A 104535-nucleotide genomic window follows, 5' to 3' on the forward strand; every position below is an offset into this window, starting at 1 on the left:
CTAACAACTTCCAAATATGGAGAACCCACCAGCTCCTGAGGAAGCCTGTTCCACTGAGAAACTGCTCTAATGGTCAGGAACTTCTTCCGGATGTTGAGACGGAATTTAGAATCACAGAATCATAGAGTGGTAAGGGATCTTGTTGGTCATCTAGTCCATCCACTCACAACCCTCTCACTCATCCCCTGTCACCTGCCACCCCCTTGAACCTTCCCAGAATCAGCCTTTCCGTCAGATGGCTCTCCAGCCTCTGTTTAGAAATCTCCAAGGATGGAGAGCCCACCACCTCCCGAGGAAGCCTGTTCCACTGAGAAACTGTTCTGATTGCTAAGTGTCGTTGTGTACTACAGAGTCTTGTGATACTTAAAGAGTAACTACCTTATTGTAGTGCAGGTTTTAATTGAGAGAGCCTTCCTCATTCAAACCATGGAAACAGATTGTATTTTTGATCCAGAGGGGTGGACCAGAACCAATGGGATGAAATTGATTGATTGATTGATTGATTAATTATTGGATTTATATACCGCCATTCGCCAAAAGGTCTCACGGCGGTTCACAATAAAATATAAAATCCCATAAAATCCCATAAATACCCCATCATTACAATAAAAGATGGCACTCTATTCTATAACTTTCCCTGCTTGTTCAGAGAGAGGTCGGGCGTTAATCCTGTAAGAGAGAGAGGAGAGAAACACTGGCCAATGGATGAGGGATCTTGGATGGAACCCGGGCTCTGCCCTGGCCTCAACCAAAGGCCTGGCGGAAGAGCTCCGTCTTACAGGCCCTGCGGAAAGATGGTAATTCCGACAGGGCCCTTAGCTCCTCCGGGAGCTCATTCCACCAGGTTGGGGCCAGGACCGAAAAGGCCCTGGCCCTGGTCGAGGCCAGGCGAACGTCCCGAGGGCCCGGGACAGTCAGTAGATTCATACCTGCAGAGCGGAGAACCCTGCGGGGGGCATAAGCAACCAAACGGCCGCGTATGGCCTTAAAGGTTAATACCAACACCTTAAACTAGACCCGGAAACAGACTGGTAACCAATGAAGATGATGGAGTACCGGCTGAATATGGGCCCTCTCCAAGGTGTCCTAGTGAGGACCCTAGCTGCCGCATTTTGTACCAGCTGTAACTTCCGGATCAGAGTCAAGGGTAGGCCCGCGTAGAGCGTGTTACAGTAGTCTAGTCTGGAAGTGACTGTTGAATGGATCACAGTGGCTAGGTGTTCCGAGGACAGGTAGGGCGCTAGTAGCCGGGCCTGGCGAAGATGGAAAAAAGCCGTCTGGGCTACTTTCGTGACTTGAGCCTCCATAGACAGGGAGGCAACAAAAGTCACTCCCAAGTTCCTGACCACTGGTGTAGATGTTAATTCAAAAGAAATTCCATCTCAACTTCCGGAAGAAGTTCCTGACAGTCAGAGTGGTTTCTCAGTGGAACAGGCTTCCTCAGGAGGTGGTGGGTTCTCCATCTTTGGAGATTTTTAAACAGAGGCTGGAGAGCCATCTGATGGAGAGGCTGATTATGTGAAGGCTCAAGGGGGTGGCAGGTGACAGTGGATGAGCGAGAGGGTTGTGAGCGTCCTGCATAGTGCAGGGGGTTGGACTAGATGACCCAGGAGGTCCCTTCCAACTCTAGGATTCTATGATCCTAAATTCTGTCTAAAACTCTGGAAGAAGTTCCTGACAGAGAGGTTTCTCTATACATAGTTGTTTCTCTTATGAATAAATACCATTGTTTGTTAGGCAACCTGGTGCTCAGCTCTCTCTGCGTATTCAGTCTCTGCCAACAGATCTCAGGCTGAATCTTGGCAGGACAAACAGATTCCACAGCCCGACTCAGCCTGCCTCAAAGTGAAAATCAACTTTCGTGAGTCATGCTCATCCCCTGCAACAAATCATAGAATTATAGAATTGGAACTCCAGAGTTATCTAGTCCAACCCCTTGCAGAATGTTGTTTGTTTTTGTGCATGGTTTAGTGGATAAGAGCAGTAGACTCTAATCTGGAAAGCCAGGTTTGATTCCCCACTCCTCCACATACAGCCAGCTGGTTGACTTTGGCCTTGTCACAGTTCTCTAAGAGCTGTTCTCACAGAGCAGTTCTCTTAGAGCTCTCTCAGCATCACCTAGCTCACAGCGTGTTTGTTGTGGGGAGAGGGAGAGATTGTTGTAATCCACGTTAGGATTCCTTCAGGTAGTGAAAAGTGGGGTGTAAAATACCAGCTCTTCCTTTTTTTTTTCCACTGGCTATCAGTTGTAATCCTAAGAATTCTCCTGGCATCACCTGGAGGTTGGCAACACTCAACAGCCTGAGCCCATCCCTTCCTTTTGTTGCCGTGATGGTTCAGAGAAGGAAAACTTTGTCCTGCCATTGGGCACGCAAAGGCCATCCGAGGACAGCCCATGTCAGAGAAAGATGCATCTTCGGTTCGCCTCTCGGCTAGCGAGACGTGAATTTTTCCATATCAAGATCTGAACGATGGGGAAGAACAGGCCGCCAGCCCAGGGCATGGCTGACCCCGGATTGGAGAGTGATTCAATTCGATGTGGGGTCGGGAGGCCAGAACTGAAGGACCCGCAGCCCTGAGCAGCAAAGGAATCAGATATTTTATCAATGATGAGGAATGCAGAAGGGAGGTGCCCGGCCCCAGCCTCTTCTGCACCTGAACACGACCCAGGTTGAGATTCTTGCTTGACCATTGCTTTGAAAAAGGAAATCTCTTCCATACTTTTCATGGCATAAATCTCCGTGCCTTTCAGCAATGGCCATTCCTTTAGAGGTAAACAGTAAAGCACAGAGCGCATAAAGGTAATTTTGCTATGGTTTATTATTATTCCAGCTGTCTTTTCTAGCCAAACACATAGATGCTGCTATTTTTTTTCCCGTACTTTTGTTGCTATTTTTGTCTGCCAGGAAAAGGTGTTCTGTGATGCTCAGAAGCTTGCGTACTTCAAAACTCTTCCTGGGGCTGAGCTAATTGCAGATGGAATCTGACTGATTTTGTTCCCCAGGTACTAGAATCAGAATCACACCAAGCTGGGAGAGACCCCAAAGGGCCATCCAGTCCAGTTCCCCACCTTCTCGGGGACTTAAAAATCACACACTCCTGACAGGTGTTCATCCAATCTCCATGGAAGGAGACTTCACTGCCCTCTGAGGCAGCAGATTTCATCAACAAACAGCCCTCACCATTAGAAAAGGCTTTCTAATATTTCAGTGGAACCTCCTTTCCCATCATTTGAACCCAGTGCTCTAAACTGCAGGAAACAAGCTGGCCCCCTCTTCGACACAACTACCTTTTTACGTACAACTACCTTTCAACACAGCATTACCTGATGATAGACAGACAGTTGTTCCCACAAGCCCAAATTTCCACCTGCAGGGGAGAATTGGCCAATGTGTCTCTGCGTGATTCCCTGTTCTGGTCTCGCTTTCTTCTGCTCCATGAGAAAGGTAAACCTGCTGTGTCTCTGCATCAGTGTGGCGTTTGAGTTATTTAGCTCTTTCTGAAGAAGTTCCTGACAGAGCGGTTCCTCAGTGGAACAGGCTTCCTCGGGAGGTGGTGGGTTCTCCATCTTTGGAGATTTTTAAGCAGAGGCTGGAGAGCCATCTGACGGAGAGGCTGATTCTGTGAATTTAGACATGTTGTAAGTGGGCAGGCAGGAAGGGACATCTCTGAGCTTGGCTCTTGGGGCCCTTTCTTGCATGCCCAGGATTCTGGTTTTGGGGAGGGGGCATCATCTGGACATCAAATTGAGGTCATTGTGGGTAGATCGTTGTGAGTGTCCTGCATTCTGCTGGGGGTTTGACTAGATGACCCTGGAGGTCCCTTCCAACCCTATGATTCTGTGATTATAATAGCATGCATGAAGATAGGCCCTAATAACTTTTATTGTAATTTTAACAACAATCCATACCCCGCACGACATTTAATTTCTCATTACTGGTAGTAACATTGTGACAAAGGTAGACTATGACAGCTGGGGTGGTGTAGTGGTTCAAGAGTTCTGGATTAGTATCTGGAAGTCCCAGGTTCGAATCCCACCTGCCGTGGCAGATTTTGGCTACTCAAATCCATTCTAGCCTACTTCACAGGGTTGTTGTGGGGATGAAATGGAAGAGAGGAGAATGGTATAAGCGGCTTTGGGTCCCTTTTGCGGAGAAAGGTCGGGCACCAAAGAATGAAGGCGTTAAAAATAAACGGATGAAACTAAATGGATTGATGAAAAACAATGAATTAAAAAAAAGATGGATGAAACAAACAGATTGATTAAAAACAAATGCAGCAAATAATTGCCCGTTTTCATGATCATCAGAATAAATAAAAGCTCATAAATAACAACAGTCTTCCCAATAGTACTTTTCAATGGGAAATAAAAAGTAGTATTATTAATATTGTTATTATTTATAAGTATATCAATCGTTTTTCATCATTAATAACAACGCACTCAGTGGTCTTTTTCTCCCCCAAAGGGGCGAGGCCTAGCCCTGGTTGCTAAGGAGGCCGCCGCCGCCTCCCGGTTGCTAAGGACTCCCTCCCGCCCCGCCCTTTCGCTCCAACCCCGGCGGCCATTTCCCCCCTCCCCTCTCCGGCCGCCTCCCTTGGATCCTTTTCCCGCCCATTCTCCTCCCGTGCGGGCTCGCCGACTAGGCCACGCCCTCTGGGCGGGTCGGGGAAGAGGGGGCGTGGCGAGGGGGGCCGGCGGCGGAGAGAAGGGCGGGGCCGGCCCGCCTTGAGCGGGAGCCAATGGGAAGGGCCGTGGGCGGGGCCGCAGCGCGGGGCTCAGGTAACAGGTTGCGCCCTAGAGCGGAGGAGGACAGAAGGTGTGAGAAGCGCCCGCCGAGCGGAAGGAGGGGAGGTGAGTGGGCTGCGCGCCCCCTTTTTTCCCCTTGCAAAGTAGTCCCCCAAGGCAGCCCCCTCCCCGAGCATCCCCCCCAGGTGGGGGTGGGCGGGCATCCTCTACTGGGTGGGCGTCCCCCACCGCCCATTTCTTCTAGGCAGGGCTTTTGCCATGTCCGCCCTCCAAATATGTGGGGGGGTTGATGCCCCCCATGAGAAAATCTGCCCCCCCCGTGGCTTAGTCCCATGGGGGAATTTGGGCGTGGCCCTGGGGGAGGGGACTTTGAGGCCCCCTTGCTGCTTGACTCCCCCTCCCCCTCAGTTGTGGTTTAGGGTTGCCTGCCTCCCACTGTAGGGTCCCTTGGTTTGCAAATTGGGGGTGGGGGTGGGGACTGTATTATCGCCCCCTTGGGTGCCCCTTCTGTGGGGGTGGCTGACGGCGGGCTGGAGCCCCTGTGCTCTGGGGAGGGGGGTCCTCTGGGGTGCCCCATTCCTTCATTCCAGCTCTCCCCCCCCCCTGAGAAGTTATCGGCCCCAGCTGATAGAGTAATAGGGACCCCCTCATTTGGTGCCTGTACCTGCCCTCTGCTGGAACAGCCCTCTCCAGGAGGTCCCTGTGATTTCCCCCTTGGGTTCCTTACAAAGTCCTGGTCTTGTGCCTACAAGATGTTTGAGTCCCCTTGCTTAGGACTTTGCCCCCGGCACTGTTTGGGTCCCTGCCCCTTGTCTCCCCCAGGTGGGGGGAGCTCTTAACACCTTTTAACACCCTGTTCCCCTGTCCCTGCCCCCCACGGTTTCCCCTCCTGTTGTATGGCATACTTTCTGGGGAGTCACTGCCAATGCCCCATTTGCCATCTGCCCCACCCTGGTCTGCGGGGATCCGGGTGCCGACTTTGTTCTTCGGGTCCCTCCCGTTCTGTCTGGGTGGGGGGAGGGAACCCGGTTGCCCAAGGGCTCCGAAACGCAGCCTGGTTTTGGGAAGTGCCGTATCAGTGACTGGGAACTTGAAAGCTTTTTCCAAACACCTGGGAATTGGGGTTGGAGGACGTCTTCGGACCCACCTGGCGAGGTTGGCCTCCCCCCCCTCCAAAGCCGTGCTTGGGGGACAGGTTTCCACGGTGCGGTTTCGGGCGACCGCAGACAAACCCGCAAGGGCGGAGGAAGGGGGTTTTGGTTTGGCGCTCGGCAAGTGGCAAATTGTTTCGGGAACCGCAAGGCTTGCGTGTCAATGGCGGCCCTTTGGCAGAGAAGGAACTTCGGCCTCTGAGTCCGACCAGGCGGGCCCGAAACACAGCCCAGTTCTGGGTGCTCTTTGGTAGAGAGTTTCCCTGCTGCTTGCCTCCAGGTGTGGCCTCAAGATCACTTTGAAAGGACACCTGATCTCCAGGTAGCAGAGATCAGTTCCCCTGGAGGAAGTGACTGCCTCGGATGGCGTTATGCCCCCCCCCCCTACCCACACCTTGACCTCCCCGGGGGCTCTCCACGAATTTCCCAAGCTGGAACTGGCAACCTTCGCTAGAGTGTCCTTTTGTTCTCCCGCAAAAACAAACCACCTTTTCCTTTGCAAATGTTGGAGCGACGGAGGTTCGTTCGCTTTGCCGGTTCCGAAGCGGAGGTGGGGCCAACTGGGCAGACGGCATCCTTGCTGGGATGGTGGGAAGGAAATGGATTGCGGAGACGGGGGCGTAGGCAAAGAGGAATATGTTAAGTGACCCGTTGGAACCCAACCCAGAGTCCACCTCCTTCAGCATCCGGTTTACTCTGGCGGTCGGCCAGAGGACTCTAAGAAGTGTCCTCGAAAGTGAGAGAGGTCAGGGATGCTGCCCCAGGATTTGGAAGCTCGGGGTATCTATTGAGTATGCCCCCCCTGTCCAGGGGATTCCCGGCTGCACTGTTTGAATTCTGCAGATCCGTTCGGCTAATGGCAGCCACTGGGGATCCCCAGTCTGAGACGCTCCGTGCGGTTCGGTTCTCCACTCCTCCTGGGTGACCTTGAGCTGGTCACAGTTCTCTCAGAGCTCTCTCGGCCTCAACTACCTCACAAGGTGTCTGTTGTGGAGAGAGGGAAGGCAGGGTGATTGGAAGCAACAAAATACTTCCTCCTGGTGGATTTTGCCATTTTACACTCTAAAATCCAACGCCAAAACGTGCTGGAAGAGCATAATTCTACCTGCGTGAGAATTTTTGGTCGTCTCGCCTGCCTTGGGACTAGCCTCCAAGGGACGGCCTCTGCCAGCCCCTCCGTGCTTCCCTCTGGGACTGGGAGTCCGGCCTCTTTGCCGCCCTGTTCTGGCATGGGAGTGAGTCAGCGGGCAGTGCCCGCACGGCTGGCCCTTCTGCCTTGACTCACTTCAGGGGAAAAAACACTTTTAAAAAGTCAGCGCCAGCCGGTTTTATTCTTTGCGTCCTGCTGATAGCTCAGACGGGCGGGATTAAGCCGCTGTTTTTTGATAAGGGATCCAGATTAAACTGCGCGCCGGCCTCCCCCGGACACAATGTGGCCCTTGTGTTTCCAAATCATATGATTCCCCTCCCCGGTCCTGATTCTGCAAATCGTTTCAAATGCAATGCTTCAGGAGCGTGACTTCATTCTCTCCTCCTCTTCTAAACATGCCTGCAAGGTTACTCTTCCTGTGGGCGGACCGTAAGTTTTGGGAGTTGCAGATTCTTGGCCAAAGATTGCTCTCCCCCCCCCCACCCCATTCACAGGTTCTTTTTATGGCGGTTTCCTCTTTCACCTGGAGGGCTTTGAGTGCCCCGGGATCAGCTGATTGAAACTAGAGGACAGGCTGAAACTTCATAGGCCGGTGGTTTCACTTTCTCCGGTTCCCATGCCAGGAGAACAATATCCCAGTGTCTCCGCTGTCCCCAGAGCGGAGGGAAATCAGGTTGGCACCCGAGCGGGAGGGTCGGTGAGCGAATCGGCCACGGCTGTACCGTTGGGTCAAACCCGTTTGGGGTAAACCGAAGAGGGGGTGAGTGGGAGCGAGCCAAACCGCTGACCCCTTTCCTCTATTCTCTCCGTGAAAGGGGCCAGTGACCCACAGCACGCCGGCTAGATGGGGGCTGCTGAGCCGAGGAGACTAAATACGTCCGCTGTTTGTTCTTGAGCCGTAAAAAAGAATCGTTCTGAAGGGGACTTTGAGACCCCTTGAGTCTTGAAAACAGAGCCACTGGTCCTGCTGAAGGACCCTCTGATGACCCCTGGGTTTCGGCCACTGCTTGGCTTCGATGGGCCATTGCGTGGCCTGGGTGGGCCATTGTCCTGATCCAACATGGCTTCTTTTATGTTCTTATGCCTGGGGCAGGGATGCTCTGTCTTCCTGGTGCTTGGGGGGGGGCAAGAGTGGGAGGGCTTCTGGAGGTCTGGCCCTGCTGGTGGACCTCCTGATGGGCCTTTGAATCCCCGAGTCCCATAAATATATCCACCGAGAGCTAAAGCATCTTCAAAGAACACAGGAGAACCATTGGACCAGGCCAGTGGCCCAACACTCTTGTCACACAGTGGCCAAAACCCAGGAGCTATCAGGAGGTTCAGCAGCAGGGCTAGAGTCTATCCCAGTGGAGCATAAAATATTGCGATTTTGTCATTAGCTGCATTGGTGATCCTTGTAAGGTTGAAGTTGCCAGCCTCTAGTTGGGGGCCTGGAAATCTCCCAGAATTATAACTCCTCTCCAGATGGCAGGTTTTTTCCCCCATTGTGGAAATTCAAAGATGGATTCTATGGCCTTATACCCTGCTGAACCCCCTCCGCGAAACCCACCCTCCCCAAGATTTCCCCCCACCTCAAATCTCCAGAAATTGCTTACCCTGGACCTAGGAACCCAATTAGGGCAGAAAGGTGGGGTACAGATTTTCTAAAGAACTAATTTCCCATCTGCCTGCTGTAGCACGGAAAAGTGGGTAAGAAAGGTAAATCCCAAAGCCCTGGGCCAGGTCCCAGAGTAGCTGGAAGCATGGCTTCTCTCGGTTATCACGAGATCTGGAAACTTGACTTTTTAAAAGCAAGCAGCAATTTTTTCCAGGACGGTACAGTGGCAGTCCCATCGGCCTTGGCCCAGTCTCCTGCTCTCCCCTCTTAGGGGATTGCTCGGGATTCTTGGGTCTGCTTCCCCCCCTTCCGAGGTGCCTGGCCCAAATCGCCCCAGGGGCTGCCTCCGGAAAGGCGAGGACATTCAATCCGAACGGGCAGCTCTTGGTGTGCCCCAGCTGCCGCAGGGGAGGATATTCTAGTTGGAATTTCCACTCTGGATGATAACCTGTACCCTCCGGATTTGAGAGGAGGCCAAAATTGGAACGGGGTGGTATTTGGCTGCAGCTTGGGGAGAGGGGAAGGGTGTCCGATGGCCACCGAAAGAATCTCTTGTTTGGCTTGAATGGATTTGGAAACCGGCGGAGGGAGGCTTGAAAGGGTGGCTGTCTTTTAAGGACATCTATAGCTTTGCCAGCACGATTTGGAAAAAGATGACTCCCTCTCTGGTACGATATCGGAATGCCCTCACTATAACTCTTACTGTGATTTTTGCGTTGCCCCTATTTTAATTAAACTACCTTCGAGAGCAATCAGAGACAATATGTTGTTGTTGTTGTTGTTGTTTGTTTGTTCAGTTTATTCTCTGCCATTCCCTGATGGCTCGTGGCGGGTTACAACAACTGGGTAAAAATCCCCTAAAACCCCCAATTAAAATCCCAGAATAAAAACACAAACAAATTAATCACAGACCCTGCGGACGCTTTCAGCCTTCTGCAGGGCTTGCAAGATGGAGCTCTTCCGCCAGGTTTACGGTTGAGGCCAGCACGTTAAGGAAGAGCTGGACCCCCCACCCTTGGGTTACTCTTGGTGGGTGACTGATCGACCCCTTCTTTGCCCCTTGGCTGTAGGTGGGCCGAGTTTAGGTTAGCAGTTGTTGTTTTTTTCCGCCACTTGGTTACTTTGTGCATCGTGTTTTTAGGTACTGAGAATTTCTTGATGTTTTAGGGGGTGTTTTTATTGGGGGTTTTATGTATGTTGTAACCTGCCATGAGCCTTTTGGGAGTGGTGGGCCAGAAAACAAGTAGTTATAGTAATAATCGCAAAAAGATACACAGCGGATAAAACAATGCCTTAAATCTCGGTTATCCCAGCATCTTAAGGAGTGGGGGCAGATGTTATTAGCAACTGTCACTTCCTGGAATATAGAGACATGTTTTCCTTAAAGAACAATCAATTTCACATCTGGATAATACAGCTTCAATGCGCTTTAGCCAGTGCTTGCAAGTAGATTTTCCTGTTTCACACAGGAAAGTCCAGCCACAAAAGAATCCTAAAGCACTTTAAAATATCATTATCCTACGTGTGTGAAATTAGCCATAGGCTCCCTATTTTCCTGCTTCAGATCAGAGGAGCTCAGAGGAAGGAAAACTGTACATTGCGTTGTCATAGAAACAAAGAGCTAGAAGGTTACCCAAGGGTCATCTAGTCTAACCCCAAGGGAGGGGCTTGGCACCGTGGTAGAGCATTTGCTGGCACACAGAAGGTCCCAAGTTCAGTCCCCGGCATCTCCAGTTAAAAGGACCAGCTGGTAGGCGAAGGGAAAGACCCTCCTCTGCCTAAGACGCTGGAAAAATGCTGCCAGTCAGAGTAGACAATATTGACTTGTATGGTCTGACCTAGGCTTCTGCACCAGGGGCCCGATCCGGACCGATTTGGCTCCAGCGTCCATTAAATTCAATGGTGCCATTGACGTTAATGGGAAGTCTGGCGTTCCCGCATTTCCCGAGACCTGGGGGGGAGGGTTCCCAGGTACAGCCTCCAAACTTTCAGGGTAGCTCCAGGAGGCTCTTCCCTGACCCCCCCCCCCGAATTTCACAATGATTGGACCGCAGGGCCCATTCCCAGGGGTTCCAAAAGAGGGTGCCCCCATCGGCTCCATTCTATCCGATGGGACGGACTCTCCGCCTTCCATTCTCCAGGAAAGGCAGAAACACCGTAATCCCCATTAACGTCAATGGCGCCATTGTCTTTAATGGGAGCCGAGGCCAAATCGGTCCAGATCGGGCCCCTGGTGCACAAGCCTAGTCTGACCCAATATAAAGCCACTTCATGGGTCTTCCACCAGCCCTGGCTCTGAGGTGAAGCGAATCTAGTCCAACCCCCTGCACAATGCAGGTAATTCACATCTTCCTACTCCCCCAGGGTGTACATTGCTCCTTTACAACTGCCTTGCTAGGTAGGATGACAGTGATATTCTTAGTGTAGGTGGAGCTGAGGCTTAGAGGGAGCGGTTTGCCTGGCAGGGGAGCAGCTTGGCCTCAGCATTCCTTAGTTCAGTCTCGAATGCTGGATCACATTCTTCCTTCCTGCTCCGTCACGGTCGATGTGACACCTGCAAGATGACGTCAATTTATTACCGGGGGGGGGGCACGGACGGGACTAAACGCAGACCTCTTGGGTAACAGAATCCAGCCCTGGTTCAGGGCGGTGTCGGCTGTCATACTTTCAGGGTGGCGCCAGCTCTCCTTTCAACCTCTGCTCCTTCCAAACGCCGGGCAGAGAGACGGGGCGGGACCGAGGAGATCTCTGAGTGCCGTGTCATGTCGCTCGTCAGCTTTGCCATGAGCCTGTGTTTATTTTTGTGGCCCGGTCCTCCTCTGCTTCTTGGTGTTGTGGTTAGGAGTGCGGTTTTGATTCCCCATTCCTCCTCCACATGCTGCCAGCTGGGTGACCTTGGGCTCGCCACAGCACTGGTAAAGCTGTTCTGACCGAACAGTTCTTTCAGAGCTCTCTTAGCCTCACCGACCTCACAAGGTGTCTGTTGTGGGGAGAGGAAAGGGAAGGTGACTGTAAGCCGCTTTGAGCCTCCTTCAGGTAGAGAACAGCGGCATCTAAGAACCAACTCTTCTCCTTCTTCAGTTCTCTCAGGGCTCTCTCAGCCTCACCTCTCTCACAGGGTGTCTGTTGTGGGGAGAGGAAAGGGAAGGTGACTGGAAGCCACCTTGAGCCTCCTTCAGGAAGAGAAAAGCGGCATATAAGAACCAACTCTTCTCCTTCTTCAGTTCTCTCAGGGCTCTCTCAGCCTCCCCTCTCTCACAGGGTGTCTGTTGTGGGGAGAGGAAAGGGAAGGTGACTGGAAGCCACTTTGAGCCTCCTTCGGGTAGAGAAAAGCGGCATCTAAGAACCAACTCTTCTTCTTCTTCTTCCTCTTCAGTAATCTCAGGGCTCTCTCAGCCTCACCTCCCTCACAGGGTGTCTGTTGTGGGGAGAGGAAAGGGAAGGCGACTGGAAGCCGCTTCTGGACTCCTTTGGGCAATGAAAAGCAGGGCATAAAGATCTCCTCTTCTCAGCTTTAGGAGGGCCCCAGTTCACCTCTGTAAGAGCTCAACCTGCACCGTACTCCCCAAATGCTCCCCCCTCCCCGACTAAGGGCTGCAGAACCTGTTTGAACTTCTAAGTGCATCCAAATCTGGAGACGAAATGTTCCGCGGAGGAGAACAAACAACTTGAGGCGCTCGTGGCAGCCAAGTTTCCCCCAACGCCCTGCTGCTGCAGACTCCCGCAAGGGAAAGAGAGAGAGAGAGATGTCGGCAGAGAAGCAGGGGAGGGAGCCGTGCAGGTGTGACCACAGGTGTTGGGAATTCACAGGCATCCTTATTTTCAGCTCTGGAGTGCTGTGGGGTTTGGCTGTGGGGTTTGGCGGGGGCCTGCGTTTGAAAAGAAGCCACAAAGTGCATCTGGGGAGCTCTAAGAGAGGGCAAGAAAAAAAGACTGCTTGCTTCTTTGATTTTTAAAAATCACAGTCCTGCCCCAGAAAGCTAAATTCTGCAAAGTGCATCAGCCTGGCACACTTCAACAGAGCGAGCTGGGGTTGCTTAGTTATCTCTGCTGCTGAAAGGTAGAGCGGTTCCTCAGTGGAACAGGCTTCCTCGGGAGGTGGTGGGTTCTCTCCATCTTTGCAGGCTTTTTAAACGGAGGCTGGAGAGCCATCTGTTTGGGGAGGCTGATACTGTGATGGTTCAAGGGGGTGGCAGGTGACAGTGGGTGAGCAACAGGGTTGTGAGCATCCTGCATAGTCCAGGGGGTTGGACTAGATGACCCTGGAGGTCCCTCCCAACTCTAGGATTCTAAATTCTGTCTCAACATCTGGAAGAAGTTCCTGACAGTCAGAGTGGTTCCTCAGTGGAACAGGCTTCCTCGGGAGGTGGTGGGTTCTCCATCTTTGGAGATTTTTAAACAGAGGCTGGATCGCCACCTGACAGATTTTATGATTCTACGTGGAGGCTTAAAGATGGAATAAATTATTTGATTTAAACCCGCCTCTCTCCCCAATTGGAACAAATTGGCTTCTGTCACTCTTCTCCATTTCCCCCACACACAGCAACCCTGTGAGGTAGGCTGGCATAATCTGGAAAGAGCAGTGGTCTGGAAAACTGGTTTTGACCCCCCACACACACACACACACACTCTTTCTCCACATGCAGCCAGCTATGTGACCTTGGGCCAGACATGAGAACCTCAGAAGAGCCCTGCTGGATCACACCTGGGGTCCATCTAGTCCAGCATCCTCAGCGTGGTCTACAGCGTAATATAAAACCAAATATCCATAAAACCATTTGGCAGTACTGATGATTTCCCCCAGCCTCCCCCTTAAATATCTCTGGCTGCTGTGAGTTTGTTCATTTGTTGGTGGGTCCCCTTGGAGGGGGAAGAGAGTACGATATGGAAATAGAGGGAGGCCCAGGGATCACCAGCATGTTGGAATTTGCTGAGCATAGTACCCTCTGGGGACCATAAATGGGAGAGGTGGTCCTTCTTTGAAGGTTAGTACCAAAATCTTGAACCTGACTCAGAACTCAACTAGTAGTCAACGAATCTGCCAGAGGACCTCTGTGGGGTTCCCCTGGGGGCTGGAGCAGCATCTGTACCCGCTGTAACTTCCAGATGGCGGTCAAGGGGAGCCCCGCATAGAGCGAGTTACAGTAGTCTAGTCTCGAGGTGACCATTGCATGGATAACTTCAGTTAAGTGTTCTGGGGCCAGGTAGGGCGCTAGTAGCTTCGCCCCGGGGGCAGAGGTGGTAAAACGCCTGGCGAACTACAGCAGTGACTTGTGCCAACGTAGAAAGGGAGGCATCGAGGGGCACAAAGCTGCGAACTCAAGGAAACGGAGGCGTGCTTCCTCGTCTGGTCCTTTCCGCCTTAACCACTGGTCCTGCGCCTTTGCAGAGTTAAGCTCTGGGCAGCATTGCTGGAGCCGCCCAGTCACAGCCTCCGGGCATCTGGCCGGAGACTCGGGGAGCGTGTCCGGCCAGCCGCCCATCATCAGCATACTGATAACTCCCCAGCCCAGCCCTCCATACCAGCTGGGCAGACAAAGATGTTAAGCAGCCTCAGGGACAGGATCGCACCCTGAGGCACTCCGCAATGGCTTCCTGTCTTCCCCAATGGCTTCCTGTCTCATATGGTGGCTGACAACAGAGCCTGGAGGACAAGGCCTTCCCCTGACGTCAGCTCCTGGAAGTGGGATGTTCCCCTCTGCTCACTGCACTGAGTTGCCAGTACCTTGGGGGTCCTCGTTAGTGAAGGAAGGCTTGGGGGTCATTGAGTCAAATAATTAGGGTCGGATCCTACAAGGCAGCACTGCTGCCACTTTGGTGTAGTGGTTGGGAGCGTGGACTTCTAATCTGGCGAGCTGGGTTTGATTCCCCGCTTCCCCACGCACGGTCAGCTGGGGGACTTTGGGCTAGTCACAGCCTCTGACCGAGCAGGGCTCTCTCAGCCTCCCCTCCCTCTCAGGGTGTCTGTTGTGGGGAGAGGAAAGGGAAGGCGAATGGAAGCCGCTTTGAGACTCCTTCGGGTAGAGAAAAGCGGCATCTAAGAACCAACTCTTCTTTTTCCTCTTCAGTAATCTCAGGGCTCTCTCAGCCTCCCCTCCCTCACAGGGTGTCTGTTGGGGGGAGAGGAAAGGGAAGGTGACTGGAAGCCTCTTTGAGCCTCCTTCGGGTAGAGAAAAGCGGCATAGAAGAACCAACTCTTCTTCTTCTTCTTCAGTAATCTCAGGGCTCTCTCAGCCTCTCCTCCCTCACAGGGTGTCTGTTGTGGGGAGAGGAAGGGAAGGCGAATGTAAGCCACTTTGAGACTCCTTCGGGTAGAGAAAAGCGGCATCTAAGAACCAACTCTTCTTTTTCCTCTTCAGTAATCTCAGGGCTCTCTCAGCCTCCCCTCCCTCACAGGGTGTCTGTTGGGGGGAGAGGAAAGGGAAGGCGACTGGAAGCCTCTTTGAGACTCCTTCTGGTAGAGAAAAGCGGCATCTAAGAACCAACTCTTCTTTTTCCTCTTCAGTAATCTCAGGGCTCTCTCAGCCTCCCCTCCCTCACAGGGTGTCTGTTGGGGGGAGAGGAAAGGGAAGGCGACTGGAAGCCTCTTTGAGACTCCTTCTGGTAGAGAAAAGCGGCATCTAAGAACCAACTCTTCTTTTTCCTCTTCAGTAATCTCAGGGCTCTCTCAGCCTCCCCTCCCTCACAGGGTGTCTGTTGGGGGGAGAGGAAAGGGAAGGCGACTGGAAGCCTCTTTGAGACTCCTTCTGGTAGAGAAAAGCGGCATCTAAGAACCAACTCTTCTTTTTCCTCTTCAGTAATCTCAGGGCTCTCTCAGCCTCTCCTCCCTCACAGGGTGTCTGTTGGGGGGAGAGGAAAGGGAAGGCGACTGGAAGCCCCTTTGAGCCTCCTTCGGGTAGAGAAAAGCGGCATCTAAGAACCAACTCTTCTTTTTCCTCTTCAGTAATCTCAGGGCTCTCTCAGCCTCCCCTCCCTCACAGGGTGTCTGTTGTGGGGAGAGGAAAGGGAAGGCGACTGTAAGCCCCTTTGAGCCTCCTTTGGGTAGAGAAAAGTGTCATATAAGAACCAACTCTTCTTCATTCCGTTCTCCTGGGTACTGGGGACCACTGAACGTAGTTGAATTCTTAAGAGATCCAGAGTGTTTGGTTTTGCTCTGTTAATTTCAAATACATTGCTCTTCCTTGAAAGATTCTCATTTTTAAAAAAAGAGACCACACTAACCATAGAGACACCGCTGCAGAAATCACGATCTGGACCAGTCGGCCCTGCAGCCAAGACAGGGAGGCTGCCGTGGGAGAACCGGGAGCCCAAAGGCAACTGGGAAATTGGTGGTTTTGGTCTTCTTGCCTAGAGCAGGGGTAGTCAAACTGCAGCCCTCCAGATGTCCATGGACTACAATTCCCAGGAGCCCCTGCCAGCGAATGCTGGCAGGGGCTCCTGGGAATTGTAGTCCATGGACATCTGGAGGGCCACAGTTTGACTACCCCTGGCCTAGAGCCTGGCTAGGAACTTTCCGGAACCAGATGCAGGTTCGTTTCTCTGGGTTGAGGGAGAAAGCAAACTTCCTGCAGGTTGGCTTCGTGATCCTCGAAGCGGTGGGAGTTTTGCAAAGTCGAGACTCACTTGCCCTTTCTGGAGCGGCGTTTTGGCAGGCACCCCCCCCCCCAACTCAGCTCAAAAACCTTGAGAAAGTCTTCTTGTTTTTTGAACAGCTGGCAAACTTTTACAAGCGCGTTGTCAGCCTCTGTGCTTGGGAGAAAGTGGGGGATGCCTGGATCCTCCCTAAAGAGTGGGGGGGGGAGAATATGGGGGGAGAACTTCATAAAATTCTGTGACAGGGTAGTTTCCCTAACTTGGATGGCTGGATCTACCCTGATCTCATCAGACCGCGGAAAGCTAAGCAAGTTGGCCTAGGTTAGTACTCGGCTGGGAAGGCCAGGGGTAGCCACGCAGAGGCAGGCGATGGCAAACCCACCCCTGTTCGTCTCTCACCTTGACCTGGAGGGCCCAGGCTGGCGTCAGAAAGCCCGCATGGTGCCGTGATTAAGAGCAGCTGGCTCTCACCTGGAGAACTGGGTTTGATTCCCCCCTCCCTCCTCAGGAAGCCTGCCGGCTGACCATGAGTGAGGCCCAGTTCTCTCGGAACTTTCTCAGCTCCACCTCCTCCCAAGGGGATTAATGTGGGGAGAGGAAGGGAAGGCAATTGGAAGCCACTTTGAGCCTCCTTTGGGTAGAGAAAAGCAGCATAGAAGAACCAACTCTTCTTCTTCTTCTTCAGTAATCTCAGAGCTCTCTCAGCCTCCCCTCCCTCACAGGGTGTCTGTTGTGGGGAGAGGAAAGGGAAGGCGACTGTAAGCCGCTTTGAGCCTCCTTCGGGTAGAGAAAAGCAGCATATAAGAACCAACTCTCCTTCTTCAGTAATCTCAGGGCTCTCTCAGCCTCCCCTCCCTCACAGGGTGTCTTTTGTGGGGAGAGGAAAGGGAAGGCGACTGTAAGCCGCTTTGAGCCTCCTTCGGGTAGAGAAAAGCTGCATATAAGAACCAACTCTTCTTCTTCTTCTTCTTCTTCTTCTTCTTCTTCTTCTTCTTCTTCTTCTTCTTCTTCTTCTATAATCTCAGAGCTCTCTCAGCCTCCCCTCCTTCACAGGGTGTCTGTTGTGGGGAGAGGAAAGGGAAGGTGAATGGAAGCCCCTTTGAGCCTCCTTCGGGGAGAGAAAAGCAGGACAGATATTTAAAAAACTACCCCTTAGAAGCTAAGCAGGGTCATCCCTGGTTAGTCCGTGGAGGAGAAGCCACCAAGGAAGGCCAGGGGGGCTACGCAGAGGCAAGCAATGCCAGCCCACCTCTGTACCTCCCCTGCCTTGACCTGGATGGTTCTGTGTTCCCTGGACATGGCAGCTAAACAAGATTGTCCCTGCTTAGTGGTTGGCTGGCAGACCAAAAACGAAGTCCAGGATCACTGTGCAGAATTAGGCGGTGGCAAACCCCCCCTGAACGCCTCTTGCCTCAAAACCCCTTCAGGACCTCTGCAAATCAGCTGCAGTTCACAAAAAGCAAACTATTTGGCAGGGGGATGTTTGCTGAGCGGCTGGCGGCCGGTGGCTTTTCCCCTGGGATGGGGGGTCCACAGGGAGTCCCCTCCTGACTGGCCAGACTCCGAGATTTGTTTCTGAACACGCCACGGTATTTGTTGCCCCTCGGTGAAAGCAGCACCGAGGCCGGGAGCTTCCCTTGGCCCAGGAAGGGTGTTTAGGAAGGCGGAAGTTTGGCAGCACCTAAGCCGGTCTCCTTTCTGTGTTTGCATACGTGCAGGTTCCGATGGGCACGGTCCGAGGGAGCAGGAAGCCATTCCTGGGTTTTGTTCCAAGAGGCTGGCTTATGATTAACCCGCCTATCAGGGCTTGGTGTTCGTCTCTCTTTCACCCTGTTTCCTATCTTTGGCTGTAGCACGAGAAACCCGAAATGGAGAAATGCTGGGATGTTTTCACCGGCGTCGAACAAGCTTCAGTTTGGGGCCGGACCACGGTGGGGAAAACGCAGAGGTTGGGCCGGGTCCCCTCTGGATCGTGCCAGATCCCGGCCTTTTCTGAGCCCTGGTTCTGCATGGGGTCTGAATTGGGTTTTGGGGGAGACCAACCTCTAGAATTACTAGTCATCCAGGAGATCAGTTTGCCTAGAGAAAATGGCTACTTGGAAGGGTGGCCTCTAAGGCAGGGGTAGTCAACCTGTGGTCCTCCAGGTGTCCATGGACTACAATTCCCATGAGCCCCTGCCAGCAAACGCTGGCAGGGGCTCATGGGAATTGTAGTCCATGGACACCTGGAGGACCACAGGTTGACTACCCCTGCTTGGCACAAACGGCCAACTAGGACCTTCCCAACATGGTGCTGGCCGCCTTATATGGGGGGAAGGGCTATGGGGGGAAGGCCCAAGAAGGATTTTGTAGAATCATAAGACTTGGAAGGGACCTCCAGGGTCATCTAGTCCAACCCCCGAAATTCCCAACTACTGCAGGAAATTCGCAAGTGTTTGCTGGGTGTTATATAAATAGCCAGGAATGAGAACATTAAGAGAAGCCATGTTGGATCAGGGCAGTGGCCCCTCCAGTCCAACCCTCTGTGTCATGCAGTGGCCAAAGCCCAGGGGCCACCCGGAGGTCCACCAGCAGGTCCAGAAGCCCTCCCATTCTTGCCCTCCAAGGACACAGAAGACGGAGCATCCCTGACCCAGAGAGAAGCACAGAAGAGAAGCCATGTTGGATCAGGCCAAAGGCCCATCCAGCCCAACGCTCTGTGCCCCACAGGAGCCAAAGCCCAGGGGCCATAAGGGGATTCACCAATGAGGCCAGTGCCCCAGAAGCCCTCCCACTGCAGCCCCCCGAAGCACCAAGGAGAGAGAGCATCCCTGACTCCTCCTGATAGATGGTTCCATCCAAGCCTCCTGGCTAGTAGCTACTCTTGGGCCTCTACTCCGGATATTGCCTGTGAACCGAAAATCTGGCCCCCGGAGTTGCCAGACCGGTCTTGCCACGGCTTCGATCTCTGCCTGGGCTTCCGCCTCTGGGCCCTGCTTGAAATGCAAGAAGCACAGGAGGAAAACGAGGAATCCACTTCCTTCCGTTTTATTAAGCTGGAAACGTAATGGGCAGAACGCGAAAACAAGCCAACGCTGCCGCAGCAAACCGAAATAACGCTGAGCTCTCCGGGACTCTTGGTCAGATGGGCTCTTTTTTATTTTTCGTTTTTAAGGGGAGGGCGAGGGAAAGAAAAATAACACCTATGCCTCAGGCCCTGACCTTCCGGCCTCCTGCGGGGATCCAGGGCAAGGGGATCCAGGGCAAGGACGCCCATCCGAATTTGCATAGATAAAAGGGTGGCCAGTGGAGGAGCGGGTGTCAGATTGCGTCTCCTGGGGAGGAGAATCGAAAATGCAGGACCCAGGACTTGGTCAGATGCCTCCATGAAACCAAACCGAGCAGGCCGTTTCCCTTAAAAGGCTGCGTTAACTGGCCGAGTGGATAAAGAGAAAGCCAGGAAGGAGAGAATCCATCCCCACCCTTTAGAAAAAGCATTTTCAATTAAATTAAACATTTAAATGTCATTTAAAATGTATTTAATTTGCTTGTGCTTCTTTCCTCCCAGCGGGGACCCAAAATAGCTTCTTCTCCGCTTTATCCTCACAACAACCTTATGAGGTGGGTTAGAAGAAGATATTTTTTAATTGTGCCCTGCTTTTTGCCCCCCAAAGGAGTCTCAAGGGGGCTTACAATCACCTTCCTTTCCTTTTTCCACAACTGACACCCTGTGAGGTCTGTGGGGCTGAGAGAGCTCTGAGAGAACTGTGTGTGGTCCAAGGTCACCCAGCTGGCTGCAAGTGGAGGAGGAGGGGAGAATCGAACCCGGTTCTCCAGATTAGAGGGCGCCGCTCTTAACCACAACACCACCTTGGCTCTTGAGAGTTGGGCTGAGAGTTTGTGATTGATCCCCCACTCCTCCTCCACATGCAGGCAGCTGCGTGAGCTTGGGCTAGTCACAGCCCTGTTAGATGTCACAGAGCAGTTCTCTCAAAGTCATACTTGAGTTGCTGGGGACTGAACTTGAGATGCGCCACTGTGAGATGCGAACACTTCATCTGCATGCCAAACAGACCCATTGAGCCTTCAGATCTGGACCCCTGGTGCTTGTGTGGTGGTTAAGAGCAGAAGAATCGGGTTTGATCCCCCACTCCTCCACATGCAGCCAGCAGGGTGACCATGGGCTAGTCACAGTCCTATTAGATCTCATGGAGCAGTTCTCTCAGCCCCACCGATGTTGTGGGGAGAGGAAGGGAAAGCAATTGTGAGTCTCTTTGAGACCCCTTCTGCTTCTTCCTGGGAAACCTCAGAGACGCTCCTCTTTGACTGACCCAAGCCAAGACCTTCCCCGTAATCGTTGTTTACCTGGCGTCTGTCTCTGACTCTTGCGCAAGCGGTAAAAGGCTGCTCAGTTCTCTCGAAATTCCATTCCACCTGCTGTGCCTGGAGGGACGGATTGTGATGTAAGCTCAGGTGTGTCGGTTTCAGGTTTCTCCACCATGGCACAACTCAATCCCCTTGAGCCCATTGTCTTTCCTTCCTCGCAGGGTTCCTTAGCTGCCTCTCGGGTACACCCTGCTGCCTGACGTGTTGAAAAACTCTCCCTCCTTGCACGCTTGGGAGCCTTCCTCGTCCCCTTTCTGAAGAGGCTCCTTAGCGCTGCGGCAGCCAAGTTCAGCAAGACTGCCTTGGAACATGGAGGTTCCACTTCCGGATATTGGATGCTGATGAGTTTCCCAGCAGCTGAACTGGCTTGGTTAAGAACGGCGGCCACTTATCTGGAGAACTGGGTTTGATTCCCTGCTCCTCCACGTACAGCCAGCCGGGTGACCTTGGGCTAGTTGCAGTTCTGTTAGAGCTCTTTCACGAAACCCTGGCCGAGAAAGCCTGGGGTAGTAGTTAAGAGCAGCGGCTTCTAATCTGGCGAGTCCGGTTTGATTCCCCGCTCCTCCACACGCAGCCAGCTGGGTGACCTTGAGTTAGTCACAGTCCTGATAGTGCTATCCTCACAGTTTCTCTCAGAGCTCTCTCAGCGCTGTCTACCTCACAGGGTGTCTGTTGTGGGAAGAGGAAGGGAAGGTGATTGTAAGCTGCTTTGAGACTCTTTTGGGTAGTGAAAAGTGGGGCATAAAAAACACCCGCTCTTCTCTAATCCTTCTTCAATTGGAAACTGAGCAGGCATGCCGGATGGACTCCAGGCCCGATCCGGCGAGGCCTCCTCAAGCACAATTGTGAGTCTTTCAGCTGTGTCCCGCATCTTCGAAAAATAGCCCTTCCGTTCCTCTTAAGCGTCTCTTCTGAGCGCCTTTCCTGCCAGAGGCAAAAGAAGGCTTTCGGGGTAATGATGGCTTAGCCCTCATTTGCAATCGGTTGCCATCTCTGCCGACAATTTGCCCTGCATCAATATTGAGTGGCAGCCGGCCGTCGCAGGAAGGACGAGCAACCCGGTCCGTCTCCCCGGCAGCCGGAAAACCGGCAAACGGCTGACTCATTAACTCACCCACCCCCGGCTCTTCTTGGCCGCCGGCTCTGTTCCTTCCGGGTCGGCTTTCTTCTGGATAAATTAATATCTTGTTATCCTAATGATCTAGAGAGGATTGGGAAAACAAGATGAAGATTAGGATGTCGACGGGGAATCCTTGAGCTGTCGCTCAATCCCCAGGAGAAGGAGGACGAGGGTTTCCTAGGCTCACAGTTCTTGGGGCTTCTGGTAACGTGGGGCACGGTGGTTATTGAGATCACCCAGGGACAGAGGTGTTGGTTGGCCTTCCAAGCACGGCTTCGAGCATTCATGAGGACTAGCGCCTTTAATTTGGGGGCAAAAGACCTGACCTGGCCAGCTCAGTCTGCTCACATCTCGGATGCTAAGCAGGGTTGATCTCGGCTAGTATTTGGATGGGAGACCACGCAGGGTTCTGGTATGGAGACAGGATATGGGAGCCAGCTTGGTGTAGTGGTTAGGAGCGCTGACTTCTAAGCTGGGGAGCCGGGTTGGATTCCCCGCTCCTCCTCCACATAAGACCCAGCTATTCTTCTTCAGTAATATCTCTCAGCCTCCCCTCCCTCGCAGGGTGTCTGTTGTGGGGAGAGGAAAGGGAAAGCATTTGTAAGCCACTTTGTGACTCCTTCGGGTAGGGAAAAGCGGCATCTAAGAACCAACTCTTCTTCTTCTTCAGTAATCTCAGGGCTCTCTCAGCCTCCCCTCCCTCACAGGGTGTCTGTTGTGGGGAGAGGAAGGAAAGGTGATTGGAAGCCGCTTTGAGACTCCTTCAGGTAGAGAAAAGCGGCATATAAGAACCAACTCTTCTTCTTCATCAGTAATCTCAGGGCTCTCTCAGCCTCCCCTCCCTCACAGGGTGTCTGTTGTGGGGAGAGGAAAGGGAAGGCGAATGGAAGCCGCTTTGAGACTCCTTCGGGTAGAGAAAAGCGGCTTCTAAGAACCAACTCTTCTTCTTCTTCTTCAGTAATCTCAGGGCTCTCTCAGCCTCCCCTCCCTTGCAGGGTGTCTGTTGTGGGGAGAGGAAAGGGAAAGCATTTGTAAGCCACTTTGAGCCTCCTTCGGGTAGAGAAAAGCGGCATCTAAGAACCAACTCTTCTTCTTCAGTAATCTCACGGCTCTCTCAGCCTCCCCTCCCTCACAGGGTGTCAGTTGTGGGGAGAGGAAAGGGAAGGTGATTGGAAGCCCCTTTGAGACTCCTTTGGGTAGAGAAAAGCAGCATATAAGAACCAATCCTTCTTCTTCACCAGAGGAGCTGGCTTTCCCCATCCAGAACAGGAGACACTATGCCCTGTGGTTCACCCTCTTGAAGAACTGGCTGGCCACCATGTGAGACAGGATGCTGGTCTAGATGCACACTGGCCTGATCCAGCAGGGCTCCTGGGGTGTTCTTATGTGTCCAGAGGACCCAGCTCTTGCTTAAGAACGTCAGAAGTATTTGCCTGGGTCTGACCTGAGTTCATGGCTATGGGATATATTAGGTTATAAATGTGAGGTTACCAAAAGGATATCAGAAGGTCAACAGCATCTTTTGCCCTGATGTACAAATTGAGCAGAAGATACAAAATGTTCGTATTGCATCTCTTATCAAATTCAGCACTTCTTTCTTTACCACTCCCTGAGGGAACTGCTTGTTCCATGAAAATGTGACCAGTATTGAACAAAAAGAACTTGTGTGCTTATCATTTTGGATTCTTTCCTTATTTCGGGGTCAGTGTCTTACCCGTTAGCCTGAGACGCCACTTCTTAAGCTGCCGGATCTGTTTTTAATCAAAAATTGCTAGTTTCACATTGGAACTAATTCTGGGTTTCTGGCCACCGTTTTCAGCAATCTCAGACTCTGAATCTCTAAGCGTCTTGCATTCGCCTTCCCTTTCCTCTCCCCACAACAGACAAGCGGTTCTTATATGCCGCTTTTCTCTATCTGAAGGAGTCTCAAAGCGGCTTACAATCATCTTCCCTTTCCTCTCCCCACAACAGACACCCTGTGAGGGAGGTGAGGCTGAGAGAATCCTGAGAATACTGAAGCAGAAGAGTTGGTTCTTATATGCCACTTTTCTCTACCCGAAGTTGTTTCAAAGCGGCCTTCCCTTTCCTCTCCCCCCAACAGAAACCCTGTGAGGTGGGTGAGGCTGAGAAGATCCCTGATATTCCTGCTTGGTCAGAACAGCTTTATCAGTACCATGGGGAGCCCAAGGTCACCCAACTGGCTGCATGTGGGGGAATGCAGAATCGAACCCAGCTCACCAGATTAGAAATCTGCACTCCTTACCACTATACCAAGCTGGCTCTCTTGTCTACCTACAGGCCAAGGAGGCTGCAGCCATGGCCTTTCCCTGGTCCTGCCTCTGGGCACTGCTTTTAGGGGCTGATAGAAAAAAACAATAGAATGGGGAGGACCAGAGATCTTTTCAAGAAAATTGGAGATATGAAGAGAACGTTTCATTCAAAGATGGATATGATAAGTGACCAAAATGGTAGGGACCTCACAGAAGCAGAAGAGATTTAAAAAGGTGGCAAAATTATACAGAGGAACTATACAACAGCGAGCTTAACATCCCTGATAACCACGATGGGGTAGTTACTGACCGGGAGCCAGACATCCTGGAATGTGGTCAAATGGGCCTTAGGAAGTCTGAGCAACAATAAAGCTAGTGGTGGTGACAGCATTCCAGTTGAACCATTCAAAATCTTAAAAGACGATGGAGTAAAAGTGCTACACTCAATATGCCAGCAAATTTGGAAAACTCAACAATGGCCACAGGATTGGAAAAGGTCAGTTTACATTCCAATCCCAAAGAAGGGCAATGCCAAAGAATGTTCAAACTACCGCACTATTGCACTCATTTCTCATGCTAGCAAAGTTATGCTCAAAATCCTACAAGCTAGGCTCCAGCAATATGTGGACTGAGAACTTCCAGAAGTACAGGCAGGATTTCGAAGAAGCAGAGATCAAATTGCCAACATGCACTGGATCATGGAGAAAGCTAGGGAGTTCCAAAAGAACATCTTCTTCTGCTTCATTGACTATGCTAAAGCCTTTGATTGTGTGGAGCACAACAAACTGTGGCAAATTCTTAAAGAGATTGGAAATACCAGAGCATCTTATTTGTCTTTTGAGAAACTTATATGCAGGTCAAGAAGCAACAGTGAGAACCGAGCATGGAATCACTGATTGATTCAAAATTGAGAAAGGAGTTTGGCAAGGCTGCATACTGTTGCCCTGCCTATTTGTATGCAGAGCATATCATGAGAAAGGCGGGATTAGAGGAGTCACAAATTGGGATCAAGATTGCAGGGAGAAATATCAACAACCTCAGATATGCAGATGATACCACTCTAATGGCAGAAAGTGAAGAGGAACTAAAGAGCCTGTTGATGCGGGTGAAGGAGGAGAGTGCAAAAGTTGGCTTGAAACTCAACATCAAGAAAACTAAGATCATGGCATCCGGCCCTCTCAATTCCTGGCAAATAGATGGGGGAGAAATGGAGGTAGTGACAGATTTTATTTTCCTGGGCTCCAAGATCGCAGATGGGGACTGCAGCAAAGAAATTAAAAGACACTTGCTCCTGGGGAGGAAAGCTATGGCAAATCTAGACAGCATCCTAAAAAGCAGAGACATCACTCTGCCAACAAAAGTGCGCTTAGTCAAGGCTATGGTCTTCCCAGTTGCAATGTATGGCTGTGAAAGTTGGACCATAAGGAAGGCCGAGCGTCAAAGAATTGAGGCTTTTGAACTCTGGTGCTGGAGAAGACTCTTGCGAGTCCCTTGGACTGCAAGGCGAACAAACCGGTCAGTCCTAGAGGAGATCAGCCCTGACTGCTCCTTAGAAGGCCAGATCCTGAAGATGAAACTCAAGTACTTTGGCCACCTCATGAGAAGGAAGAAAGGACTCCCTGGAGAAGAGCCTGATGCTGGGAGCGATCGAGGGCAAAAGAAGAAGGGGACGACAGAGAATGAGGTGGCTGGATGGAGTCACTGAAGCAGTCGGTGCAAACTTAAATGGACTCCGGGGAATGGAAGAGGACAGGAAGGCCTGGAGGATCATTGTCCAGGGGGTTGCGATGGGTCGGACACGACTTCGCACCCAACAACAACAATCCTCCAAAAGTGGAGGTTCCTTTTAGTCACCGTGGCTAGTAGCCACCGATAGATCTGTCCTTCCTTCATCTCCGAAAACACAACGAACAAAAAATACTAAAAGTCAAAGTTCAATCCATGCCCCTCCGAACCAATCAGATCTCCAATGGCCAGTCAGAATCCTTGCTGGGCCAAAGCCATACCTGGCCCCACCCCTTTTATTAGAACACGTGGCCAGCTCCAAGAAGAGGGCCGCGATTCCCACAGACGCCGCATCAGGGACCCGTGCTCTAGTGCTGCGCGGGAGAATTACCTGCTTCAAGGCATTACAAGCCAGAAAGCTGACTTGATCTCTCCCAGGTGTCCTGACCACCCACCTCCCTGCTTCGCTTTTCTGCGTGAATGAGAGCGTGTGAATCGACCTCAGTGTCCTTTTCCCCCTGCCTTGGCCCAGCCGCAGCCCACCTCCTGGGGGCATGTGATCCGCTGCCTTCCTGGACTGATTCTCACCTGGCACCCACCCAGAGATGGTTGGATGGGAGCTGCAGAACCGCTGCCCGATGCTTGCCTTGCTGAACTGTGTTCCGTACGGTCGGCAGAGGGGGGGAGGGATCACCTCCTCGGCCACGTTTCCCGAAAGCGTCCAATAAGCTGGCTGCTTATCCTCTTTTCTGCTGAAACCTCAATTGTGGTTGCACTTAAAAAAACCACACTCTAGAATTATAAAATCAAAGAATAATATGGGAAGGGACCTCCTGGGTCATCTAGTCCAACCCCCTGCACTGTGCAGGACACTCACAACCCTCTCGCTCACCCACTGTCACCTGCCACCCCCTTGAACCTTCCCAGAATCAGCCTCTTCCAAAGATGGAGAAACCACCACCTCCCGAGGAAGCCTGTTCCACTGAGGAAACACTCTAACTGTCAGAAACTTCTTCCGGAGGAATTTAGAATCATAGAATCATTGAGTTGGAAGGGACCTCCTGGGTCATCTAGTCCAACCCCCTGCACTGTGCAGGACACTCACAACCCTCTCGCTCATCCACTGTCACCTGCCACCCCCTTGAACCTTCACAGAATCAGCCTCTCTGTCAGATGGCTCTCCAGCCTCTGCTTAAAAATCTCCAAAGATGGAGAAACCACCACCTCCCAAGGAAGCCTGTTCCACTGAGAAACCACTCTAACTGTCAGAAACTTCTTCCGGAGGAATTTAGAATCATAGAATCATTTGAGTTGGAAGGGACCTCCTGGGTCATCTAGTTCAACCCACTGCACTATGCAGGACACTCACCGCCCTCTCGCTCATCCACTGTCACCTGCCACCCCTTTGAGCCTTCACAGAATCAGCCTCTCCGTCAGATGGAGATACAGCCTCTGTTGAAAAATCTCCAAAGATGGAGAACCCACCACTTCCCGAGGAAGCCTGTTCCACTGAGGAACCGCTCTGACTGTCAGGAACTTCTTCCGGAGGTTTAGGCGGAATTTAGAATCAAAGAATCATTGAGTTGGAAGGGACCTCCTGGGTCATCTAGTCCAACCCCCTGCTCTCTGCAGGACACTCACAACCCTCTCGCTCATCCACTGTCACCTGCCACCCCCTTGAGCCTTCACAGAATCAGCCTCTCCGTCAGATGGCTCTCCAGCCTCTGCTTAAAAATCTCCAAAGATGGAGAAACCACCACCTCCCGAGGAAGCCTGTTTCACTGAGAAACCGCTCTAACTGTCAGAAACTTCTTCCGGAGGAATTTAGAATCATAGAATCATAGAGTAGAAAGGGACCTCCTGGGTCATCTAGCCCAACCCCCTGCACTATGCAGGACACTCACATCCCAATCGTTCATCCACTGTATCCTGCCACCCCCTTGAACCTTCACAGAATCAGCCTCTCCGTCAGATGGCTCTCCAGCCTCTGTTTAAAAATCGCCAAAGATGGAGAACCCACCACCTACTGAGGAAGCCTGTTCCACTGAGGAACTGCTGTGACTGTCAGGAACTTCTTCCGGAGGTTTAGGCGGAATTTAGAATCAAAGAATCATTGAGTTGGAAGGGACCTCCTCAGTCATCTAGTCCAACCCCCCGCAATATGCAGGACACTCACAACGCTCTCGCTCATCCTGTCACCTGCCACCCCCTTGAGCCTTCCCAGAATCAGCCTCTCCATCCCGCCTCTGTTTAAAAATCTCCAAAGATGGAGAACCCACCATAAATAATAAAAGCATTTTTGATTTGATTTGAAAGAGTGTGAGGGTGGCCAAGAGAGGTTCTGGGTTATCAGTCAATTGATGCTATCTGTGTGCTGTTTTATTTCGCCTAGATATACACGGAGCTGGTATATCAAAAAGGCAGAGGGACTGGGTTGAGAACTGCAAAGCTCTGGGCTCGAATCCTGGTGCCTGTTGTGTGTTCAGTGTCTTTGCCCACACTGTTCGGTCTCAGCCCAGCACAAGAGCAGAAGAGAAGTCATGCAGGATCAGACCACTGGGCCCGTCCAGTCCAACCTTCTGTGCCCCATAGTGGCCAAAACTCAGATGCCATCCGGGGATCCTCCAGTGGGGCCAGAACTCCAGAAACGCCTCTGCAGTATCTCCCCCAAGGAGTCGGAAAATCACTGCCCCGGACAGAGTGTTCCATCTATACCTTGTGGCTAATAGCCTCTAAGAACATCAGAGAAGCCATCTTGGATCAGTCCAGTGGCTCATCCAACCCAATGCACTGTGTCACATGGTGGCCCAAACCCAGGGGCCATCAGGAGGTCCACCAGCAGGGCCAGAAGCCCTCACACTGTTGCCCCCCAAGCACCAAGAAGACAGAACATCTGCCCCAGACGCAAGAACAGAAGAGAAGCCATGTTGGATCAGGCCAATGGCCCATTCCGTCCAGCTCTCTGTGTCATGCAGTGGACAAAACCCAGGGGCCATCAGAAGGTCCACCAGTGGGGGGCAGAACTCCAGAAGCCCTCCCACTGTTGCCCCCCCCCAAGTACCAAAAACACCGAGCATCAATGCCCCGGACAGATTGTTCCATCTAGATCCTGTGGCTCATAGCAACTCACGGACCTCTGCTCCAGTTGTCTACTCACTCCCCTTGCTATGCTGTAGCTCCTTCCTGCAGCACTGAATTCCATGGGTTTTTTACTCTTCAGGTGAAGAGCTATCTTAGGTAAAGGTCAAGGTACAGGTATCCCCTGTGCAAGCACCGAGTCATGTCTGACCCTTGGGGTGACGCCCTCCAGCGTTTTCATGGCAGACTCAATATGGGGTGGTTTGCCAGTGCCTTCCCCAGTCATTACCGTTTACCCCCCAGCAAGGAAGCTGGGTACTCATTTTACCGACCTCGGAAGGAGGGAAGGCTGAGTCGACCTTGAGCCGGCTGCTGGGATCGAACTCCCAGCCTCATGGGCAGAGCTTTCAGACTGCATGTCTGCTGCCTTACCACTCTGCACCACAAGAGGCTCTTGAAGAGCTATCTTAGATCAGTCCTAAGCCTCTTGCTCTTTAATTTCGTGGGGTGCCCTGGAGTTCTTGCCTTGTGGGAAAGGGAGAGTAGTCCTCCTTTCTCTGCCTTCTCCGTCCCACGCACAGTCTTGCGAACCTCTCTCGTGTCCCCTCTCCATTGTCCTCTCTCCAAGCTCCGGAGCCCTTCTCCTCTTCCTACCCTCCCTTCTCAGGAAAGGTGTTCGTTGCTTCCTCCTTTCGAGTCACCCTGTCCTGCCCCTTTCCCCAAAGCTACCATATCTTTTTTCCGAGGTCGAGTTTCTGACGCCCGTTCTTTATTTTCATTCCGGAGAAGTTTGGCGTGGCCGGAGAGCTCTCGGGAAAGGCCCCCGCCCCCTCCTCTGGCACGGGCCAGATCTCTCTTCCTCTGAGCCGTGCGCGCCGTGAGAGAGATGTGGTTGGCACAGACAAGCCTTACGAGAGATGCCGTCTTGCCCTGGCAGCTTTGATGCCTCCTGGAAGCCTTAGCCGGGATTTCGGGAGACTGTGAACAGTTTTGCCGGGATCTCACAACCTCTCTCTCCTCTTCGCCCCTAACATCGGAAGGCACAACACCCTTCCTCCAGCAGATTTTCACGCGGGCGAACCCTCTGTGCCCCCAGTCCCGGCTGCTGGCGATGCCCTCCCCTCTGCCAACGGGCTCTGCCTCCAGAGGTACACGGCATGCCTTTTCGGTCTCTTTCCGGGAACTGTGCTTGCGGTGGGAGGTAGGTGGGAAGGGAAGGGGGCCTTTTGGCCAGCCGAAATGTCCAAGGGCATCTTGCGTGATTGTCCGGCTCCCTGCCGGAGGGAGATCTGCCTGTTTTGCCAAGCCGGTTGCAGGGAGAGGAACTGGGTGCCCGTCCTGGGCCGGTCCTCAATCGCCAGGGAGCCAAATCCAATGCGCATCCCATCCGCCACGGCCATGTGCCGGGCCCCCTGCATGCACCCTCCTGCCTCTGGGGACAGGCAACCCGCCCTTGTCTCCTCCTGTCGCTCCGGACGTCACGGCCGGCCTGCCTGCCTCTCTCGGGCTCTGAGCGTGGGGACCGGCAGGAGCCCGGGACGCTCTCTGCCAGCTCTGGGGAAAGCCTTTCCGCGCGACCGTTTTCCAGTTTCCTTTCTCTCCCCCTCGCCAGATGCTTTTTCTTCCTGCGCCTCCGTCCGCGGAGCCTGCCGCATGGTGCCCCTCTCCAGTCGCAGTGAGTATGCAGCATTTCGTTGGGGGGCGGGGGAGAATGGCCCGGACAGGCTGCTGGGCTGGTCCTCTCCAACTCCGAAGGGGGCTCTTTGTTCAGCGTGACAGACCGGGAGCCCCCTCCCCGCCTGCCGCTTCTCCACTCCGGCGTCTCCCCTGCCCCTTCTCCCGCTGATGCAGCAGGGTTTTATCCGGAGCCAGTGTCCTGTCCCTGTCCACCCACCCATGCACACACACACACCCTCCCCATCCTGCTCCCCATCACCGTCCGTCCTGCCAATAATTCTCAAAGGAAAAGAAACCAAGCGAGGAGCGGAATTGCCCGGCGTCCGCACCTCTGTCGTGAAAACTGTCCTTCCTTTCTGCCCTGGGGATCTGACTTTGCGTGTCGACATCCTTCTCTCCCTCTCTCCCTTTAATAAAACGGGAATTGCAGCTCTGTAGAGTCTCCCCAAAGACGGATTTCGTGGTGCGGCCGGTCGCGTGAGCCGGAGGGCGCAGGGGACAGGAGCTGCGCCTGGGAACGATCCGGGGGGAGGAGGGGGCAGAGAGTTGTTACATTTTGCTCCTTCTCCCGACCGGTGAAACCGATCACGCGCTGGTTGTAAGTCAGGCGTCGGTTCTTTGCGGCTTCTGGAACTCACTCCCACAAGGGGCATGGGGACAGATCATGTATAGAAAGGGTCGGACAAGTTGTTTATTTGCTTCATTTGTACGCTGTCTTCCCCGCCCGGCAAAGTGGTTTACATCATCCTGCTCTCATGCGTTCAGACCTCACAACAACCGTGCGAGGTAGGCTAGGCCGAGAGCGTGCGGCTGGCCCAAGGTCACCCAGCGAGCATCCGTGGCAGAGTGGGGATTCGAACCTGGGTCTCCCGTACGTTTCTCGGACGACAATGCTGCCCTGGCTTTTTTTGTAGTTAAAGAGGGAGGGGAGGTCTACCAATGGCTTAGCAGCAAAATAAAAACTCCATGGGCAGGAGCAGTCTGTCTCAGAATATCAGGTGCTGGAGGAAGGGAGCAGTGGCTGCCTATACTACACTCTTGTGAAGAAACTCTTGAGTGGGGGATACTGGACCGGAGAGCCAATTGCTGACCTCTGGGGGCTGACAGTAGAACCTCCATGTTCAGGGGCAGAATGCCAATAGCCGGGAGGGGACTGCAGATAGTAAATGCCCTGCTTGGGAACCTACCAGAAAGGCCCTCTGGACGGCCCCTGTTAGAAACAGGATGCTGGGTTAAATGGAGTCGGCCGATCCCTCAGGGCAGTGCTAGGGTCCCACGTTCAAATCCTGTTTCGCTCAGGAATGCTTCCAGGGGTTTTAAGCGGAGTGCCAAGGCCCACCTCTTCATCTGCAGGATGATGATGATGGCTGAACTGGCCTACCTTCTAGGGTCGTTGGGAGGATCGCTCCGGACGTCCCAAAGCCTATGCGAAGACTACACGTGGTGTTCCGTGACCGGGATGGGTTACCAAACCTGTCCAGGCCAGGAACACAGTGTTGGAACAGCCTCTCCCTGACAAGCATTTGCCTCGGCTTGATTGTTTTAAAACTTGGAGTCCTGTGTTCAGTTTTGGGCACCTCGATTGAAGAGGGATGTTGACAAACTGGAGGGTGTCCAGAGGAGGGGAACAAAGATGGGGAGAGGTTTGGAGACCAAGATGTATGGGGAAAGGTTGGGGGAGCTTGGTCTGTTGAGCCTGGAGAGGAGACGAATGAGAGGGGATCTGATAACCACCTCCAAGTATTTAAAAGGTCCCTTCCAAGTCTATGATTCTAAATTCTGTCTAAACATCCGGAAGAAGTTTCTGACAGTTAGAAGGGTTCCTCAGTGGAACAGGCTTCCTTGGGAGGTGGTGGGTTCTCCATCTTTGAAGATTTTTAAGCAGAGGCTGGATCTCCATCTGACAGAGAGGCTGATTCTGTGAAGGCTCAAGGGGGTGGCAGGTGACAGTGGATGAGCGATAGGGTTGTGAGTGTCCTGCATAGTGCAGGGGGTTGGACTAGATGACCCAGGAGGTCCCTTCCAACTCTATGATTCTATGAGCTTTCCATCGAGACATTGAAACCAGGCAGGCTCCCTCGGGATCCTCCCTTCCATTGCTCAAGGATCAGTAGTCATGATCAGCTTGTACAAGCAGGGATTCAGGAAGAGCCCCTCCTAAAATGCCCACCTTGCTTAAGTCGGAGAGGAAACCTGAGGTTTAAAGACCTTAATATTTAGATTCGAATCCAGGACCACCTTAGAAACCAGCAAGATTTTGGGGGCATAAGCTTTCGAGAGCCAAAGCAGAGCTTTGGCTCTCGAACGCTTACGCCCCCAAAATCTTGTTCGTCTCTAAGGTGGTCCTGGATTCGAATCTAGCTGCTCTCCTGTAGACCTGCGTAGCTGCCCTTCGAAACTGGCTTAAAACATTCAGGGTCTCACCTCTCCTCCCTGGGAAGATTTCACTGGCATAGAGAGCCTTGTGTGTGCGTGCTAGAGCGACAGACAGAGGCAGGCTGCTTCTGGCTGTCTGAGCTAGGTGGCAAAAGTTTGTGCAACTTGCATCTTTCACAACCTGTGTGTGTCACATGTGCGCTGGTGGCTGCGTGCATTCTTCGACTAACGCTTTCGAGGGAGCCCCCTGCAAATGAGGCGATCCAGCGCATGTTCCATGACTTTGGATCAGGCTTGTAAACCACAGTCCCTGGGGCGAGCAGGAATCATTCCCAGGCGACTGGTGAAGAAAATGTCCTGCAAACTGAAGAAGGGCACAGTCGTTCTCCCTTGTCCAGCCCCAAGCTGGCAGTGTGCTAAGAGCAAATATCCCTGCTGTGTTCGGACAAGTAGGCTTGTGGGTTTTGTGGTGAGGATTTTTTTTGGAGACATGTGTTTGAACTTTGCGGTGTACACAGGTGGTTTCTGGGGCAGTGGAGACCACGGAATATCCACGGGCGGCAGCCACTGGGTAGATATGGAACTGGGGGCAGGAGGCTCTGTCTTCTTGGTGCTTGGGGGGCCAAGAGTGGGAGGACTTCTGGAGTTCTGGCCCTGCTGGTGGACCTCCTGAAGGCCCCTGGGTTTTGGCCACCATGTGACACAGAGTGTTGGACTGGATGGTCCTTTGGCCTGACCCAACATGGCTTCTCTTATGTCTGGGGCAGGGGTGCTCTGTCTTCTAGGTGCTTGGGGTGTGGGATGCAGTGGGAGGGCTTTTTGAGTTTTGGACCTGTTGGTGGACCTCCTGATGGCTCCTGGGTTTTGGCCACTGAGATACAGAGTGTTGGACTGGAGGGGCCGTTGGCCTGATCCAAGATGGCTTCTCTTGTGTTCGTATTACGTATAATGGATGAACTTTCCTCCTTGTAGCTTCCTCTCCTTCTAGGCAGAACCTATAATTTTTGCTTTCTTATTTTTAATCCTTTGGCCTAACACACTTGGAATATCCGAGTTTGCAAGTAGCTCCCCTTACAAGCGGTCTGCAAGCCGTGTCTGGACAGATCCTTCTCCTGGATGCTTGAGGCTGATCCTGCACTGAGGAGGGGGTGGACTAGATGGCCTGCATGGCCCCTTCCCACTCTAGGATTCTAGGAGTCTAGTTCAGCAGTGGAAGGGGCTGCCTAAGGAGGTGGGGAGCTCCCCCTCACTGGCCGTCTTCAAGCAGTGGCTGGACAGATCCTTCTCCTGGATGCTTGAGGCTGATCCTGCACTGAGGAGGGGGTGGACTAGATGGCCTGTGTGGCCCCTTCCCACTCTAGGGTTCTAGGAGTCTAGTTCAGCAGTGGAAGGGGCTGCCTAAGGAGGTGGGGAGCTCCCCCTCACTGGCCGTCTCCAAGCAGTGGCTGGACAGATCCTTCTCCTGGATGCTGGAGGCTGATCCTCCATTGAGCAGGGGGTGGGACTAGATGGCCTCCATGGCCCCTTCCCACTCTGGGATTCTAGGAGTCTAGTTCAGCAGTGGAATGGGCTGCCTAAGGAGGAGGGGAGCTCCCCCTCACTGGCCATCTCCAAGCAGCGGCTGGACAGATCCTTCTCCTGGATGCTGGAGGCTGATCCTGCACTGAGCAGGGGTGGACTAGATGGCCTCTATGGCACCTTCCCACCCTAGGATCCTATAAACTCCTATTTCCAACCTTCCTGTTGTTTGAGCCTTAAAAACGAAGTAACCCACAGTGCAAAGTTCTGCAAATGTTCCATCGCTCCCAGTTTCCTGGCCTCCTGCAGAATATGCAAAACGATTCCAATGTTCTTTTCCGCACGGGGAATAGGCTAGCAGTGTGGAAAACAAACAGCAGAATTAGTGTCATTTCTGTCCGCCTTAATGCGTCACGTGAATACTTCAGTGGTTTCTTGGTGGTTCCAGACTTCTCATCGCGTAACGTGCTGGTTGTCGAATGTCCCATTTAGGCGATCACCCTGCGTAATCCGCCTGGAGCCCCTTACGAGAAAGGTGGACTACCAATATAACATTAATAAACCAGTAAAAGGTCCCGGAAAGATGTGCAGAGAGCCCATTCGTATCCTTCCAGAGCGCTACTGGGATCAAGCACAGATAGACTCCTAGAATCCTAGAGTGGGAAGGGGCCATGAAGGCCATCTAGTCCAACCCCCTGCTCAACGCAGGATCAGCCCAAAGCATCCTAAAGCTGTTCTCCAAGGTTTGCCAAAGTCTTTTCTGCAGCGTGTGGCCGGCCAGCTCTTCCTTTCTTGGGCGTCGTGTTTTTCCAGAAGTAGGCACCGCTGCCCCTCTCAGACTTTTGCCCGTGGAGATGGTTTCCAGGTTGTAATCTAGCAAATCTTTGCTTCTTCAGCTTAGCCCGCATATATGTCTGGCTCCCCTTCTGAAAAGGAATGGCCAGTCTAGCTTTTCCGCCTGTGCTGTAGGGGTTAAAGTTTGTCTTTGTGGCCACCGCTGAGCAGAAATAAGCCCCGTGTAAATGCAGCATTCCAGGAGTGCTTTTAAAAAAAACTTTTAAAAGCAGAATTAAGGCAGGCCGCGCTCCGCTCAGCTCAGTAGGTTTTGTTCCCTCTCCAAATTTGTCTAGCGGTTGGGGCCTGATGGGAGGGATGGGGGAGCCGTCCCCATGATGGAGGGGAAGGGGGTGGATGGTCAGTGTTTGGCAATCTCCTTTCTCCCCGGTCCAAAACAGAATTTTCAGAGGCTCCGTTGAGCGTGGCCCGCACAAATTTTGCAAGAACTCCAGAACTCTGTTGACCTTTTCTGTGAACGGACTAAGCGGTTCTTAATCTCCTCTCCTCCTCCAAGGCTTTTTGGTTTCGGCCTTTCGCTCCTTGGAACAATAAATGCAGACGTACCCTTACGGGTTGGTGGGAAGGTTGAGTTGAGGTTTGTTTATTTACTCCCTTTCTTCTCCAGCGGGGACCCAAATCAGGTGACGTTCTCTTCTCCTCCATCCTTACAACAACCCTTTCAGGTAGGGCAGGCCGACCGAGTGCCTGGCCCAAGGTCCTTCAGGGAGCTAAGCCAGGAATGGAAAATGGGTATCCGTAGCTCAGGCTTTTCTCAGGACCCGGAAGGGTTTCCGGATTGGGTGGGAGTTTTTTTAGCTTTCATTGGCATAGTCAGACAGCTTAGATAAGATAAACGGCAATTAGAGGAGTAGAGTAAAAAAGGAAAATAAAATGAGTAGATGGACAAGACTCCACTAATAAAAACTGTAGGAAAATAATAGAATAAGACTAGCTTATCTGAGAGTTTTCCAAGGAGGATGTCAGTCCTCCGCCATCTTGGAAGGATCCCCCGAGTTAATTCATTTTTAATATATTTATTTATTTTAAGATTTATATCCCGCCTCTCCCGGCTCAAGGTACCGGCTCGAGACAGCTCACGAAAGAACAGTCAAACATTAAAATGTATCAATGGTTAGACAGTAGCCGGCCCCCATTACATTTTATTAACATTAAATTAAAATGCAGTACACATTAAAATGTATTTAATTTATTCAGTTAATTTATTTAATAAACATTAGAGTTTATTGACTTTTTTTAGCATTTATCAGGTGATATGACGCTGTTTAGTTGAAAACTTCTGTGCCGTGTGTCTCGTCCCTGTGTTTGGTTTCGCCCTTTCCCCACCAGATTTTGAACCCAACCACTCTTTTCCATTTTGTATCCTTTAGAATGAACAGTTTTCTAAAGACTTTGTCCACCCCTGTAAGGCGGGCCAGCCGGCTGTCTCTCCCGTCGCTGGCTGGCCACCTGCTCCACGTGAATTCTGCATCTGCTGCCTGGAGAGCAGAGCTCCACACATTAGGCCAGGAGTAGTCAAACTGCGGCCCTCCAGATGTCCGTGGACTACAATTCCCAGGAGCCCCTGCCAGCATTTGCTGGCAGGGGCTTCTGGGAATTGTGGTCCACGGACATCTGGAGGGCCGCAGTTTGACTACCCCTGCATTAGGCTAACTGTCCTTTGCCCCTTCTGCTCCAGGCATGCTCTCGCATTCCCGGTGGGGTGGCGTTATCCCCCGCGTGTGACATCTCTCTCTCTCTCTCTCCCCTTTTGCAGGACCCTTTCAGAACTCCGTCCTGCGGGGAATGGACCCCCCGGTGAACGGCGTCATGGCCGAGAAGCCCAGCCCCATCGACTACGGGGTTCAGATCCGGTTCATCGACGACCTGAAGGAGCCCAACAGGTCCCAAAAGATCCGCCCCAAGGTCGCCCGGCCGGGTTCTTACGGGGTGGCCGTACGGGTGCAGGGCATAGACGGGCAGCCGTTTGTGGTCCTCAACAGCGGGGAGAAAGGCGGGGACTCTTTCGGGGTGCAAATCAAAGGCGAGAGCAAGTACGGAGCCCCGGCCCGGAACCAGCTGCCCGAGGAGCCCTTCCCGGGCTCTCCCGGCGCCGCCTCGTCCTCCAAGGAAGCCTCGGGGTCCATCAGCTCGGACTCGGATCTCCCGGAGAACCCCTACGCGGCAAAACTCTCCCGCTACAGCTCCCAGTACAGCACCTCCGACGAGGAGCAAGGCCCGAGGCGCCACGCCAGGGTGCCGAAACCAGACAGCTCGGAGACGGCCTCCTCTGGTCAGAGCAACGGGTCCCCCCTCCCCAGGGGGGGCGGCGGCGGCGGCAGCTACAGGACGTTACCCCACAAAAAGTCCTTCGGGGATCAGCTGCGTAGGACTCAGTCCCACAGCTCCTTGCTGAGCCCCGATTCGGAGGAGCCCCGCAGGCCCAGCCCTCCTAGCGCTCAGCCCGTCCACGCTCCCCCGCCACCCCCCGCGGGGGGAACCGGCCGGAGCGCCAGCATGACGAACCTCTCCGGCAGAAGAGCGCCCAGCCCGAGAGACGAAGCCGGCAGCGTCTCCGGCTTGCGGCCCATCGGCAAGCAGCCGCTGCTGGAAGCGGAGGAGCCGTCTCCGCCCTCGACCCCGCCAGCCAACAAGGGCAGCGGCGGCGGCGGCGGGGGCGACATCGACACCAAGCCGCTGTCGTCGGTGGACGCCCTGATCAACAAGTTTGACGGGAAGGCCCCGCAGAGAGGCAGGGCCTCCCGGAGAAGCCGGGTCTTGCCGGAGGACAGGAAGCGCTCGCAGAGCCTGGACGGCAGGGTGCCGTGCCACGACATGGCGGACTGTCGGGAGCTCGATGCCGGCACGCGGCAGGGGAGCGTCGGGGGCGGGCCCACGGCTTCGGCGGCCGAGCCGCTTGGCTCAGGAAACAGAAGCCGCAGCTCGACCGCCGGTCCAGCGCCGAAAGAGAACGGGGTGGACAAGTCCAGGCTGACCCGGGAGTGGGTCAATAAGAGCCTGGGGGAGCCTGTGGCGGAGAAGCAGCTGAGCAAAGGACAGTCGGACCTGCAGGTAATTCTCCTCTGGCGGGAGCCTGTCTTCTCCGGGCTAATCTTCCTGCCCTGCATCCCGCACTCCCGCCGGGCCAGAGTTTCTCACTTGCGGACGAGGATGCCCGTGGGCAGAGCAATAAAGCTGCCAGCCTTGTTTGTGTTGACAAGTCTCCTTGGGTTTGATTCCGCACGTGAAGGACTGAGCCAGGGCGGGCTACAGAAGTCTGCAGCGTTATTTTCCTCCAGCCGTTGTCAACTTTTTTACCGCCAAGAAAACCTGGAGGCATTCTGCAGGTTTCGAGAAACCCCAGAAGTGGCACGACCATGCAGAAGCAGAGCTAGGGACACACCCATCTGGGGCTCCTCCCCTTCCCACCCCCTCCAGGCCCATCATCGGACATTTTGGGAGGGGCGGGCAGGTCAATATATATATCAGGCTTTCTCAACCAGGGTTTCACGAAACCCTGGGTTTTTTTGACAGCCCTGGAAGGGTTTCCCGAATGGTCAGGAGTTAATTTTGTATATATTTTTTTAATCTGTTAAAGATTTATCAGGTGATAATACCATGTATAAAGAGCCATGCATGTAAGAGCCTCTTGTGGCGCAGAGTGGTAAGGCAGCAGACATGCAGTCTGAAAGCTCTGCCCATGAGGCTGGGAGTTCGATCCCAGCAGCCGGCTCAAGGTTGACTCAGCCTTCCATCCTTCCGAGGCCAGTAAAAGGAGTACCCAGCTTGCTGGAGGGTAATGACTGGGGAAGGCACTGGCAAACCACCCCGTATTGAGTCTGCCATGAAAACGCTGGAGGGCACCACTCCAAGGGTCAGACATGACTCGGTGCTTGCACAGGGGATACCTTTACCTTTTACCTTTAATACCATGTATGGTCATGGTCCCTCCCCCCATTTGCCAAGGATGGGCCTGGAGGGGGTGGGAAGAAGAGAGCCACCGTGTGGGCAGGTCCACAGCTCTGCTTCCCAACTATTCCACAGCTCTGCTTCCCAACTATTCCACAGCTCTGCTTCCCAACTATTTTCTGCACAATTGTGTCACTTCTGGGGGTTCTCAAAGCCCAGTGAAAGCTCCGGGGCTTTCTCGGTGGTCAAAAGGTTGAGAAAGGGTGCCATCTTTGGTCATATCACCCGATAAAGGCTTAACACATTTTTAAATACATTAAAAAATAATTAACCCCCACCCGTTCGAGAAACCCTACCACGTCATCCAGAAACCCCAGGGTTTCACGGAAGCCTGGTTGAGAAAGCCAGCATCCATCAGCCGCTCCCTTACTCCCTGCGGGGTGTCGTGGTCAAGAGCGGTGGCCTGTAATCGGGAGATCCGGGTTCGAATTCCCCACTCCTCCTCCACGTGCTGAGTTTGCCATCGTCTTCTCCTACAGAGCCTTCCTTGGCGGTCCTGCTTTTAAGTACTGACCCAGTTTAGCTTCTCAAATCGGGCTCTTCCCGGCTGACTTCCGTCTCCTTACAATATGACAAATGCAAAATGGAAAGCTTGCACGTAGGAGGAAGATTATTATTATTATTATTATTATTATTATTATTATTATTATTATTATTATTATTATTATTAAATTTATTTCCCGTCACTCCCTACAGGCTCATGCCGGGTAACACGAGCCTGTAGGGAGTGTCTTAAAGTCTTAAAATCCCCCATTAAAACCCCCGTTAAAAGACTATAAAAATACCCAACAGGGCGGAAAATACCCCTCTCCCCTACCCAGACAAGGGCATTGGGGAATAGAGGGTGATGATGACTACTTCAAACCCCCCCAGGGGGGCAATGTTCATACCTGCTTTTCTCTACTCTAAGGAGCCTCCAAGCGGCTGACCATCGCCTTCCCTTCCTCTCCCCTCATCCGCCGCCCCGTGAAGCTGGTGGGGCGGAGAGAGTTCAGAGAGAACTGCGTCTGGCCCAAGGTCATGCAGCAGGCTGCAAGTGGGGGCGGGATAAAACCCAGTTCTCTAGATCAGAAGCTGCCGCTCTCACCCACAACACCTTGCTGGCTTTCATGATTATTACAATGACGGTTACTAAAATTAACCCCCCCCCCTCCCTTGACTCATTGCTTCATTTCGGTTTATCCCGCTTACTGTCAAAGACGGGCCAAGTTGTACAAGTCTAATGTTACATCTAAATCCCTTCCTCCAGATTTCAGAGCATTTCGAGCTGTCAGAAAAATGCACAATGCGACCCCGTCTTCGTTGAACAAGCGCTGACAATTTCGATAGCTCTGCAATCCCCTGCCAGCGTTCTGAATCCCAAATTTGATTTTGAGATGTTAGCTAGTTTTCGCAGCCTGGGAACAGCTATTTTTAATCTCTGTGGTTTAACGCTGTTACCCGCCCTGAGCAATGTGGAAGGGCAGGATCAAAATAAAAATGTATTATATATTGTATTATTATTATGCTGTAACATGTCAAGCGTCACCCTCCTACGGACCTTTTGGATCGAAAGGGACAATAATCCCCGTCATGCAATAAGATTTCTACAAAAGTAGAAAAGAACAAAACACTTTATAGCTGTTTGTCTACTGCTACAGACAGACAAATGCAACTACCAATCAAGGTTTCTATAAGACATAAAAACACATAACTGGAATGGGGTACCTGAGGGTCATCTAGTCCAACCCTCCTGCCCAGCGCAGTTACCTCCTGGAATCCTAGGCCCACTGGTGGACCTCCTGTTGGCCCCAAGGTTTAAGGCAGTGATGCTCTATCTTCTTGGATTTTGGGGCCAAGAGTTCTAGTCCTACTAGTATGACGCAGGGTAGTGGCCCGGATGGACCATTTGCCTGACCCAACATGGCTTCTCTTACGTTCTTAATAACAGAGGTCCATGAGTGGCTATTGGCCACAAGGTATAGAGGGAACATTTTTTCCTGGGGCACTCATGCTCTGTCTTCTTGGTGCTTGGGGAGGGGGGGCATAGAGTTGGGAGGGTTTCTGGAGTGCTGGCCCTGCTGGTGGACCCTCCTGATGGTCCCTGGATTTTGGCCACTGTGTGACACAGTGTTGGCCTGGATCAGCCATTGGACCTATCCAACATGGCTTCTCTTATGTGCTTCTATCTAGGGCAGGGATGCTCTGTCTCCTTGGGTCTTGGTGGGCAAGAGTGGGAGGGCTTCTGGAGTCCTGGCCCCAATGGGGGACCTCCTGACGGCCCCTGGGTCTTGGCCCCTGTGTGACCCAGGGGCCACGGGCCTGATCCAATGTGGCTTCTCTTTGGTTCTTATGAAACTCTGACCTCCTCCAGCTACAGCTCACTCACCTTTCTTCCCTGCAGCTGAAGTCTACCCCAGACCTTCTGAAGGACCAACGGGAGCTCTCTCAGCCGGGGAGCAGCGAGCAGACGAAATCGCTTATCTACGGGATCTTGAAGGATGGGTGAGTGAGTGGGGAGACCAAGACAGAGGAGGTCACAGCCTTTTAGGACCCCAGCAGCCATTGGGACGATGACGGGTTCAGGGAAGGTTACGACCTTAAAGAGCTACTGCCAGTCATTATGAGGCTAGTATTGAAAAGGCTGCCTTGTAGAGGATGGAGCAGAGTTGTTCTCTCTTGCCCCGGAGAAACGGATCAGAACCAATGGGATGAAATTAATTCAGAAGAAATTCCATGTAAACTTCCGGAAGAAGTTCCTGACAGCCAGAGCAGTTCCTCAGTGGAACAGGCTTCCTCGGGAGGTGGTGGGTTCTCCATCTTTGAAGATTTCTAAACAGAGGCTGGACAACCATCTGATGGAGAGGCTGATTCTGTGAAGGCTCAAGGGGGTGGCAGGTGACAGTGGATGAGCGAGAGGGTTGTGAGTGTCCTGCCTAATGCGGGGGGTTGGACTAGATGACCCAGGAAGTCCCTTCCAACTCTGTGATTCTATGGCATGGATATATGAAGTTGCCTTATACTGAATCAGACCATCAGTGTGTCTTAAGTCGGTATTGTCCACTCTGACTGGCAGCAGCTCTCCAAGGTCTTGGGCAGAGTTCATTCCCGTGACGTACTGCCTTGGTCTGTTCTTAACTGTAGAGACTGGGGATTGAATCTGCGACCTTCTGCATGCTAATCAGATTCTCCAGCACTGAGCCAAGGCCTTCCCCTGTCTGGTGGAATTAAGCAGCTTCATAGTTTCTCAGCGTCTGCGCTCTAACGTTGGCCGCTCTGTGAGACGGGATGCTGGAGTAGATGGACCCCTGGTCTGACCCAGCAGGGCTCTTCCGGTGTCCTTTTGAAGGCCTCAGCCTCCACGCCCTGTTGTTGTCCCTCCAGAAGAATCTGTTTGTCCCCTTTGAGAGACAGGAGGCTGGACCAGATGGACTCTTATCCAGCAGGGCTCTTCTGAGGTTCTTCTGAAGGTCTTGGCCTCTCTGCCCTCCAGAGGACATGGTTGGCCATTGTGTGAGGCAGGATGCTGGACTTGGATGGACCACTGTTCTGACCCAGCAGGGCTCTCCTGATATTCTTAGGAAGGCCTCAACCTCCCTGCCCTGTTGCTGGCCCTCCAGAGGAACTGGCTGGCCCCTGTGTGAGGCAGGATGCTGGACTTGGATGGACCACTGTTCTGACCCAGCAGGGCTCTCCTGATATTCTTAGGAAGGCCTCGACCTCCCTGCCCTATTGCTGGCCCTCCAGAGGAACTGGTTGGCCATTATGTGAGACAGGATGCTGGACTGGATGGAGCACTGGTCCGATCCAGCAGGGCTGTTCTGGTGTTCTCCCAGTGAGCCCTGGAATTTGCAGGAAAGTCTTGCCTGGGCACCTCAGAAGGTGGCTCCCCAGCCTTTCCCTCTCACCCTGAAGCTTCGGAGAGAGAGCATCTCCATTTGCTCTCCCCAGCCCCCCCTGGGTAAGGTACATCCTGGGGGCGGGGGGCAGCTGCAGGGGGTGGGTGTCATGCAGGCATCCCAGGGGCTGGTTGCCAGTGAGGGAGAGACGGCGAAGCTACGTGATTCATAGGGGGGGCGCAAAACGGTCAATTCTGACGTGACGACCACATCCGCTTTTTGCCTTCCAGGAGCACAGAGAGCGAAAGCACCGTGAAGAGGAAAACCAACCTCGTTTTTGAGAAAATCCAAGCCCTGGCTGTAAGTCTGCCTGCGTTTGTCTTGTCTGCCAAAAGCAGGGGTCCCCAGCATGGCACCCGTGGGTGCCCTAGGGACTGCTGACCCCTTTCTTGGAATTTGCCAAGTGTTTTTAGGAAGTGCTCCTTTGTGACATGCCCTCAGTTCCCAACGTGATGTGTTGTTCTCCTCCTCCTTTCGCTGCCTTTGGCGAAGGCCGTTCCTTCGGCGGATTTGAGATCATCGTCGCCCCAGCCCAGCGAGCTGCAGCGGAGGTTCGAGGAGCTGCAGCACAAACTGGACGAGGAGACCAAGGTGAGGACGGGGCCCTGCCCTGGCGAGGGACGGCAGAGTGCCGTAGGGTGCGGGGAACAAGGCCCGGAGACTTCCATTGGCCAGTATGCACTTTTGGTTCCATGCAGAGGGGGGCCTGAGTTACCTATCTGCCAGGGGATTTTCCTTTCCTTGGTGTCTGCCCAAAGCGAAATCAGCAGCTTGTCCATTTTTGGCCCTTCTCTGCTGTGGCCCCCATCTCACGGAAGCTCAGGAGGACTTCCGCTCCCCCGGATTTCCGCAAATCATGCAAAACCGGACGGCTCAAGAGGGCTTTCCTGTTCAGGAGCTGCACTAAACGATTCAAAAAGTTACTTGGATAAATTATTAGGGAGCATGCTCTGTATCAGCCTTTTTTCAACCTCGTGACCACGGAGGAGCCCCTGAAATAATTATTCAGGCTTCTCGCAGCCCCGGAAGTGATGTCAGCTGCCACGCTTTCCTGCCACATCCCTGGAAGAGAACTGCCTCACACTTGGGAGCAGGGAGCAATAGAAGCAGTCTGTCCCCTAGCTCGAGGGGAAAGGCCAGGGACCCCCACTGGAGCTCCTGCCAGACCCCCAGGGGTCTGCGGATCCCTGGTTGGGAATCCCTGGTCTAGCTTGGTGTAGTGGTTAAGAGTGCAGACTTCTAACCTGGCAAGCTGGGTCTGTTTCCCTGCTCCTCCACGTGCAGCCAGCTGGGTGACCTTGGGCCAGTCACAGTTCTCTCAGAGCTCTCTCAGTCTCACCTACCTCACAGGGTATCTGTTTTGGGGAGAGGAAAGGGAAGGTGATTGTAAGCCGCCTTGAGACTCCTTCGGGTAGAGAAAAGCGGCATAGAAGAACCAACTCTTCCTCTTCTCCTTCAATAATCTCAGGGCTCTCTCAGCCTCACCTACCTCACAGGGTATCTGTTTTGGGGAGAGGAAAGGGAAGGTGATTGTAAGCCGCCTTGAGACTCCTTCGGGTAGAGAAAAGCGGCATAGAAGAACCAACTCTTCCTCTTCTCCTTCAATAATCTCAGGGCTCTCTCAGCCTCACCCACCCCACAGGGTGTCTGTTGTGGGGAGAGGAAAGGGAAGGCGACTGTAAGCCGCTTTGAGACTCCTTCGGGTAGAGAAAAGTGGCATATAAGAGCCAACTCTTCTTCCGTGCTACTGCTTATGGTTAGCTATAAGCTGGATTCTGTTATGTAATTTAGCATCGCTTAATGTGTCGTGTTAGAAGAAGAAGACGAAGACGGAAGAGGAAGAAGAGTTGGTTCTTAGATGCCGCTTTTCCCTACCCTTCAATCCCTTTCCCTTTCCTCTCCCCACAACAGACACCCTGTGGGGTGGGTGAGGCTGAGAGAACCCTGAGATTCCTGCTCGATCAAAACAGTTTTATCAGTGCTGTGGTGAGCCCAAGGTCACCCAGCTGGCTGCATGTGGGGGAGCGCAGAATCGAACCCGGCATGCCAGATTAGAAGTCCGCACTCCTAACCACTACACCAAACTGGCTCTATGTATTTATAACTATTTATAATTGGGCTTATATACCGCCCCTCTCCATGAACAGAGTCGGGGTGCTTTCCAGTATAAATACATACATCAACAAAACACCAGTAAAATCTCAATGGTCTCTTTTTGAGGTCGCTGCAGGGTTCAACCACCCCGATCCTATTGCATTGTTCACTTGAGAGCCAGTTTGGTGTAGTGGTTAGGAGTGCGGACTTCTAATCTGGCATGCCGGGTTCGATTCTGCACTCCCCCACATGCAGGGCTCACCACGGCACTGATAAAACTGTTCTGACCGAGCAGTGATATCAGGACTCTCTCAGCCTCTCCTCCCTCACAGGGTGTCTGTTGTGGGGAGAGGAATGGGAAGGCGAATGGAAGCCGCTTTGAGCCTCCTTCGGGTAGGGAAAAGCGGCATATAAGAACCAACTCTTCTTCTTCTTCTTCTTCTTCTTCTTCTTCTTCTTCTTCTTCTTCTTCTTCTTCTTCTTCTTCTTCTTCTTCAGTAATCTCAGGGCTCTCTCAGCCTCCCCTCCCTCACAGGGTGTCTGTTGTGGGGAGAGGAAAGGGAAGGGGATTGGAAGCCGCTTTGAGCCTCCTTCGGGTAGGGAAAAGCGGCATATAAGAACCAACTCTTCTTCTTCTTGAATTCACAACCTTTTTGACTGTGGGGGTTCACACTGTAATCCGACTGGAGTCCCACTGAAAGGTGGACTACAAAAACATGTAAATAAATGGGATCTGCCTTTGGAGGCCCTCGGGCAATCCCAGAACTCACTGATCGATGCCTTCTGGTGTGCGGCATCTGCCAAGACCTGCCATTTCTCCAAATCCTAGAGTGGGAAGGGGTCCTGCAGGCCATCTAGTTCTCTGCTGCCCACAGTAGCCTTTCCCTGCCCTCCTCCAGTTGACGACCATGACTGCGGATTTACCGTCTGCTCCTGTCTAGCTTTTTAGTGCACAGGTCCCCGAGATCTCGTTCACACACACTGGTTAGCAGAAGTCTATCTCCCACCTGGCATGCACGCATCTCATTTTTGTGTTCCTTTTTTTGGGGGGGAAATTACCCACCCAGCTCCGCCAGAGGCTGGAGCTGTCCCAAGACAGCCGCCGCAACGGGGCCCCCCGGAACCTGGAGATCCGCCTGGAGGAGTCGGAAGAGGAGTGCCGAAGGCTTCGGGAGGCGTTTGAGAAGAAGGCCCAGGAGCTGCAGAGCAGCTTGAAGGAGTGAGTCCCCCTCTCCCGCTCTCTGCCACCTGGATGGGGACCCCGGGGAGAGGGTGGGAGGGCGGCACCCCCAGGAGACAGTGCTGGGGAGGCTGAGGGTACCTTGCCTGCCTCTCTTTGTGTGGGTGTGGGTGTGCTGTCATGTTGATTCCAACTCAGACTGCCCCCCAAACGTCCTCTTGTTCACGGCCCCGATTCAGGTCTTGCAACCCGAAGGCCGTGGTGTGGCGATTAAGAGCCAGCTTGGTGTAGAGGTGAAGAGCGGCCGCTTCTAATCCGCCAGGCTAGGTTCGATTCCTTGCTGCTTCTCCTCTACCTGCAGCCAGCTGGGCAACCTTGAGCTAGTCACAGCCCTGTTAGCTCTTATCAGTTCTCTCAGAGCTCTCTCTCAGCCCCTTTGCAGGGTGCCGGCTGTGGGGAGAGGAAGAGAAGGCAATTGGAAGCCACTTTGAGACCAAACGGTGGAAAGCAGGGTATAAAAACCAAGCCTTCTTGCAGTCAGTCCGTCTGGCGCTGGACTTGTCTTTGTTTCCTGCTCCCTTTCTCTATTCCTACCATTGTGTTTTTCAGGGACTCTTGTCTTTTTTGCAAAGTGACCAAAGAGGAATATTTCTCCCTTTCCCCAAATACTAGAATTCGAGGGCATCCAGGGCCGCTCATGGGCCGTAGGTTCAGGACCGACAAAAGGGAAATACCACTTTACAGGGATAGTGAAAATGTGGAATTTCCTGCCAGAGGATGTTGTGATGACCACAGGAATAGGCGGCTTTAAAAAGGGGTTCAGAGGCATTAATGGAGTTTAAAATCTATTAATCTATGGCTATTAGTCATGGAAGAGCCTCTTGTGGCGCAGAGTGGTAAGGCAGCCGTCTGAAAGCTTTGCCCATAAGGCTGGGAGTTCAATCCCAGCAGCAGGCTCAAGGTTGACTCAGCCTTCCATCCTTCCGAGGTCGGTAAAATGAGTACCCAGCTTGCTGGGGGGTAAACGGTCATGACTGGGGAAGGCACTGGCAAACCACCCCGTATTGAGTCTGCCATGAAAACGCTAGAGGGCGTCACCCCAAGGGTCAGATATGACTCGGTGCTTGCACAGGGGATACCTTTACCTTTACCTTTATTAGTCATGGGAACTGAGGGAACTTCCACATCCAGTGGCACTAATCCTTTGAGCCAGGAGGCTACATTAGGGGATGCTCTGTCTTCTTGTTGCTTAGGGGGGCACGGGGGGGTGGGGGCTCTAGAGTGCTGGCCCTGCTGCTGGACCGCCTGATGACCCCTGGGTTTTGGCCACTGTGTGACACAGTGTTGGGCTGGAGGGGCCATTGGACTGACCCAACAGGGCTTCTCTTACCCTCTTATGCCCTGCACAGGCAAATCACGTTCAGTGCCTGTTTGCACGATATTCAGCACCCATGAGAGTCTGCAAGATTTCTCTCACAGGCTTTTTGGGGAGAGAGCGCAGTCTTCACACGCATGGGCACAGAGGCGTGTGCTTGAGTTTGGAGGCCGTTCCCTGCAGGGTTCAGGACATAAAGAATCTCGCTTTTCCAAAACGTTGCAGGCTGAAGGAGGCGACAACACTCAAAGAGCAGACAGAAGCCAAGGTGGCCGACATGGAGGAGCAGCTGATGGAGATGCAGGAGGAGCTGGACCGCTTCCGGGAGCCCTCGGGGGACACCCCTAGCCGGGAATCCTTGCTGCGGGTAGGAAGCTGCTCTCAGTTCTCGCGACGCTCTGGAGCAATCCCAATGATCCTTTGAAACGGAGATGGCTCTTTGCTGATGAATCTACAATCATAGAGTCGGGAGGGATCTCCAGGGTCATCCAGTCCAAACTCACAACCACCAGTCCACCCACAGAGTTCCCAGTTCCATGCCCAGTTGATGCCCTTTGCCCCCCAGAAAGCCAGAAATTTGCCTCCCGACCCCAAAGTGGCGATCGGCATTTCCCTGGGCAGGCAAGTAATGGGCACAAGGGCCAAGCATGGGATTCGGGTTTTACTTTTATCACGGGAGCCGTCTGGCGATCCTGGTCTCGACTAAGGAGATGGGATAGAAACAGCCGCGTGAATCACGTCGCGAATGGCCTCTCGGATGTCGGGGTAGAAGCTTTAAGCCCGCCGGTAGTGGTTGCTCCGTCTCCCGTCCCTGGTACACAGACCTGGCTCCTGCCATGTTGGTCTGAAGCAGCAGAGTAACATTTGAGGCCCAGGGGTTAAGGCAAATGAAATTCTGTTCCAGGCTTTAAGCTTTCGGGTGGATAGTTTCATTTCTGTTTCATTGTGTCTGAGGAATTGTGCCTTGAATAAAATTCTGTGAGTCTTGAAGGTGCCCCTAGACCAGGATGGGCCAAACGGTGGCTCTCCAGAGGTCAGTGGACTACAATTCCCATGAGCCCCTGCCAGCGCGTCTTGAAGGTGCCCCTAGACCAGGAATGGCCAAACGGTGGCTCTCCAGAGGTCCGTGGACTACAATTCCCATGAGCCAGCGCGTCTTGAAGGTGCCCCTAGACCAGGAATGGCCAAACGGTGGCTCTCCAGATGTCAGTGGACTACAATTCCCATGAGCCCCTGCCAGCGCGTCTTGAAGGTGCCCCTAGACCAGGAATGGCCAAACGGTGGCTCTCCAGAGGTCCGTGGACTACAATTCCCATGAGCCCCTGCCAGCGCGTCTTGAAGGTGCCCCTAGACCAGGAATGGCCAAACGGTGGCTCTCCAGATGTCCGTGGACTACAATTCCCATGAGCCCCTGCCAGCGTGTCTGGAAGGTGCCCCTAGACCAGGAATGGCCAAACGGTGGCTCTCCAGAGGTCTGTGGACTACAATTCCCATGAGCCCCTGCCAGCGCGTCTTGAAGGTGCCCCTAGACCAGGAATGGCCAAACGGTGGCTCTCCAGATGTCCGTGGACTACAATTCCCATGAGCCCCTGCCAGCGCGTCTGGAAGGTGCCCCTAGACCAGGAATGGCCAAACGGTGGCTCTCCAGAGGTCCGTGGACTACAATTCCCATGAGCCCATGGGAATTGTAGTCCACGGACCTCTGGAGAGCCACCGTTTGGCCATTCCTGGTCTAGTCTCAAACTTCCTTCTAAAAATTGTTGGGTAAGCCCCGCCCCCCTGGTAGGCTTCCGTTAGCAGAAGGGATCCATAGGCTCCTCCCACTGCTCTCCCACGATTCCCTAGTCCACGGCTGGCGAAGGCTGCCGGAAAGAGAGCTCACGGCCATGCTTGGGCCCCCTTCCCCCTCCCCCCCTCCCCAGGAGCTGCTGGAGACCCAGGAGGAGCTGGACGTGGTGCGGGGCGCCCGGCAGAAGCAGGAGGAGCTGCTCCACCAGCGGGAGCGGGAGCTGACGGCCCTGAAGGGGGTGCTGAAGGAGGAGGTCGCCAGCCACGACCAGGAGCTGGACCGGCTGCGGCAGCAGTACCAGCAGGACGTGGAGCAGCTACGGCGCAACATGGAGGGCGTCTCGCAGGTGGGAGGGCCCGTTTCACGGACAGCGGGCAAAGCCGGGGCCTTGTCCTCGGGATGGGGGGGGGGCAGTCTTTTTCGGAGCGATCCCACATCGGGCAATGCACTCAAACCTCTCTCTCTATTCATTTCCCTGGGGATCAGGCAGTCAACCTGCCCTCCGTCTCGATCCCCGCAAGCAGAAACGTCGAACGTCAGGGCAACTGAACCACCTTCTGTCTCATACCTTGTAAACAGAAAGCTAGGATGTCAGGGGCAGGAAAGGGGGCTCATGCACAAAGCCACCAACAAACAGGAAGTTAGGATGTCAGAGATTGGGTGAGCCTCAGACAGTCAAACCACCCTCTGTCTTGTTCCCTGCAGACAGAAAGCTAGGATGCCAGGGAGGGGGGGCTCAGGTACTTGAATTTCCTTTTGTCTTCCTGTAAACAGAAAGCTAGGGTGTCAGGGTTAGAAGGGGGGGATCATGCAGTCAAGCCACTCTTTGTCTTGTTCCCTACAAATGGAAAGATAGGATAACAGAGATTGGGGAGGCTCATGTAGTCAAATCACCCTCGGTCTTGTTCCCTGCAGACAGAAAGCTAGGATGTCAGGGAAGGGGGCTCAGACAGTTGAACCACACTGTCTCATTTCCTGCAAACAGAAAGCTAGGTAGTCAAGGAGGGGGAGTTTATGCAGTCAAACCACCCTCTGCCTATCCTGAGGTAACTGCATTGGTTGCCGGTTGCCACTCGGATTTGGTCCAAGGTTCTGGTTTTAACCTTTAAGGCCCTTTGCAGTCTGGGTCCCACATACCTGAGGGACCGCCTGTCACCCTAAGCCCCCCACGGGGCTTTACACACTGCAGGTACTAATTTACTGGTTGTTCCTGGCCCCAGGGATGTGTGCTTGGCCTCAACCAGGGCCAGGGCCTTTTTGGTCCTGGCCTCCACCTGGTGGAATGAGCTCCCGGAAGAGCTGAGGGCCCTGCGGGAACTTTTGGCTTTCCGCAGGGCCAGCAAAACAGAGCTCTTCCGCCAGGTCTGTGGTTGAGACCAGCGTGGCATGGAAGATCTGACGGACTCTCCACCCACCCCCCCTTCCAGTGTTAAGACAGGTTAGAGGGGCTCTCCGCTACGGTTTTTATTGTTGGAATCTGATAATGTATATTGTTATGTCCAGTTTGGTTTTAATGGGGCTTTAATTTTGGACGAATCTGTAACCTGCCACGAGTCAGACATGAGAGTGGCGGGCAACAAGTCTAATAATAATAATAATAATAATAATAATAATAATAATAATAATAATAATAATAATAATAATAATTCCCTACAAACAGAAAGCTTTGGGTGTCAGGGAGAGGGGTCTCAGGCAGTCCTCTGTCGAGTTCCCCCCCCCCCCCACACCAGATGGGCATTTTGTTCTCCTCCAGGATCAGGCCACCCTGGAGGCCGAGAGGCAGAAGATCAACTCGGTGGTGAGAAACCTCCAGAGGGAGCTGGAGGAGAGCAACGAGGAGACCACTCAGTGGAAGGAGATGTTTCAGCGGAACAAGGAAGACCTGCGGAACACCAAGCAGGAGTAAGGCCTGTCCCTGCTTACCCCCCCCCCCCTCCTTATCCCAGCTGGGATCAGGACTTCAAGCAGAATTTCTGTGCAGGTCTTAGACAGCCCCTGCAGTCACCACTATTTAGAACATAAGAGAAGCCACATTAGATCATCAGGCCAGTGGCCCCTCCAGTCCAACACAGAGGAGAGGACGCGCAGTAATGGGTTTAAACTCCAAGTAAAACGATATAGGCTAGATATCAGGAAAAAAATTTTCACAGTCAGAGTAGTTCAGCAGTGGAATAGGCTGCCTAAGGAGGTGGTGAGCTCCCCCTCACTGGCAGTCTTCAAGCAAAGGTTGGATACACACTTTTCATGGATGCTTTAGGATGCTTAGGGCTGATCCTGCGTTGAGCAGGGGATTGGACTAGATGGCCTGTATGGCCCCTTCCAACTCTATGATTCTGTGATTCTATAACACTCTGTGCCACGCAGTGGCCCAAAGCCAAGGGCCATCTGGAGGTCCACCAGCAGGGCCAGAACTCCAGAAGCCCTCCCACTCTTGCCCCCTAAGTACCAAGGAGACAGCACATCCCTGTTCCAGACAGTCTGTTCCATAGAATCATCGAATTAGAAGGGGCCTCCTGGGCCATCTAGTCCAACCCCCTGCACTATGCAGGACACTCACAACCCTCTCGCTCCTCCACTGTCACCTGCCAACCCTTTGAACCTTCCCAGAATCAGGAAGAGAGAACAACTCTGCTCCATCCTCTACATGGCAGCCTCTTAAATACTTGAATTACAATTTAGAAATCTAAAAAAAACGTTTTTAAAATTTTATTGCCAGTTTTTAATTAATCACATTAAAGAAGAGCAGGAATAAAAAAAGTTTAAGATAACAAGAAAAAGGGAAAGAAGGAACAAACAGTAGAAGGAACAGACATACCGGAATCTTACGAAATACAATTAATCAGTCCTACATTTATCCTAGCCATGAAAATGCATTACAATACCTCATTACCGTTTTTAAAAATCTAAAATTATTCAACATTTCTATACACTTTATGCCAGGGGTAGTCAAACTGCGGCCCTCCAGATGTCCATGGACTACAATTCCCATGAGCCCCTGCCAGCGAATGCTGGCAGGGGCTCATGGGAATTGTAGTCCATGGACATCTGGAGGGCCGCAGTTTGACTACCCCTGCTCTATGCCTTATCCAATACCCCCTCATTTAATCATTAAATCCTTCAGTTAGCAGGTCATGTTTGCCAGTAGGCCTGTTCTGGGTGGCCTTGGAGGGGGAAGAACTGCACCCCTATCTTATGGGGCCTCCCTATGCAGATAAAGATTACAGCCGGGTCAGAAGTGGCACCGTGTAATTAGCTTGGGGGGGGGGTGGAATTGTTTCCCTTCCGCAGGTTGCTGCAGGTGAAGGCGGAGCGCGAGGAGTTCGAAGAAGAGCTGAAGGAGGTACGCGAGCGCTTCTCAGCGATGCGGCAGGAGGCGGATCAGGCCCGGAACGGCGCAGGGGATGCCAGCGAGGCCGACTCCCTCCGGAAGGTGTGCTGAGTTTGGGGAGCGATGCTGTGGCCAGTGGGAAATGGGTGCAGGGGGGGGGAATAAGGTTTGCCGTCTCTGCGATTCCGGAAATTCAGGGTCTTGGGTAGTTCCAGGGGGTGGAGCCTGTTGGGGCGGGGGCAGGGCTAACGGCAAGATAGTTTTCTATTGGCTGATGGTGGCAGGGGCTAACGGCAAGATAGTTTTCTATTGGCTGATGGTGGCAGGGGCTAACGGCAAGATGGTTTTCTATTGGCTGATGGTGGCAGGGGCTAACGGCAAGATAGTTTTCTATTGGCTGATGGTGGCAGGGCACAGATGACAGAGCGCCTCTGCTTCAAAAACGGTCATCAAGGAGTTAGTCACACGGCTGCTGCACTTTCACGCTGAACATCGGGAGCTGAGCTCCAAGCACCTCAAAGGCCAATTGAGATTTGGGTCCTACTTACCTGTGGGACCGCTTGTCTGCCCATCTTCATTCTGCGGGTACAAATCTGCCACTTGTCCTGGCCCCCCCGGGACATTCACCTAACCTTCACCAGGCCAAGGCCTTTTCGGTCCTGGCCCCTGCCTGGCGGAATGAGCTCCCAGGAGAGCTGCGGGCCCTGATGGAGCTATCAATGTTCCACAGGGCCTGTAAGATGCAGCTCTTCCGTGGTTGAGGCTAGGGAGGAAGAGCAGTCCTGGGAAATGAATAACCTACGAACTGGAGGTCCCACCTAGTAAAAGATCGATTTGGTTTTACCAGAGCACAAATGTAGTTAGGACAGGCGATCCACTGGCTGCCACCTTACGGAAATTTTAGATTGTTTTGGTATTTTACTGGGGATTAATTGAAGGGGTTTTTACGGCAATTCTTGCATTTTATTCCTTTATCTCGATGCAAGCCACCCGGGACCGACTACATCAGGAGGGGCGGGGTATAAATGAAAATATAAATAAATAAATTGTGAATTTCAAGCTCGTGCAATAATTAAACGTCCTGGGTTGGGTCATGGCAGGGGCTCATGGGAATTGTAGTCCATGGACACCTGGAGGGCCGCAGTTTGCCTGCCCCCGGTAAAGGCGATCAAGGGCGTTGTTCTTTTCCTTCCCCTTCCTTGACTCGGACTGGCGTTCATTTCTGTCGCTTCCCGCTGGCTTCTCTGATCCTTCCCCCTCACTGGCAGTCTTCAAGCAAAGGTTGGATACACCCTTTTCTTGGATGCTTTAGGCTGCTTAGGGCTGATCCTGCGTTGAGCAGGGGGTTGGACTAGATGGCCTCTATGGACCCTTCCCACTCCATGATTCTATGATTCCTCTCTCTCCGCTTCCCCTCCTCGCTCTCTGCCAGGAACTCCGGGAGGTTCGCGGGCAGCTGAGGGAGCTGCTTTCGGAGAAACAGGCCCAGGAGGAGCTGCTCCGGCAGAAGGAGAGGGAGCTGGCCGCCCTGAAGGGGGCGCTGCAGGAGGAGGTGGCCGGCCACGACCAGGAGCTGGAGGAGCTGAAGCAGCAGTTCCGGGAGAACGTGCAGAAGCTCCGGAAGGACTACGAGGAGGCCGCCAAGGCAAGGAATCCGGGGGACGGTCTCCAAACCCACTCGGCACCCTGCAGCACAGGCAGCTCTGTCGTGAACCCACAAGGGGGACCAACGCCCACGCATCCCCGAAACCTTGAGCGCTTTGGTGCCATGGGGAGGGTTCGTTCCTTCTTCGCTTCAGGGCCCACTTCTCGGTGCTTGGGGGGCAAGAGTGGGAGGGCTTCTGGAGTTCTGGCCCTGCTGGTGGACCTCCTGGTGGCCCCTGGGTTTTGACCACTGTGCGAGTGCTGGACTGGAGGGGCCATTGGACTGACCCAACACGGCTTCTCTTATTCTCTTATATCTGGGGCAGTGATGCTCTGTCTTCTTGGTGCTTGGGGGGTAAGGGTGGGAGGCCCTCTGAAGTTCTGGTCCCACTGGTGGACCTCCTGATGGCCTCTGGGCTTTGGCCACCGAATGACACAGAGTGCTGGACTGGAGGGGCCATTGGCCTGATCCAACATGGCTTCTCTTATGTTCTTATGATCCTGGAAAGGATAGATTTTGGAGATTGATAACCCCAGGCCAAATTGAGGTGATGGCGTAGATTATGTATCAGGATCGAGGCTTCTCCACAGATGCCCAGAAGTCTTGGTGTGTGTCAGTAGCTTCTGTGCATGTACGAAAGCCAGTGGCTAAGCAGCTCTTCCTCTTGCAGTTTAGGGTTGGAGTTAATTGAAAAGAATTTTTGACTGGACCTCCGGAAGAAGTTCCTGACAGTCAGAGCGGTTCCTCAGTGGAACAGGCTTCCCCGGGAGGTGGTGGGTTCTCCATCTTTGGAGATTTTGGATCATCTGGATGAGTGAGAGGGTTGTGAGTGTCCTTCATAGTGCAGGGGGTTGGACTAGATGACCCAGGAGGTCCCTTCCAACTCTAGGATTATATTATTCTAAATTCCGTCTAAACATCCGGAAGAAGTTCCTGACAGTCAGAGTGGTTTCTCAGTGGAACAGGCTTCCTCGGGAGGTGGTGGGTTCTCCATCTTTGGAGATTTTAAAGCAGAGGCTGGAGAGCCATCTGACAGGAATGCTGATTCTGTGAACGTAGGTTTGGGGACAGGAGGAGAATTTCCTGCAGGCCAGACTGGCCAGGGATTCTGGATCTTTTTGATGAGTGGGGTGGGGGGAGGGGGCATCCCCTGGGCATGAAATTGGGGTCACTGTGGGTGGGCAGGTAGTTGTGAATTCCCTGCATCCTGCAGCGGGTTGGACTAGATGACCCCCGGGGATCTCTTCCGGCTCTAGGTGAGGGTTGCCTTGGAAGGCGAGAAGGAGACCACCGAGCAGACGAAAAAGGCCGTGGAGTCCACCTTGCGGGAGACGCAGGAGGAAAACGACGACCTCCGCCGGAAGATCCTCGGCCTGGAGATGCAGCTGAAGGAATGCCGGCACTTTGCAGACAACTGGCAGGGCACGGAAGCCAGGCTGAAGGAGAAGGTGGCCAAGCTGGAGGTACAGCCGGTCGACGCCTCGGGGGGCAGGGGCCCTCCCTTCTCCCCACCCCCTTCAGGCCCAGAGCAGTCAACCGGGTCCCCAACAGGGTGCCTTCTAGCGCCTTTCTTGGCCCCTGAGTATTTTCACACCCTCCGGGGCCCAGTTTTTTGAGAATGGTTCGGGCCCAGTCGGACTTATCTTATGTGGGCCCTGTCAAGCGTTGCAAGAACTCACAACAAGCTTCTTTAAAAAGAAAGCGTTTATTGAGAAGTTACTCCAGGCACCTAAGCTGGAAAAGTCAATTCTGCCTGAAATCACACTTGCCACCCCTTTTCAATAGTAATCTCCCGCCCAAACCTTGAAGGTTCCCAAGGGAGGGGGGGGAGAGGGGCACCAGGTGCCATAAACCAAAGTGTTGCTTCTTCTTACACGTCCTTGGGCATCTCCGGACGAGATAGATGTTTTGGTTACAAAAGGCAGGCCCGGCTGGCCGGTTCAAAAGACAAATAATTCAATAATTCTTTGAGATAACAGGCTACAGCGGAATAGTTTTGATTTCAGGCATGCAAGCGTAATATATGGGGCTTGGGTAATAAAGAGGCCCCAGCAGGAAAGGGTAAAATGCAAAGCAACCAAACATGGAGAAACCCAGGCCAAGCCATGGCGGGACCAGGCACTGATCCTGACAGGCCCGGCCACTGGAGTTTTGATCAGTCGTGGAGATTTTTTTCGTTCTAAACAGCGCTTTGCCATTTCCGAGCCATTTCTGGCACGTTGAAGTATAGAGGGGGGGAACAGAAAGCAAAGGAAATCTCGCCCGTCCCAGTGTGAAATAAAACCAGAAAAAGGCTTTCTATTCCCCACCTGTAAAAAGTCACCTCTTTATTGCTGCCACAAGCAAAGCGAATGTCTGTTCTCATCAGAGGCTGGCCACCCTAGATCTGGCGTAGTCCACCTGTGGCCCTCCAGATGCCCATGGACTACAATTCCCATGAGCCCCTGCCAGCGTGGCCGCTGGCAGGGGCTCATGGGAATTGTAGTCCATGGGCATCTGGAGGGCCACAGGTGACCTACCCCTGCCCTAGATCGTGACAACCCCACCCCCCCAGGCGAGCGCCTCCTTCCTCGCTTGGCCCACCTCCGGCGCCTTCCCTTCCAGGCGGACCGCCGGCAGATGGAGGAGTCCCTGGGGGACGCCACGGAGCAAGAGCAGGAGCTGCTACTGGCCAAGAGGTCCCTGGAGAGCCGCTTGGAGGAGGCCCAGAGGAGCCTGGCCCGGCTCTCGCGGGAGCACGAGGACCTCAGCGCCTCTTTCCAGGAGGAGGCCAAGCAGAAGGAGCAGCTGAAGAGGGCCAAGGGGGACCTGGAGGAGGAGAAGAGGCTCCTGGACAAGACCATCGGGAAGCTGACCAGAGAGGTGAGCCCGGGGAGAAGGGGAAGGGGGACGGGAGGGGCAGGGTCCTCCACCACACCTCCCTGGCGGTCTCCCACCCCCGTGTGGAGCAGGGCTGACCCCGATTAGCTTCTGTTAGTTTTATTACAGTCATAGCCCAGCATAAGATGATACAGAAACATCCATTAGAACGGTCTGTTTTAAGTGATCTGGACAGCTGTGTTTATCTATTCCTTATTCTATTTTCTATTGTTATCTTTTCATTCCTGGTTTTAATGGATTCGCTTCTGCGTTCTGATGAGACCGGGCAAGCCTGGGCCACCCAGCACCAGGCCCGACAGGGCTGACTGAGTGAAACAATGCAGGAGCATTGGTGGGATGTGTTAAACCATGCAGGGGGCGCATTGTAGCATCATGCATTGTCCACCAGGCATTTGCTTGAGGCCGACCAGCCCCAAAACACCCACTGCCCCCAACCCCGGACACCCCCTCCCACGACCGAAGAATCCGACCTTCCCAATTTCTATTTAAATATTGTTCTGGTGGGCCTGTTATGTTACGGTTGTTCTACTTGTCATATTTGTTGCAATGTTTTATGTCGTTAAACCATGATGTTCTTTGTAAACCGGCCAGAGGTGTTGGGAAGGGCGGTGTCAAAATCTGATCTAAATAAATAAATGCTTCAAGCCACAGACAGTACTTGCTTTAGGCCGTGGATTCAGGTGGGTGTCCATGTTGGTCCGAAGCAGCAGGACAAAGTTTGTGTCCAGGGACACCTTTCAGACCAAAAAAGTTTTATTCCAGGTAGAAGCTCTCGTGTGCAGGCACCCTTCCTGCAGAGAGGGCCAAGTCTGAGTCCAGGGGGCACCTTCAAAACCAACCAAGTTTAATTCAAGTTATAAGCCTTCATGTACATGCACACTTTATCAGATACAGGTACCTCAAATGACACTTTGTTGGGAGAGCCAGTTTGGTGTAGTGGTTAGGAGTGCAGACTTCTAATCTGGCATGCCGGGTTCGATTCTGCACTCCCCCACATGCAACCAGCTGGGTGACCTTGGGCTCTCCATGGCACTGATAAAACTCTTCTGACCGGGCAGTGATATCAGGGCTCTCTCAGCCTCACCCACCCCACAGGGTGTCTGTTGTGGGGAGAGGAAAGGGAAGGCGACTGTAAGCTGCTTTGAGCCTCCTTCGGGTAGGGAAAAGCGGCATATAAGAACCAACTCTTCTTCTTCTCCTCTTTCTCTTCTTCTTTTTCTTCTGCCACCACTTCTTGCAGCAGGGAATTCTGGGTTTTCATGACCCTTTCGCTGGGGAAGGCCTTCCTTTGACCTGGTCTGAGGCCCCAGCTCCTTGAGGTCACGATCCGTGGTTTGGCACCAGCTTCACCCCTTGTCCTCCTCTTCTCCCTCCAGCTGGACCAGATGACCGAGGAGTCGCATCGGTCCCTGGCCGCCCTGCAGTCGCAGCTGGAGGAGTACAAGGAGAAGTCCCGCAAGGAGATCACGGACTCGCAGAAGCAGGCCAAAGACCGGAACGCCGAAGTGGAGAAGATGCAGTATAACGTGGGACGGCTGCAAGACGAGGTAAGGGGCCCTGGGATGGGGCAGCTCAGGCAGGTTCAGATGTGAGAGCTGTCAGGCAGAGTTGGGTTTTGGTTCTAAGAACATTGGAAGAGCCCTGCTGGATCAGCCCAGTGGTCCATCTTGTCCAACACTACTTCTGGGGTCTCCACCTGCATCTTTCCTGATACTTGCTTAAGTGTTTCTAGAAAGTGGGAGGGGCAAGCAGGGGTCACTGGAGATTGGATCGGCCTGGCGGATTTTTAAAAATGTTGCTTCGGCAGCCGCTGCTGACCCAGCACCAGCAACTTCACTGGTGGTTGATGGTCGTCTGGGGCAGCCATTGTACAGCCAGCTCCACCTCTCAGGGGAGCTGTCTTATGACAGCCATTTTGTGTTGTTAAGGAGAGAAACAACATTTGCGTAGAAAGAGGAGAGAGATAGTTCTAACAGTCTAACTGACTAAATTTGTTCTTTTGGAAGACAAGCGGGGAGGAAACGTGCGCAAAGGAGCAGGGCGTCTCCAATTGAGCCAATCAGGGTACAGGAGGAGGTTTTTTGCAAAATAACAGGAAGTTCCCGATCCATGACAGCCATGGACAGAATTCCCATGGTGCCTTCAGGCTCAGAAAGGTCGGAGATCCCCCTGACCGCTGCCTGGTTCTCTCAGTTGGAGATGCCAGGGAATTGAGCTGGGGACATTGGTTATCTTGAAGTCTTCAAGCAAAGGTTGGATACACACTTTTCTTGGATGCTTTAGGATGCTTTGAGCTGATCCTGCGTTGAGCAGGGGATTGGACTAGATGGCCTCTATGGGCCCTTCCAACTCTATGTTTCTGTGATTCTAAATGTAGGACAACAACAACAAGCCTTTAATAGCATATAAAAGTACAATATAAGAAGGGAAAGTGCAAAAGGATCCACTGCTAGTGAGAACAAAGGCAGAGATCATGCTTGAGACATAATACATTCACGATTTCTCATGGCAAGATGTAAAAACTTTGCTACCGGTTCAATTATATCAGGGTTCTGGGATGTCAAAAGAAACTTGAGTCTTTCATTCATCCGAATGCAGTTCTCTTTTACACAGCAGTGAGTTAAGAAATTTGGCTCGGATCGAAGAATAAAATGGACAATGGAAGAAAACGTGTGTAGGGCGAAGCAATTCCTCTTGATCTGAAGCACTGACAGCACAGGATTAAGATTTGTGTTGCGTCTGGGTGATGATCAGGTGCAGTGCAGCTTTGGGGGAGTTGAAGTGTTTGGGGGACCCGCGTTCGAATCTCTGCTCTTTGTGCCCCGCAAGGGCAGGCTCCGCTCCCTTACCTCTCTGTGCTTCCCTGCCCAAGGTCATGCGACTGAAGCAAGCCTTGCAGGACAGCCAGGCCGAGCGGGAGAACGCCGTGCTGGACAAGGAGCTGCTGGCTCAGCGCCTCCACAACCTGGAGCAGGAGATGGACTCGAAGCGGCGCTCCCAGGACGATCGATCCCGGCAAGTCAAAGCGCTGGAGGTTCGTAGTCCTCCCCTCGGTCCGTTCCCTAAATAAAAATCCCCGGGTCATCTTCTGCTGGCAGAGTTTATATATCCAAGGACACGGAGCCGCCAGCCGCTTAAAAGAATAATATAGTTGGATTAAGAAGAGAAACATTTGTACAGAAAGAGGAGAGCGATAGTCCTAACAGTCTAACTGACCAAATTTCTTCTTTTGGAGACAAGCAGGGACGAAACGTCCGCAAAGGAGCGGGAAGTCAGGAAATTGAGCCAATCAGGGCAAAGGAGGAGATGCTTTGCAAAATACCAGGAAGTTCCTGATCCGAATATGCTAAAGGCACATCAATTCCCCCTGTAGGATAAAAGAGGAGCTGTAAAGGAAATATTACTTTACTCATTGCAGGGTGGAGTTCACTACCAGAGGATGTGGTCATGAATTTTATAGATTCGTGGAGGATACACCTGCCCCTTAAAGCAGGGGTAGTCAACCTGTGGCCCTCCAGATGTCCATGGACTACAATTCCCATGAGCCCCTGCCAGCAAATGCTGGCAGGGGCTCATGGGAATTGTAGTCCATGAACATCTGGAGGACCACAGGTTGACTACCCCTGCCTTAAAGCTTTACAAGCCTCCCCTCTCCTAGCCCTTGCCTTGTCTCCGAGCAGGGGTGGCCAAACTGTGTCCCTCCCGGTGTCAGGGGCTCATGGTTATTGCAGTCCACGGACATCTGGAGAAGCCCCAGTTTGGCCCCCGCTGGTCTAGAACATGCAGTGTTTGGCCTCTTTGAGGAGGAAGACCATGTCCCTCAAACTGTACAGGATGGAGAAGGAGTCTTGCTTGATCCATTTCTCTGGAGCAACTAGAGCTCCAAAACCCTGTCTGCAGATCCAGTTTTCGTAGCTCTCTATGCCGCTGGCAGCGTCTGAAAGCAAAGCCTTTCTTTGCCAGCAGGGGGCAGCCCTGCTTTTTGAAGAGCCCCCTGCTTTCTGCAGGCACTTGGCTGCGTGGCTTTGCATGCATTTCCATGCACATTTCAAAGTGCGTGTTTGCACACATGTAAAAAAATAATCTGTCGTTTCCAAAGGATATAAAGCCAGTCTCGTAATGGCCCTGTAGACATCTATGGTGCAGCCTCCTTTCGAATATTACATACAATTCTGGTCAAAAAAGAAGAAGAGTTGGTTCTTATATGCCGCTTTTCTCTGCCCGAAGGAGGCTCAAGGTGGCTTCCAGTTGCCTTCCCTTTCCTCTCCCCACAACAGACACCCTGTGGGGTGGGTGAGGCTGAGAGAGCTCTGAGATTACCGAAGAAGTGTTGGTTCTTATATGCCGCTTTTCTCTACCCGAAGGAGGCTCAAAGCGGCTTACAGTCTCCTTCCCTTTCCTCTCCCCACAACAGACACCCTGTGGGGTGGGTGAAGCTGAGAGAGCCCTAATATCATTGCCCGGTCAGAACAGTTTTATCAGTGCCGTGGAGAGCCCAAGGTCACCCAGCTGGTTGCATGTGGGGGAGCGCAGAATCGAACCCGGCATGCCAGTTTAGAAGTCCGCATTCCTAACCACTACACCAAACTGGAAAAGGTGCAGAAAAAGGAGACTCAAAGATGAAGGGGATGGGGAACACCTTTCCTATAAAGGAAGGGAAGGAAGAGGAGACAGGCTCTGTCGCTTGGAGACAATAAGAACAACAGAGAGGTCAGGAAGGAGGTTTACAAAACTGCATGTGGGACGGAGAAGGCAGAGAAAAGAGGACTTCTCTCCCTTTCCCACAAGGCAAGAACTCCTGGGCACCCCACGAAATGAAAGAGCAGGAGGCTCAGGACTGATCTTCTAAGGAAATATTTCTTCACCCAAAGAGTAATGAATCCACGGAACTCACTGCTGCAGGAAATGACGGCAGCTACAGCAATAGTTGTAGTTGTGTTCAATAGTTGTGTTCCAGATCAAGTTTGAGGTTTTGTTTTTGACCCTTAAGGCCATTCGCAGGCTGGGTCCAGCGTACCTGAGGGACCGCCTATCTCTTTAGGCCCCAAACTGAAATAGGTTAGTGGTCCCTGGCCCAAGAGAGACCCACTTGGCCTCAACCAGGGGCAGGGCCTTTTCGGTCCTGGCCCCGGCCTGGTGGAATGAGCTTCCCGGAAGAGCCGAGAGCCCTGACGGGAATTGTTGGCCAACCCTGCCTTTAACACACTTCCGGGATCTTTCCAGGCCAAGTCCTGTATGCGAATTCACCTTCCCAATGCCCTTTGCAGGACAAATCGAAACGGCTGGAAGTGGAACTGGATGAGGAAAGGAACACGGTCGAGCTGCTAACGGAGAGGATTAACCGAACCAGAGACCAGGTAGGAAGCCGGAGTCAGACCCCCCCTCCCCTGCTTGCGGGGCAGCTAGGGTCATTTGCATCCTAATCGGTCGGTTTTTAGGTTTCCTTTCCATCTTCACGGGCAAGTTCACAAGTACTGCACGATGGGTCTGTCCACTGGGACGGGGGAAGAGCAGTTGCCAGGACGGGGCCGGGAAGCCGTCAGAAGGGACTCAACAGGTCAGACTAATTTGCTGAGGATCTGATGAGTCCGGTGTCCTGCTTGCAACTGTGACCAAGCAGCGGCTTTTGAGAGCTCCACGCAGCCGGGCCTTAAGGCCCCCTTTATTTATTTATCATACTTCTATACCGCCCTCCCCGGAGGCTCAGGGCGGTTTAGAGTGCAAAGAGGTAGACTGCCCCTGAACACGGAGGTTCCCATTTAGCAGATACGAACAACGGCTGCTTGTGGGCCTGTCTAGGCAGACGGGGCTCGCCTTGCAGAGCTCCCTCTAATCCCGTGGCCAGTGGGATCTAGGTAGGGTTGCCATGTCCCACTGGCCACTGGGAGGGGATGGGAGAGCAATGGTTGCCAGAGGCAGGTTGGAAATTCCTGGACATTTGGGGTGGAGCATGGGAAGGACAGGGACCTCAGAACGGGGACAGTCTTCTCTAGGCGAAGGGATCTGTACCTGGAGATGAGCTTTATTTCTGCACTGTAATTCCGGGGAATCCCAGGCCTCACCTGGAGGCTGGCAGTCCACAACTGAGCCACGTAGCCCATGGCCTCGACCCGCTGCCAGGCCACATTTTAATCCTGTGTCTCTCATTCTGCTTTTTTGCAGCTGGGGCAGCAGGGGAAGGGGGGGTTGGAACCCCCCCTAAACTCCTGAGCATGCAGGCAGCCCCCCTGAGCATGCAGATGTGATTGGCAGAGGATCCGGGGGTGGGCAAGGGCGTTTTAAGGGCTGGCAGCACCCTGCCGCGAAACCTGGAAATGAGCCCGTGTAAATCCTTCCTGCACAACGAAGCCACCTCCCCCAGCAGAAGGCCTGCCGTTATTTTAAGTACTGGGGTTTTTGAAAAGCACTTGGCATCCCTTATCTTTTTGTAACCCCTAGCAACGGCCCTGCAAAATATGTGGCACGATTGCAGATGCAGCTCCCATGGACACCTTCCCTCCCACCGAAAGTGGGAGGAGCCAAGTGGGGCTTGGGCCCAGCAGGGCTTGTAATTGGCCCCTGGAATTCTGATTGGCTATGCAGATTTTTTCTTTTTTAAAGAAGGCTGTTTTGACAACAGTTGCTGCCACAACACAAGAGAAACACATCTGGCCTCAATGGGCTTTTTCAGGGCTTTTTTGGTGGAATGAGCTCCCGGAAGAACTACGGGCCCTTCAGAGACTTCCTCAGTTCTGAAGGTCCTGCCAAACGGAGCTCTTCCGCCAGGATTTTGGTCAGGGCCCTAAACGACCAGCCATACCATTAAGTCGGCCTTCCCCAAGACTAACCCACCCCTGGAGCTACGGGGGATGCAGAAACGAACAATTCTTAGCTGATGCGGATGGATGCCTTTTAACTTTTTAAATTCTTGAATTGGAGAATATTTATATATTATTATTGATCTTAATGTTGTGAGCTGCCCCGGGCCGGTAATACTGGAACAGGCGGTGTATATAAATATATAAATATAATAATTATTATTATAAATAAAATAAATCTTCCCCGCAGGTGTGAAGGGTGCAGAAAGCACTTTTCGGCCAAACATTTAAAAAGGCATGCTTGAAGCAGAGCCCGCTCTACAGGGCTGTCGCCGTTCTGTTCACTTTTGTGTTGCTTTCGGAGCAGGCTTCGGCCCTTGGGCAGGAAGCTTTAGGACGCTCTGGGCTGATCCTGCGTTGAGCAGGGGGCTGGACTAGATGGCCTGTATGGCCCCTTCCAACTCTATGATTCAGTGATTCTATGAAGCCTCGTGGTAAGCCCGCCCCTTCCTCCCTCTCTCATCTTCCTCCAGATCGACCAATTGCGTGCTGAGCTGCTGCAGGAGCGATCTGTCCGGCAGGACCTGGAGTGCGACAAGATCTCTCTGGAGAGGCAGGTAAGGCTGTGGGCGCGGCTAAGCTCATGGGCACTTCCGCCCACCCAGCGGTCCCTGGAAGAGCTCTGGGTTTCCTTCATGGTCCGTACAAAGGCAGTGAAGATGGGGCTCAACAGCAGAGCCCCTTTTTGGCACGCAGGAGGTCCCACATTCAGTCCCCGACACCCCCAGTTAAAAAGGACCAGGCGGGGAATGATGGGAAAGGCTTCTGCCTGAGATTTTGGGAGAGCAGCTGCCAGTCTGAGCAGACTGACCATGACGGAACAAGGGTCTGATTCAGAATACGGCATAAAAACATTGGAAGAGCTCTGCTGGATCAGACCAGTGGTCCAACTAGTTAAGCTTCCTGTTTCACACAGTGGCCGACCAGTTCCTCTGAAGGGGCAACAACAAGGCAGAGAGGCCGAGGCCTTCATAAGAACATCAGAAGAGCCCTGCTGGATCAGACCAGTGGTCCATCCAGTTCTGCCTTTTGTCTCAAACTGGCCAACCAATTCCTCAGGAGAGCCAGCAACAGGACAGAGAGGCCGAGGCCTTCATAGGGACATCAGAAGAGCCCTGCTGGTCCAGACCAGGGCCGATTCTGCACACAATAGATAATGCACTTTCAATGCACTTTCGAAGTAGATTTTCCTATTCCACACAGGAAAATCCAGCCGCCAAAGCACATTGAAAGTGCATTATCCTGTGTGTGCGGAATGGGCCCAGGAGTCCGTGTAACCAAGCCAGGCTTGCTTGAGAAGGTCGAGTGCTTGTCCCTCAGTGGAAACCTCTTGCCAAACTGGTCAGAAACTGGGGAATGAGCTTCCTTCAGCTGATCCCAGAGCTCAAGGACTGAGTCACCAGGCTGGCACTTCCTCTCTTTCCCCTCTCTGGCTTTCAGCTTCCCTGTGACATGCCAGCCTGAGGGTGTTCTCAGCCGGCAAGGCTGCTGATGGATTTATGAAGCCGCCACCCAATTGCGCGCTTCACCAGGGCCCAGGAGCAGCAGGGACGTAATTGTCCCCTGAGAAATCTTCTCTCCTGGGCCCTGGCAGGATGTTCCCAGCCCAAGGCGGACCTGCCCGCCCTTAGTTGCTTAAGCTTCTGAAACTCTGCTCGGTCCCGGCCTGGGCAACAGCCCATCTGGATCTCAGTTCTCCTGTGCTTCAGCCCAGCCGGAACCTAGGCAGCTTTTCTGTGGGAGACGAAGGGGCTCAAGGGCTCTGTGGGTGTTTGCGGCTCTCTGTTGCTTCAAAAGAGGGCCAACCATGGGCCGTTTTTGCAGAGTGTTCATGTACATTCCGTGCCACCCAGAGAGCCAGCTTGGTGCATGGTTAGAGGGCAGACTTCTAATCTGGGGAGCTGGGTTTGATTCCCCGCTAATTCTCCACATGCAGCCAGCTGGGTGACCTTGGGCTCACCACGGCACTGATAAAGCTGCTCTGACCGAGCAGGAATTATCAAGGCTCTCTCAGCCTCACCCACCTCACAGGGTGTCTGTTGTGGGGAGAGGAAAGGGAAGGAGACTGTAAGCCGCTTGGAGACTCCTTCGGGTAGGGAAAAGCGGCATCTAAGAACAAACTCTTCTTCTTTTTCTTCAGTAATCTCAGGGCTCTCTCAGCCTTCCCTCCCTCACAGGGTGTCTGTTGTGGGGAGAGGAAAGGGAAGGCGACTGTAAGCCGCTCTGAGACTCCTTCGGGTAGAGAAAAGCGGCATATAAGAAGCAACTGTTCTTCTTCTTCTTCAGTAATCTGAGGGCTCTCTCAGCCTTCCCTCCCTCACAGGGTGTCTGTTGTGGGGAGAGGAATGGGAAGGCGACTGTAAGCCGCTCTGAGACTCCTTCGGGTAGAGAAAAGCGGCATATAAGAACCAACTCTTCTTCTTCTTCTTCAGTAATCTCAGGGCTCTCTCAGCCTTCCCTCCCTCACAGGGTGTCTGTTGTGGGGAGAGGAATGGGAAGGCGACTGTAAGCCGCTCTGAGACTCCTTCGGGTAGAGAAAAGCGGCATATAAGAACCAACTCTTCTTCTTCTTCTTCAGTAATCTCAGGGCTCTCTCAGCCTTCCCTCCCTCACAGGGTGTCTGTTGTGGGGAGAGGAATGGGAAGGCGACTGTAAGCCGCTCTGAGACTCCTTCGGGTAGAGAAAAGCGGCATATAAGAACCAACTCTTCTTCTTCTTCTTCAGTAATCTCAGGGCTCTCTCAGCCTCCCCTCCCTCACAGGGTGTCTGTTTTGGGGAGAGGAAAGGGAAGGCGATTGGAAGCCACTTTGAGACTCCTTCGGGTAGAGAAAAGTGGCATATAAGAACCAACTCTTCTTCTTCTTCTTCAGTAATCTCAGGGCTCTCTCAGCCTTCCCTCCCTCACAGGGTGTCTGTTGTGGGGAGAGGAAAGGGAAGGCGAATGGAAGCCGCTTTGAGACTCCTTCGGGTAGGGAAAAGCGGCCTATAAGAACCAACTCTTCTTCTTCTTCAGTAATCTCAGGGCTCTCTCAGCCTCCCCTCCCTCACAGGGTGTCTGTTGTGGGGAGAGGAAAGGGAAGCAAATGTAAGCCGCTTTGAGACTCCTTCGGGTAGAGAAAAGTGGCATATAAGAACCAACTCTTCTTCTTCTTCTTCAGTAATCTCAGGGCTCTCTCAGCCTCTCCTCCCTCACAGGGTGTCTGTTGTGGGGAGAGGAAAGGGAAGGCGACTGTAAGCCGCTCTGAGACTCCTTCGGGTAGAGAAAAGCGGCATATAAGAACCAACTCTTCTTCTTCTTCAGTAATCTCAGGGCTCTCTCAGCCTTCCCTCCCTCACAGGGTGTCTGTTGTGGGGAGAGGAATGGGAAGGCGACTGTAAGCCGCTCTGAGACTCCTTCGGGTAGAGAAAAGCGGCATATAAGAACCAACTCTTCTTCTTCTTCTTCAGTAATCTCAGGGCTCTCTCAGCCTTCCCTCCCTCACAGGGTGTCTGTTGTGGGGAGAGGAAAGGGAAGGCGAATGGAAGCCGCTTTGAGCCTCCTTCGGGTAAAGAAAAGCGGCATATAAGAACCAACTCTTCTTCTTCAGTAATCTCAGGGCTCTCTCAGCCTCCCCTCCCTCACAGGGTGTCTGTTTTGGGGAGAGGAAAGGGAAGGCGACTGGAAGCCGCTTTGAGACTCCTTCAGGTAGAGAAAAGCGGCATATAAGAACCAACTCTTCTTCTTCTTCTTCAGTAATCTCAGGGCTCTCTCAGCCTCCCCTCCCTCACAGGGTGTCTGTTTTGGGGAGAGGAAAGGGAAGGCGATTGGAAGCCACTTTGAGACTCCTTCGGGTAGAGAAAAGTGGCATATAAGAACCAACTCTTCTTCTTCTTCTTCAGTAATCTCAGGGCTCTCTCAGCCTTCCCTCCCTCACAGGGTGTCTGTTGTGGGGAGAGGAAAGGGAAGGCGAATGGAAGCCGCTTTGAGACTCCTTCGGGTAGGGAAAAGCGGCCTATAAGAACCAACTCTTCTTCTTCTTCAGTAATCTCAGGGCTCTCTCAGCCTCCCCTCCCTCACAGGGTGTCTGTTGTGGGGAGAGGAAAGGGAAGCAAATGTAAGCCGCTTTGAGACTCCTTCGGGTAGGGAAAAGCGGCATATAAGAACCAACTCTTCTTCTTCTTCTTCAGTAATCTCAGGGCTCTCTCAGCCTCTCCTCCCTCACAGGGTGTCTGTTGTGGGGAGAGGAAAGGGAAGGCGACTGTAAGCCGCTTTGAGACTCCTTCGGGTAGAGAAAAGCAGCATATAAGAACCAACCCTTCTTCTTCTTCTTCTTCAGTAATCTCAGGGCTCTCTCAGCCTCCCCTCCCTCGCAGGGTGTCTGTTGTGGGGAGAGGAAAGGGAAGGCGACTGTAAGCCTCTTTGAGACTCCTTCGGGTAGAGAAAAGCGGCATATAAGAACCAACCCTTCTTCTTCTTCTTCTTCAGTAATCTCAGGGCTCTCTCAGCCTCCCCTCCCTCGCAGGGTGTCTGTTGTGGGGAGAGGAAAGGGAAGGCGACTGTAAGCCGCTTTGAGACTCCTTCGGGTAGAGAAAAGTGGCATATAAGAACCAACTCTTCTTCTTCTTCTTCAGTAATCTCAGGGCTCTCTCAGCCTCCCCTCCCTCACAGGGTGTCTGTTGTGGGGAGAGGAAAGGGAAGGCGACTGTAAGCCGCTTTGAGACTCCTTCGGGTAGAGAAAAGCAGCATATAAGAACCAACCCTTCTTCTTCTTCTTCTTCAGTAATCTCAGGGCTCTCTCAGCCTCCCCCCCCTCGCAGGGTGTCTGTTGTGGGGAGAGGAAAGGGAAGGCGACTGTAAGCCGCTTTGAGACTCCTTCGGGTAGAGAAAAGCGGCATAGAAGAACCAACCCTTCTTCTTCTTCTTCTTCAGTAATCTCAGGGCTCTCTCAGCCTCCCCTCCCTCGCAGGGTGTCTGTTGTGGGGAGAGGAAAGGGAAGGCGACTGTAAGCCTCTTTGAGACTCCTTCGGGTAGAGAAAAGCGGCATATAAGAACCAACCCTTCTTCTTCTTCTTCTTCAGTAATCTCAGGGCTCTCTCAGCCTCCCCTCCCTCGCAGGGTGTCTGTTGTGGGGAGAGGAAAGGGAAGGCGACTGTAAGCCGCTTTGAGACTCCTTCGGGTAGAGAAAAGTGGCATATAAGAACCAACTCTTCTTCTTCTTCTTCAGTAATCTCAGGGCTCTCTCAGCCTCCCCTCCCTCACAGGGTGTCTGTTGTGGGGAGAGGAAAGGGAAGGCGACTGTAAGCCGCTTTGAGACTCCTTCGGGTAGAGAAAAGTGGCATATAAGAACCAACTCTTCTTCTTCTTCTTCAGTAATCTCAGGGCTCTCTCAGCCTCCCCTCCCTCGCAGGGTGTCTGTTGTGGGGAGAGGAAAGGGAAGGCGACTGTAAGCCGCTTTGAGACTCCTTCGGGTAGAGAAAAGCGGCATATAAGAACCAACCCTTCTTCTTCTTCTTCGTCAGTAATCTCAGGGCTCTCTCAGCCTCCCCTCCCTCGCAGGGTGTCTGTTGTGGGGAGAGGAAAGGGAAGGCGACTGTAAGCCGCTTTGAGACTCCTTCGGGTAGAGAAAAGTGGCATATAAGAACCAACTCTTCTTCTTCTTCTTCAGTAATCTCAGGGCTCTCTCAGCCTCCCCTCCCTCGCAGGGTGTCTGTTGTGGGGAGAGGAAAGGGAAGGCGACTGTAAGCCGCTTTGAGACTCCTTCGGGTAGAGAAAAGCGGCATATAAGAACCAACCCTTCTTCTTCTTCTTCTTCAGTAATCTCAGGGCTCTCTCAGCCTCCCCTCCCTCGCAGGGTGTCTGTTGTGGGGAGAGGAAAGGGAAGGCGACTGTAAGCCGCTTTGAGACTCCTTCGGGTAGAGAAAAGCGGCATAGAAGAACCAACCCTTCTTCTTCTTCTTCTTCAGTAATCTCAGGGCTCTCTCAGCCTCCCCTCCCTCGCAGGGTGTCTGTTGTGGGGAGAGGAAAGGGAAGGCGACTGTAAGCCTCTTTGAGACTCCTTCGGGTAGAGAAAAGCGGCATATAAGAACCAACCCTTCTTCTTCTTCTTCTTCAGTAATCTCAGGGCTCTCTCAGCCTCCCCTCCCTCGCAGGGTGTCTGTTGTGGGGAGAGGAAAGGGAAGGCGACTGTAAGCCGCTTTGAGACTCCTTCGGGTAGAGAAAAGTGGCATATAAGAACCAACTCTTCTTCTTCTTCAGTAATCTCAGGGCTCTCTCAGCCTCCCCTCCCTCACAGGGTGTCTGTTGTGGGGAGAGGAAAGGGAAGGGGATTGGAAGCCGCTTTGAGACTCCTTCGGGTAGAGAAAAGCAGCATATAAGAACCAACCCTTCTTCTTCTTCTTCTTCAGTAATCTCAGGGCTCTCTCAGCCTCCCCTCCCTCGCAGGGTGTCTGTTGTGGGGAGAGGAAAGGGAAGGCGACTGTAAGCCTCTTTGAGACTCCTTCGGGTAGAGAAAAGCGGCATATAAGAACCAACCCTTCTTCTTCTTCTTCTTCAGTAATCTCAGGGCTCTCTCAGCCTCCCCTCCCTCGCAGGGTGTCTGTTGTGGGGAGAGGAAAGGGAAGGCGACTGTAAGCCGCTTTGAGACTCCTTCGGGTAGAGAAAAGTGGCATATAAGAACCAACTCTTCTTCTTCTTCTTCAGTAATCTCAGGGCTCTCTCAGCCTCCCCTCCCTCGCAGGGTGTCTGTTGTGGGGAGAGGAAAGGGAAGGCGACTGTAAGCCGCTTTGAGACTCCTTCGGGTAGAGAAAAGCAGCATATAAGAACCAACCCTTCTTCTTCTTCTTCTTCAGTAATCTCAGGGCTCTCTCAGCCTCCCCTCCCTCGCAGGGTGTCTGTTGTGGGGAGAGGAAAGGGAAGGCGACTGTAAGCCTCTTTGAGACTCCTTCGGGTAGAGAAAAGCGGCATATAAGAACCAACCCTTCTTCTTCTTCTTCTTCAGTAATCTCAGGGCTCTCTCAGCCTCCCCTCCCTCGCAGGGTGTCTGTTGTGGGGAGAGGAAAGGGAAGGCGACTGTAAGCCGCTTTGAGACTCCTTCGGGTAGAGAAAAGTGGCATATAAGAACCAACTCTTCTTCTTCTTCTTCAGTAATCTCAGGGCTCTCTCAGCCTCCCCTCCCTCGCAGGGTGTCTGTTGTGGGGAGAGGAAAGGGAAGGCGACTGTAAGCCGCTTTGAGACTCCTTCGGGTAGAGAAAAGCGGCATATAAGAACCAACCCTTCTTCTTCTTCTTCTTCAGTAATCTCAGGGCTCTCTCAGCCTCCCCTCCCTCGCAGGGTGTCTGTTGTGGGGAGAGGAAAGGGAAGGCGACTGTAAGCCGCTTTGAGACTCCTTCGGGTAGAGAAAAGTGGCATATAAGAACCAACTCTTCTTCTTCTTCTTCTTCAGTAATCTCAGGGCTCTCTCAGCCTCCCCTCCCTCGCAGGGTGTCTGTTGTGGGGAGAGGAAAGGGAAGGCGACTGTAAGCCGCTTTGAGACTCCTTCGGGTAGAGAAAAGTGGCATATAAGAACCAACTCTTCTTCTTCTTCTTCAGTAATCTCAGGGCTCTCTCAGCCTCCCCTCCCTCGCAGGGTGTCTGTTGTGGGGAGAGGAAAGGGAAGGCGACTGTAAGCCGCTTTGAGACTCCTTCGGGTAGAGAAAAGCGGCATATAAGAACCAACCCTTCTTCTTCTTCTTCTTCAGTAATCTCAGGGCTCTCTCAGCCTCCCCTCCCTCGCAGGGTGTCTGTTGTGGGGAGAGGAAAGGGAAGGCGACTGTAAGCCGCTTTGAGACTCCTTCGGGTAGAGAAAAGTGGCATATAAGAACCAACTCTTCTTCTTCTTCTTCAGTAATCTCAGGGCTCTCTCAGCCTCCCCTCCCTCGCAGGGTGTCTGTTGTGGGGAGAGGAAAGGGAAGGCGACTGTAAGCCGCTTTGAGACTCCTTCGGGTAGAGAAAAGCGGCATATAAGAACCAACGCTTCTTCTTCTTCTTCTTCAGTAATCTCAGGGCTCTCTCAGCCTCCCCTCCCTCGCAGGGTGTCTGTTGTGGGGAGAGGAAAGGGAAGGCGACTGTAAGCCGCTTTGAGACTCCTTCGGGTAGAGAAAAGCGGCATAGAAGAACCAACCCTTCTTCTTCTTCTTCTTCAGTAATCTCAGGGCTCTCTCAGCCTCCCCTCCCTCGCAGGGTGTCTGTTGTGGGGAGAGGAAAGGGAAGGCGACTGTAAGCCTCTTTGAGACTCCTTCGGGTAGAGAAAAGCGGCATATAAGAACCAACCCTTCTTCTTCTTCTTCTTCAGTAATCTCAGGGCTCTCTCAGCCTCCCCTCCCTCGCAGGGTGTCTGTTGTGGGGAGAGGAAAGGGAAGGCGACTGTAAGCCGCTTTGAGACTCCTTCGGGTAGAGAAAAGTGGCATATAAGAACCAACTCTTCTTCTTCTTCAGTAATCTCAGGGCTCTCTCAGCCTCCCCTCCCTCACAGGGTGTCTGTTGTGGGGAGAGGAAAGGGAAGGGGATTGGAAGCCGCTTTGAGACTCCTTCGGGTAGAGAAAAGCAGCATATAAGAACCAACCCTTCTTCTTCTTCTTCTTCAGTAATCTCAGGGCTCTCTCAGCCTCCCCTCCCTCGCAGGGTGTCTGTTGTGGGGAGAGGAAAGGGAAGGCGACTGTAAGCCTCTTTGAGACTCCTTCGGGTAGAGAAAAGCGGCATATAAGAACCAACCCTTCTTCTTCTTCTTCTTCAGTAATCTCAGGGCTCTCTCAGCCTCCCCTCCCTCGCAGGGTGTCTGTTGTGGGGAGAGGAAAGGGAAGGCGACTGTAAGCCGCTTTGAGACTCCTTCGGGTAGAGAAAAGTGGCATATAAGAACCAACTCTTCTTCTTCTTCTTCAGTAATCTCAGGGCTCTCTCAGCCTCCCCTCCCTCGCAGGGTGTCTGTTGTGGGGAGAGGAAAGGGAAGGCGACTGTAAGCCGCTTTGAGACTCCTTCGGGTAGAGAAAAGCAGCATATAAGAACCAACCCTTCTTCTTCTTCTTCTTCAGTAATCTCAGGGCTCTCTCAGCCTCCCCTCCCTCGCAGGGTGTCTGTTGTGGGGAGAGGAAAGGGAAGGCGACTGTAAGCCTCTTTGAGACTCCTTCGGGTAGAGAAAAGCGGCATATAAGAACCAACCCTTCTTCTTCTTCTTCTTCAGTAATCTCAGGGCTCTCTCAGCCTCCCCTCCCTCGCAGGGTGTCTGTTGTGGGGAGAGGAAAGGGAAGGCGACTGTAAGCCGCTTTGAGACTCCTTCGGGTAGAGAAAAGTGGCATATAAGAACCAACTCTTCTTCTTCTTCTTCAGTAATCTCAGGGCTCTCTCAGCCTCCCCTCCCTCGCAGGGTGTCTGTTGTGGGGAGAGGAAAGGGAAGGCGACTGTAAGCCGCTTTGAGACTCCTTCGGGTAGAGAAAAGCGGCATATAAGAACCAACGCTTCTTCTTCTTCTTCTTCAGTAATCTCAGGGCTCTCTCAGCCTCCCCTCCCTCGCAGGGTGTCTGTTGTGGGGAGAGGAAAGGGAAGGCGACTGTAAGCCGCTTTGAGACTCCTTCGGGTAGAGAAAAGCGGCATAGAAGAACCAACCCTTCTTCTTCTTCTTCTTCAGTAATCTCAGGGCTCTCTCAGCCTCCCCTCCCTCGCAGGGTGTCTGTTGTGGGGAGAGGAAAGGGAAGGCGACTGTAAGCCTCTTTGAGACTCCTTCGGGTAGAGAAAAGCGGCATATAAGAACCAACCCTTCTTCTTCTTCTTCTTCAGTAATCTCAGGGCTCTCTCAGCCTCCCCTCCCTCGCAGGGTGTCTGTTGTGGGGAGAGGAAAGGGAAGGCGACTGTAAGCCGCTTTGAGACTCCTTCGGGTAGAGAAAAGTGGCATATAAGAACCAACTCTTCTTCTTCTTCAGTAATCTCAGGGCTCTCTCAGCCTCCCCTCCCTCACAGGGTGTCTGTTGTGGGGAGAGGAAAGGGAAGGGGATTGGAAGCCGCTTTGAGACTCCTTCGGGTAGAGAAAAGCAGCATATAAGAACCAACCCTTCTTCTTCTTCTTCTTCAGTAATCTCAGGGCTCTCTCAGCCTCCCCTCCCTCGCAGGGTGTCTGTTGTGGGGAGAGGAAAGGGAAGGCGACTGTAAGCCTCTTTGAGACTCCTTCGGGTAGAGAAAAGCGGCATATAAGAACCAACCCTTCTTCTTCTTCTTCTTCAGTAATCTCAGGGCTCTCTCAGCCTCCCCTCCCTCGCAGGGTGTCTGTTGTGGGGAGAGGAAAGGGAAGGCGACTGTAAGCCGCTTTGAGACTCCTTCGGGTAGAGAAAAGTGGCATATAAGAACCAACTCTTCTTCTTCTTCTTCAGTAATCTCAGGGCTCTCTCAGCCTCCCCTCCCTCGCAGGGTGTCTGTTGTGGGGAGAGGAAAGGGAAGGCGACTGTAAGCCGCTTTGAGACTCCTTCGGGTAGAGAAAAGCAGCATATAAGAACCAACCCTTCTTCTTCTTCTTCTTCAGTAATCTCAGGGCTCTCTCAGCCTCCCCTCCCTCGCAGGGTGTCTGTTGTGGGGAGAGGAAAGGGAAGGCGACTGTAAGCCTCTTTGAGACTCCTTCGGGTAGAGAAAAGCGGCATATAAGAACCAACCCTTCTTCTTCTTCTTCTTCAGTAATCTCAGGGCTCTCTCAGCCTCCCCTCCCTCGCAGGGTGTCTGTTGTGGGGAGAGGAAAGGGAAGGCGACTGTAAGCCGCTTTGAGACTCCTTCGGGTAGAGAAAAGTGGCATATAAGAACCAACTCTTCTTCTTCTTCTTCAGTAATCTCAGGGCTCTCTCAGCCTCCCCTCCCTCGCAGGGTGTCTGTTGTGGGGAGAGGAAAGGGAAGGCGACTGTAAGCCGCTTTGAGACTCCTTCGGGTAGAGAAAAGCGGCATATAAGAACCAACCCTTCTTCTTCTTCTTCTTCAGTAATCTCAGGGCTCTCTCAGCCTCCCCTCCCTCGCAGGGTGTCTGTTGTGGGGAGAGGAAAGGGAAGGCGACTGTAAGCCGCTTTGAGACTCCTTCGGGTAGAGAAAAGTGGCATATAAGAACCAACTCTTCTTCTTCTTCTTCAGTAATCTCAGGGCTCTCTCAGCCTCCCCTCCCTCGCAGGGTGTCTGTTGTGGGGAGAGGAAAGGGAAGGCGACTGTAAGCCGCTTTGAGACTCCTTCGGGTAGAGAAAAGCGGCATATAAGAACCAACCCTTCTTCTTCTTCTTCTTCAGTAATCTCAGGGCTCTCTCAGCCTCCCCTCCCTCGCAGGGTGTCTGTTGTGGGGAGAGGAAAGGGAAGGCGACTGTAAGCCGCTTTGAGACTCCTTCGGGTAGAGAAAAGTGGCATATAAGAGCCAACTCTTCTTCTTCTTCTTCTTCAGTAATCTCAGGGCTCTCTCAGCCTCCCCTCCCTCGCAGGGTGTCTGTTGTGGGGAGAGGAAAGGGAAGGTGACTGTAAGCCGCTTTGAGACTCCTTCGGGTAGAGAAAAGCGGCATATAAGAACCAACTCTTCTTCTTCAGTAATCTCAGGGCTCTCTCAGCCTCACCCCCCTCACAGGGTGTCTGTTGTGGGGAGAGGAAAGGGAAGGCGATTGGAAGCTGCTTTGAGCCTCCTTCGGGTAGAGAAAAGTGGCATATAAGAACGAACTCTTCTTCTTCTTCTTCAGTAATCTCAGGGCTCTCTCAGCCTCACCCACCCCACAGGGTGTCTGTTGTGGGGAGAGGAAAGGGAAGGCGATCGGAAGCCGCTTTGAGCCTCCTTCGGGTAGAGAAAAGTGGCATATAAGAACGAACTCTTCTTCTTCTTCTTCAGTAATCTCAGGGCTCTCTCAGCCTCCCCTCCCTCACAGGGTGTCTGTTGTGGGGAGAGGAAAGGGAAGGAGATTGGAAGCCCCTTTGAGACTCCTTCGGGTAGAGAAAAGCGGCATATAAGAACCAACTCTTCTCCTTCTTCTTCAGTAATCTCAGGGCTCTCTCAGCCTCACCCACCTCACAGGGTGTCTGTTATGGGGAGAGGAAAGGGAAGGTGACTGTAAGCCGCTTTGAGACTCCTTCGGGTAGAGAAAAGCGGCATAGAAGAACCAACTCTTCTTCTTCTCCTAAAACTTTCCAGTCTCTGGAAAATCCCCGCTTCATGTCTCCGGTTCAGATGTTTGGTGGGTCTGTTGCAGGGTTTCAGGACAGCTCCCAAGGCTTTCTCCTCCGTGAAGTTTCTTTAGCACCTCCTTCAGCTCAAATAAAATAGTTAGCCGTGACTCAGATACCCCAGGCTAGCCCTGCTTCGGAACCTAAGGTGGGTGGCCCTGCTTGGTGCTTTGTGGGATAAGGACATAAAAGCCCAAGAGAAGCCGTGTCGGATCAGGCTAACGGCCTCTCCAGTCCATACCTTAAGGCAGGGGTAGTCAACGTATAGTCCTCCAGATGTCCGTGGACTACAATTCCCATGAGCCCCTGCCAGCCTTTGCAGGCAGGGGCTCATGGGAATTGTAGTCCATGAACATCTGGAGGACCACAGGTTGACTACCCCTGAGTGTCATAGTCTGGCCACACCTGGACTACAGCATTACAGTTGCAATTTTACACTACATGTTTAAATGGTTTAAACTACAAGGTAGAATAGTACCAGTTAGATATCGGGGGAAATCATTCAAACTCCAAGTAGTTCAGCAGTGGGATGGGCTGCCTCAGGAGGTGGGGAGCTCCCTTTGCTGGCAGGGGCTCATGGGTATTGTAGTCCACGGACATCTGGAGGACCACACGTTGACTACCCCTGCCTGTCCAGATGTGCATCCCATCCCCTTTTGCTTGTAGCCACTGCCACTTCCTCTGGCGGTGAGTTCCACGTGCTAATTACTCTTTGGGCGAATCAGTACTTTCTTTTATCGGTTGGCAAAACACCTCTGCTCATCTCTGCAAGGCCACCCCCCAGGCAGCTGCGACCTGACGGCATCTTCCACCGCTCAAGCAGATAAGACATTTCCGTTCAAGCGGGTTTTTCTGAGTCGGCGCTGGCTTCCTTTCCGCCGGGCTGTGTAACTTCCGCCTTAGTGTGCCCTGCTTCATTCCTTCCCCAAGGGGTTACGTTTTTGTTTCTTTGTTAAGATTTGTGGTGCATTTGACGAGGAAGGTTTCCTTGGGAATCAGGCTCTGCAGGATCCGTGCTCTGCTAGATCGGCCTTCAGCTGATAGCTCAACAGTGCAGACCAAGGCGTGCTGAGCTCGGAGGAGAGTCATAGAGTTAGAATCATAGAATAATAGAATGGGAAGGGACCTCATGGGTCATCTAGTCCAACCCCCTGCACTATGCAGGTGTTCCGTAGCGGTTGGGAGCAGCAGCCTCTAATCTGGAGAGCCGGGTTCAATCCCCCCACTCCTCCTCCACGTGCGGCTGGCTGTCTGACCTCGGGCTAGTCACAGTCCTGTTAGAGCTGTTCTCACAGAGCAATTCTCCTTCGGGTAGTGAAAAGCAAGGTAGGAAAACCAACTCTTCTTCTCCTCAAACGAGAACCCGGCTGGAGCAAAATCCCAGGTAGAAAAATCTCCCTGGACGATGTACACCCCCTCAAGGAAGACAGAAATGTATTCAGGGCGTGTCAGACGGGTGGGGCCATCCACCCCAGGAGGGTGAGGATTAGGAAGGAGACAGCGATCAGATTAGTTTGTCGTCTGCTGACGGAGGTGGCTGCGGGGCTGAAGAGCCCGGAAGAGTCCAGGGTGTTTCTGCTCTATCCTGGCCGGCGGCCAGAATTTCAGAAGCTGGCGAACGGCGAAGGGTTGGGGCGGAAAGACCAGCTTGCACGCGGAGAGCCTGTTTCTGCCCTGGTAGGTTCTCTTCTTTAAACAAAAACATTGCATTGACTTTATTTATAGGCTGCCTTTCTCAGTGAGATATCTGGCAGAATACACAACCTAAGTCAGGAGCGGCCAAGCCGTGGCTCTCCAGAGGTCCGTGGACTACAGTTCCCATGAGCCTCTGCCAGCAACCATGGAGAGCTACAGTTTGGACACCCTTGGACTAAGTTGATGCAGTCAGCAGTGTGGAACATCCAGTATGAAATCTTAAGAGACTCTAATCTGGAGAGCTGGGTTCGATTCCACATATGCGGCCTGCTGGGTGACTTTGGGCCAGTCTCCGTTCTCCCAGAGCTCTGTCAGCATCACCTGCCTCACAGGGTGTCTGTTGTGGGGAGAGGAAGGCGATTGTAACACACTTTCATAGAGTCCTAGAGTGGGAAGGGGCCACACAGGCCATCTAGTCCCACCCCCTGCTCAAGGCAGGATCAGCCCAAAGCAACCAGGAGAAGGATCTGTCCAGCTGCGGCTTGAAGACCGCCAGTGAGGGGGAGCTCCCCACCTCCTGAAACTTCCTCATCACTCCTTTGCTCCCTCTCCATTTTGCCCACGTCTTTTTGGAAGTGAGGCCTCCAGACATGCACACAGGACTCCAGCTGGGGTCTGACCAATGCTTACAGACACATGAGGCTTGCTGGGTGGGCCAATCTCTGTTTTCTCATAGCTCCCTCAAACCCACCTCCCTCACAGGGCATCTGTTGCGGGGAGAGGAAGGGAAGGCGACTGTAAGCCGCTTCGAGACTCCAGGTAGCAAAAATCAGGGTACAAAAAAGCAGTTGGCGTTTTCTAAGGCTGGCAGCAGGTCCGTAGAGTCTCAAACGGAGGTCTCCCGCCTTGTCCTTCGAACTGGGGGTGCTGGGGATCGAACCTGGGGCCTTCCGCATGGCAAGCAGAGGCTCTTCCACTGAGCTACGGCCCCTTCCCATGTTTGCTGCAGTTCAGGCTAAGCCATAAGGGCTGGAGCATGCTGGAAGAATTCCCACCCAGCCTGCTGCTTTTGTTCCAAGGCTTGGTTTCTCACAGGCCGCGAGATACTCGGTTTGAGCACGACACCTGCAGCAGCCAGAAGGGAGGACTCATTAACACACGGAACTCCCTGCCGCAGGATGTGGCGGCAGCTAAAAGCACAGACAGCTTAACGAAGGGATTGGATGAACATCTGGAGTGCCTGCTAACCCAGTCTGTCTGGAGCAAGGATACTCTGGCTTCTTGGTGCTTGGGGGGGGGGAGGAGAGTGGGAAGGCCACTGGAGTTCTGGCCCCACCGGTGGACCTCCTGATGGCCCCTGGGTTTTGGCCGCTATGTGATGCCGGGTGTTGGACTGGAGAGGCCACTGGCCTGATCCAACATGGCTTCTCTTATGTTCTTGTTCTGGCTCGAGGGACAGGGCCTTAACAAGGAGCCCTGGGGAGGGGAGGGGAGGGCAGGAAACCCTGGCCTGAAAGGCCACTCAAGCAGATCAGGCGTGGGGGTGACTTTCATCGGCTCCATTTCTTCCTGACCACTAGCCCATGGACGAGCCTTTGGCTTCTTGCTGTGGAAGATGCAGTGGAAGATGCGCAGGTCAAAAGAAAGTGGGCCATGCATGAGAAATTCTCTGTCTGCAGGGGGTTAGACTAGATGGCCCTGGAGGTCCCTTCCAACCCTATGATTCTAAATTCTGTCTAAACATCTAGAAGAAGTTCCTGACAGTCAGAGTGGTTCCTCAGTGTTACAGGCTTCCTCGGGTGGTGGTGGGTTCTCCATCTTCGGAGATTTTTAAACAGAGGTTGGAGATCCATCTGACGGAGAGGCTGATTCTGTGAAGGTTCAAGGGGGTGGCAGGTGACAGTGGATGAGCAAGAGGGTTGTGAGTGTCCTGCATAGAGCAGGGGGTTGGACTAGATGACCCAACTCTTTGATTCTATATTCTGTCTAAACCTCCGGAAGAAGTTCCTGACAGTCAGAGAGGTTCCTCAGTGGAACAGGCTTCCTCGGGAGGTGGTGGGTTCTCCATCTTTAGAAATTTTTAAACAGGCTGACGGTGAGGCTGATTCTGTGAATTTACGTAGATTGTGAGCGGGTGGGCAGGAGGGATTGTGTCAGTGCTCGGCTCTTAGGCCCCTGTCTTGCATGCCCAGGGAAATGCTGGTCAACCACTTTGGGGTGTGAGGCAAATTTCAATTGTGCAGGGGGTTGGACTAGATGACCCGGGAGATCCCTTCGGACTATGATTCTGTGATTCTTAGGTGGGGTATTCATGTGCTCCAAGGGGCAGCAATTCACTGTTTTCTTGGTTACATATGGAAAGGGTTGCTTTGTTCTCAAATTTTGGGTGGTTTTGAAAAGTCTTAAGCCAGCTGCTTCTGCTCCCTGGGGGTGCGGGCGGGGGGGGGGAGAAACCTTTCTTGTTTCATCTTGCAAGAAGCAAGACTTTTGGATATGCAAATGTGCCGCTTAAGAAGCTTTAGAAGTTTTAAGGTCCCTGAGCTTGTGTCGATCTCCCTTGATGATTCGGGAAAGCTAAGCAAGCCAGCAACACGCCTCTCCTGCAGGATCAGAAGTCCTGAACGGCTTCAGCTGGTCAGGGAACAGAGATGCCATCCTCCAGGTGGGGCCTGGGGATCCCCCCAAACTATGTTTGGGCAACACCAGTCAGTTCCCCTGGAGAGAATGGCTACTTAGGTGGGCTGTAAGAAGAAGAGGAAGAGGAAGAGGAAGAGGAAGAAGAAGAAGAAGAAGAAGAGGAAGAAGAAGAAGAACAAGAAGAAGAACAAGAAGAAGAAGAACAAGAAGAACAAGAAGAACAAGAAGAAGAAGAGTTGGTTCTTATATGCCGCTTTTCCCTACCCAAAGGATTTGTTGTTCTTGTTAGGTGCGAAGTCGTGTCTGACCCATCGCGACCCCCTGGACAATGATCCTCCAGGCCTTCCTGTCCTCTACCATTCCCCGGAGTCCATTTAAGTTTGCAAACTTAAGTTTGTAAGGCATTATGCCCCACTGAAGTTCTTCTCCTCCGCAAACCCTTCCCTCTCATGCTCCAGGTTTATCTCAACCCAGAGCTAGCTTCCTATCAAACCCAGAAGCACTTCTCTTCCAGGCTGATAGATCGGATGGGGGGGAGGAGGAGGAGGAGTTGGTTCTTATATGCCGCTTTTCCCTACCCAAAGGAGTCTCAAAGTGGCTTCCAATCTCCTTTCCCTTTCCTCTCCCCACAACAGACACCCTGTGGGGTGGGTGAGGCTGAGAGAGAGCTGAGATTCCTGCTCAATCTGAACAGTTTTATCAGGGCTGTGGCAAGCCCAAGGTCACCCAGCTGGTTGCATGTGGGGGAGCGCAGAATTGAATCCAGATTGCCAGATTAGAAGTCCGCACTCCTAACCACGACACCAAGCTGGCTCTCTTCTAATAGGAGGAAAGGTTGAGGGAGCTTGATCTGTTTAAGAGGTGATAGCCTAACCAAATACTTGAAGGGCTCCCATAGAGAAGATGGAGCAGAGTTGTTCTCTCTTGCCCCGGAGGGACGGACCAGAACCAGTGGGATGAAATTATTTCAAAAGAAATTCCGTCTCAACATCCGGAAGAAGTTCCTGACAGTTAGAGCGCTTCCTCGGTGGAACAGGCTTCCTCGGGAGGTGGTGGGTTCTCCTCTGGATGTTTTTAAGCAGAGGCTATATGTACATCTGGCAGCAGATATGCTGAATTGATGGACTTTGGCACAATGAGTGGGTGGGCAGGTAGTTGTGGGTGTCCTGCACTGTGCAGGGGGTTGGACTAGATGACCCTACAGGTCCCTTCCAACTCTATGATAATGTGTAGCCGTGGCCCTACAGAGTAGACCCGCAACATCACAGAATCATCCTGTTGGAAGGGGGCGTAGAGTCGAATCCCCTGCCCAATGCAGGATCAGCCTAAAGCACCCCTGGGGATGTTTTCACCCCGCCGCTGCTTGCAGCCTGCCCTGGGCAGCCCATTAAATCGATGAACTTTAAACTGGCTGTTGAAAAACACTTCCTAATATCCGTCCACCACCTTTCCGCCCCTGATTTAAACCTGTGCCGGCAAGTTCTGTCCTCTGCAGCCAACAGGAACCGCTCCCCGCCCTCCTCCAAGTGACAGCCTCTCAAAGCCTCCCGAACAGCCCTCATGTCGTCATCCCCCGTCAGTCTCCTCTCCTCCAGACTGAACATTCCCCAACCCCTCAGCCTTTTCCTCCTCGGGCTTCTTGCCCTCCAGGCCCCGGATCCTCCTCGTCGCTCTCCTCTGCTTCCGCCCCGTCCTGTCCCCATCCTTTTTGAAGCAGGGTCTCCCGAGCTGCACACGGAACTATGGAGTGTAAACGCACGGAGCTGCCTTAGACTGGATCAGGCCCTCAGGCCAGTCAGTTCAGGATTGTCTGCTCAGGCCGGCAGCTGCCCTCCACGGTCTCAGGCTGAGGTCTTCCCCATCCCCTCCTGCCTGGTCCTTTGGACTGGAGATGTCGGGGATTGAACCGGGGACCTTCTGCGTGGCGAGCAGATAATCCACCCCTGACCCACAGCCTCCCTCCCACCCTTGGCCCATCAAGATCAACACTGTATTGTCTATACCAGGGGTAGTCAAACTGCGGCCCTCCAGATGTCCATGAACTACAATTCCCAGGAGCCCCTGCCAGCATTCGCTGGCAGGGGCTCCTGGGAATTGTAGTCCATGGACATCTGGAGGGCCGCAGTTTGACTACCCCTGGCCTACACAGACTGGCAGCCGCTCTTCAGGGTCTCGGGCTGGGGGTCTTTCCCATCACCTCCTGCCTGGAGGTGCCGGGAATTGATCCTGGGGACCTTCTGCGTGTCACCAACCAATGCTCCGTGCCATGGGACTGTGGCACACTGCGATGTGCGGTTTTTGCCTCTCTGACTCCTCTCTTCTCCGTGGCAAACGTTCCTGTGAGGAACTCGCTTCCGTTTCTTTCCCCCACTCCAAGGGGATCCCATGGAGACCTGGCCGTCGGTGTCCCAGTCGGGAAACTTCTCGTCCCTTGACCTGCAAAATTATTTTCCCATCTTGGCAGCCACTCCCCTGGAGCATGTCGGAACACAGAGAGGGAGTTGGCCTCTTCCAGGACACAATATATATATATATTTTCTGCTTGGGCGCCCTTCAGAGGAAGGGAAAAATAATTAACTGTTATGTAACTCCGGTAATAAATCCTCCACCTGGCTGCCAGGGTTACATAACGGTGCACGGTAGCCGCCTTGTTCGTAACCCCCAGCAGAGGCTGCGTTGAAAGTCTTGGAAGAGCTGAAAGGGGCCGGCGTGTTTGGCTAAGAGCGGCGGCCTCAAGTCTGGAGAACTGGGCTTAATTGCTTGCTCCTCCTCCGCATGCAGCCAGCTGGGTGACCTTGGGCTGGCTGCGGTTCTTTCAGGGCTGTTCTCGCAGAGCAGAAGAAAAGTTGGGTTTTATACTCCCCTTTTCACTGCCTGAAGGGGGCCTCAAAGCAGCTTACAATCGCCTTCCCTTCCTCTCCCCACCACAGAGACCCTGTGAGGTAGTTAGGAGTGAGAGACCTCTGACAGGACTGCTCTGTGAGAGCAGCTCTAAGAGGACTGTGACTAGCCCAAGGTCACCCAGCTGGCTGGATGTGGAGAAGGAGTGAAGAATCAAACGCAGCTCTCCAGATTAGAAGCCGCCGCTCTTAAACACTCCGCCATGCTGTCGTTCCCCGCTCCCCCACATGCAGCCAGCTCGGTGACCTTGGGCTAGTCACAGTCCTGCCAGCTCTGCTTTCACAGAGCAGTTCTCTCCAAGCTCTCTCAGCCCCACCTCCCTCACAGGGTTTCTGTTGCGAGGAGAGGAAGGGAAAGGCGATTGTAAGCTGCTTTGTAACTTCTCCAGGCTGTGAAAAGCAGGCTATAAAAACTTCTTGTTCTCAGGACTCTCTCTGCCCCACCTACCTCGCACGGTCTCTTGTGACGAGAGGAAAGGAATGGCAGGTAGTGAAAAGCGGGGGATGAAAGAAACACTTCTACTTCTCTCTGTCCAGTCCAAACACACACACACACAGAGTATCCGGAGCCATCTCTTCTCTGTGCCTGCTCTTCAACAGACGATGAATCATGCTCTATCCCAGGGGTAGTCAAACTGCGGCCCTCCTGATGTCCATGGACTACAATTCCCAGGAGCCCCCTGCCAGCGTTCGCTGGCAGGGGCTCCTGGGAATTGTAGTCCATGGACATCTGGAGGGCCGCAGTTTGACTACCCCTGCTCTCTATCCCTTTATATTTATCCTATGAGATGTGCATCGTGCAGCCAGGAGATTCAAGGCTTGTCTGGCCTCCAGGCAAGGGATGTGCAGAGGTCGTTTGCCTTCTCCTGCCTCTGTCTCATGACCCCTCGTGTTCCTCGGAGGAACTACCTCTCCCATCCTTTGACGTCTCCCGTCCTAACACGAGCCAGGGTCGGTCGCGCTCAGCTTCCGAGATCAGACGGGATCGGCCTGGCCTGGGTTCTCCATCTCAAGGCAATAACGCACTTTGGATCCAAAAGCCGATCGTATTAGAGAGCACCGGCTTATAGAAAAGGGTGAGGGGAGACACTCTGGACGGCTCAAGCCAGTCGGCACACAGCGGGAGCGGGCGGAAGTCTGAGCTGGATAAATTGGCCCTTTGCAAAGTTCTGGAGCTGGCCAGCAAATGCTCCACTTTCTCTCTCTTGTAAAAACAAGAGTTTTCCTCTGGTGAAGAGGACGGTGTTATTCCCACTGTGCAACAGAACGTTCCATCGTGTGGTGGAAGTTTTGTTTTTGCACAGTTATATTTATGTGATTTATATCCCGCCACTCCCAGACAGTGGCTCGTGGCAGGTCACAAAGTCCTCGTTAAAAAAACCATTAAAACTCCCATTAAAAGGACAGACCGATACAGGAAAACCACAGTAAACAAGGTGATAAAAACTTGAACCCCCCGCGCCCAAAATGACTAATACTCACTATCAGGGAGGGAGAGGGAGGCCCTTGTTGACCACAACCCAAGTGCTAATACCTGTGGTGTGTGTGTGTGTGTGTGTGTAATCTTCCAGGAATCTTTCTCACTGCCCCGGCCTCAACTGTAGACCTGGCGGAAGAGCTCCATTTTGCAGGCCCTGTGGAATGCCGGAAGCTCCCCCATGGCCATCTGCTCACCCGGGAGCTCATTCCACCAGGTTGGGGCCAGGACCGAAAAGGCCCTGCCCCTGGTTGAAGCCAGACGTGCTTCCCTGGGGCCAGGAATCACCAACCAGTCAGTACCCGCAGAGCGTAAAGCCCTGCGGGGGGCATAGGGCGACAGGCCGTCCCTCAGATATGTGGGGCCCAGACTGCAGAGGGCCTTGAAGGTTAATCCTGGAGGGGCCACTGGAGACAAATGCTTTGGCTGGAATTATCCAGGGCACTTAAAAATAGTAATAATCCAGGACCCCTAGCCAGTAAATCGATGCGGCATTGCCGGCTGGCCCACATCCAGTTCTGAAATCCTGGCTTCAGCCATGGGACTTGTGGAATACTTATAAGACACTTGCCCTAACCAGAATCGAACAGTAGAGAAGTAACAGGGCACTGAGATACCAGTAAGGCTTAACAGTTATAATAACAATATAATAAGTCGACTTCTCCCAAATCAGCAGACTTCAAAGATTCTTTAATGTCCGAAAGGTCCCTAAGCATTTCACCAAAAGGCTTTATCAGTCATAAAAAAATATAAAATTACAATTAGTGGTTATTCCAAGCATAGTTAATGAATGGCCAACAGAAATACATATGTGGCTAGCATCCTCAATCCATATTCGTCGTTATGTCAATAGGAGCTTCAGTCCTGAGAAATAATCTCTTAACAAGGAGTCTAAAACAAAAATGAGAGATAAGAATTATTACAGTAACAAGAATTACTACCTAGTATACAACAATTAAGAGTATAGTGTGAAGCCAAAAAGGAGGGCTACTAGGTTAAGGTGACCAGATTTTAACATTGGTAAATTGGGAAACCATTGACTGGAGGGGGGGGGGTGTTCTTGATTAAAGATTTGGTCTATGTGGAGCAACAAAAAGTTTCATGGAATGCGAAAATAGTATTGTAATATATATATTTTTTAATTTCAACATAAGTACAATTTGCCAGGTGCCCCCAGGCGTCCCTCCAAAAGTGGGACAATCCGGTCACCTTACACTAGGTACTAAAATACTTATCAGCTTATAAACTCAAGACCAAATGGAGACTTAAAAAAATTATTTTAACTGTAGCTTAAATCCTAGTTTCGGGGGTTCCAGACGCAGCTGAATCAGAGTGGGAAGAACGTTAAATACCCTTAATAATCACCCCCAGCTGCGGGATACGAAGTTCTCATAAGCCAACAGTTACAAAAAGCAATGAAAATACAACAGGTTGTTTAACCCAGGGGTTGTCAACCTGTGGTCCTCCAGATGTCCATGGACTACAATTCCCGTGAGCCCCTGCCAGTGTTTGCTGGCAGGGGCTCATGGGAATTGTAGTCCATGGACATCTGGAGGGACCACAGGTTGACTACCCCTGGTTTAACCCCATTGGTTGCATGGTGCCCATCTTAGTTTTGCCTAACCAGAATCAGTCAGGCTTGCCTGATCTCATCACATCTTCAAAGCTGAACAAGGACAGCCCTGCTTAGCAGTTGGATGGGAGACCACCAGGGAATTCTGTGGGTTGCTAAGCAGAGGCAGGCAGTGGGAAGCTACCTCTGCCCATCTCTCACTTGGAAAGCCCTTTGAAGGAATCACAGCATTTTCCACCAGCAGTCAAAACTGTTTCTGCTCCCGCAAGGAGCATCTCCTCCAGCCACTTGCGTCCACCTGTGGGTCATTCAGGGGTAGTCAACCTGTGGTCCTCCAGACATTCATGGACTACAATTCCCATGAGCCCCTGCCAGCATTTGCTGGCAGGGGGTCATGGGAATTGTAGTCCATGGACATCTGGAGGACCACAGGTTGACTGATTTATAAGAGAGTTACCTTTATGGACCTTTGATACTAATAGACCCAAATTATATGGCTTAAAATATAAAGTATAAAATATAAGAATTAGGTAGTGGATTGAAGACTTTGTTTGTATCCCTGGAAAAAAAACACAATTAAGAAATAAGTTAACGGAGGAAATAAAACACGAAAACGAGGTTTCATACCTAGGAACTCGTTCTGTGAATAAAGCTTTTTGCCATCACCAGCTTGGAAATTTCTTTCTGTTTATCATTCTTGCGTCCACCAGGCAGCTCATGACGATCGATCTAGGGGAGGGGGATGTGCGTCTAGGCCGGGGACTCGAATTCAAATTCAAAAAACCTTTAATGGCATATAAAAAACGTCTAAAAGAAGTAGTTGATCGTTAATAATCCAAAATGATTGCATAGTTGTAAGGTAAAAACCAACAGGTGAAATAAAATAATCATAATCCAATATAGATTCCTCCATCGAATGCTCCTTAATCAGTAATCCACATCGACTATAATGCCCATTATAATGTCTACTATAATGTATGGCTGCGAAAGTTGGACCACAAGGAAGGCCGAGCGTCAAAGAATTGAGGCTTTTGAACTCTGGTGCTGGAGAAGACTCTTGCGAGTCCCTTGGACTGTGAGGCGAACAAACCGGTCAGTCCTAGAGGAGATCAGTCCTGACTGCTCCTTGGAAGGCCAGATCCTGAAGATGAAACTCCAATACTTTGTCCACCTCATGAGAAGGAAGGACTCCCTGGAGAAGAGCCTAATGCTGGGAGCGATCGAGGGCAAAAGAAGAAGGGGACGACAGAGAATGAGGTGGCTGGATGGAGTCCCTGAAGCAGTCGGTGAAAACTTAAATGGACTCCGGGGAAGGGTAGAGGACAGGAAGGCCTGGAGGATCATTGCCCATGGGGTCGCGATGGGTCGGACACGACTTTGCACCTAACAACAACAACATAATGCCCATGGGTTAGAATTAGTTTTTACTTAGCTGATTATCCTTTTGTATCACCCTGGCCAAGAATCCGGCTCCTAGTTCTGTTATTTCTGGGGATTTATCCACTAGTAAATATTGAGTGGTTTGGGGACTCTTGGTTGACCTTTTGCTTCTGAGCATCCCGCTCAGAGGGACATCTGCAGCTTGTAACTCCGCTCAGCTTTCCCAGGAGAGTGGGGGTTGTGGGCTCCCCCGCTCGCCTCCCCTCACGCTTTGAAACCTTCCCTTCCAGAACAAGGACCTCAAGAGCCGCCTGACCAGCTCCGAAGGGCTGCAGAAGCCCAGCGCCAACGTCTCGCAGCTGGAGTCGCGCATCCAGGAGCTGCAGGAGAAGCTGCAGGCCGAAGAAAGGTAAGCAGCCGGACGTCCTCGCAACGAACGATCTAGCAGTTCAGGCTTCAGGCGAGGCTGGTTTTACAGCACACGGCCCGCAGTTGCAGGATATAACCCCGGAGCAACCAGCTGGACTCGGATGCTGACCCCACAGGTCTTTGCGGGGTCAGGTTCCATCTCCTGAGCTGCCTCGATAGCCTTTGGAAAAGGGCTCGTATCTGAACAGGAGGGAAGCCATGTTGGATCAGGCCAGCGCCCGCTCTAGCCCAACACTCTGGGTTACGCAGTGGTCAAAATCCTGGGGCCACCAGGAGGTCCACCAGCAGGGCCAGGACTCCAGAAGCCCTTCCAGTCTTGTTCCCTGCCCAGCACCAAGGAGACAGAGCATCCCTGCCCCAGACATAAGGGATAAGGCCAGTGTCCCAACCAGGCCAACATTCTGTGTCACGCAGGGGCCGAATCCCAGTCTGGGCCAACCCACAAAATGTCCTTCCCGTTTTCCAGAGAGAAGAACCTCCTGGTGTCGTCCAACCGCAAGCTGGAGCGGAAGGTGAAGGAGCTGACCATCCAGATTGACGACGAGAGGCAGCACATCAATGACCAGAAGGACCAGGTAGGTGGGGCGGGGCAGCGGGAGAGAGTAGGTAGGACAAGGGGACAGGCGAGCCCCGGGTCAATCCCAGGCAGCATCTCCAGTCATAAGGACTGGGCAGGACGAAGTGAAAGAGCAGTTTTCCTGGGACTGAGAATTGCTCCCAGTCTGAGTAGACAGTTTTGACCTTCATAGACCAAGGGCCTGATTCAGTAGAAGGCAGCTCCATGTGTTCAGACCGTGACCCAGTGTCGTGTCTTCGAGGCCTGGGGTCAACATTCACTGCATGCCAGACATCCTGGGTTCAGTCTTCAGTATCTCCTGTGCCTGGTCTTTTTAACTGGAGATGCTGAGGATTGAACCTGGGAATTTACCGCATGCCAAGCAGAGGTTGTGCCACTGAGACACGCCTCAGTGGTCCCTCAAGCCCAGTATTGCCTGCTCAGAATGGCAGCAGTTCTCCAGGGTCTCAGACACGGGTGTTTCCCATTGCCTGGTCGTTTCACCTACAGCTTGGTCTTTTCAATTAGAGATACCAGGGATTGAACCTGGGACCTTCTGCTTGCGAAGTAGAGGCTCTACCACTGAGCCACAGCCCCTCCCCTACTATGTTTGAAAAAAGACCTGAGTTCATCCCCAGTGAAGGGACTGTTGTTCTCTTTTGTCCCGGAGGGACGGACCAGAACCAATAGGATGAAATTAATTCAAAAGAAATTTCTTCTCAACATCCGGAAGAAGTTCCTGACAGTTAGAGCGGTTCCTCAGTGGAACAGGCTTCCTTGGGAGGTGGTGGGTTCTCCATCTTTGGAGATTTTTAAACAGAGGCTGGAGAGCCATCTGACGGAGAGGCTGATTCTGTGAAGGCTCAAGGGGGTGGCAGGTGACAGTGGATGATAGGGTCGGGAGTGTCCTGCATAGTGCAGGGGGTTGGACTAGATGACCCACGAGGTACCTTCCAACTCTAGGATTCTATGACCGGTGTAACAGGCGTTGGGGCCAAAGGCCATGGAAAGCCAGAGGAGACGATGCTGTGGTCAGGGCCTGGGCTCGACAGAAGGCCACGTCATCCTTGTTCCTTCTGAGCCAGGATAGAAACTTTGCCTTCTTCGAGGCCTGCCTTGCCTTTCCTATCCACTTGACCGCCCCGTAGTATCCAAGGGGGTCCTAACCAAATTCTCCCCTCCCCCCGGCTTTTGCAGCTGAGCCTGCGTGTCAAGGCGCTGAAGAGGCAGGTGGACGGAGCCGAAGAGGAGATCGAACGGCTGGAGGCCGCGCGGAAGAAGGCCCAGAGGGAGGTGGAGGAGCAGCATGAGATGAACGAGCAGCTACAGGGCCGGATCAAGGCCCTGGAGAAGGACCTCTGGTAGGAGGGGAGGGGAGGGGAGGGGAGGGGAGGGGAGGGGAGGGGAGGGGAGGGGAGGGGAGGGGAGGGGAGGGGAGGGGAGGGGAGGGGAGGGGAGGCACCTCGAGGCCCTCTTCGTCCCATGTAGGCCCAAGAAACCCACAGACCCCCTTCCCCGAGTCTTTGCAGAACAGGGTACCTGAGAAAAAACCAGCTGTGTTCCCCAAGGATCCTAAGTGGGGCCCAGGAAAGGAGAATGAGGGTGGATGAGGAGAGGAAAGGAGGAAAGGGGGCCTTGGGGGCAGAATCGTCATGAGGAGCCACGTGGATCTCCGGTAGATGAACTAGTTTTGAGTCCGAAGCACTTTGAGACCCAATACGATTTTCAGGGGATGAGCTTTCCCCAGTCAAAGGTCTGATGAGAATCAAAGATTCAAAAGCTCCCCCCCCCCGAAAATCTCGTTGGGTATCTTCAGTTGCTCATGGATTCCAGTCTAGTGGCCCTAGATCAGCAGTCCTCGGTGTGGGTGCTTGGCATCACCTTCCTCATTCATTCATTCATTCATTCATTCATTCATTCATTCATTCATTCATTCATTCATTCACTGCCCTTCCCGAAGGCTCAGGGCAGTTTACATGAAACTAGAACAAGTAACTCCTGTATTTGTAATAATAACATGGTGATAACGATAACGTTAACATAGTAATAACAATAGCAACGTTATAGAACGGTGGAATACTGCGAAGAGCCTTGAATTCAACTCATAACTGAGGCCCAGTGCGTTGGGGGAGTTTGTAGTGGTCGTAGGAGGGAGGCTTGGGGGCCAAATGTTTTTGAGAAAGTGGGCGGGGCCAGGCAGGGCTTTTGTGGGGCTTCTGATTGGCCGTTGGAGATGACAGATGTGCAGATGAAAAGAGCATTGTTTGGGCGGGCAGCTGACCTCACAAGGTTGGTTTTGTTTTGTCACACTCATTTCCCCACTTTTATTTTTGTTTTTTTCTTACTCTTCTTGTCCCTGCACTTGTGTCCTCTGTGAACAGCTGGCGCTGCCTTTTTCAGCAGCCATTTTGTGGCTGGCACTGCCTTTTTCAGCAGCCATTTTGTGGCTGGCATTGCCTTTTTCAGCAGCCATTTTGTGTCTGGCGCCGCCTTCTTCAGCTGCCATTTTGTGGCTAATTCAGCCTCCCTCAGCAGCCATTTTTTGCTGGCTCCGCCTCTTTCAGCAGCCATTATGTGGCTGGCTACACCTCCCACCGCAGCCACTTTATGGATGCGCCCACCACCGTGTCACATTTTCAGAGGTACCCACAGGCTTAGAAAGGTCAGGGAATTCTCCGCTAGATGCATCAGCACCCCTTAACATAATGAGCGCCAACATTTCCTTCCTTTCGTTCCTTTGGATCTAGGCGCAAGGCGGCCCGCTCCACGGCGGAGTCCTCCCTGAAGGATGACCACTTGAGCTCGGACGAAGAATTCGACAGTGCGTATGGCCCGTCCTCCATTGCATCGATCCTCACCGAAGGGAACCTTCAGACCAGTTCCTGCTAGCAGCGTTGGGCTGGGAGCCCCGGGCAGAGGGGAGGCAGGCCTCATCCCCCTTCGTCAAAGCCCCCAAGTGAACATGGGGACACCCGTTCAGAAAACAGGTCCCCTTGCAAAGAGATGGTCGCTGAGCCTGCCAAATCAGGCACCGGAGAAGGAAGTCGGAGGCCTTTTCCTTGATACAAACGGACCTCTTTGTCGATGTGAAGGAAAGATTTTTTATTTTTTGCCGGGAGGGAGGTGGTGTGTAAAATAGCGGGGTGGGGTGGGGTGGGGTGGGGGAGATGATTATATTTAACCTATATCGTTTCTTGATCTGGTACTCAGGGCATCGGTGAATGAATGATTTCCAAACCAAGGTGATTCTCTTTCTTAACCAAATTTTCATTTTCCTGTGTACATAAGGGCCTCAACATCTATGTATGTATGTATGTAAAATGCATGAATACTGAAATCAATGTGCAATAAGGGAGGGAGCATAATTCGGGGGCGATTGTGTACAAAGGTGTGTCTCCAAGCGGGGGGCACCGTAGCCTTCTCGGCAGACACCCCTACGGGTGTGCTGAGCGGTCGGTCGATGGGTTCCGAGGTGGCCTTAATCATTGTCTTATCCTACGCTTGGCTGGAGGGTCTTCAGGGTGAGCCGTCAGGTCCCTGACTGGGAAGAGCCCAAAAATTGCTCTGTGGTTGAGCAGCCTTCTTGGGGGCTTGGCTCGTCATCCTTAGTGCAACACTCAAAGCCAATTCCTGCTACTCTTGTACATCCTTTCCCTGTCCCTTGCCCGCTACCCAGATCCCACCGCCCTTTCTAAGGAACGTTGTTTGCCAATGAGCAGAAGTAGCTTTGGAATGGATACGCCTGAATCGAGGGAAAGAGGCCCGTCCGTCCCCCGCGTCTGACGCTTTGTCCAGACTTCAGCCAGACAGGCAGGATACCGATAGGATTTCCGTCTGTCTCACGCTTCGGTCATGGAAGTTGTGGACAAGATCCGGCTGTTGCTCAGATCCGCTTGATCTGAGCCATCCAGCACCAGCCGGTCGTCGAGGATCTCTTTGGCATCTGTCGAAAGGCAGCAGTCAAAGCGGATCTTCACGGAGAAGATCCCGGCATTGTCGTAAGGCCTTGGCCCATCCGAAGGACTCTCGCACTCTTCAAGTTGTGTCGGGAACAAGGTTGTCGTTATTCCCGCAGAGCGCAAGGGAGGAAACATTTTACAGCCGGTGCTGGGAACCGAAAAGCCTGCGGCACAATGATCACAGCGTGGGACGAACGCTCTCGTCTGTCTCTCCGAATCGCAATCTCAAGCATCCCGACTGCGGTGATCTCGGACTTTCTCTATGCTGACAATAGTCCAAGACCTGCTGTTTCTCGGGCAGGGTATCCCCGCAGGCCCCAGCCTAAAGCACCTTTCTATTTTGTAAGGCAATTGCAGAGTAAAGCAAGCATTCGTGGGGGAATGGTCTGAAGGCGTCGTCCTCAATTCGGTTGTGAGCAAATGGCCACAGGTGGCCCCGATCCTGACGTCGGTGAGTCGCTTCCCAAGTTACTCTTTAGAGAGGGGGGCGCTCCTGCTCGTCATCCCTGACTCCAAAATATGCGATCCACAAGGAAGACATGCTTGCCACTCTGAACTCCCTCACAATTTGGGAAGAAGGAACGCCGGAGGGGTTGATCCGACAGGCCTGTTCTACGAAAAGAAAGCTTCTTACATCGAGGAAGTGCCACCATTTGCGGGACAGATGGAGGTGTTACGTGAATGCGATTCGGGGAAAGCATTCGGGGGGGTCCAGTCTGGGGGTGAATGCGATTCGGGGGGTCCAGTCTGGGGGTTCGGTCAGAGGGCGATCGACTTCGCAAAGGTCTTCCTATGTAGGTGCCGTGTGAACACGAGTTGGGGGACGTGGCTGCCAAGCAGTTGACGATGGGTTCTGCCTCGTCTCGTAATGGGCACCCCGCCAAGATTCCAGAACCAAGTCATCAAAAGCATTTCTCCAACGCGCTTTCGGCCGACTTTCAGTCAGTTACAAGAATTGTTGCTTGGGCCATGCTCCAGTTACGATGTGTTTTCAGCAGGGATATGGGTGTAGGGTACACGAGCATCCGTCTGTGGGCCTGGGCACCTTCTTGTTGGCCTCACATTCAGTCCCACCTTGCGGAGAAGGCCAGGCCAGGACCTATTAGGCACTGAATCTTCCTAAGGGCTCTTTTCTCCTCTCGTTCCTGTAAGGGTACCCAGTCTGGGTGTCCCCCCCACACAAACCTTTCCAGGCCTTGCGCTGTGTGCCTTATTGCTCGTTCGTCCCTCGGGGGGGGGGGAACTGTTTTGACATCCTTTTTCTGCTCTGGATGCCGATTGTGGAGGTCACACTCCACTGGCGATAACGGCACGCATCTATACCGTGGTACTCGTCCCCCTGTGTATTCTCAAGCTGAAGGAAAGGGGGCCCTTCGCTGGCTTCCCGCTTGCCGCGACGATTCATCTGCACCCGAAAGCCGGCCTTCCTGAACTGCCTTTCACGAGACAGATAAATGGGAATTCTTAAAGCTGGGAAGCCGTCTTCAGTCTGGGCAGTTTCCTAGCAGAGGTGGTTTGGTTTCCGGACACCGTCATCAAACCAGATGATCAGTCCGTTCGTGGGAGGAGTATCTTTCCCAGCTGTCCTGCTTCTGAGGCCTTCAGCGGAGACCTCCCCGGTAGCTTGAGGGACCAGGATTCAAGGTCAGAGCCACAGACAAATTTTGAGAACGGGGTTTGGGTGAAAGCCCATCTTCTGCGCTGAAGGCTGCCTCAAGTGTAAACCCAGCCGGAACACAGAGCAGGCCAGATCTCATCCGAGCGTACATTGTTGGGCCTGATGCTAACAGCAAGTCCCTGCAAGAGGCATTGGGCTTTGTTGAGGAGCTGTCGTTACGGGGTGAGCGCTTCAGTGCCGTTCGGCCGCCTGGGCGATTACCGAAACCTCAGGCACTCGGCGATCACCGAAGCCTGAGGCAGCCTGGAGCACAGAGACAAGGGTGGCACTGTTGGCGGCGTGGCAGCCGGCACCCGTAGACAGGTGCAGAGCTCTGTGTCTATGTGCAGCCGCTGGCTGGCACGCCGACACTGACCCTCCCCTGCACGCTGCGGCGCTGGCGGCCTCGTTCTTGGGTGATCGCCGAGGCAGACGAACGGCACCGAAGAGCTCGCCCCTAGCTGTCATCTCAGGTGAGGCCATCTCAGCCAGCCCCGTGCTCACTGCAGATTCTCGGAGCAATTGTTTTGCTGCCAGAACAGGAGGAGGCTGATCGACTGAAGCGTCTGACTCCAGATCCTCTAGAGCAGGGGTAGTCAAACTGCGGCCCTCCAGATGTCCATGGACTACAATTCCCAGGAGCCCCCAGGGGGCTCCTGGGAATTGTAGTCCATGGACATCTGGAGGGCCGCAGTTTGACTACCCCTGCTCTAGAGGCTAGTGGCAGATCTTCTTGTCAAGACTCTTCAAGCCATGTTCGTCGAATGGTAGTTTGCACTTTCTCAGGAGGATTCTTTTTAACCCTGTACCTTTCTCTTTATTTCCCCCCTTTTGGCAAAAAAAGCAGGATCAGGGTCAGTTTTTTTCCTCTGCCTTCCTCGAAACTTAGTTGGGCTGTGAGGAGGGTCTCTCCGCTGGGTCCACTCCTCTGATGAGGATAATGTGTCGGCCAGCTGAACGGAGCACGTCAACCATATATTATGGCTCGGTAGTCTGTGTTCTTGCAATGTCAGGCTTGGGGCCGAATCAGGACTTTTGGGCCTCTGATAGATCCACTCTATGTAGAACTTGCGTCACAGTGAGTCATGGGTTCGTGTGGACCTGGCTTGATTTCTGTTGAGCATTGGATGTGGAGTTCATGGCACAGCAGCTTTTTTACTCATGGTCAAGATCTGTTCAGTTCCTTGAAGGAAGATGCTGGCAAAAAGTCTGCACACACCCCGGGAACGCCATTTTGAAAGCACCCTGAGTTCACGAAGAACGTGGATCCTTTTCAGATTTTTGGCAGAGCTTTCATTGGACATGGAAAACTCTTTTATTGTTGTTCGTAACAGAGGACAACGGTCGCCATTCACGTCTCTAGACGGCTGACTGTTGCAGACTGACCTGGGCCAACGCAACCCCTTGACTTCTGAAGGGCTCCAAAATACATTTGGCCACCATGGGCAGCTTGTTGGAAGGCCAGTCAAAACCGCAGCGGCTTCACACCTACTGTGTCTCAGGCCTTCTGTGCAACTGAGCTGTACATAGACGGCGGCCGCAGTTTAAGAAATTACACCACCATCCCTCATGGGGAGTTCTGAGCACGTGAGCTACCTCTGTAGCTCATGCAGAGACGATTTTATTGGTGGGCAAACTTTGGTCATGATAGGCAGGTGCCTATTGGAGCAAGATGGGCGGGTGTCCGTCAGAGCCCACCAACATGAAAGGATGCAAAGAAATTTCAAACGTAAGCTTATTCCCTCCCCCCCCCCCCTTCAGCTGCTCAGTTTGCCAGGGCCAAAAACCGTGGCTGATTTTTCTCACCCAGATTTTTGAAGCTGTACTTCTTACAGCCATGCAATAATTTAGATAGCTTGGGCGCACACCCTACGGCTCTGGGTCAGGACCGTTCAAAATGGCTGCTAATGCAATGTGTTTTAATTATTTGTACCTTCCTTTTGATTTCTTTCCAGCTTTCCCTTTATTAAAAGAACAAAACTTGTATATTGATTTTTAAAAATAAAGAAGAGACCTATATTAGTTTGGGCTTCTGGCTTTATTCTCGTCCCCCTTCCCTTGGAATTGTCTTAAAAAATGAAATAGTTTAGAGAAGAAAGACAACTTTGTCGCTATATTGAAAGAGAGACCGAGTCCTAAGCGTAACTAACTGTTCTGTCCGTTCCGGAGGCAAGCAGGGAGGAAGTGAGGTCAACGGAGCAGGAAGTCTCCAATTAAGCCAATCAGGACACAGGAGGAGATTATGTGAGAATACCAGGAAGTCTATAATTTAAAGATGCTAATTACACATCTCCTCCGATGCTCCCTTCAGGATGCTTCTTGTATCTTTTTGAATCATGTACATTTATGGATCTCACACAGTCCAACAGTTTGAACTTCTGGCATTCAGTGGGGGAACATGGAACAAGCCTCTCGGCCTAACCGACCTCACAGGGATGTTGTGACACTAAAATGGAGGAGGGGAGGCACGCAGTAGTCCACTCCGAACTCCTAGAAGGAAGAGAAGATGAAAACCATGACGAAAGTATGAATGTTGGACGCATGGGGCGATGAGTACAATTGTCGGCTAGTAACTTTTATTTATTGACGTCTCTCCCCAAAGGGTACCCGTCTGTGGCTTCCCATTGTTCTCTCCGTTTTATACTCCCAACAACCTTGCAAGGTAGGTCAGGCAGATGGGCCCAAGATCTCCCAGCTAGCTTTTGTGATAGAGTGGGGATTCGAACCTTGGTCTCCCAGTTCCTGGTCTGACACTTCAATGTCAGGATATGGGAGGATCAAATCCCCACTCTCCTGTGGAAGCTCACTGGGAGCTCTTTCTCTCTCTCTCAACCTGACCTACCTCACAGGGTTGTTGTGAGGATAAAAAAGAGGAGATTGCATTTGGGATCCCCATTGAGGTGAAGGGCTCAGGTATAAACCAGACCATGGCTCTCAAGGTGTCCATGGACTACAGTTCCCATGAGCCCCTGCCAGCAGAGAAAGCGATGGCAAACCTCTTTGAAACTCCTCCAGGCAGTGAAAAGCAGAGTTAGAAACCAGCCTCCTATTATTCATGTCTGTTTTATTTTGTACTTGTTTCCCGCCTGATCTCCAGAATTCAGGGCAGGTGACATCGTGATAAAATCACGTATAAAGATAAAGTATACAGATAAAATAGAAAAATGAGTAGACTGGGTACAATTAAAACCTAAAAGCAGAAATTCCCGCCCCTCCCTACTTCCCATTGGTCATTCGGTCAGCCGTCTTGGTGGAGGGTAGGAAGAATTCCTCACGGAAGAGAAGAGTCTTGTTGATCACTACAAGGCGTGAGCTCCAAATGGAACCACCCTATCCCATGGCAGTGCTCTGAAGCGTGCTCCTATCAGGCCAGTCAGATGCACTCCGCCCAACCTACCTCACAGGGTTGTTGTGAGGACAGAATGGAGAAGGCACGAACGATGTGAACCACTTCAGGTGCCTATTGGGCAGGACAGTGGGAAATCTATGAAGCAAACAAACAAAACTGACTTGCATTAACCCATAATACGCCTCAGCATGCTGGCAGAGTTTAAACACGCAAGAGTGCTGAGCACCAGGTGCTTAAAGGAGTAAACTAATTTTATTAAGAAGAGAAACAAACTTTTCAAGGAATATGAGATGGTCCTGTCCAGCTGATTAGCGTTCTGTAGACTGCTCTTTAGAAGGCCAGATCCTGAGGATGAAACTCAGATACTTTGGCCACCTCATGAGAAGGAAGGACTCCTTGGAGAAGAGCCTAATGCTGGGAGCGATCGAGGGCAAAAGAAGAAGGGGACGACAGAGAATGAGGTGGCTGGATGGAGTCCCTGAAGCAGTCCGTGCAAACTTAAATGGACTCCAGGGAATGGGAGAGGACAGGAAGGCCTGGAGGATCCTTGTCCATGGGGCCGCGATGGATCAGACACGATTTCGCACCTAACTACAAGTGAAAAACAAGGCAGGAAGTGTGCTCAACGGGGCAGGAAGTCTCCAATTGAGCCAAGCAGGATGCAGGAGGAGAGTATTTGAAAAATACCAGGAAGTTCCTATAAGGACACAACTCCTCAGATGCTCCCTATAGAATACTAGGGGCCAAGCCCATTGCATTCAGGAATACAATGGGTGCTAGATTGGGGTGGGGTGGAAGAACTCTATGGACAGCCTCCCCCTCCCCCCAGGACCCAGAAAGGCTGCAGGCAGATGCTGGGGAACTCACCGGCAGGGGCAGCTTTCATCTGGTAGGAATCTGCAGCCTCGGAGGGAAGCAGAAGGAGGAGGGGGTGGTCAGGGGTGGGGGACAGAAGGCGATTGGCTGGCCGCTGGACAGACAAGCAAGCCGGTTGGAGGACGAGGCACTCAGGGGCGGGACAGCTTCCCTGAGTGGGTGTTAAGCTATGAGACCGGCTCCTCCTCCAAGCCCTTACCAGAAATATTAAGTGGAACAGATTCTTCTCCTACTGTTAAATCAGGCGCACTCCAGGCCTTGCCGATTTCAGCCAGACATCCTTTCCTCCCGCTTGGCAACAGAGATGGCCGGCATTTACTGGACGGGGCGGAGAGCAAGAAGATCGGCATCGCCTCTTTTGTTCCAGGCGAATTTCTCAGGAATCCAGTTGTGACATGTTTTCATCGCTGGCCCTGGCCCCGGGGACTGATACGACCTGCTCTGCAAAGGGAGGAAGCTACGCAGCCAGGCCCTTGGTGTGCTCTGATGCAGGCAGCTCAGCGGCTCTCTTTCCGCGGTCCATTTGACCAGGATGCCAAACGCCCGGCCGGTGGCTTTGCGGCGCTCCGCTGCTTTGAATAGTTGCCCCAGCAACCGGGAATTTGGCAAGAATTGCCCCCCAAGGGAAGACCTTGGTTGCTACGCAGAGGCAGGCCTTGCCTTGAAAACCCAACGGCACGCGGGGTAGGGGGGAGACTGTGGTTCTCCAGAAGTTCATGGACTATGATTACCATGAGCCCCTGCCAAAATTGGCAGGGGCTCATGGTAATCGCAGTCCATTGACATCTGGAGAGCAGGGGTAGTCAACCTGTGGTCCTCCAGATATCCATGGAGTCCAATTCCCATGAGCCCCTGCCAGCGTTTGCTCCCCCTCACTGGCCATCTTCAAGCAGCAGCTGGACAGATCCTTCTCCTGGATGCTGGAGGCTGATCCTGCACTGAGCAGGGGGTGGGACTAGATGGCCTCCATGGCCCCTTTCCACTCTAGGATTCTAGGAGTCTAGTTCAGCAGTGGAAGGGGCTGCCTAAGGAGGTGGGGAGCTCCCCCTCACTGGCCATCTTCAAGCAGCACCTGGACAGATCCTTCTCCTGGATGCTGGAGGCTGATCCTGCGCTGAGCAGGGGGTGGGACTAGATGGCCTCCATGGCCCCTTCCCACTCTAGGATTCTAGGAGTCTAGTTCAGCAGTGGAAGGGGCTGCCTAAGGAGGTGGGGAGCTCCCCCTCACTGGCCATCTTCAAGCAGCACCTGGACAGATCCTTCTCCTGGATGCTGGAGGCTGATCCTGCGCTGAGCAGGGGGTGGGACTAGATGGCCTCCATGGCCCCTTCCCACTCTAGGATTCTAGGAGTCTAGTTCAGCAGTGGAAGGGGCTGCCTAAGGAGGTGGGGAGCTCCCCCTCACTGGCCGTCTTCAAGCAGCGGCTGGACAGATCCTTCTCCTGGATGCTGGAGGCTGATCCTGCGCTGAGCAGGGGGTGGGACTAGATGGCCTCCATGGCCCCTTTCCACTCTAGGATTCTAGGAGTCTAGTTCAGCAGTGGAAGGGGCTGCCTAAGGAGGTGGGGAGCTCCCCTCACTGGCCGTCCTCAAGCAGCGGCTGGACAGATCCTTCTCCTGGATGCTGGAGGCTGATCCTGCACTGAGCAGGGGGTGGGACTAGATGGCCTGCATGGCCCCTTCCCACTCGAGGATTCTAGGAGTCTAGTTCAGCCGTGGAAGGGGCTGCCTAAGGAGGTGGGGATCTCCCCCTCACTGGCCGTCTTCAAGCAGCGGCTGGACAGATCCTTCTCCTGGATGCTGGAGGCTGACCCTGCACTGAGCAGGGGGTGGGACTAGATGGCCTGCATGGCCCCTTCCCACTCCAGGATTCTAGGAGTCTAGTTCAGCAGTCGAATGGGCTGCCTAAGGAGGTGGGGAGCTCCCCCTCACTGGCCATCTTCAAGCAGTGGCTGGACAGATCCTTCTCCTGGTTGCTTCAGGCTGATCCTGCACTGAGCAGGGGGTGGGACTGGATGGCTCCTTCCTACTTTAGGATTCTATAACTCAGTGGCACTTTCCACCACCCGAAACGCCACGCAAGCCGTTTGAACCTAACCTAGCTGGTAGAAATAAGACGGCCAACTCCAGGTTGGGAAATCCCTGGAATCGGTGCCTGGGGAGAGTGGAGTTTGATAAGGGAATGGGCTTCAATGGACTAAAATTCCTTTCAACGTGGTCATTGGCTCCAGGTGAACCGGTCTCCGTTGTAGGTTGTAATCCCTGAAGATTTCCATCCACCAACTGGAGGTCTCCCATTTCGGGTGCAAAAGGCAAATGTGCCCCCTGCTATTTACAAGCCGTCTGAGTGTCTCTCCGCCTTGGACCAGTGGATTTTCCCCTCCCTCCCTTCCTTACATGTCCATTCTGGAGCTTCTCGAAGAATGTTTCAGGGGGTTTCTCAACAATAACAAAACTGAGAAAGGCTGTCCTAACTATGCTCAATACGCAACTCCTCCGATGCACCCTGTAGGACGTCCTTCCTGTCCTTCCAGAGCATGCACACTACAGATCTCGCATGTCCCGACGCTCTCCAGGGAGCTGTCGTTTCTGAGCCAAGCGCCCAAACTGCCCGCAAATTAGGTATTAGGTATTAAACCTGGCCCTCTCTTTACAAAAGTTAAGAAATCTCCGCATGCCATCTCATTTTATAGGTGGACGGCAGGTGCTCTGAGGTTTTTAATCTGTAACCCATCAAAATTTACGAGCCGGTCTGTGGTCCTAACAGAGCTAGGCAAGCTGCTTGTGTTTGGTTTTAATTGCCTTGGTTTGATTTGCGGTTAACGGCTTGGTAATCGTCGTCGGGGGTGGAGTTCTTGAGCCGTCACTAGGTGGGAGAAGGCTGTCTTGTGAATCTTTTTATCTTCACCCTCAGCGGGTTGGGTCTGAAGGCTGTGACCCCCTAGCAGGGATACCTTCCCCTGGCACGTGACGCCTTGTCGTGGAATCACAGAGTCGCCGAGCTGGAAGGGACTCTAGAGGCCATCTAGTCCAACCCCCTGCTCAGTGCAGGACCAGCCTGATGCATCCATGAGAAGTATCTGCCCAGCTGCTGTTTGAAGCCTGCCAGCCACCAGATGAAGCCTGGAGATTTCTCCGTATTATGACTCCCTTGGAAGGCAGGCTCCGTGGCCTTAATAGGCCGTATTTGAGGGTTATCTAGAAATTTAATAAATAATGATAATACAAACAATCTGCTGCTGAGGTCCTTCTTCCCCACAAGCCCTGCCCTCCCCGGACTCCCCTTCCAAAATCTTGCAGTGTTTCCCAACTCAAAGCTAGTTAACTATACCCTCCCCTGATACGAGAAATTCTACCGCTAGCAGAAGAGCCTCCAGTGCCGAAAGAAGTCTGCCTGTGCCAAGACAAGGGCCGCTATCTGCAGGATCCGACGTTTTCTTAATTAAAAAAAAAATGTATTCTGCTTTTTGTACCACAGCCTCCGAAACCTCTAGGCCCGTTGCCTCCTAAGGACTTTTCCAAAGTGGGCAGGGAGAGTCAAAAAGGCTTTTGAACGGCCACTGGTTATCCAATGGTCAGGAAAGATTATTTTTTTCTAAACCAGTTGCTTTGGCAACAGCTGCCGCCACAACACCAAGGAAGTAACGGCGGCCGTTTTGGGGCGGGCTCTACACCCAGCGGCAGCCATGTTGGGAATGGTCCCGCCTCCTGCAGCGGCCATTTTGCGGCTGATTCCACGTCGCAGGCAGCCATTTTGCTTGTGGGAGAATTCCAAAGGTGCCCGCAGGGTCAGAAGGGTTGTAAGCAGTCACAGTCACGGCCTGAGCTTCTGCAGACCTTAAGATCACCCAGAGGCACCCAAGACAGAGTCGATGAGATTTCTGCGTCTCGGGCGACGTCTTCTTGGTGGTGGCCCCTCCGTGGCAGAGCCCTGCCTCAGGGACCACCTTCCAACCAGCTGCCCCCTTTCTTTTTCTTCTCAAGCATTTGATGCGTCGTTTTCCTCTCTGCTTTCGCCCCCGCGAAATTATGCCGTTTCGATCTGCTTCGGCAAAAAAACAGTCTTGAGGGTCTCCAAATTGGGTTCTGCTGAGATCTAGAGGGCTGGATCTTTTTCTGCGGCGCTTGGAGCTGCGGGATCTGAAAATCCCGGGAGCTTCAGATGCTTCTTCGGCCTCCTTTGTGCCTCCGAACGTCTCAGGGGTGTCGTCTTTCACCTGGATTACCCAGGAAGCAGCGCTGCTGCGTGGGATCCACCTGGAGCCGGCTCCTACCTGGCCGCCGCTGTTTCTGCCTGCCGGGTCGCTAGGCGACGGCCTGCAAGAACTCCCGCCCCAGCCAGGCTGGAGCAGGCAGTCAAAGCACCGGCCATCGAAAATGGGTGGCTGGATAACCGGCGGAGCCGGTTCTAGGTGGTTCTGTCCGGTTTCCGGCCAGATCCTCCTGACACCCCGCCCCAGTTGTAGCGTCGCTTTGAAGCACCTCAGGAGTAGGTTTTTCAATTCTTAGAAGAAGTCTGGCTAATTTCCTTGGTCTTCTGGAAACACGGCTGGGTGTTTGAAAGGCAGCTGAACCGAAACACACGGGCCTAAGCTTTGCCCATGGTGGACTGTGTGACCCGAGAGCGTTCCTGAGGACGTGCAGAGTGCTTTCTCATGAGCAGAAGCCCTGTGACTCTCTCTCGCAGCAGTGAAAGCCAGGGTGGTGGTCAAGAGCTGGGTTTGATTCTCCGCTCCTCCACGTGCAGCCGGTTGGATGACCTTGGGCCAGTCGCAGCCCTCATAGTGCTGCTCACACAGAGCTGTTCTCTCAGGCTCACCTCCCTCACAGGGGTTCTGTTGTGGGGAGAGGAAGGGAAGGCGATTGTCAGCTGCTCTGAGACTCCTTCAGGGAGGGAAAAGTGGGGTATAAAAACCAATTAGAATCATAGAATCATAGAGTTGGAAGGGGCCATACAGGCCATCTAGTCCAGCCCCCTGCAATTCTTCTTCTACAGGCCAGAATTCAACAGGACAGGACTTTAATTGGGACGGCGGGGAGCAGGATACCCTCTGGGAGCTGTTGCTGTTTCCCTCTCTGCTACTGACTCACTGGCTGCGTTTTGGTCATGATCCTTGGCCTCTGTCCTCCACTTCTCCCGTGTCCAACAAGCAAAGGAGGTTTGTCATCCGTCTTGGCTTCCTTCCCAGAAGGTTTCTCGGAGGGTTTGGCCGACGTGTCAAGCGCTTGGAGGATGAAACTTTGTCTTTATTTCTTTTTCTGCCTAGGGACGGCAGCCTCCCGGCGGGAGCAAAACAATATAGGCAGGCACAGGAAATGGTTTCTATAACAATACCAGGGAAAGCAGCTTGGCCTATACAATTACATAACAAGAAAGAATTCGAAAGGCCATGAAAAGTCAAATTATTTGGGCTGCCTGTGTTTTCCTGCAGCGAGATGTGCCAAGGATCCACGTTCTGCGGCTGGTTCTACTTCCTGGGAACTATTCTTTATCTAGGTACTGAGGCGAAACAAGGTCCTTAACTTACTGGGACCTGATCGCGGATCCCTGCAGAAAAAGACGGGCAACCTGAATAAAAGAAAACAATTTTTAATGGACTTCTGAATTCTTCTTCGCTCTGTAGTTGCGTTTTTCAGCTATGCCAGGGTGTTTCCTTGTATAATATTATCCTTCATGTGGGACTCTGGATTTACAGCTTGTTGCTAAACTGCAGAGATCACTTCCCCGAGAGAAAAG

The 104535-nt window shown here is 52.8% G+C and overlaps 1 protein-coding gene and 1 non-coding gene across 4 annotated transcripts; one reads left to right on the forward strand and one right to left on the reverse strand.

Annotated features, from left to right (window-relative positions):
• Positions 1-4748: 4748 nt before the first annotated feature.
• Positions 4749-96596, forward strand: CGN (cingulin). Of its 3 annotated transcripts, none has more exons than XM_077320399.1 (21): positions 4749-4852; positions 36979-38273; positions 41554-41654; positions 43279-43348; positions 43541-43639; positions 46210-46361; positions 47923-48064; positions 49620-49832; positions 51240-51388; positions 52775-52916; positions 54247-54459; positions 55716-55922; positions 57064-57321; positions 58716-58886; positions 60212-60373; positions 62607-62696; positions 64670-64753; positions 88264-88382; positions 88869-88977; positions 90156-90319; positions 91706-96596. In XM_077320399.1, the coding sequence occupies exons 2-21, from the start codon at positions 37008-37010 to the stop codon at positions 91845-91847; spliced, it is 4053 nt and encodes a 1350-aa protein (XP_077176514.1). In that variant the 5' UTR covers positions 4749-4852; positions 36979-37007; the 3' UTR covers positions 91848-96596. The 3 variants fall into 3 exon arrangements, with proteins under 3 accessions (XP_077176514.1, XP_077176525.1, XP_077176503.1); XM_077320410.1 differs by lacking the exon at positions 4749-4852 and adding an exon at positions 7601-7721; XM_077320388.1 differs by lacking the exon at positions 4749-4852 and adding an exon at positions 30021-30471.
• Positions 89484-89555, reverse strand: TRNAA-CGC (transfer RNA alanine (anticodon CGC)). Its single transcript has one exon. It is a non-coding gene; the product is annotated as a tRNA-Ala (tRNA).
• Positions 96597-104535: the final 7939 nt, after the last annotated feature.

The sequence above is a fragment of the Paroedura picta genome, chromosome 1, assembly GCF_049243985.1.
Source record: "Paroedura picta isolate Pp20150507F chromosome 1, Ppicta_v3.0, whole genome shotgun sequence".
NCBI classification, from domain to species: domain Eukaryota; kingdom Metazoa; phylum Chordata; class Lepidosauria; order Squamata; family Gekkonidae; genus Paroedura; species Paroedura picta.

What these genes read in the sequence shown, in the direction of transcription:
- CGN (XM_077320388.1), top strand. Translation starts at nt 30,036, where the DNA reads ATGTCCAAGGGCATCTTGCGTGATTGTCCGGCTCCCTGCCGGAGGGAG. An exon ending in AGAAAATCCAAGCCCTGGCT is followed by an intron (nt 43,349 to 43,540) that starts GTAAGTCTGCCT and finishes CCTTTGGCGAAG; the next exon opens with GCCGTTCCTTCGGCGGATTT. An exon ending in AGGCCGACTCCCTCCGGAAG is followed by an intron (nt 52,917 to 54,246) that starts GTGTGCTGAGTT and finishes GCTCTCTGCCAG; the next exon opens with GAACTCCGGGAGGTTCGCGG.